At 28.7% G+C, this 144,179-nt stretch overlaps 1 protein-coding gene across 1 annotated transcript; it reads right to left on the bottom strand.

The window, feature by feature from the left end:
* Positions 1 to 54,479: 54,479 nt before the first annotated feature.
* LOC136974254 (TWiK family of potassium channels protein 7-like) lies at positions 54,480 to 128,015 on the bottom strand. The gene is made up of 2 exons (XM_067269091.1): positions 127,233 to 128,015; positions 54,480 to 55,903 (listed from the first exon to the last, which is right to left on the bottom strand). Exons 1-2 carry the CDS (start codon positions 127,675 to 127,677, stop codon positions 55,203 to 55,205), a joined length of 1,146 nt encoding a protein of 381 aa, XP_067125192.1. The 5' UTR covers positions 127,678 to 128,015; the 3' UTR covers positions 54,480 to 55,202.
* Positions 128,016 to 144,179: the final 16,164 nt, after the last annotated feature.

Below are 144,179 nucleotides of genomic sequence, written 5' to 3'. Positions count from 1 at the left end.
TAAAAATTCGGGTGTGGCCACGCCACGTAATTTTTTTGGAATATTACAATTTATCACATGAACCTTCGCGTCGCGTCGCGTCGCGTGGCGTTAAGCAGAACGCAAACATTTTTTCAATAATTGTTTAAACAGTAAAAGCCTTTCTAAACAGCTTATGGATAATATAAATTAATTCTAAAACACTTTTTAAACTTTCTTAAATATAAAATATCATTTAAAATCGAGTATTTATTTTTTTAATTGCATTCTCATCGCTTAAGTGGCGCATTGTACAGAGGTAGCGACGGATAAAATAGTTTAAATATTAAAATTATAATAATACATCCGATTCAATTGCATGTGGATAGAAAAATAAATTCGAAAAATTATCACAGTGATAAAATTTGAAAAATCAGAGAATAAGATTTAAAATTGAATATTAATTTCAGTAGCGTCGCGCTCAGAGGCGCGCGCCGAAGACTTGAAAATCATATTTGATACGTATTTCTGGAAGAAAATAACAGAAAAAAGTATATATCAATTGATAAACATTTTTAAAAAGTTTGTAAGTAGGAAATTAAATCGAAAATAAGAGCGTAAGATTTAAATTTGCAATTTTAAATTGTATTTTTACCGCATCGCTTCCTGACGCGCCACGCGACGCGCGAACACTCTAAAATCAGCATAACTTCCGTTTCCGGTTTTAAATATATTCTAGATTAATAAAGATAATTTTTTAAAATATAAATTTATATTTAAATCTTAAATTTTTTCACTAAATCATGGAAAAAAATGGAAAATTTTGTGTATAAAAATTCTTAAAAAAGGATGCGAAATTCTTGCGCATTCATCAAAAAAATCAATTTTTTTTGAAGATAGATAAGTTGGTTTGTTAGAAAGCGTGCATTTGATTTAGTCATATATTTCTAGTCGGGAGTTTATGAATAGTTGAAGAATGTATCAGGATATTAATGCTTTGAAGATAAATGTAGTGGAGAAAACAATATCTAAAAAAAGAAGAGCGAGAGATTGGATGATAAATAGGAACAGGCAGAAAAGTGAGCAGGTGAACCTGGAAATTTTTTTTTGGAAAGGATTCATAGGATTGATGGTAAAATTTCTCTTCAAAATGGATGCTACTTTGTTGTTTCGACTTAAAAAATCTTAAAAATAATATATATATATATATATATGCTTGTAATTTTTATGAAGAAAATCTGAAGGGAAACGAATGCAAAAATCTAAAAAAAATCTACTTGAAAAAATGCTGTTGAGTCTGTGAAAATTAAAAAAAGAAAAAAGAAATGGATGCAAAAGTAAAGAAAAATCTACTAGACTGATGCTGTAGAAATTATAAAATGAGTGCAAAGGTCTAATACTTTAGTGAAGTGATGCTGTAAATCTGGAAAAGTTATAATAAAAAGATGAAAAAATCTAAAAAAATCTTCTGTATTATTGCTGTAGCGACCGTAAAAGTTACAAGAAGCATGTAAAAGTCTAAAAATCTTACTGAAACTAATGCTACTGAAGGTATAAAAACTGCAGATGAGTACAAACTCTAAAAGAACTATTGCAAAAAAATGAAATTTCTAAAAAGAAACACTTAAAAATATAAAAAAGTCAAAAAATTAGGTATTGAGAGCAATATAAATTTTTAAAAAACACTATAATTGACATACAAACTGATAGAAGATGTATAGTAACTGTTACTGAAATTCAAAAATAATAGTGAAAGAATGCACTTAAAATGACTTAAAACATTTCTACATTAGAAATAAAAAAAAAGATTAGTAAAACTGGTATAAAATTCCAAAAACATACAGAAATCGCCTTCAGCAAATGATACAAAAGGTAAAGAAAACTAAAAAAAGTCGTTGTACAAATTGAAAAAATCGAGATGGAACTGATAGAAACAGCAGTAAATTTCGAAAAAATTACTTAACGTGGCAAAAAAGAAAAAAATTATTTAAAAATATCTAAAAATTTGTTACTTATAATGCTTTAATTTAGTTTTTAGAAGCTGAAACAATAATTTAATTAAATTAAATTTATAAAACAGCAAGGAAAGGAAGAGAGAGAATATACATCATCGTTGTTCATCCCTTCAACAATAGTAAATATTCAAGTTATATATTGTATATATATCAATGGAAATGACATTAAAATTAGTAGTTAATTAGATGATGAAGACGAATTAAATTATGAAACGGATAGAATTTTATTCAAATAGAAAGAATTTATAAGTAAAAGTATTTAAGTTATGCGAAAATTGCATGAGAATCATCAATTTTCCACTCGAATATTTCAACTTGTACACATTTAAATTGAATTATTATGAATGAAATTAATAATTAAGATGATAATTTTAGGTAATTGTAATGAAGAGGAGACTTTAAAGGAGATTTTTTTAGTGTTTTTTTAGATCTTAATCTAATGAACAATTAGTCAAACGTCGCATCTTCTAAGAAGATTATCGTCTTAATATTATAAGTAGTAACAAAGTTAAATTTTTTTACGTCGTAGTTTTAACAAAAGATTAAAAAAACTATTGATACATAATCTTAATAAAATTCCTTACAATTTGAATTTATAAGCTTAGACAGTGTTACAAATCTTATTTTTATAATCCGGATTAATCTTCGCTTCTTAACAAAGCGATTAATTAAGAAAAAGCGCTATTCTTACCTTTAATAGCTGTTTTTTTATTGAATAAATTATTTTAAAAATAAATTTTTGATGTAAAAAATTAGGATTTTTAATGCGTATTTTGTTATCAGTACATTTTTGTATTCTTTTTAAATCTGCTTCTTTAAAAAACCGTTTTCTTTGATTCTTGCTGGCGACGCGATCATCGCGAACGTTCGCGTCGCACTCCGTTTGAACATTTGCGATGTTACTGATATAGTTTTGCTTGGAATTCGAGAAATATTTTAAAACCTAATCGTGAATTTTGTGAAATTTACTTAAAATTCGCAATGTTTTAGATATTATGAGGTACAATGTTAGCTCGCGCCGCGATACTAAGCGTCGCGAGCTAACATTAAGCTTCGCGAGCTAACATTAAGCTTCGCGTAATGCCATATGTTTGAGACATTAATTATCTACTTTTTTGCTTTTAAAAAATTTTAAAAGTCTATAAATATGCAATTTTTAAAATAAAATTTGCTTTAAAATATGCATTTTTTTATTTTATGAGATATTGAGTTAACACGCGACGGACGCGTTCATACGCGACCGTTAGCGCCAGAAATTCAAGTCACGCATTGGAGGAGTTTTGTAGAGGAAAAATGGAATTTTATATCTAATATAATTATAAAATAACAAAAATAAATTAAATTTTTTTATTTCTAACGTTTATTTCATCTTTTATAAAGAAATGTTTTATAAAATTGTCGCGAAAATCGCCTTTAAACTCACATTTTAAACGCTTGTTCAATTGTTAAAAATTAATTAAAATCACTTCTATTTTCTAAATTTAAGATATAAATAATTAATTTTATGAATAAAAAGTCAATAAGAATACTATTTTTTTTTTTTTTTTTTTTTGCTATTTTTGGCAAAATAACGAGCTCAATTCTGTAAAATCAAGAGCAGCATCAATAGAGAACGGAGACACTAAGTTCTAAAAAGTGAAATATTAATAATTTAATTAATTTAATTAATTAATTTTTTAAAAATTTAATGAGAAGGTAACGTTTTTAAAATGTCCAAACGTTTTTAAAGCCCAAACAATACGTTTTTGGGTACTATAAACATTTTAAAAACGTTGGTTCAGGTTGAAGAAAGCATTAAAAAACTATTTTTCAAGTAAAAATAAATTTAAAAACGTTGATTTTTGGTGTAATAAATGTTTTTAAATTTTTTTAAATATTAAAACTACGAAAAAACGTCGTCAAAATAAACGAAAAACGTACTGAATTCGGCTTTAAAAAGCATTAAATATGTAAATTTTTATTTAAAAAAAAATATGAAAATGTTATATTTAGCATTAAAAACGTTATTTTTAATTTAAAACATACAAAAACGTTGTTTTATCTCATTAAAAGACTGAAAAAAGTGTTTTTTTAGCTTAAAAACTACGAAAAACGTTAGAAAAATTTACAAAAATATTTAGATTTTCTTAAAATATCGATTGAATTAAGATAACTTTTTATTTAAATTGAAATAATATATTTTATTTTTACCCAATTAATCTTTAAAAAAATATATAATAAAAGATAAATTTTAGATATTTACTTCATTATCTCGACTCTAATCACGGAAGATAGAAGGAGAAGGAAGGAACTATACATTTTTATTAATATATAATTATCCCAATCGATGGATACATTTTTATTTGTTTATTTTATTTAAATTTCTTTTCAATCGATAATTGTTTAACATTATCAAGTAATAATGATTTCGTTAAAAATGTCCTCCAAAGTGATAATGTTATCACTTTATTGACGCGGAGGATGCTGCGCGTGCTTGGATCTCGTTGAAAACTGCCCAGACAAATGACAGACCATGTTGAAAACGTGTGGAAAAAATTATTATTATATAAATTTGGTGATAAGATAAGCATATATAAATATTTTTTTAATTCATTCTTATGTGTAAATTGTCAAATATTTATATATTTGCTAAATTAATTGCGTTATTTGTATAGGATAACGTGGAGAAAATCACTTCTTAATTAATTCTTGCGCCTCTAATTAAGTTTTTATGTATTTTTTTTACTTAATTAAAATTAATTTTGATATTTATATTTTTCTTCTTCATTAAGTTAATTTAGAAATTTCATTTATATTTATTTTTGATTATTTTTTAGTGTATGTGGTGCATAATTGGATAATTTATTCCCTCTATCTTTTTAGCATCATCATCATCATCATCATCATCATCATCATCATCATGCATATATATGAGATAGTATGATGTTCATGTCTGCTCTATGCATGTTCATCATCGTCATTTATATAATATGAATAGAACAGATGATGATGATGAATGTGTTTAAGTAAGAATAGCGATAAATGATGATATGGGTTTAGAGCAATGTTAATATAATTATTCATCATCACATTCGTGAATATGATGGTGGAGCAATGAAATATGTATCATCATCATATATTTTACGCCTACATTCATCATCTCCATCATCATCGCCGTCTGTGTAATGAGAAAAGAATAATGGTGAACAACGTATGATAATGAATTGGCACATACATCCACCATATTTACGTATTGCCAGCACACTTCCCCCTCCTTAAAATTTACATTTTTCTCACCTGCAAACACGTAAATATTACCGCAACAACCCAGCAACATCAATTATTCTCAATACATAATTTTCAAACTGTCATGTAAATTTTATAGTGATCACGTAGAAGACATAACACAGAAATGATAAATGAAAGAATTTAGTCGGAATTTTTAAAAAAAAGTAAAAAATAAAAGAGAATCGAATCTAAAACTGACAAAAGTAATTTTATGTTTAAGATAAAATTTATAAAAGTTCCACAGGGAAATATCTATAACGTTGAAAACAATAAATCATCAACGGTACTGTCATCGAATCCTCCACTACAAATATGACTTATCTAACGTTTTATATTGCAAAACCACAATTAAAATACGAATTTTTCTGGCAAAATAAAATTATTTGAGTGTAATAAATTATGATTTATGTCCATTGTTTGTATATATATATAGATATAGATATAAGTATATGGGCTATATATATGTGTGGATATATAAGGTTACACGAAGATTGGAAGTGGAGGAAGGTCACTAGAGACGAGCCTGAAGCGAATCCTTCAGAAATTTATGAATGATCAACATATTTATTAATGATATATGACGTAAAGGGCAAAGATATAATTCTTATTACATTCAATAATGTTTGCAAAGCGACGTTGCATGTTTGCAATGAGCTCTCGTATATTTTATTTTGCTGCGATGCAACGTTTAATTTATACGTTTGTAGCATCACGTAAGTCGGAATTCTTTCTTGGAATTTTGCAAATTTAGTTAGAAAATTGTTAAGTCTTAAGAAATTTCCATGACAAATTATTAAAACTAACCCTGCAATTTATAATTTTTAAAATCATCTTTTTGCTAACTAAGCGTGAAAGATTTTTGAATAAAAGTAAAATTGTAAATCATTAAATGAGGAAAGTAATCGTGAACAATTACGACTTAACAAAACTATTCGTTATTTTAAAATAATGATTTACAAATTATGTCTTATTTTCTATCATTTTTGTCGTATAATAAGCAAAATTTTCTTTACTCGACTCGATTGATAACGTTGATGTTAACTCTTTCATTAAATCTCTTATTAAGCTTACTTATCTAAAAGATTGTTAGACATTCTTTGAAAATAGTGTCTTGTTAGAAGTATATTTTATTAAAATTAAAATTTTCAATTTGTAGTTAAGATTGAATAACTATTACATTAAAAAATCGAACAAATTTAAGTTCAACCGGTAGATCGCGAGCCACATCATCAGTAAGATTATTTCTAGATGGGTTGTTGTTCTTGCTCTTCTTCGTTAATTTACTCGAGTTTATGATGATTTAGCCTTTTTAATATATCTAAATATAAAATTTGATTTTTCTGCAAAGCAAAAAAATATATTAAAATTTGCATTTATCTGCAAGTAAAGATAAAAAGGAAGTAATAATAATAAAATTTGTAATATTATTCTTAATACAGTTTTATCATTTTTATAGTAGAATTCTTTATTGCATCGTTAGTTTTCAATTGGAGTAATACTTAAGAAAAGTTTAAAGTTGGTAAAGTTTCTATGCAAATTTCTATCTAACTTATCCCATAATTTAGCGCTTTAACTTATATAAAGTTTGATATTTTTATTTATAGGATATTCCGCATCTCTATTATCTTCTTTTCGTCATTGGCTACTCTTCTTCTCCTTATTCTTAGCTATTATCATTTATTAAATTAATATCCTTATTCCTTATCATCTATATCTCTTACCAACTTTACTCCTTATCATCTATACTAATTGCTCCTCGTTCCATAAATGTCTGGATTACTTACACTCTTTATTTCTTATCACTTTTACTACTTTCTGGCCTTACTCCTTTACAGTCTTACTTATTCATGCCCTTATTCCTTATTATCAGTTTACAATCCTTATTGTTTATTATCACTTAAGCTAGTAAACTAACAGTAAAGAGCAAGGAATTATCAGCTTATTTATATTCCTTACTCCTTTAATGCACATCAGTTTAGATGCTTTAATCCTTACTGTCAATTTACACTTCTTATTGTTATTTATGCCAATGAGCTGAGATGAGGCCTTATTCCTTATTCTTTATTATCAGATTTAATGCCAATGCTAAAGAATAAAGACTGTCCTTACTTCACTACACATTCCACTTATTACATTCCTTCTTATCACTTATTTACAAACCTTATTCTTTACTATAGGTTTACTGGCATGCCTTATTCCTTAATTAATAATAAGAAATAAGGTATGCCAGTAAGTGAATTATTATAAAGGCAAAGATTATTAGTTTACACTCCTTATAACCTATTTACACTTCTTATTCCTTACCGAATTTCATTTACGCTTCACATTTCTTATCATCTATATGCCTTACACCTTATACTTCTCACACTTCATCCCACTTCTTATCATCAAAAACACATTATATGCCTTAAATTTACTAAATTTTCGACCTGTAAACATTATTGAGACGAACTTTCGATGATTTTTTTGGAAAATTGAGGTAAAAATTTCCAGATCTTCATATTATTTTTGGGGATTTTTTTGATGATAAAATGTGTAAAAATGTAAACGTTTACATTTTTTTCCCCAAGAGTTTTATAAATTATAAACCTTCTAAATATGCAAAATGTATGAAAAACGTTATGGAAGAATATTTTGAAAATTCACTATATTTATATGGAAATATTTTGTGAGTGACTAACATCTCCATCTTTATTAAATATAAGCGTCAAGGTGAGGTTAGCGCTTTCCTCTAGCGATGTGCCAATATATAAATGTATTCATGAGATGAAATCCTTTAAAATTTTATAAATTCGATCCTTACTTTATTAATAAACTAGATTTGAATACAGTTTAAACGTTAAATGAAATCTTAAAATGCTAAATGAGATAATAAGTGATGTCGCGCGTCGTCGCGTTGCGTCGCGTCGCATCGCATCGCATCGCTAGCTATGTTAATAATAATAAACAAATATTATTAAAATATTTTAATTTATGACAATTCATGTATTTTAAAATTAAACTCAAATATTTATACTTATTAAAATTAAATTACTAATGTTAGAAATTAAATCGGGCGCGGCGCACCGTCACGTCGCGTCGTGCTGTAGATATGTAATAATAATAATAATAAGATATGCTTCATACTTTTATACATTGAAAATTACTTACATTTTTATAGATTTAATATAAAATACGTGTAATATTAAATCATTTATAAAGTAATTAAAAGGATTGCTAATGTTTACGAGAGCTCGAGGCGACACGACGCGAATCGTCGCGCGACCTGCCTCTTAACATCCCAACTCATCCATTCCGCATCAATTACATTTAATAACCAGGTAGGAATTCTGATAAGTATCAAATAAAGGAACACAATCGAAAGATTTCTATAATAGAGAAACCATAAATTATAGTTTAGAATGGGGATAAAATAGGGGTCAATGTGATACTTTACAGATGGGGGGTATAAGTGAAGAGAGTGATATTAATTTGTGTAGTAAGGCAAATAGTAATCAGGGACAAGGTAGCGAATGTAGTCATTCATCACACGACGTTTCTGATTAAGGAGAAGACGCCATTCTGTGCATTTAATGGTTTCTGGTTGACAGCAACTACCACAAACCTTGTCACTTAGATTGTAAGAAAGGAATTTGTCTTTGAGTGTTGCTGTCTGAGGGACGAATTGATAGGAATTGTAAAATTTCATTCGATTTTTACACTTATCATCCATTTTGGATACTTGTAATTTCAGAAATCAAGTTCAATGAACTATCTCTCTCTCTCTCTCGCATTAATAATGTAATCTGCGACTCGATTTGTAATAATATTTTGAATCTTTTCGCTTAATAATACATTAGTTTTAGGGGGAGAGAAATTGAATTTTTTATATTGTATTTTTATTTATTAAAAATCAATTTTATTCAATTGTAATTTATTTATTTAAATTTTATAGCTACAGCGCAACGCGACGTGACGCTCAAAATTACGGAAAATTAAATAATTTATATAAATAAGCGTTTAAAAATCGTATATCTTAAAATTAAAAATGCAAATTAATAATATTCGTGGATGTAAGCGCGGCGCGATGCGACGCGACGCGACGCGCCACTAGCGGTCTATAATTAACGACGTTGCATAAGCAACAATTGCCAAAGTATCGTGTAAAAAACTCCAGAAATATCAATTATTTACAATAATGTAGATCTAGAAAATTAATGTTAGATATTTATTATTTAATGACACAATAAAACTTTTATTAATTCTAGTTTAATTTTTATTTTTCTTTTTTTTTCATGAAGTATTATCGCTAATTGAAGATCTTTTATTAAATATTTTATAATGTCCATCATTAATCTTTTCTTCTTCTTTCAACAAATATTTTTCTTTATTAAAAACCTGAAATTAAAAAACCAAAATCCAGACAATTACGTCTTACATTACAGTTTAACTGCATTTATTCTTTTTTAATTTGTAATAAAACACATGCTATAAATTTAATACGATTAAAATATTGTTAAGCTTTGTATTTAGTTAATTTTAATTAAAAATATAAATTTTTTAAATGGAAAAGTATTTATCTTTATCCTCATTTTTATCTTTATTTTTATTATTTCCTCTATTTTAACGTCTATCCACATTTCCATCTCTAAACTCATTTGCATCACAAATCCACATTTCACTAAACAATCTTCTTACTCCTCATCTAAGTAGTCACCTCCACCCTTATGACCATTCATTCTCAACATCACCCAAATCTACATACCTCTATCTAAATGATCGTCTCCATTATCTTCTACATCCGCATCTTATCTTTATCCTCATCGTCAGCCACATTTTCCTCCTCATCTTTAATCTCATCTCTATCCACAAATCCATCTTCTTTTTCATTTCTTAATCCCATTTTTATCTGTATTCGTGTTTCTATTTTACATCTTCGTTTATATTCTCATCCTCATCAACATTTCCATCCTAGTCTGCATTTACATCTCCATTTTCACTATTTTTATTGCATTTTCTTCGACATTTCAACTCTTCATCTCACTTATTTAGAATGAAACAAAACTGTAACATCAATTTAATACAATTTCATTAATAATATTCACTTTTAAAAAAATGTTAAAGTGGATAAATTCTCCTTATAACATAATGTCAAGAAAGAAAGAAAGAAAGAAAATTTAAATCCTTAGAGAAAAACAGTTAATGGAGGAGATATAAAAAGAAGAAGAGGAAGAAGAAGAAGAAGAGACGTTTGATTAATGACAAAAATTGAAAAATCCACTTTACACACTCGTTGTGTCACGAAATATATCGAGTTTAAAATATAATTACAAAATTAAATAAAGTAAAAATTTAAGATAAAATAAGTTTTAAAATTATATATATATTACACATTGAAGAAGAGAAAGAAAAAAAATTAAAATAAAATAAAATAAAAATATCGAGAAGAGAAAGATGAGGAGACGAGAGACATTTAATGGTTTCTATTAATAGAACAACATCCGAGTTAAATCATAAATAAATTTTTTACAGTAAAAAGAAGAGGAGGAGAAAGAAAGAAAAGAGGAGGAAGAGAAGGAGGAAAAAAATACAATTTTAATCTTAAAAAAAAATATATATGTATATAAATTCATGTATTTATAGATAGGAACATATAATATAGGATTTAAAGTAAAAGATGAGAAGGCAATTTCATTAAAATTGTTGATCCATTCAGAACTTTAATCAGATGATTAGAACATAAAGAGAAAGAGAGGGATGCAGATATTGCTAACTCAGAATGAATATTAAATGAAGGGTTTTAGTTTGGAAAAGTAGTTGAGGGATTCTAAAGACAACAGAATAAAAGCAGATTAAGAAAGTAAGAGAAAAAGTTATTGCTGCTTTTCCACATGTTCTTCTTTGTGTGTGCATATCAAATGAGATGATTCTCCTTCTCTTTTTACTAATTTAACATTGATGAATTGGATATTATTCATAGAATGGCCGAAGATAGTCAATTAAACTTTTTTTTTTCCTTTCTTCTTCTTCTTGCTATGTCTCCAGAGTGATGTGAATATAAAGTAGATTTATTAATACCAAATCGAAATATTATTGACTTTTTTTAAACGATTTAATTTGTTTTTTTAGAAAATAAAATTTATTTATTGCACAAATGTTTATTTACAACGTATTTTTATTGAATTTTAATGTGATAATTTATTTATTTTTTCCTCCTAAATTTTGTGATTTTTTTAACGAAATTTCTCTTCTCTTTTTGTTAGAAAATTACGATTTTTTAGAAAGAAATTTTGCATTTTTTGATAATTCTATGCATTTATTAGCAAGAAGTTTTTATTTATTATTTAAAAAATACCTTTTGGAATCATTTTTTGTATTTTTAATTGTGTAATGCGCGACGCGAGGCGACACGTCGCGCATTATAGAAACATTAATGGGCGACGCGTTTGGTAGCGTAATTAGCGAGTCACGTTTCTTTACTATTAGAGCAATACTTATTATATAATTTATGTTGTATTTACTTTATTATTTCCATTAAAATTAAACAAATATTCAAGAGGTGAATTTTAAATAAAAATTAAAGTAAAAAATTGTTTATTACTAACATAAATCTACCGTGAGCGATGTGAAGCGTTACGTCGCCTCGCATCGCAGCGCTCTCTGAAGATAGAGTTAATAATTCAAAAACAGTGTTAAAACAATATTAAAACATTAAAAAAATCATTTTAACATGCAAAAAAACTCAATAAGTCCCAAATATTTGCATTTTTTAAGGTTTATTGACGACAAAATAAAATATTTAAATTGTAAAACAAATAATTAATTATAAAATAGTAAAATAATAACATTTAAACGTAAATTTAATGATATATAATTAGAAGAAGTGATTTATTATCAGAGGTTTATGGATAAAAGGTGTGATTATAAAGTTAATTTTGAGATACGAAAGGAAGTGGAAGAAGAAATTTAATTGTTTCTTCATATCGAAAATGAAGTATAATAAAGATCTCATTATGTAGAATGAAGTAGAAGAAACGCTAAAGGGGGTAGAATTAGAAAGGGCGTTTGATTAGAAGAAGACAGTTTGGATCTAATGATCACTCTCCTAACCAAAACTATAATTAGACGAATGGGACATCATACAATTCTTCCGCCTCTGTCACGAAAACACGCCATTTATTGGAATAAACATTTCCAAAAAAATAAAACCTTCCTCTTACCTTTCTTTAACGTGTTTTCAATAGTTTCTTCCTTAAAAAACCATTAAAAATATCTCACTCACCCCTCTTTCTTCTGCTTTTACATAAAACTTTGCATGAGTTTTATGAGAATTGCATTTTTACGATAATTTTTTGGATAAACTTTTTAGAATTTAAAAAAAATCCAAGTGTTTTTACTTAAAAATTATTAGAAAGAACCTCAATTATTTACACTTTTACAGTAAAATTTAATACTCCTCACTTCACCACGTGTTTCTATATTACATAAACGATTTTTTAGATGTTTATTAGCTAATAAAATCTCAAATTTCAATAAAAGTTATCAAAATAATAGTTTAAAAATCAATATAGTTTCATTGTGTGCCTGTCCAAAAAAGGAAGAAAATCTAAATAAACGTCAACCGAACCCACGCCTTTAATAACCGTACGAATGATTTAATTATCTAGTTTTTAAGGTTGTAGGGAAGATAATATTGACGTAATTTTTCTGGAAGTGTAATTATATTATCCAGACGAATAAATAGTCAACGTGAAGATAATAAAGTCGAATTATCCGAATAGAAAAATCATTAAAGAATACAATCGACAAGATTGGTTTGTGAGTAAGGTTGGAGGAAGATAAGACATTTTCTCACTTCATTTCCTCAGCTGAGTAAACAGCAAACATTCACTCTGCTTCGTTATAGCATTGATCATCGATGTTCGATCGCAGTTGTCTCTTCTGTCACACCTCATAAATAACACGACGTTCAATTTTCGCTTCCATGAACCCAATCAATTATAATAACCACAATAAATGATGATTAGTTGATTTTATACTCTCTTTTTTCCGGTTATATATCAAAAAATATGTCTTCCTTTCACCTTCTTTCTACCTATATATCAGGAAAGTATAGCCTCTTCCTGCTTTTTTGTACTTATGTAGCGGAAAAATATCTTTATTTACCCTTATTTTTAGTTATATATCAGGGACGTGTAGTGTGTTTCTTCTTCTTTGGAGTGATGCACCAGAAAAATATATTTTATTCACGCTCCTTTCTAGTTATGTATTAGGAAAGTATAGTTTGTTCCCTTTTTATAGCTATATATCAGAGAGTGTAGATTGTTTCCATTGTTAATAGTTATACAATATGTCTGGAAAGTGTAAGTTTGTCTCCCCTTTACGACGTATGTACCAAAAAAGAGTAGTTTATTTCCGTCTTTTATAATTATACATCAAGAAAATATACTTTGTTCCTACTTGTTTCTTCCTACACACTAAAGAAAAATTGCTCGTAAACGTGTAGAAAAAAGTATTGTTTGTTTCCATTTTTTCTTCAATAATCAAAAAAGTATATTCTTTCCCCAGTATATGAAAGAAATGCATTTTATTCCCTCCCTTTTTCATCCGGTGTATCAGAGAAGTACAGTTTTGCTCCCCATCCTCTTTCCTCCCATGTAATTTCTAGACTATCGTTTCATGGCTATGGTATTGCCTACAGCTAATACCGTACATAAAACGTCAGGGGGTAAGATTGTGTGCGACGAATGTAAACACAGATACATTGACATTCTGAACTCGTGGTTCGTCAACAAGAAAACGTTTCGTGTCCATTGGGAGATACGGGATTACCGCTATATCTTGCTTCATGCAGCAGTGTTCTTGTTTACAACGGAATCGCTCAACCACAACATTTCTGCTTCTGACTTCCTTTCGGCGATCGATACTCTCTTCCCTTTCCTAAAATAAAGACTACCTAATGACGGACGTGACGTCATTGCTAGATTAAAAATATCACTTGTGACGTCCTTGCAGACGGATGCACCACTTACCTCAAAGCACGTTGCGCGGAAAATGTCGGATTTTCTCTACTTTTTTCCTTTCTTTTTTGCTCGAAACAGTCTCTCCAACGTTTAAAAATTTCAGTTCATTATAAAAATTACTGTTTTAATTGGTTTTAACACCGGGAAATGACGTTTGTTTAAGCTTGTTTCCTCTTTCGCGTCGCTTCTCGCGCTTCCGGTCGCGGCGCGCTTGACATTTAAAAATCATCGATTTTTGGTATATTCTATAAATAATATGGTGTAAATCGTAAATAAATATTTATAAAACACTTCAAAACAAAATGATTCTTACTCGTAATTAATTTTCAGCGTAATTTCTATAATAAATCCAAATTAATTATCATTTTTAAGAATATTAATTTCTCGCGATAAATTCTAAAAGAGTGTTTTAAAAAAATCAACAAAACATGAAATTTTGTTATGAATTTATTTAAGAAAAGCAAGAAAAAGAGAAAAAATCAATAGAACAGTTTAAAGTTTATCGTTAACGAAGCAGAAATTGTAATTTTTATCTTTTTTGATGACGTCATTTATGAGGAATTGGTAACTTTTTTAAAGAGTTTTTTAAATTCTGGAATTTAATATATCAAAGAAAATATATATATAAGAGTTTATATTTGAAAGGATCAAAATTTTTTTATTTTAGTTAATAAAATATTTATCAGGCAATTTAATTTTATAGCATATAGAATAACATCATAAAATTATTTTACTATACTGCGCCTTGTTTTTTATTTTCTCTTAAAGCTTAACTTTTGAAGAGATTAAGCGCTACTTTAAATGATTTATAACGAATGCCAAAACCCGAAACTTTGCTATAAACCTTGATCCTTCTTGTAAATTCGATTTGTTTAAATATATTTAAAAAGAAAATTGATACAAAGTTAACGTTTCTGATAACGTTGATGCTTGTAGGAAAATCTGTAAATTTTCTTTAAATTCTTTACTTTTATAATTAATTTAGGCTCTTTAGAATGTCTCGTAGACATATTAATGTATTTTACATCCATATTTAACATTTTATTGATTAAATTTACAATTTAATAACCTTAAGATAGCAGCGTTCGCGACGCGAAAGCGACGCGCTCGCGGCTATCTTAAGGTTATTAACTGTCATTTTAAAAATTAATTAAAAAAAAATCGAAATAAAAATGTAAGTTATTTTACATGAGTTTCTTATTATCATTTTCTAAACAATTTTAGATGTCAGTTAATATTTTTTATGTGATTTTTTAGACTTTTAAACGCAACTGACTTAATCTGCATCGAAGAAGTTTACTTATTAGATTTAAAAAACAAGCAGATTTTTTAGATGCAACCTAAGAATTTAAGAACTTCATCAATTTTTGAATTTTAAGGAATAATTTAAAACGTAAAATATAGTTATACATATTGCATAACCATAAAAAATAACACGAATGCTTAAGATGGCAGACAGCGCATCGCGTCGCGTTGCGTCGCGCGCCAACCGTACTCAACCATACTCAAAATTAATTGATTTTTTTGAAAAGATTCTAATAAAACACAATAATTATTTTTCAGGTACATCCTTTACTACTAAATAAACGTTTCTTAAACGTTAATTAGTGTTTTTAAAAGATATTTTGCTGTTTTATAGATGAAACAAACTAGTTTTTTGGGTTGCATCTAATAAATTTTGCGCATCGAATCTAAAAAAAAGAAAACTTTTTTAAAGGAAACTAATCAATTCGCATTTCCCATCAATTTTTGCATTGTAGAGAACACTTTAAAATGCAAAATGGGGCTATATATATTGCATAAAGTTAAAAAAAAGCCATTTTCTTGGAGGGGCGATTGTTGAGACTCCACAAAAATATTATCTTGGAATTTTTTTTAAATGATTTTTTACCCTTCTTCTTCTTCTTCTTCTTCCTCTTTCCGTTTGGCTTCATCAATTTCCATCAGTAGATTCTTGTTTGATGTCCATAAATAACAATTTATAGTTCGTGTCAAATCGCTCTTTCTCATATTTTTCACATCATTCGGAAGAAAAGGAAAAGATAAATACGTTTTCATCCCTTTCAGTTAACATCCAGTTAAATTTTTGCATTCAAAAAAGACAAATTTATTAGAATCGCGTCGTTTTTTAGATGAAAAATTCGAAAATTTCAGCCTTTCAATTAGAAGAAGTCGGAATTTCCTTCTTTTTTTTATAATTTTAATTTTTCTTTCGTATGTTTTAGATAAGAAAATTATAAATATGTACTTTAGATTATATACAGCAAAATAACCTCCTAACAGCGGACACTTTCACTTTCTTTATTCCCGTCAGTGGCCGTTGTTCAGAGGTTTAGTTTATAGATTTTGTTTTTTTTTTAACAAAAACAAATTCTTTAAACTTGTTTTTTAATGAAAAAAATTACAAAATTTATGCTTTTTATTTGCCAAAATTCAACTTTTTTCTAAAAATAAAAAAAAATATATTTGATTTTTAACAACAAAAATCCTTCGTAAAATTTGTTATTTTTTAGATGCAAAATTTTGAATTTTTTGAAATTTTTTGCACTTTTCTGTTACTAAAAATTCAATTTGCGATTTTTTGGAATTTCTAAATTTTATAAATTTTTACAACCCAAAAAATTTATTACCTTTTTTCTTTATTTTTACGTGAAAAATTCGATTATTTTCGCTTTTAAGGTACAAAAAACAAATTGAATTTTTTTAAACTGTAAATTTCTACAATTTGAATTTTTACAACAAAAACAACTTAATAAAGTTGCATTTTTTAAATTAAAGAATAAATAAATAAATAAAAATTACTATTTACAATTAAAAAAAAGCGAATTTTTTAAAAAATTTTAACAACCAAAAAACTCATTAATGTTTGTATTCATAAAACACTAAAAAAATACAAAAATGATTTTTTTACAACCACTAAAATAAATTTTTGTTGACTAAAACGCATTTTTTTTTACTAAAAAAATCATTAAAATTACACAGAAATTTTTTAAATATTTCAAAAAAAATTCCGCTATTTTATTAAAGCACACTTTGAAAAGGGTGGATTTTTTTTTGTTTTTTGTTTTTTAGAGAGATTCTAAAAATGATTTTTAATTAGAAAAATAGATTAAGTAAGGTATAAAGGTGTTATTCTTTTCTCAGTTCAATAGGAATTTATTAAGAGATTGGCTGTAAAAAATTACTTTTATTCATAAACTCGCTCATCTTATCTAAAGACACTTCAAACACAATGAGAAAGGGGACGGCAGCGGGGGATGGAAGACTTAACGGTCTGTGTGACGAAGTGGATGTGTGTGTGAGACACAGAACTGGGACAAGAACGTCGTTAACGTCACGTAGTTTGTCACAATGTCACACGCACTCCTCCTACCTCGCGTAGGTATCGTGTCTTTACCAACTAACGTCACACACAAGGAGGATTCTTCTCGGACCTATGTCCATTTCCGGTCACGTGGATGATCTGTAAATTAATTATATTATAATTTTTAAAACAATGGCGTATATTTTTGGATAAATTTCGCCACTAGTTTCCCTCCGAACATGTAAATTTGGGGTGTGCTTATATGCGTGTGTATAACTTTAATCACCCCTTTATGACGTATGTGAGGTATACTGGGTTACGTTTTAATAATAATTTTTTGTGAGTTTTTTAAGAGAGAATTTCTAAAATATTTTTGTTTAAATGGTCATTTTTTGTTACTAAATTATGTGGTGTTTTTTTTTTGTTGTTGTTGTTTTAAATTTAGACTGTGTTAATTTATAGCGAGTGGATTAGTTATTACAAACAGACAAACGGTCAGACTCAAACGCTGTTTGAAGTTCTTAAAAATCCAGTTAAACTTAACTTTCTGACGATTTTCTCGTAGAATGAAGGAGAAGGAACGTTTGATTTATGGTAACATGGGTTAAATTATCACGTACAGACATACAGACAGACTCGTAACTTATTTAAAAACTAAAAATCTAGTTAAATTCGTAAGTTTGATAACGATTTTTTCCATAGCATCAATGATTTGTACAAGAAGAAGGGAGGAGAAGCCTTATAAATTTTCAAATTTTTGATATTAATATTTTATTATATGATTTATAACACTCAAAATAACGTTTTATCATAAGATTTAAGCGATTTTTTCGCGTTTTTTTAACGATTTGATAACATATTTTCTTACAAATCTCAAGATTATCTTGTCACGTTATTTCGCATCGTAAACTTGGAGGATCCATTACAAAATATATACTGTGTATATATATATATTAAAATATTAACAGAAATTCACATTTTAAATGAAATATTTGGATAGAAAAGTACCAAAAATATTCAAGATAGCCACAATCGGAATGCCTTTTAATAAATCTTAAACAGAATTTCATTAGCACTTAGCGTGTCATTAACGGAGTCATTTACAAAGTCGACACTCGCAAATATAAAGTGTTTTTGTGAAAACCCAACACAATTTAACAATTAAAGTAAAGTAAATATATAAAATTAAGAGTGTATAGATTTAAAAATCATTCATTTAAATCAAAATTAATAAAAATTAAGCTTAAAAAATGAGGAATAAAAATCACTTCCTTCCTCTCTCCCTCCCTCCCTCCCTCCAAAGTCAGTTCGTTTGTTAGAAGATTATATATAAAAGTAAAGGGAAGAAAAGTAAAAAAAAAAAAAAAGGTTGAGGTAATGAACAATTACGGGGTCGCCAAGACTTTGACAACATGGAGTACGTGATGTGTAACCTAACTCTTTCCTTATCTAACCACAAAGAACAGAACAGTACAATTCAGTCAACTGGACAATCATCATTTTTCTAATGTAGGACAAAGAGGTAGATCCTGAAATGAGAATTCTGGCAACGAGAAAATTAAAGCGTAATGGTTGCAATTTTTTCTCTTTTTTTCGTCTTCTTAAGGCTGATTTTTATGTGTTTCAATCGTTTTACGTGCCAAATTTTACTTTTACAATGGACTTCTTTTGAGCATTTTGTACCTGAGATGATGTAAACGAGGAGTTTTTAAAACTATATATATATATATATTAGTATAATTCTTAAGTTAAATTATTCGTAGGAAACTTCATTTCCTACGAAGAGTTACAGGAAACTTTATAGTAAATGAAGTTTCTTGTGAAGGATAAACGAAGTTTTATTTAAGTAAGATGAAGAGTAAGAGAATAACGATGAACTTTTTAACGCAATCCTTCGTAGGAAATTATTTTCTGTAAAGGATAAATGGCGTTTTCTTAACATATTTCCTATACAGGAGGGATTTTTTTCTATAACTAAATATTTTTCTATCTATTATTTGTGTCAGAAAGAAAATAAAGCTTCTTATCTTCTTCTTTTCCAAATTTCCTATACAAGAAAATAAGATTTTATATATTTCCTATGAATTATATAGAGAAAATAAACGATTTTATGATATATTTTATTTATTTCTTACACGAGAAAGTTAAGAATTTTCCTTCTTATACGAGATATAGAAAATTTCTTTACTTTCTCATATACTTTTACTTTTTGTATAGGAAGGATAAATGAAGTTTCCTATGAAGAATAAATGAAGTTTCGTACGTAAAGAGTAGGATATACAAAAGGATAATATATACTTCTATTATATAAGAAGTATATATTATCCTTTATATATATAATATATAATATATAAATTATATTTTAGTTTTCAGCGAAAAAATAGTGAATTTCTCTGTTCCTTAACTAGATATAAACAATATGTTTTATTCCTTTCTATGCAAGAAAATACACAATTTTCTTCCTACTTCTTATAAGAGTATACAACACATTTTACTTATTTTCAGTATAAAGTAAGGAAATTTCATCGATTCTTATGTAAAAAATACGTACTTATACCTTACATTTCTTACGTACAAATACACAGTTACTACACAAGGAAAATATAACATTTTTATGCATTACTCATATAAAAATAAATTTTACGAAGAAGAATAAATCGATAAGTATACAATTAATTAGTATATTATTGATATAATGCAGCATCATCCTTTACATCCGCATCCACATTGCTCCATCCGCATCACTTTGTATAGAAAAAAACAATGGAAGAAGGACACGGTTTTCATCATTTTATTAAAGAAAAAGTACATAAAGAAACGTCAAAACTCAGACTCTAATTTTGACTCCATGTCATTTTACAGGCATCACGCTATTGGCAACACTGCAAACAGTCTTGCCAGCTTTAACTAAATTACTCGCTTCCGACCATCTGTCAGTTTTGAAGTAAGTCGATGCAAATCGATATATATTGCATTAGAGTTTAGTGTCTGCATTCCTTTAAAGTATTGCAATCATCTTACCGTTTGCTCTTACGTCACAATTCCTCAAACACGAGAAATCACTCGAAACTCCAATTGCGTCATTGTTCTCTGCTCATTATTTATCTGCTTAATTAATTACCGTATTTTAATAGTTTAATAATTAAAAAATAAGATAAAGATACAAAAAAATGCAAAAATTATTCACGAATTTATTAATTTTTATGTGTAAAAATATATAAGAAATTTAATTAAAATATTCTTTAAAAATACATTTTAAAATGTATTTTTATGAGAATTTTACTCTTGTAAATAAATAAATAAATTCATTAAAAAAATCTCTTAAAAATTCATAATTTTGATTTATAAATTTTTTAAATAAAATTTGAATTTTATAAAAATTTAATTTAAAAAAATCAAAATATTAAATTAAAAGATGTGGATATAATTACATCCGTTTTGCTTATTTTTGATTTTTTATTTAATGCATTACATAAAATAAAAATATATTAAAAATGAGATTATATCTTTTTTCTTCTTCTTCTCGTCGTCCTCCTCCTCCATCTTTTCCTTCTCTTCCACTTTCCTCTTCTCCTCTTCTCTATCTTCTCTTTTTCCTTCTTCTTCTTCTCTCGCACGAATCAATGTAAATTTTATGAACTTGCAAATTGATTAACGTTGAAACTTTACAATGAGAAGAATAAAATAAAAAATAAAATAATATTATTTTACAAATTTTTAAATTCTAAAATTATATCGAAAGTAAACTGTTTATTTGAAAGATTCCATAATTTATATTTTTATTTTCTTTAAAAAAATATTTTTAAAAAACCTTGAATGTTCTTAGATGGTGCTCGCACTTTTAGGATGGAGTGCTTCAAGTCACAAGCTCATCCACTGTTTTCACGTGTATAAAATTATAATTCTAGATAATATTTATGTTAGAATTACATGTAATTCTCCAAATGATCTTTAAAAGTAATGATTATAAGTAAAAGTTTAAGGTTACAAGAAAGAAATCCTAGTATTTACACTTATCAATAACTAGGACATCATCCGTAAAAAGGACTTTATACAACACAATCGCTACTCCCCAAGGAGATTTAAAGCGATTAAGATGAAAACCAACTGCCTACTTATACTTTTCCATTCTCCTCTTACGTATATATATTTATGTCTTGTTACAGGAGAATATTGCACTTAGTCCTCTTTACTAAATTGTAAAGTTTGTGTAATGCATCCTCATCGAAAACTTTACATTTAATAAAAAATTTCTTAATAATTCTCACGTGTATTGGTAACTACACTGTAAATGGGTGAGATTTTTTTTATCCTTTTCTTCTAATGAATATCTTGCAGAGTGATTTCCATTAAGGTGGTGCCATAAATTAAGAGAATAGAAGCGTTGGGATCACACAACATCCAGTCGACTTAGAAAGACAATGTCTGTACTGATGGCCTTTGGAATCCGTTAATTGTCCCTTCCAGGTTAGTCTTTGGTAGTTTGGGTCTCATCATCTGGAAAGCTGTTTGATTCTTCTACAACATTTCTTCGATTTTCTCTACACACAATTTCTACGTAACCAATAGGCAGAGACTTTATTGCTAATTGGATGAAGACGGAGAAAATAAGTCAATACGCATTGACTATATTCTAGTTTAAGTGATTTTATCAATTTAAATCACTCCCCATTAAGGTACTCCCGAGCTTTTTGTGCAAGTCTAGCTATTGTTTAATGTGCAGGACTGGTGTTTATGGGGGTTATGACAGGATATTGAGTAAAGAAAATGGATAAATATCTAAAACAATACAATTCTAACGTATAATATGGATAGTAATCTTGCTAAAAGCCTGTAAAAACTGACAAATTCTTCTACCAACATCTGCAGATAACGTCCGAAGTGCTTCGATTTTAGATTTTTAGAACTTTCTAAACAGTTTAGCGTTTCTCTTTACGTCCTGTTTGCCTTGTTGTTATTACGGATTACTCTTTTCTTTTTTAAGATAGTAAAAACTTTGTAACTTACAAGAGGCAGTTGGCCAAAACAAAATTGTTAATCAATCCCAATTTAGGGAAGAAAACTTTCTTATCAAATAAAAACTCGCCCATATCGATTTCCCCCTCACCCCCTTCTCGCTCATTCCTTCAAATAGCTGAATGTTCAATTTGAATTTACAACAAGCTGAATGTTTACAGAATTACAGCTCTGACCGAGGTAGAGAATGTGTAAAAGTATCTTTAATTGTGTTCATTTCTATCTAGGTATGCGTGCAGTCATTGTTGTGTTCAGTTTGAATTTATAACACATTAATTACGTGTTCTACGTTATATTATATTAATATTTACTACAAATTGAACAGTTTTATATAATATAACGTTAACACTATCTACAAAGTGTTTCGGAAAAGCCAGATTTACAGGGGTAGCGATTGTGTAAAGGCATCTATAATGGTGATGAGTTCTATGTAGATGCACACGAATGCTAACTTTATCAGTGTTTATTTCGAAATTATAATATGTTAATTATCTATTCTAGGCCATATTGTATTAATATTTACTATAAAATTGTTGTAAAATGTATCAACGTATGCTTAGAAAGGTGCGGATTGTGTGAGTTTATTTAACATTTAATGCACTTTTAAACCAAATTGAACCTAATTTTTTATGTTATTTAACGTTAAAATTATCTACAAAGTGTGTTAAAGTATATAAAATGATTAGATTTAAAGAGTTAATATGTATACGAATACAGCAACAAATAATTATATATTGCTCAATGTCAGTTAGAAATTTACATACCCGCATAACTCTGTTTAAATTTACACATTAAATAATAAGTTATTTACACTTAATACATTCAGGAAATTGCCAAAAAATAGAACCGAATCAATTTAAGGGGGTAGAGATTGCGTGAAGAGTGCAAACGAGTTTAATTGTGTAATGCAGCTCATTGTTATCACACAGAAGCTCATAAGTAGTAGATTTATCAGCCACATAGGAGAAAAATAGGAGGTAAGAAAACCACTTCGGGAGCAACGTTTATAACGTAATCATAGAAAAGCATTTAGCCATGAATCACGAGTAAAATACTTAATTCTGACGTATAATATCGACTACACCAAGTTTTTCGCTTAATAAATTTCTTACTGTTGAAATAATGACTTCTTTCATTCAAAATAAAATAAATTTAATAACTTAAAATTAAGGATATGACTTTATTATTAATATATTTATTTATATATTTTGTAGGGAGAAGATACAAATAATAAAAAAAATTACATTTTTTCTCAGTCAGTGAAGTATTGTCTAGCAGATGTCCTCTTTCTTCTCCATAAATAGTGTAATAAAACTATCCAAAAGCTATAAATTTGACTCAGCTGACAAAATAAGACTATCTTATAAAGCGTAAAGAAATATATTTCTTGGAAAATTTCTGTGGTTTTTATTTGTATACGAGTTTAACAATAAAAGGAACAAGAAGTGGAGCAGGAGGAGGAAGAAGGAGAGAAGCTTATATACCATTTATATCGAATTTTTATTTGATAAACATGGACAAAGAAAGCAAGAAGACTAAAGTAAGTTAATAGAGATTAAGATGACAGACAGCCGAGACGTACATTTTCTAAATTGCCACTTGCTTTAAATTACTCAGAAAAAACGTCAATTGATTATTTTCTACACTTCAATTCTGTGTGAGAGCAACAAGTAGAAATGATGCTAAATGAAGTGTGACAGGTGGAGACGTTCTATTGACAGCCGTCTAACGCAGGGAAAATAGGGAAAATAGAGGAAAAAGTAACTAGCATCCTACTTTTCAATTTAAACTCTATTAAATTTTAAGTTTCTCTCTTTCTTTCTCTTCTTGTATAAACACCCGAGTCAATTATAGATTTATGAATAAATAAAATCTGCAGAAAGTCCTGTTCGTCTGCTCATAACTTTCGTGTAGGATGATTGCTTCTGGATATTTCTATATCCCAGTATCAATATTATTATTGATATAAACGATAAAGTTTGAATATTTAAAGTTTACTTTATGCATCTTCCAGTATCTTAAGAAGTTCATCTCTCATATTTTTGACTTTATGTGACTTAACATTCATTTGTTACGTATTAATTCTGTAATTTTACAGAATGTTCTTGCCAAATTTTTGAGAAATTTACTTCACACTCGTTAAAATATTATGTACCTTCTCTATTTCTCTTCTTCCCCCTTTCAGTGTAAATATTGCATAAGGATTTGTGTCGCATCGCGTCGCTTCGCGTCGCATCGCTCTTACTACTACAAAAGTCGTTAGGTTATAGATTTGTGATATATTAAATCATGTAAAATCCTTTTTCTTTAGAAAGTTATGCATCATATTATACTTCTTGATATTAAAATACATAACTTTTATTTGCGCGATCTAACGCATTTCTCACTTCATACATTTATTAAAAATTATATTTAATAAAATAATTTTAAAATATTTATACACTTTATTAAAAAAGAAAACACGCAAAGTTTTTAGCACAAAAAATAGGTGATGTTGATTAAAATTAATAACGCGCGAAGCGACGCGTCAACGCGCGCGACGAACGATAATCTTTAAAATTTAAGGCATTTTGTAAATTGTATTATCCGTATTATTTAATTCTCGAGAGTTGTGTGTGTAAATATAAAAAATACAACCTTTAATTACGAAAATAGCGCATAAATATTTTTAAAAAACTTTTTCTTTTCAATTTTTAAGACAATCTCCCTTATTTTCTTTTGACACAAAGTGGAAAAAATTCAAGATTTCGTTTGAATTAAGTGGACCAGTTTATCAAAATTTACTTGCCGAGTAAACCAATTTTGTATGCATTCTAATGTCTCTTCAATTCAATAATACAAAGGGATGGAAATGCTCTGATTACATGAATAATTATGAATTTTGTAAGTAGTATCGGTTACTATGTAAATATTTACAAGAAAAATGCATCGAAATAATTATCTGCTACGCCGCCAATTCTCTTCAGATTTATTTAAATTAAATTGGAATACAAAGAATAATTTTTCATCAATTTAAATTAAAATTTTATTTTATCAGTCTATCTTTTTTCTAGCATCCTCCTTCCTCCTCCCCCCTCCTCCTCCTCCTCCTCCTCTTCCTCCTCCTTCCTTCATCCTCCTTTTTCTTTCTCTAAATTAGGTTAAATCATTATCATACAATTATAAGTATTGAATAAAGTAAAGTGAAAGAACATCAGGTTTGTTCCCAACTGTTTAAAATGGTTTAACGGAGGAAAAAAGGGGGGAAGATAAAGAAAGAAAGTTCTAGGGATACTAACCAATGGAAAGATCACCATCTGGAGGTAAAATGTTTTTCTTTCGACCTGTACTGTAGATCTACTGGTTCCTAACTGAAAAATTCATTGAGTGGTGTGACCGACAAATAGTGAAGTCAACATGACATGTGTTGGAACTTAGAAAAACTTTCGGACACTTGTAAGATTAAAATATTGTCTGGTATATAATTACAAGTTTCCTACGCTTATAAATAATTTATTATAACAATTATACTTATAATTTTAAATTTTGATAAACGAGTATAATGAAAATTAATTGTTTTCTGAGGTTTTTATTTATTTATTTTTTGGTTTGCAAGAGTTAATAACACCTGCGAAGTAATAGCTTAACTCATCCCTCTCCTTCTCTATTTTAAGCTTTAATTACGGTTAAATGTTACCAAATGCTCACGACCTTTAACCATTCTTTAGCTATTGATCATAACCTTGCACTTTTCTTCCGGAGGTATTTATATATTTATGAATAAGCAAGACCTCCTCTTTTTCACTTGTTTCCTTTCTCACTAAAGGGGTGTCCCAGCCTTAAAACTATAACACAAGAGGCCTTCCCCTTCCACTAAATAACAAACTATATATATATTAAGTTTTTGAGAATGTAGCGAGGGGCCTCTTAGTGTGAGGCCCTACGGTTTAGCTTATGTATAAATCTGTTTCTGCCCCGTTCCAAATGTAAAAATGAAGTCAAAGTTTACTGAGCTATAGATTAATTGTATATTAAATTAAAAAAAGTGGTAATAAATTTAAGAAAATCATAAAATTTTCACTTCCTGAAAACTTCATAAAAATTAAGAAGCGATTTAATTTTCTCTAGTTTCTAAATTTGCATTTGAAAACTCAATTAATCGATTGTAACTTGGAGAAAAGACGAAAAAGAAGAAAGGGAAAAAATTTTTTAAACTTCGTCACACAATTATATCATCATAATGACGTTTTCATGTTCATTTTAATTATTATAATAAAATGAACATGACAATTCAATTTTTATTCCAACATTAAATGGAAACTAATTACTGGGTAATTAAAGCGTGTGCTTTTATTTATCATCATCTAAAAATGAAAGAATAATAAAATTGGCCATATTCTTGATTGAATATTTCTAAGCGGCTAAAGTATTTTTCGAGTCAAATTAATTCTATATAAATATCAGGAATATTAATTTTTTTTTTTACTTTAAAACATTCTGTTGTTTAATAATAAACAGTTAATACGTACTGAAAATTTAAATATAGAATGTATTTTACGGTTATGGTTTTCGAAATTTCAATGATAATTTTTTATTATATTTGTGAAAGTTGTTTTTAACTTACAAGGATCGTTGGTTTTGAGTTAGAAAATTACTTAAGGTTGATACGACGAGAAGAAATTGTGTGAAGTGCTCTGCATTCAATTCCATGGATAGTCATGATACTTAGTAGAAAAAAAAATTTCATTTTCTTAAAAAGTAATACAAATAAATGTGGAAATTCTTTCATTTTATTATTAGTCTCATATCATTTTCGTTGGTTTTAGTAAAATTTACAAGATTTATTTCATTACTATAAATAATCTCTCTCTTTACAGCTGATTTTCTTGATCAATTTCATCAAAATAATAAATTTCTTAATTATTTGTTCATTACAATGTGTTTCATTACAATAATCAGTTTTATCAGCTGATTTTCAAGGTCAATTTAAATAAAAACAATCTGTTTCATTGCAATAAATAATCAGTTTTATCAGCTGATTTTCAAGGTCAATTTAAATTTAAAAAATCTGTTTCATTGCAATAAATAATCAGTTTTATCAGCTGATTTTCAATGTCAATTTAAATAAAAACAATCTGTTTCATTACAATAAATAATCAGTTTTATCAGCTGATTTTCAAGGTCAACTCGGTATAATAATCAATTTCACTACAGCTGATCACACGTTTTAAATAAAAATAAATCATTTTCATAACAGCTGATTTTCAAGGTCAACGTACTAAAATAATTGATTTCGTTACAACTAATCACAAAAGCTGCTTCATAATGTAAAAACAGATTATTTATTAGTTATCGGTTTCATTACAGCTGATCGCAGATTTGTTTCATTAGTGTAACTACAAAATTTATAACAGATGTTGTAAGATATTAAATAAATTTTATCTTTAATTAATAATTGTAATTAAATTTATTTCTTGAGATGATTTTTAGCCTCTAAGGCATATATATGTTAGAAACTAAAGTGTTACCCATTATTGTTAAATTAAATTATTATATATAATTTAATTACTAGAGATTCATCATGCGTTACTTGATTCCATAAATCAGTTATTTCAACTTTTTTTAAATTTTAGTAAATCATTTTTCAACAATTAAAAGTAAGTAATCAAAATAATTTAATTTAATTACTTAAATATTCGTTTTTAATTAAAATGATTTTTAATTGAAATAATTAAAAATAGATATGTTGCTTTAATAAATAAACTTAATATTACCAATAAGACAATATATTTATATACAGAAATCAGTTCCTTAGGATTTTTTTCATATAATTCTGTATGAAAAATAAAGAAATCCAGAAAATTTTTCTTAAACTTTTTTGTAATTACTCCATGTTAAAATAAACAATTAAAAATTAAAGTGCACAAATTAAGCGTTAAATAATTTCTTAGAAGATAGGAAATCAATTAATTATAAAATTTTTTTATAAAATTAACTGAAATTCAAGTAAAGCAAAACATTTCATACAAAATAAAGTTAAATTTGAGGCAGAGTTTTTTTAATATTCTGCCACATTTCAAACTACTCCCTCTTCATTCACATGTAATGTGTTTTGGAATAGGGGATAGACCACGATTTGTCAATTTCTCAAGCATATTAATCGTTTCTTAATTAAGAAAGGCAATTAAAATCGTCTTAATTATCTAATTTTAATTGAAATTAATCATTTTTTAAGCCCTTACAGAAGCTAACAGAGTACTAATTTTGGTTTTTTCGATTCTCAGTTTACAGATTTCCTTTATTTTTACTGTAGTTAACTGCCTTTTGAGTCACTTTAATATAAATTTTGAACTGTTTTTCTACAGATTCTAGACGTGTTTTCTTAATTAAAGTTAAAAAAATAGTCATATTTATGATGAAGGAATAAATAAACTTTCTTCGAATGTCGCTTGTATTTGAGACGTTGTTACTATTAATAACTTCAATGAGTTTCTATGTTTTGGAGATAATCGAATTTTATTCTGATCGTAGCTAACAAGGACTTATATTGCGAATGATTTCTTCATCGGACCGTATATTTTCATCTGCCGTTCAATCATTAGTCTCTCTATAATGACTTCTCTAATGAAGTGTTTCCTAAGTGCTCTTTCATGTCAACCCTTTAAGTGTTTAGATCGTGCATAGATTTAATGTCATAAGTTTTTTTACTTCATTTAATCGTTATATCATCTTCTCTCGACTAAATTTAATGGTAATTATTCAATATCCCATTTATATTTTTCCACTACTAATTAATTACAACTATAAATTTATTTTCGAAATAATCTATTTAAATAATTATTATAAACTTAATTTAAAAATATGCATCCGAATATCACGCATATACTTAAAGATAATTCAATTTTACTGCCCTTACAGGATGTTTATGGATAGAGAAATTATCGCTTAGAGTGAGTATTCTCATATGTTTACGTCGTATATGAATAGAATTTATAGTGTTTTTATAAAAATTTACGTTTTATTTTTTAATTTTAAAGAAAAATAATATATAAAAATTATATATTTTTTGAACCATACGACTTTATTTTATACGAAATCTCTATGCGTATATAAATTTTCTCATCTCATCCAACATATAATACTATCAACACTATTATTCTTCTTTGGGGACAGATGGTGACAAGTCATTCTATCTTTACAGCTCTTCATAAATACTAAGTCGACCAAACTTGTCCGTTTAAGATATTATATAATAAATCAAATTTTGATGAAATCACTCCCATATTTATCACAAAATAAAATTTTAAGTAGGTTCTACATCATTATAATATATAGAAAAACATTTATAAATATATATTTTTTTTATAGATAAATTTGGAACAAAAAAAAATAGTTAAAGAAAATTAATATATATATATATTTTACTCTTTATTTATTGGGTGTTAAGTTACCTTATATTGCTTCTCTTCTAATGATGCACGTCCGATAGATTACAACCAGTGTGTGTAGATGCACACTAACAACTTCCTGACATAAGAAATCAGGAAAGCATGTCTTGTAAGGATGCCATCTTAACTGCTGGTTGTCTTGGTAACTACACTTTTCTAAGCACGAGAAGGATGCAGTTTCACTATATCACCCCTTACATTTAAAAAGAAAAAAACACGCTTCAATTTCCCTAAAATTTTATTTATTTTATATAAAAATATTCATACAACATCATCGTGTTTTGATGGGAATGATAGGGATGACGTTAGAAATAAAAACATCAAAAGAAATGTACATCTTTGTATATATTCAGTTAAAAAATGCGTAGGGAGAAGGGAATGCGGTATCTTTATATCTTTTATCACTGTATATATCTATCTACATCTCTTTATCTTTAATCCTCTATCTTTATATTATATGTAGGGATAGCCCTGATAGCCCTGCATATAACATAAAGATGAGTAGAGATAGGGATGCGGTATCTTTAATTAAAATTTCATAAAGATAAAAGGATGCAGTAGGGATGTAGCAAGGATCTAATTATTTTGCATGAAGTTAATTGGATCCCTATTATCCCCAGTAAATATGCAAGAAGTTAAAGTGATGCTGTAGAGATAAAAAAAAAGAGGATGCAGTAGAATCTTGATAATGGATTATAATGCAATTTCTTAATCACTCGACTGTTGGAAAAGTATTTCTTTATAAAAGAATGTCAGTTATTCTATTAACGAAGTTCTTTAAACACTTCCAAAATAGTTGAACGTAATATTGAAGTTAAAATCGATATTGTTCTTGAAAGATCTTGGTCGTGCGAAGTCTTGTCGTTACTACATCATTTTCTTCTCCTGGAATGGAAGCTAATAGGCCATGTCACTGCACTGCTGATGTCACTAGTCGAAACGATCCTATCTATGTCACTACTTTATCAACAGGTTTAACAATATATTCCACTATTTTATTCATTTAATTATATTCTTAATTAAAATTTACACTTCTAAAAAGAGTTTTTATCACAGAATTGCTTCTCTGTTGAGGATTAACATCACTCTAACTCTTGTTTTATAAGCATTGCATTCATTTTAACAATATCTAGTAATTTTTATAATTAAAATTTCTTTAAATATATTTTAAAATGTACAAAATTATAAGTATTTTTTGAAAAATTATTCGTTAACTTTCGTATAAATATTAATGACTTTTTTGAAGTTGGTTATAACGTGACCTCTTTAAAAAATGGCAAATGATAGAAGGAAAAAAATAGGTTATTTTTAGATTAAAAATATTTTAAAAATTATTTTGAAATATTTTTAAAAATTTAAATTTAAAAAAATTAAGATTTTTAGATTAGATACACGAAAGGAAAAAGAAATAATTACATTTGAGCACTTTACAAGACGTTTATGGATAGCGAAAAATTCGAAGTAATTACATTTTATTATCCAATTTTTAATAAAGCTAATGGCATTTTACAAATTTACAATTTTCCAATCGTAAAACAAGTATAATTTTTACAAAATTTCGATATAAATTTTCAAGTGGATGCGGCCTATTTTTACAGATTAATCGATAGATTCCAGGTACATAGCAGAATGCCACGCCGCAGGGACCATACAAGACTCACAATCTCAGTTTATATCCTTCTATCAGATTCACATTTCTAAATATTGTATAGACGTTTCAACCACATAAAAAAGAATATCTTTTTCTGCTTGTTTTTTTAGATCTTTCTCTACATCTCTCTATACTTAAATCCTGTTGTTTCTTTTTGTGATTTCTCCAGAGGTAAAACCAATGAAAGAATGATGCTAAATGTATCGTATAGGCCACGTTTACAATTTAAAAAAAGTATCAAAATATGTAGAAACACGTCTAGTTTTATAATTTAATCAAAATTCTTAGATAGGAACCCGTATTTTGAGGATAAATCAACAATTTTCTGGGAGGATGTAGAGCAAGATTCTCTCCATCCTCTCATTATCTTCTTATAGGTACATGTTGAATTCCATCGATTATAGTAACGTTAATTTACGCAGAATGAGAGTTTCATATAGAAATACTTGAACATTAAAATCGATTAATTAGTATAATTAATCATGAGAGTTTGTATATGATCGTTGAAGCGAGCAGGACTGTATTAAATTTTAATTGATGGATATTCTTTGCTTGGAGGCTTTTGTTAAGCGTGGATACTGAATGAATAAAATGGGATTTCTTCTTTCGTATTTTAAGAAAATTGTATAGAATATATTGAAGAAATTTGTGAAAATCTTAAATTTTTTATATCATTCGATAGATATCTTTCATTCGCTGGATTTTCTCTAAATATATATTTATATATTTTCTTGTTTCTTCTCTGGCTCCAAGCCAAATTCTTCGAACAGAAGCTGGAAATATTATCTACCACCTACTGTTTACAAATATTAAACTTCTTTATTTTATGAAAGTATAGTAAATTTTAAATAAAATTTAAAAGGAATTTGTTTGAAAAATATCCCCAAATTTTTGTTAATTTTTATTAAATTATGTGTTGGATTTTCTCTAAGATGATGAGATGCCTTTTTTCTATTTTCTTTCTAATTTTGTTTGAAAACTTTGTAATTTTGTGGAAATTTCGTTTAAAATTGCTTCTTTGTTCCCTGAAATGTGCTAAAATTTCTTTAAAATCTGTTAAAATTTCCTTATTATGTTATAAATGTAGCTTTAGCACAGTCAAAATTTCCCTTCTCGTATGTGTTTAATTACTGTTTTGTACTGTTATAATTTAAAGAAAAACTTGAAAGCGTAATCAAATTTCCCTAAAATATTTTATATTTTAGGGAAATTTGATTACATTTTCAAGTTTTTTTAATTATTAAAAATATAAAAGAAAATAATTAAACTCAGAGCTTTCTTCTCTATTATCTCTGAATTTTATTAAAATTTTCTTTAAATTTTCCATTAAGTAACAATTATTCCACATAAATTAACTGATGTATATTAATTAATAGATTGTAAACTAAATTAATATTTTAAAAAATAATCAAAGCAACTACACCACTTTTACTTATCTTAATTAAAGATTTAAGAAGTCAATCAGGGCCATTCCCAATAGAATAATAAGATTAATTGTTTCTTTTTTGTGTGTGTGTGTGTGTGTGTGTGTGTGGCAATTCAGCAGATTAATCATCTGAAAGAACGTAAAAAATTCCTATCTTCTCTTATAATCAACGATAGAAAGAGTGGATAGCAATCACAGCATCTTATAACCAACAGCATCCTCAGCATCACTAACCAAAGAGAAAGATGAAGGTTGCAACATCACTTTATGTTCATCTTGGCATTTTTTGCTTCACTTAGACAGAATCCTTGGTATGTGGATGCTTTTTAAGAGTCCATAGCCATTTCTCAACTTAAGTTACTCATCGATTATCATTGCTCTGTTAGATTCTTATATTATGTAGGCTATTCTTGAACCTTACATTAAACTGCTTTTTGGAGAAGAGAATGCTATTTTTTGTAAATGCTATTAAGTTCGAGTCTTCGATAAGAAATCCTTAGTTACCTTTAGGTATTTTTTCTGCAGTTTTTTTCTACCAAAGTAATTACAAGAACCGGTTTAACTGACGGCAGATTGTTGTTTATTATGGATGTGGTGTTCAATATTTTCCGGTTCATAATCTTTAATATTTTTTCCCCTCTTTTTATTTTTATATATATATTTTTTGAAAGTGGTAACGGTGTTAAAAAAAGAATTACAAAATTTTCTTTTCCAATATATTTTTCCTTCTTGTAAGAAGCTATAGAACAATCTTAAGTTATTTGACTCGAAAGAAAAAATCAAATGATTGATGTAGAATAAGTCTACAAAACTTTAGAAAATATCATCCCTTTGATGAGTAAATAAAAAAATTATTTATCTAAAATAATATAAAAATAAATATATTAAAAATAATAAACATTTTATAGATTTTTATCAACGTTTATTCGGGATGCGGAAACGAGAATTAAATATATTTATCTTTCCAGCATCCGGTTAATAAAATAAAATAAATGATGACGTTTAATATTTTTTTAACGTTTAATTAATTATTTTAATAATAATTTTTATTAATTAAATACATTTTATATTTTAAAAAATGATACTCCTTTAATTTTCTTTGTTTATCCATTACATTTTTCTTCTTCTTTTTTTAATAGCCAAGATGCGAAGATGCTCGGAAGGAAAGGAATAAAAAATTCATTATTAAATACATAAAAATCATTGTATGAAATAAAATATTGTCAACAGAAAACCTTATCTTGCTTTAAAACTGACAGTTTGTTTAGTTAAAGTTTAATTTAATTTAATTTGACATTTAACAAAGTGCCCACCTTCCAACTACAACGTGAGACGATTATAAACTATGAACCATACTTCAAGCTAAATTTAACTTTAGTTGCAGTTCAGTGGTGTTAAAGGGTATCAAAAAATACCTAAAAATATATATATATTCTGAAACAGCAGAAATCGCTTGAGAATTGCAACATTTCACAAGAAACCCGAGCGAGTCTTTTAACAAGGTAGAAAGTACTTTCATTTTTTTCATCTTTTCTAACCATTTTCTTAGATAGAGAGTCACACAGTTAGTCTTGGTGTTAGTAGAAAAATTTAAAAGCTTTTTATTCCTGTTATTCTCTCAGTAAATAGACTTGGTACTAGAGAATCTTTTCCATCTACTTGCTTGCATCATTTATCGGAGTCGAATTCTATTGGGAAAATGTTTCTTTATCTTCTTCTAAGAGTAGATGCACATATTATGAAGTAAATTTCCCTTAAAATGGTATTAAATTCGATTTTTTTTGCTCGAATCCTTGCTAAAATTTCATTATTTTGTTGCCTTTACTTTCTATCTTAAGTTTAGAGTATTTTTAAAGTCTACTTTTATGGTCGTAATTACTGGAAATTTGGTTTATTAAGCTGTATTTTCGATCAGATTTTCTTTTCTTCTTTTTATACACAGCATACTTTTATAAGCTTTTTCTCATTTATATATACATATAAATATATGAATTTCTGAATAAATGTAGGGATATATAGGGACACTTTAAAGGATGTCCGTATATATATATATATTCCTATGTATTATCATATTAATATACAGTAGTTTTAAAAGGCCAACGTTTGAATTTTTCCCTAAATTCCTATCAGGGATATACAGAGATTTAGAAATATGCAGGGACATTTACGGAGGGATTTTCCTTTATTATATTATTATAAAACCCAAGGTGTTATTTTTTTGTATTTATTTAAAATATTTTATTTAGTTATAACGTTACAGAAGGTTTGCTTGTTTTATGTCATGGTAAACCCAAAAGTTTTCGTGCTACACTCTTAGATAGCCAAGTATTTTATATTCTATCTTAAATTCTTTTACTATAACTAAAATTTCTTTTATTATACCCTAGAGAAGACAAGAACTCTTTTCGATTTTTTAATATAACCAAATCTTTTTCGCTGCATCCCTATAGAATTAAATTTTTAAAATTATAACTTTGAAAAATTAAATTTTCTCTCAATATGTTCTTCTGAATCTAAATTTTCTTTACTTGCATCTCTATAGAACCAAATTATCCCTTACTACATCCTTGAAAATCCAGATTTTTCTTAATTACATCCTCGCAGATGCGAATTTTCTGGTGAAACATCTCCAAAGGATCAGAATTTGCCATATTACACCATCATAAAACGAAAATATTTATTTCCACGCCCATCAGAAGAACCTTATACCTTTGTTACACCATTAATTAGCCAAATAATCCCATCCTTACATCCCTAGACACCGAATTTTCTTTCATTAAAACCCTCGAAGAGGAAGCGATAAGCATCCTTTCACATTATAGAAACCAATCGATATGAGGGCAATAAAATTGAAAACTCCAAATATAATGTAGGTAGGGGAAGAGGTAAAGTTAAAGTGTTAAAGCAGTGGTTAGCAAGTTGGAGAATAACAAAACTTAACCCAATCCTATCTCAGTAGCTGATATTTGGTGTTCGTCAGGGAGACGATTAGCTGCTCATTCATCATCGCTTGAATGACAAGTCAGTAATGGCAGTTTGATAAATTGTTGTGGCAGCACAAAAGTTTTCTCTCCCTCTCCCTCTTATATATCGAAACAACACATTGTATTGTCGAATCTTCTCTCGTTTGTTTCCTCGTCTTTAATACACGTGATTACATAAAAATTATCGATTCAAATCTTGTTTTAATTCGTAAACTCTACCTTTAATTAATTATTGATATATTTATGTTATCAATTAAACGAAGATTTAAGGGAAATTCTTCCTATTAAAATCCATTGATTTTGTGATAGATGAATAAAAATGGCTACGTATCACACAATGATGAATCGCTCTTACAAGAATTATGATTAATTTTGCTGGGCGAAAATTGATCATATTTTTTTCTTTTTTTGCTTTTTGTTTCTTTCTTCTTCGGGGAAATTGTCTGAAAGTTTTGCTTTCATTTTATTATTTTTATTTTTATTTAATCCACAATTTAAATAGGAAATTTTTATGTTTATTATCAAAAAGTTTTGTTAGTTGACGTATTTCCTGGTGAATTTAAATGTGGAAACGGTTACAATTTTATACATTACACGCCGAGCAATGGGAAGAAATGGAAATGGCTCTTCTAACAAGCATCTTAACTGAGGTAATCTAACGAGTATCCTACTAATACACCTGATTCTAAGGATGATCTAAACTGACATACTTTATCTTAAAGAGCATTTTAACTGATTTAATTGTATTAATTAACATCCTGGCTGATCTACTTTATTTCAGTGAATATCCTAATTAACTAGTTAAAAAACATCCTGATTAATATACTTTATTCTAACCATCATCTTAACTGAGCTCTCTCATCCTTAAAAGCATTATAGCTAATTAATGTCACCTTAAAGCACATCCTAACTGATCTACAGCATCATAAATGATCTACAGTATCCTAAAACCCATCCTAACTAATCTACAATATCCCAAAATGCATTCTAACTGGTTTACTTCCTGTTGAAGAGCATCCTAACTGATCCTAATTGATCTGACTGATGAAGATTCGGTGTGAAGAACATCGCTTCATTTATAAATTCCATTTCACATCCAGTTCTGATAACGTAATAATTTGTGGCATTATACAACTGTAGAATTCACATCTAACCATTAGTTTAGCTCTATGTTCTGGTAGGTACTATCAAAACTATACACTAAATTACTACAGTTACAAGTCGACATACGTTCCGATATTACTATATTAAGTTTGGTGGTTTGATATAGTTTACATGGTACATTTAGCTGATTTAAATTATATATATAACACTCAGTTTACGGTATATTACAGTTTCTGACCTCACTGTGGTTAATTCAATTTCATTATCATTTATTAAAATGAGCTTGATTAAGAAATGTTGAAAAATATATAAAACGAACTTGGTTTGATCCTCGATTCCTCGAAGCAGAAAATTATAGATTTCATTCAAAAATATATATTAAAATTAATTTTAATTATGTAATTTTTGATAAAATAGTAACCTTTATGTTCTTATCCAGAAGATGGAGAGTAGTTTTCTCCAGTTACGTATAGTAAAATTTAAGTAAAATTAATTTTAAAAAGTCAATAAAATCTTGAGTTTTTAAATAAAATAAGCAATTTCTGATATATATTCTAGCTTTTTTTAAAAATAAATCTAAAATAGACATAGAAATTAGGTTGTGAAAAGAGAAATTATATAGCATCACTCTTTAATCCCCCTTCGTTCATCTACCTAAAAGCCATAAAATTCGAATTAAATCTCAATGTTTTTACTATTTATTTATGAAAAAATACCACTAATTATAATTAAATTTAATAATATAATTAATAATTCTAAAAATTTGATCGATTTATCATTAAAAAATTCTATCAAATTGTCTCTTTGGAAGTAATTTACTTACAATAGAAAAATGGATAGAATAAGGTCAGAGTAAAGAAGCTCCATTTGTAAATATTGACTTATAGATTCTGTCGCCATTATTCTCTCTTGTTGCAGATTATAGTGGCATTAACTCAGAGATGTGGCACATTTGCCACAGTTTCTATTGAGATCAGAAGTGCACTTTGTCCAGTCATAAGGGTCATCTTGGATGGGCAATATAAAGAATTCACATATAGCTTCGAGCGGATATGGAGAAAGCAAATTATGTGTTATTGGACGGTAGATGATTTAAGAAGAATAACAATACAAAATTTCTTAATATAACAAGAATAGAATGAGATTTTATATGGTTTGTCTCATCCTGTGTAGCGTTGAAAATTCAAAAAGTACTTTTAAAATCCCTTAAAAAAATCACTAAAATATTCAATAAATAACGCATTTTATAGCTAAAGAAGGAATATATTCCATAATTATGTTTCAAAAGAGGCTATTCATGTAAACACCCTTTAAATTTTCAACTTTTATGTGATTTTCTACCAGTACTCAATGGTTATATAAATGTAAATAGAATCATTAAAGAGAGATTATACTTATAAAATCTTAAAGATTTTTTTTCTCTTTGCCTATGTTTTTTAGGGAAATATAGAGATTTTTCTACAAAAATGTAAGGAAAAACAAAAAATCCCTAACAAACAAGCAATCAAAAGAATATTCTTCGTCCCATTGGTTTAGCAAATAAAATTCATATAGCCAGAGTTTCCCTACAGAGAAATTTCAGGAAAATTTTGAAATTTTATTATCACCAAGCACTAAATCCCTAAATTTCCCTAAAAAATCCTAAATTTTACTGCAGAGAAACTACTCTTTCCCTAAAATTTTTCCTGCTATTTCTGAGTACTTAAATGGTACTATACAAAACCGAATTTATGCTCCTTTATATTAAAATTATGGAGAAATTAACTGAAAAATAATTTAAATTAACATTCAATAATAAATTTATGTAAAAATTCATAAAAACTACACAAATTCATAGCTTCCAATACGTATTTTTAGTCACAGGTATAACAGCCATAACATATTTAAGACGAGAATTTTTGGATATTTGTATCAGTCTCAGGTGCAGACTTCAATATCCAAATTGAAAATAAAATTTTATCTACATCAAAAAAATATAAATATTTGAATCTCGAAGTATTTTTTGATTAAATTTAATATATTTTACATAGTTTTTTTAGAGGAATAACTTCGCACTTTAGCTATTTTTATCTAGAAATTGAAAATTTAGAAAATAGTTTTTTATGAATTACTTTAAAAAATTCAATTTTAGAAATGTTATATTTATATACGTACGTTTGTATATAAAGTTAAACGTTGTGGGTGAGATGCCCTTCGAACGGAAGATGCTGTCATCAATTATAATGATGATAACGTATAATTTTCGTTGTGAAAAGTTTAACTTTCTACAATGAAATATCTACTTATTTAGGGAATTTTAAGGATTTTAGGGAAATTTATGCCACACAATACATTTAAATTTACACATTTCATCGTTGTGTGTGAATTATGCACGGTTTAAGCAAGGGATGAGATGTCCTTGAAGGGAAGATGCCCAAATTAAATTTACCATCAGTTTTAATTAAAGAATTCTTCACGTATACGAGAGAAAAGCACTTAAAACATTAGTTCTTACTTAAATTTTGGGCACAACTTTCTTAATAACTCCAATAAAACACTTACTTATTCAGGGAATCTTAAGTATTTTAAGCAAATTTATACCATTTAAAATTTTAACTTTCATTGCGGTTGATGAATTAATTACTAACATAATGTTAATTATGTGCATTAAAGACTCACTTGCTAATTATTTAACACGCTTAAAATGCTTAAAATAAACAAAATTCAAGAACTAAATATGAAACTTTCATCCATTTTCTAGAAAATTACACTTTATGCAAGCTTTAAATAATTTTCTCTGCATCTTGCACGTGATAGAATCTGCAATATTTATTTTAAGTAAACGGTATACACGTATAGAGATTTGAAAGAAAATACAAGAGAAAATAAGCTTTTATCACCACTCTTTCCTCTGCATCTTCTCTTAGTTTCGTGCCTAAAGCGAAGAATTTTGTAGTTTTGAGATTCGCATAAATCAACTTCGTAACAGTAGGAACTATGAAAATAATTAGAAAGTAAGTGACCTGGGGCTAAACGAATCTTCTTAAAAGTAAAATAAATAGGCTAAAGACAATTAAGTAAGTTGCCTTAGGCTAATATAATATATTTATTTCCATCAGGATGATGTACAAAAGCTGTGGCAAAGATAAATTCCTACGTAAATATTTTGATTAGCCATTTAATCAAAATTAATTCAAAATAGTTTAGATATATAGTAATAAAAACCATGAAAGAATTCAACTTCAATCTTTAATTCCAATGCTTTTTAAAGGCAATTTAAAGCGAATGTATGCAACCTCTTCCATCAATTTGTGTATAAAATTTATGTAGAGTAAAGTGAAATTTCTGTTGACACATTCCTTTCTACTGATATTTCTGAGAATTTTTCGAATTCTATCCTTTGTTCATCCCTTTGAAAACGTATAAACACGCTTGGAATATTTTTCTCTAAGCTGTTTATCGCGTGAAGTATCCTCTTTAGTGATTTTACTTGAGGTAAATTTATCTCGATTGAACCTCTTTAACGTGCAATTAACCATTTTCTTATTATTTTTCTCGTTAAAAAATAATCAGCTTTAAATATATTTGCGGAATAACTTGAGCATATTTCATTTTTCACAGTCGAATTTAATCTCGACCTTATTTTTATTTTATTCCAGAGTGGTGGAATTTTTTAGAATTTTACGCGATTTTTCGTAATTTTTTTCTGTGGGTAAAAAAGGGAAAATTCGGGGAAATTTTAGGGAAATTAGGGAATTTTATTTTTACGCGAGAAATGAAATTTTTCACGTAAGAAGCAAGAAAGGGAAAGGAGGAAATTTCTCTTATAAGTAGAAAAAAATGGGGAAATATTCAGGGAAGTTGAGGAATTTCTCTTGTAGACAAAAAGAAAAATCTAGGGAATGTTTAGGGAAAATCTTCCAGCAGAAAAATATAATTATAGGGAAATATTTAGAAAAGTTAAAAAAACTGGAAAAATACGTAAGAAAAGTTGGGAAATTTACCTAAAAATTAAAAACAGAAAAATTTCGCGAAAATGTTTAAAGTATTTTTCCCTGTAAATAAAACGAAAAAAAAAAATTGAAAAAATTAAACTAATATTTCGCGAAAAAGTTTAAAATAAAAAAAAATTATTCTTTTTCTTTCAATATAAAATAAAATACGGGGATATAAATAAAATATTCCATCACAGGAAAAGTATTTACGTAGATTTATGAAAATTGTTACCAATGTTTCTTGAAAGTGAATCAAGGAAAATATAAGATAGAATTTAGGGAAATTGGGGAAGTGTTTCGTTACCTATAAGAAGGAAAATAAAGATAAAAGTTTAAACTTTTATCCCTTTATCTCCCATTTGTCCCCGAAAATACATTTTATAAATTTAATTTGAAAACAGAGTAACAGTTCATAACAGTATCAATGGTTTCTAAATATAATTTCTTTTGATTAACTGCCGAAAATTTCTGGTAATTGGCTTTTAAAATAAGATTTCCCTAAAGGTATAGCAATTGGCAGGACGTCAAACTGATCAGTATTAATTAGCACATCACCTCTGCGACTAAGCTGTTTGCCAGCTGAATTTGTACAATTATAGGATCAGATATGACGATTGTAACTGTAATTAGACTAGTTATCGAAATCCCAAACTAAATGAAGGTGAACAGATAGCAGAGACTGCACCTATAAGCATGTCTATCATTATTTTTCTTACTCTTCTGGCATTTTAACAACAGAAATTTTAAAATTCCCTAAAGATTACTGAAAAAAATTAACATATTTTAAGTAAGAAAAATGCATTTTCTTTCTAAAATATTATATTTGATAATTACTAAAGTAAAGATCACCAAAGTCTTCATAAAGTCTTCATTCATTTCATTTGTCCATCCATAAATATATGTAAAAATCACCAAGGAGAGATTAGAATTATAATACTTTAGGGAATTTTTCGTTTTACCCTTTTACTTTATAGGGAAAAATAACCACATTTTCCTAAAACTCCTTTCCCCTACTTTTTCCCGAAGGAAAAAAAGTTTATAAAATTTTTGGTTTACTGGCAAAATTTTCGGGAAAACGGGAATTTTTCTTGCTGATTAGAGAAAATTCCCCCAAAATGTGGGGAATTACTTCGAGAAAATTTGGGAAAACGAGGAAGTTTTTTCTCTATAAATTAAAATAAGAAAATACAGAAATATATTTACGAATTGGAAAATTTTGCATTAAGTATTTTTTGATCATTAAATATTTATTTGTAGAGTAGTTTTGTAATTAATAAAATAATTACAAATCATTTTTTATCTTCAATAATTAAACTTAATTTTAAAAAAAGCAAGAAAAATCCTCATATAGATTAATAAAAGAACTATTCTTATACCAAGAATATTAAAATTATTTAATCTGCAACCTAATTATCATTAAAAATTAAAAAAATAATAATAATTTACCAACAGTAACATCATTCAAAAATGTTTCCCAACCAGTAGATCGCGAACCCCAAAAGACTTCTCTATCCTATTACTCTACAACGACAGCAACATCCAGCATCAAAAAGGTTGAGGGATAACATCCCAAGATGCAGAGATAATGCAACTAATGATGTTATTTTCTAGTTACACTTAATTTAATTTTCGATAGCCCTATGTATGACTGCAAAACCTTTTATTGTTTGGGTCGTTAGCCTATTTTATTGTGATTACTTCAATTTTTTTCCCCCTCATAGTTTTCTATCAGATGAAAGAAGAGTTTTTATTATTCCCTTAAGCTATTGGAAAAGTTAAGGATTTTTTTTTAATTTTCTACGGTGTTTTTTATAATTCCTTTTGTAAATTACTTTGGTAGAGTCTTAGCTTGTGCTACATACGAGTCATAAACACATTTTTCTTTACTTCGATAGCTTCTAATTAGATAGTTTAGGAGACAATTACTGTCTAGAGCTATGCTATACATCCTTAGAAAACAAACAATCGGGTAAATTCTCTCAACTTAAAGAGCAAACAGTTTGACTTTATCAGTTTAAGGGGAAGTCGAATTGAAAATTAACACTTTAATTTATTTTTTTCAAGCTTTCTTCCGCACAAATTTTTGCACTTTACATGAAAAAAAACACTCCCCTTCTTCTCTCCTTGCTAAGATAATGGAAAGTTGTAAAACTCTTGTTTCATAAATTTAAAACTTTTGTTTTAATTCCTTCTTCCTTCCCTTTAATTGCAATTTTATCGTTAAAAATGAGATTTTTTAGTGTTAATTTTTTACAATTTCGATAAATTCAATAAATTAATTTAAATTAAAGCGATATAATTAACTGCTTAATTACAGTTGGATGTTTAGAGGATGAATTTGCTGTTAGATCTCTTTAATTCTGATTTTCTTTGAAACTTTCTAAAACTTATAAATTAATTTTTTTAGATTATTTTGTGTGAAAATAATTTGGAACATTTATTATTGTTTTTGCTGTAAAATATTAAAAATTGGCAAATGTGAACGTAAAAATCTCTTTTTACATTGCCTTTAATTCTCATTTTCTTTTAAATTTTTTAGATCTGAACTTTATAAAAATTCAAAAATTAAATTTTTACATTATTTGCACCGTATTATATCTGAATTTTATTCTAAAATATAAAAAATCGAGGGATATAGGCTCTAATAAATTCGTTATATGCCTTTTGTTCCTGATTTTCTCCAAAATTTTTTGAGTCGATCCTTCTAAAAAGCTTATAAATTGGCTTTTTAGATTATTTTACATTATAATTCATAATTATTTGATTTAAAAAATATTAAAATTTGAGAGATATCAGATGTAATAAACTAGTCATAGCCACTCATCACTCTTGTTATCCACCTTTTGTTTTGCATTTTCTTCGAATTTTTTAGAGGTGGGCCATCTAAAAACTGTGTAAATTGATTTTTTAAATGATTTTACACTACACTTTACCTATATTATTTGCTAGAGTATATTAGATATTGAGCAAATACGGGATCTGACTTGTCTTCTCCTTGTTTCCTGAATCCATCACGTAACATATGAGACATCAGTTGGTGTCCTCCGCAAATTCCTTAGAAGCTATTCTCTGTAGCTCACCTATGACGAATGATCTTCATAAATATTCGATTCTATCGTAGACCCGACATATCCCTGACATGTCTTAAAACCATCATCAGTTATCTTCTAGTTACATTTTCTGCACCCTTCTATAAACCTCAGGCATTGGATATAACTCCTTGATATCTCTAAAGTATCTGGATTTAGAGGTGTAAAAATATGTCTATTTTTGTCTATTTTTAAATTAAAAGTTTTAAAATTTAATTTTTTTTTCTCTCTCTCTCTCTCTCTTCAAAGATGCTCCAAAGATGCTGCATCAATAAATGAGTGATGAAGAATTTAGAGCAATTTTTCAATATTTTTTTGTAATTTTTATCTAAAAACACTTATAAATTAAATTTTAAATAAGAAACAAAAGCGAAAAATGCTCAAAATTTTGACGGAATTTTCTTTAATTTTTTAGAAAATTCCAAAAACTTTTAAAGATTGGAGAGAGAGGAGTTGTGAAGGATGGAGTGATGAGTTGAATTTAGATTAAAATTTTTAAATGCTTTTTGTATTTTATAAGTAAAAGTATTATAGATTAAGTTATAAATAAGATTATAAGAGCAAATAATCAAAATTTTATTCAAAATTTCTTTTAATTTTTTATTTAAAAAAATTCCAAAAATATTCTACTCGGAAACAACACGAGAATATTGACCAAAATAATGAATTCTATCGGCGCCATTTTGTTTTCTTACACATTTTATAATCTACGAAGTATATCTGCAGTAAACTAAAGCAAAATTCTAAAATATACATGGATATAATTAAGTAAATCGGAAGGCAAAAACTGCCAGAATGGCTTATTTGCAAAATCTTCCAAATTACAGGTTAACTCGAATATTTTTTTATTAGGAAATTCTAAACTTATAGCTGTAATAAATAATGAGATAAATTAGGTATAGTAACAGATAGGTAAACAGACAGACAGATAAAATAATTTAAAAACGTTTAAATTATCAGTAATAACAGTAAAGGCGAATAAACAATGGCTCGTTGATCGATGAGAGAAACTCGATTTACGTTCCAAATTACGTCGATTTAAACATTTAAACGTGTTAATAACCTTTCTCTGATTGGCTATTGAAAATTTTGATAAGAGTCTCAACGGTAATTTATCCAATCTCCGCTTGATAAAGCACGAAAGACACGAAAGACGTTCGATAAATTATCAGTTTGGAAGATGAATAGAAAATCTCAGTGAAGGAATTTAATTAAGAAAATGTATTAATAAATAAATAAAAAGATAAAGATTTATTATTTTTTTCTACTCTATTTTACATTTTTATTGCTCACAATTCAAAGGAAACACTCGAAATTCGTGGTAAGATATACGACAACGATAGATGGTAGACAGTAGTTCGTGACAAGTAAATCCCCATTTGATCCAGCCAATGACTGCAATGCTACTACAGTTCTAACCTAAGATATATATAAACCACCCCCCAGCTTTAGTGTAACACAAGAATTTCTAGTGATATTACTTGAAAAAAAATTAATAAAATTATATTACTCGTAGAGAAAATGACGCCTGTCTATACACAAACACACGATAACAGATACAGAAAATGGGTGAGTTCAACGTCACAGTCGAGTGGTGACGGTTCCTTTCCATAAAGCGTACAAAGTTAGAGTGGATCTGGCAATTCTCAAAGCACTCTTGTAGCAAATTGACCTTACCTTTCTTCCTCTACACACGTATATAAGTGGGACAAGATGGAATTCATTTATAGAAGATGCAAAAATATTTGATCCTGTTGAATTGATGGATGAGGATTATGAATGTATATAAAAAAGGGAGAAGAAGAGCACATATAGAATTTCTTCTTGGATCAATTTTTTTCCCTTTCCTTCCATACAAGTAAACGTAAACCCTCCCTCTTACTAAAGTAAGAGGGGAGTGGACTTATGTTTAGGTATCTCTACCTTGGATTTTGTAGATAGTAAGTTAGGATATGTGAAGATAGTAAATATATATGATAAATTGCAGTAAAGTAAAAATCTTTTTCGATCTAAGAAAACTTTCCTATCGCCTTAAGCAGCTTCTAAATGATACACACACGTATACAGTTTTTTAAAGAAGTTTCTCATCGTTAGATTGGAAGGAACATTTTCATATTTTTATAAATTCTACTGGGAGAAAATGAGTTTGAAATTGGATTGGAGGGTGTAAAATTTATTTTAAAAATAACTTCTTAGATTTTTCAATATTTACTTATTATATACGCACAGATATCTGTAACGCACTATATTATATAAATTATAGTAAGAGAGGTAAGAGATGAACATCGAACGTATGTAATTTAATATAAAATTTGAGAGTTAAATGTCAGGGAAATGAGATAAAAACTTAAATTATGTTTTAATGTTTTAATTTAGAATTATTTTTTTAAATATTTTTATGTATATTTTGAAGTATATTGAATGAATTGTGATGGTAGAAGGTAGGAGAATTGAAGAGTTTGGAGTCAATTATGCTGAAGTAAAGTTGACTAATTAGCTAATTTATATGAAAATAAAACATATTTATAGCTTTTATAGAAGATTTTAGTCGTTTTTAAGCAGTTAAAACCGTATAAAACAGTAAAAGAAGTGTTTTATACAATGAAGTTTCAGTATATTCAAGAGAGCAAGAAGAAATCAAGTGATGAAACAAGATTTATCATGGATAAAATCAGTTAAATAATTCGAAAATTACCATAAAATTTCAACAATTAATGCATAAAAATAAGTTTAAACTAACAAAGAAAGGGACAGCAAAGCTAAAGATGACAGAGCAAGAGCAGAAGATACAAACTAAAGCTCTGGATGCAATTTTAGCCAGAAGCTATTAAGATAAACCCGTATAAAAACTTAAATTTTGATGAAAATATACAATTTTATACTAGTAAAGAACACGAATATAGAGAAAAATCACTCAAAATTTGAATAATTCATCCATATATTTAAGAATTTATGAGCGAGAAAAACAGTATAGAAGATCATAAAGGAAGAAAAAAAAGAGGAGGAATATGAAACTAGTTAAAACCAGCTCTCATTTAAAGTATACAAATTAAAATAAATGATCAAGAGTGTAGGTGGAAGAGGAATAATAGGTACTACATTCATCAATGTAGCAGAGAAGATGTGAGTGTGGTGTATAGAGTAAATGAATCCAGGGAGTTAGAGGAATAGATAATGAATGTAAACCCTAGAGATTTACCATCGAATGACCGTTCGAAAGTAATATTTTCTATACTTTAAACTCATTTAGAGACAGCAGACATTGATATCTTCTTGGTATTCTTTACCATTGTGAGGAAGAGGAGGAAAATAATTTATAGATGTTGACATAGAAGCGTCTACACTTCACGCTTCTACTAAATTACAGTAAGAATGTCACAACATTACAAAATTTAGCAATTTTATTGCAAGAATATGGTAATACGAACGACAGTCTCCTTATAGTTACACAATGTCCACGCTAAGTTTACGTAAAAGTAAAGGAATGAAAATAAATAAAATGTTAGAGGGATGAGATTTGAGAATAGTTTCATAAATCTGTAGCAATGTAACTCTGCCTGCATTTTCTCATTCCACGAATATAAGCACGAAAAGGAAGCAATAAAAGTCGAAAAATTGAGTTCTTGAAATTTATAGCGTTAACAATTGCTGAATTCTGAAATACAAATTTGTGAGAAAACGTTTTGTCAAAGTTTTCTTCTTATTTCCTTTTTCCTCCATCGCTTCTCCTCCTCTTCCTTCGTCTTCCTCTTCTCCATCATTCCCCTCCTTCGTTTTCTTCTCTTTCTCTTTTTTCTAAATCATATTTTAATAAATTGTAAAAGGATAAACTGGAGCAGTAATGTGCAACGTTTATCTAAATTTTGATAAAGGATATTGCTTCGATTTGCCTTTATAACTTTTTGGATTCATTTAATTTAAGTTTTTGTACAGAATTACTCTTCTGAACTGTTTATTTCCTTCCTTTTTATTCTTCTGAAAAAATTTAAATAATAATTTTCCCTTTTCTTTCATCTAAACATTTTATTTTTCAATAATAATTACCCTCTCTCCCTCATTTATAATATTTAAAAAGTAATATTTTTCTTCTTTTTTCCTCATGTAAAAATTTTTAAAATAAGTAATACTTTCTCTGTTCTTTTCTCTAAAACTTCAAGAATAATATTTTATTTCTTTCTTTCTTAGATAGAATTTAAATAATATTTTACATCACTTCCCAAAAAAATTTTTAAATAACGTTTACCCTCTTTATCCCTCTTCTAAAAAAACTTCTAAATAATATTTTCTTTTATCTAAAAAATTTATAAAATAATATTTAACTTTTTCCTTCTATAAAATATTTTTTAAAATAATATTTTCACTCCTTCCTCTCCTCTAAGAAAACTTAAAATAATATTTTCTTATTTTTATTCTCTTATAAAAATTTAAATAATAATATCTATTCTTCTTTTCCTTCTAAAAATCCTCAAACAACGTATAAATACTCATATAGGGTTTCTTTTTGAATAAAAGAAACTTAATATTAAAAGAATATTTGTTATTTCTTGGGGCAAAGATGCCCTTTGGGTGTAATGCCCTACAGGGGAGATTCTTTACACACGCTTCGATACAAAGAACTATTAAGTTACATACAAGATGTGTTCGAAGGAATTATTTTAATTCGATTTTAAAATTTCTTGGATAATTTTTTGATTAATTTAATTTATATTTCGTATAAAATATATTTTATTTTCTTCTTTCATTTAAAAAATCTTCAGATATCATTTTTCCTATTTTTTCTCGTTAAAATATTTTAAATAATACTTCCCCTCTCATCTAGGGATGTTTTTAGAAATTATTTTTCCCTTTTTTCCCCTCATCTAAGAAATGTTTAAATAATATATTCCTTCTCATCTTCCTTGTGAAAAAATTGGGAGAGTTAATTAGGAGAGATTGCCATCTTTCCCAATTGGGCATCTCTCTCGAATTTTCTCTCCATTCTATTAAATCATTAATCACTTTTACATATTTACTACATAATTAAGTGTATACACGAGTAGATAGAATGAAGAGAAGATGCATAAAAAGTGGATAAATCCTTAACTAGAGCATCCCTTCCATACTTAACCAGCATTAAAAAAAGCATTTCTATACAAGAAAAATCAATTTTAATCATCTAAAAATAAACATTTTTGCATCATTTTGAAAAAAAACTCAAATATTGGGCTTACTTCACACCTTAAATTTAATATTTACAAGAGATATTTCAGTTGGATAGAGAAGAAAGAGAAGAAATTTATTTTTCAAACCGTTCAAATGTCTAAAAAAATCAGTTTATAAAGCAGTTGGAACGTATTATAAACATCGACTTTGACAACAGAACGTTTATATATAGCAATATATATGCTTTATATATAGTACAAAACAGTATACAAATAGATCTGCGTGATAAATATACGTGAAGGGAACCCATAAGAAATGGGTACACATAATGACAATGCTCACGTCATTGCTGTCCTGTGAAAATTGTAACCAGAAACATCTGCAGAGAGAGAGAGAGGAGAACATTAGTTCTACAATGCTATAGATCTATCCAAACTTCACGTTAAATTAAGCAACTTAACGTTAAAATCTGCGACAAGTACAATTTTCTAACAGATTTATCCACCTGATAATAATTAATTATGATGAGAGGGGATGTTTACCACGTCACAAATCTAAAAATCGTGTTTAATTATGAAAAAAATGTAGCATTTTTTTTGTTTAGATCACGAGAAATAATCGTGAGAATCTTTAAGAGTAGTGTAGCAAAATTTATCGATTCATTTTTCTTAGCTCATGCGCTATTTACTGTACGTTAACCTACACTGATCTCATCTGTGATAGTTGCTGGAAAATGTTAACGTTATCTCTCTCCCTCTCTCTCTCATCCTCTTGCTCCTCAGCATCATTCTTGTTAACAGAAAAACAGTAACTAATAAGTCACAGCTAAGTGTATATAGGATCTAGAAATGATATGATTCGACACAGATATCAAGTTATATGTGGCATCAATTTTCTCATAATGTTTTCTTTTTTTTCTTCTAGAATATTTTTTGATAACATCTGGATGTGATAGGCGCATCAATTATACAGCATTTTAAAATTTTCTATTTGTCCTGAGGCTGAATGATGATATTATCCCGCTTCAGCAGTCAAGAATGTTGGAGAAGTCTCTCAATTTATTTCGCATTATGTATTATAATTGGGCTGTGGAAGCATTTTTCTAACACTTCCTCCTCATCTTCATATATTTTTTTCCTTATTTTTTGATTTTTTTATAGAGTAATCTACGACATTTTCTGTTATTCTTTCTCTTAAGGAACTTTGCAACTATATTGGAGTTGATTCAAATTTAATAAATTTGATTTTATGTTTTATAAAAAAAATCGCATATCTTTTAAGATAATACTTAATAAATTTTATTCTCGATTTGATTAAACTTTAAACTTTTAAATATTTTCAATTTTATCCAATCGAAAATGTGATAAAATGTATCCAATAATTGCTTTCGTTTCAAACTTCGTATAGATTTCCATTAATTAAATCTGTGTTATGTTCGAAGCAGATAACTTCTAAGTTAAATAAACTATTGGCATGTCTTCTCTTCTTATAATTTCCTACAAAATTATAATAAATTTCAAACTAATTTTGATAAACTCTCCATCAAGCATCACTACTCGATGATGATTCTCTAAAGAGATACCCACTTCATACATAAAATTATATAGCAATTTTCTCAATTATTCGAATAAAATTTGAATAAATTTTAAAGAGTAATTGATTTTTTATTATTTATTAATTAATTTAAAATAATAATAATAACTTTAATCCACTTTAAAATGGTTTAATTACTATTCTGAAGTACCATCCCTTTGCATGTTTAAGTGCATTGAGAAGTTAATCAACAAGCATGCTAATGATCCTGATGATGAGTAATTTAAAAGTTGGAACAAAGAAACAGCAGATACAGTTTCATTTGGATTACTACTGTACTTTTTTTTGCTTTTTTTAATCTAAAAAATTCCTAGATAATGTGGATCTTGTTAAAAGCAAGCGTGGTTAGTTTAGGTGTCTGTTAGATAAAATTACTGCTTCTCAGGCACAATTTCTTTACTTTTATACCCTAATATATTTTATATACGTTTCTATCCTCATTCTCTGGATATTTTTAAGTTAAAAACCTTAAATTTTTAGGGAATTTATACTAAATTTTAATTTTAACTGTATATAATCACCTGTTATATAAGCCTATAAATTATTGAATATAAAACTAACTTTCATACAAAAAAAATTAAAATTTCATGTAATTATAAAGTAAAAATTAACGTATTTAATGCTTTAAAATGTGTATAATTCACATAATTTAGGTGTCAAGTGCACTAACTTTAGTGAATTAGTTTACAAGAATTTAAGGTTCAAGCATCAAATCTACTACTTTTTGTTACTGAATTACGAAAATTTAATAAACTTTTAAGCTATTAAATATAAGAAAGTTGTAATTATATAATTCAAAGATTTTTTAATTTTATATTACAAGAAAATTAAATAAGCAGGAAGAATTTTATGGAGATTTTACTCATCGAGCGCACTGAAATAGTGGAGAGTTGTATGCAAGTTTAAGATGATTTTATACATTTTATAAGCCTCATAAAGCGTTAAAAATGATGTTAAAGGATAAATAATATCATAAATAAAATATATTAATCAACAGAAAGTAAAAAAAGGAAATATTTTATATAAAAGTTAGTCCCCTTATATGATCGACTCGACGTGACTATAGCCAGAACCGCAATTTCCTTAATGTCAGCGAGTCTCAATCTGCAAAATTCTTGTTTTGAATAATGCATGTGCTTACATAATGCACCCAATTTTCCCATTTTGCATTTCCATTAGTCAAGAAGACAGTATCAGCGATAGAGTCCAGATCTTTTACATCCCCCATCTTTCTTTTCTTACTTCTTCTTCTACTAATACTTCTCTGCATTGATCGTTTCTACCTACAGTCAAATATCCTTTTAGCTAAGAAAAAGATGCGGAAGATGAGGAATTTTCTAATATATATATAAAAGAAAATCATTTAGAAAAAATCCTTCATTTTCCATATCCTTTTATATATACTTATGTAAAAATGATGCGGAAGATGAAGGATATATAAATGTATATATCCTTTTATCTTCCGCATTTTTATATATATATATGAACGTAAAGACAGGATTTTCCTGATATATCTATAAATATAAAGTGATCTTTATCATTATACATATCAACAAGATATATATACATCTCTTCATTATATATCGCCCTTCTTGGAAGAATAAGACTAATTTCATGGGGCATTTGCCTTTACTCTTCCAAATTACAGACAAATATTTATATTTTTCTACATCTTGTTAATATAAATGATGATAAGGATCGCTTTATATCAGAAAAATCCTTTCTTTACGTTTATATACATATAAAGATGAGGAAGATAAAGGATATATACATCTATCTATCCTTCATCTTCCGCATCATTTTCACATAAGTATATATAAGGAAGATGAAGGGAGATATATGATTAAGATATGTATCATCGCCTTTATTCTCATCCTTTACATCAGCAAAATACAGAAGCATATATACATATATATCTTGATCCTTCTTATCCTTGTCCTTCATATCAAGCAATAGAAGATAAAAAATATATACGAAAGATAAAGGATTTATTCTTAACCTTTCTCATTCGAAAGATGCATAAATCACTATTTTCCTTTAAAATTCTTTAAAAAATCATGAAAAATTTGCTTAAAAAAGAGTCATTAGTTAAAGACAACTTCTGTTTCTTAGTACAGATAATTACTGTTAAGTATCTCGATGAAAAGATGGAAAGGAAGATGAAAAAACTTCCTTTTTAAATCATTTTCTATGCTGTTTTCTTATAATTACTGACGATTTTCGAGTAGTGAATATGATTTTCCAATGCCTCTTCCAACTACTTATAAATTTTTACGATTTTTTTCCCCTCTTCCTTCTTCAAGTATCAAGAATTGTAAGTTATTTAATTCGATTCGATTTAATAGAGTTCGGTTGTTTTAATGAGATTTTTCTTCATCTTTAATGAGTTACGAATGTTTCTTGTGTAAATGTAAATTTTCTTACAAGTAGAAATTCACTTGAAAACGGGCTTATTATAGATAATTAAATGAGAATATAATTTTATAATGCCACTTAAATGATGTCAAAGAAGATGTAGATGAAGAAGAAATGTCATTTTCTTATCTAATAATTAATTAAAATTAATAAAATCTTAACTGTATCCACATCTTCGCCAGTTGAGAAATGTAACTTTAAGTGGTGTTTTTTAAAAAATCTAAATTATTAATTAATTTTTACTACTTTTAATGATTTATTTTGATTCTGTACAATCTTAAGTTTTGTATATTTTTAAAATTATATTAATATCTTTATTAGTTTTGGAGAAATTGGCGTTTGAAAATGGTAAAAGGCGATGCGACTTAACGCGAATTGTTGCGTCGCGCACGATATTATACGTGTAAATAGCTGGAGTTATTTAATATTTTAGTAGAAACAATACTAAAATTTAAAAATAATTTCAATGTATATATATTTTGAAGAATTACCTTTGTTTTAACAGAAATAACCGAACAGATATCTATTGTTGTACGTCAGAGACGACGCGCCGCGACACTTCTCAAATTCTCACCGTAGCTTATAAATAGCGTAAATTATACGTGTTTATAAACTATTTCGATTATAAAACGAATATACTTATATAATAAAGTTTAACACGTACGTTTTACAATAAAATATAAAATCACGCTGTCATTTTCGCGCATAAATCGGCGTGCGACTCTACGCGATCGTACGCGTTAACTTGTATAATTACCAAACATTTATATATAAACGCGATAAAAATAACGCTGTTACAACGTTTGGATAATAGAAACCGTTTTAAGACGTAACTATAACAATTAAATTTAGAGAGAAACAAATAAAGAGCCTCGCGACACGACACGACGCGACGCGACTCGACGCGCCGACACGCGCTTTTCAGAAAAAAGTCATGCAAATTTCTATTTTTATTCTTTTCGTAATCAAACACTGTGTATAATTTTTTTTTTAACTTCTCGAATTTTCTTTTTTTAGTAAATTTTGTAAATTGTATTTTTAAAAAAATTCAACAAAATAATAATAATATTAATAATAATAATAAATAATAAACTTACATATACTCGCATATATAACGCTGTCAAAAAACTGTTTACTTCAACCTTTTTTTTGTATTTTTTGGGGTGTAAATCCATAAAATCATGGATAAATTTTCCAAATTTCTGTTTTACAATATGACAAATCACAGAAATTTCTCTCTTTTTTTATATATATATAATAATTAACAACTAAAACCGTATAGATTCCTCACATTGATGGACATATTTTTCGAAGAAAAAACGGCGATGTTTCGGGGTCATGACCTTCAATTTCCTGTGTTTTCGTGACACTAAATCTGTCCCACACAAAAAACACTGATTCTTCTATGTTTTTAAGAGTTACTCTTCAAAAAAAATCGAAAAAAGTCAAGGAACTTCCTAGATGCCAATTGGTTTGTATATGAGTGGAGGGGTTGTTTTTTTTTGTTGTTGTTGTTTGTTGTTGGATGGTCAGATGATCATCATGAGTTACCATGGAAACATATCAATTCTGTAGGGTATGGGAGGTGTTGTTTGTTCTTATACAAAGAGCACCAAATTTGCAAGAAAGTTCCCCTAATATATAATAAGATGGATGAACTGTGTGGCCAGATTTTTCTGGTATTGTCTCTTTATATATATATATTATTATATATTTATTTATTTATTTATATATCAATCATTCATTTAGAGGTGGTTGTTTTTTTGTTTTTTGTTTGTTTTTTCCCCTTGTTTTGTAACGCGCGCATTGATCAATTATTTAAAAGAGGCAAGAGTTCAAGCGAAATCCTCTTCGTCTTCATTTTCTTTAATGATACCTATCTTTCTACCACAGTTTCGTACCTTCTGTATCACCTCCTCTTGCATTAAATTGAAGCACATGGCTATAAGTGCCATACCTAGCAGTAAATACAACGAACATATCACCAATTTCTCTTGTGAACTATCACTCACCACTGAGTCACCAGGAACCAAATCACCAAAACCGATGGTGCTTAAGGTTACAAAACAGAAATAGCAACCATCTAGAAATTCCCACTTTTCCCACGTAGAAAACAAGAAACCACCACCTGATATATAGCCCACCAATATCACTAAACACAAAATGATAGGCACGGTTACTCTTGTCTTCTCGTAGTCTGAATCTTCACGTAGATCATCTGGTACAGTCTCTATTCTTACCTCATCCTCTGCAGGTACGTGTAATTTATCTTGGACACCTGGTTCCAGTGCGTTGTGCCTACCTGGAGAATTCTGTGCTACAATATGGTGCACGCGATAATTTTCCGCATTCCTCCTCCTCTTGTAATTCTCGTTGGGTCTACATGTGCAAATACGACCGTAAATATACCTGAAAGACTTTGCCATGACGTCACCGATATTCGTAAGGTATAACAACATCAGAGGTATTCCTACTATGGCGTAGAGGATGGTGACGATTTTCCCCCATTGTGTTTTTGGAGCTATATTGCCATAACCTGGAAAGAAATCAGAGGAAAAAAAACATTTGTCATCAATTTATTTAATTAAATTTTAAATTAATTATACCAAAAAAAGGATCATTAGGGAGGTTGGCATTTAGTTACAGAGGTTTTTCGCGTGATTGACTTGACGTATACTTTTAATTCTGTACGAATTTTTGGATCTTTGCCACTCTTCTGTTTTATTTACGTTGGCTTACAAATCGTCTCTTGATAAATAGAAATGTATTGAAACAAATAGGGTAAATATGGGAAAGATGCCCAACGACAAGTGACATATAATATGTAAATTAGCTTACAAATGTATTTTTAGATGGGTGTCACGCAAGGTTTTGCTTGTATGTAACTAGAATGTTTACAGCACCAATTATCGCTAGCTTAAAACATAATTTATTTCTTCTAAATTTTCCTATGTTAAGGAAATAAGTAAACATATTTTTTTCTTATCAGGGCATATTATTCTCGTTTAATTTACAATTTAAATAAAATGTACAATAAATATCTACAAATTTTTAGAGAATTTCTCCACGGTTTACAGGTAAGTTACACGGAATCTTACTCGAATTTATTCGTTTAATGAAAACATGTGGTATATCCCTCAAATTTCCGCCATTTTCCAGCGTAAAATTGGGGACATCTCTCCCAATTTCCTTTATTTATAAGTAATAAACGTGGACATCTTTCCCAATTTTCTCTACTTGTTAGCGTAAGTACGGGCACATCTCCCGAATTCCCCCTACTCATCAAAATAAATAGAAAGGGCATTTATTTATTTATTTATTACTATAAATCTCCAGTAAAATCTATCCAATCTCTTAATGTAAACATCGCTCAACTCTCCCAGACGACCCCGCATCAATAACGGAAACATAATTAAAAATTATGGATCCTTTAACGAAATTATCGAAAAATTTTCCAACAGAATAAGAATCGAGTTTACTAAAATAACATTCATTCATTCAAGAAAAAAACAGAAAAAGAAATAAAGAAAAAAAGGACCAAAATAAAAAGAAAAAAAGAAAGTTAACTTGGAACCATCTTTCTCTCGCTCTGTACAGTGAAAGTAATGAAGGAGAATAAAAAATTACTAGTCAGAAACGTTGAAAAAAGCATGTCTCGACAGGTCGAAAAAGTCGAAGCAATCAGTTCCAGCGAGTGAGGTACGATACAGATTCCAAGATTGTAATAGCCTAATGACGTCCTGCAGTGCAGTTCAGCCTAAATATCCTGAGAGAGACGATCGATACCCTTCTATCTATTAGACCTTCCCCCCTTTTTTTATTTCTCTGCTCGTTTTTTGAACAACTTCCTGTAGCTAACAGCCATCCATTCAGTTGGCCGTCTATTAGGTTGTGTGGGGAAGTGAGGTAGCCAACCCCACCCTTATCTAAATTTGCACGACGCCATGAGTTGTGACTTTGTAGTCCCCGTGGTCATACAAACAGATTGGCTTCCACTTTGCTGTGGCTTTCGATGAATGTATATCAATCGATACCATATATGGTATCGTGGACCGATACGTCACCGATCGATACGTAACTTTCGACATTGCATATTTTCAAAAATTAGTATTTTTTTTTTTTTTTAATGGATAGAGGAACCATTCATATACCAATCTTCCAAACAACCCTTATCTTCTGTCTAAAGAATTCGTGTTAAAATTTACGACACGAATACTTCCTCCCTCTGTCGTGAATAACCTTTCGAGTATTTGGTACGTGTGAGAATATTTTATCAGCCTTTTTTGATACGTTAAATTAAACTGTAATAAATTTTCCAAAAATATATATAAAAATAATAAAAATAAATGAATAAATTTCTTCCTACTTGATAAAATTCTGAATAGAATTCAACCTTTGACATCCTTATACAAAGTTAACGAGGTGAGCAACTTAATTTTAATCCCGGTACCAGAATAAAATAATTAAATGGAGTAACAGTTGCCGATAGTTTCTCTAACCTTAATTAACGGTATTACCGTATACGGTATACAAACTTTCTAGTATTATATATGTCACAAGCTAATCACCTTATATCCTCGTGACGTAATTCTCATCACCCCTATGATGTTTACCCATCGTTAACCCTCATTATGGTGCAATGAAACCATTATTGTGCCAGGGTTTCATTACTCTCTATCTATTTGTGGAGAACATGTTTATTTAGAACATCAATCTTATTAATTATAATGTTATGTTTCGTGTTGATTATCTCTGTATATATATGTATTCGGCATAATCAAGACAGTTGTGAATATTCTGCTATGGATATTAAATTACAGAGACTAGACATGATTAGATAGCTTTATACACTACTGTAAGGCGTATCAATGTTTGATTTTGGCACCAATAATTAAGATTTCTAGAAGTTTTAAATATTAATTAAGTTCTAGAATTGTAAATCCATCACCCAAATTGATTTTATGTTGAGTAAAATCTCCATTGGTAGGAGTTAAATCCCACTTCGAACTTCACACCGATTACAATTGTAATGAAAATTGGCACCTACTTCATAACTTTCCACTAGCTTTTGGTTTTAATAATTAAGATTTTTTGACATTTTAAACATTACTTAAGGTCCCAAACAAGCTTTTTCATTAATTAAAATCTGTATTCGTAAGAGTTGCACCCTTCTTCAAACTTTACACCAAGTACAATGGAAGTTACGCTCCATGTTTTTCACTATTTGTTAAAATAGTGAAAAACAATTCAGACTTTTACAAAATTTTAAAAGTTAATTAATCTCCAGACTTTTATAAAATTCACCATTTCGGCACACAAATACAAGTTTCCTATTGTTTAAAATCTCTATTGATAACAGTTACGCTTCACTTCGGACTTTGCACCAATTACAATTTCAATTACAATTGTAATAAAAATCGCAACTACTTCATAACTTTCCATTAGTTTTTTTGCACCTAAATTATGATTTGTAACAGTTTAAAAAATTAACTATAGTACCAAATACGATTATGTATCGGCTAAAATCTACACCTTTTTGCACCAATGGTAATTTCGATTACAATTTGCAATGAAAGTGGCACCTAGTTCGTGTATTTCACTAGTTTCTAACCAATGGCAGGCAACGTTATACTTTTAATCACGGGGTTAGCAAGGTCCTCCGACATGGTGGCTTAATTGGTACTATAATTGTCATTTGTGATGGTTGATTGACAGAAAGGTTGATTAGAATCGATCTTCTCCCCAAAAAACACTATTTCGCTCCGTGTAATTGTTTGAAATCATTACTTTGCAGCTGTTAAATTCTATTTATGGTCACTTTAATGATTTATTATAGAGCATTTTATTATTTTATTCTTTATAATCTTGAAAAAACTATAAAATTTTATTGTTTATTTTCTTGAAAATTAATTTGAAAATATAATTTATCTGTTTCACCACCAGAGGGAGTAGTATTTGAATTAACTTCAAGTTTATAAATTAAATTTTAACCGAAAGGTTAAGTCTGTTTCTTGTTAAAGATAAATTATTTTTTTTATACATTTTATTATTTTATTATATTAAATTTTCATATATTTTCAGACAAATTATTCAAAAATAAACTTTAAAAAAATTCAAATTTTTTAAATGGTTTCAGAGTTAAATTTATTAGTTTATTTTAAAAAATTTTCATTTAAAAAAATTATTTTTGAATAATTTCCTTTTATTTAAAAAATACAAACATTTTTATCCATTTTAAATTCAAAACAATTTATTTTTAAATTAAAAAAATAACTCTTGATAAGCGTTTTCATTAAACAATTTAAATATAATTTTTTTAAGTTTGCGTGTTTTTAGAGCAAATTTAATAATTTAAATTTTAAAACATAAAGCTTCCTCCAGTTTGGAAGCCACAAATGCTGAATAAATTAACAAGAATTTTACATTTTAACCACCACTAGAGGGTGTAGCGTCGATTTAACGCCCAGTTAAGTTTTTAACCGGTAGGTTAAATCGATTCTACGACCTCTAGTGGTGATAAAGATGTAGTGGAGCAAAGGCCTGAAAAATCTATTTTTGAAGCAAAAAATATTCAGTTTTCAAGATAAACTTTTAAACCAGAAAGAATAGAAGAGTAACATTGAATTTGCAAGAGTTAAATCAACGCTTTCCTTCCTAACGATGAAAAGTAGTAGTGAATCTTTCTGGTTTCAACTGTTACAATTTTGGAGCCATAAATGCTAATTCAATTCTTGTTCTTATTGCGCGGTGGTTGAAATTATGATAGCTTTGTCTTACTCTCTACTGAACTATTAGACTGTGTTGCGTAACAGTTAACAATCAAACCCATTGTTTCTCTGGCTTAAGTCCAGTCCTTCACCAGTGTGCAGCTCTACAGGTCCCTCAGCTTCAGCAAGGCCATCCACTTCGTATGTCCAGAGGTTAGTAACATTATCGGCAGGACTCTCACGCTCTAAAGCTGTACATTGGTATGTCACCGCGCCTCCCTCTTCGTACTAGACCCGTTAATCGTTAGGATTGACTGAAATGTTGCATTTTATTAACACTAGAGGGCATACAGTCGACCTTAACCCTCTGTTACATTTTAAACCGGGAGTTAAATCACTCTACGCCCTCTACTGGTGATAAAGACACAGCAAAGCTTTTTGGTCTTACTTTGCTCCCAATTTTAAAGAAGAAATGATTAATACAGTAATAAAATTTTAATTTTCGAACCAAGAAGAGTAAAAGAGTAACATTGATTTAACTTTTAGAATTAAATCGATGCTATCTTTCTTGGTGATGACAATAGTAGTAGTAAAGCTTACTGGCATCAACTGCTTTAATTTTGGAGTCCTAAATGCTTAATAAATTCAAATTGTAAATTTGTCACCACTAGAGGATGTAGCATCGATTTAACGCTCTGTTAAATTTTTAACCAAGAGTTAAATCGACTTTACGCCCTCTGTAGATGACAAAGTTGTACTAAAACTTCCTAACCTTAATTTAACATTTAATTTCGAAATAAAAATAAAACGTTGATCCAATTTTCAGTAGTAAATGTTGAATAAATTAGTAAAAATTTTAATTTTTAGATTAGATTTTTAAACTAAGAAGAGTAACATCAATTTAAATTTAAGAGTAAAATCGATGCTATTCTTCCTGGTAGTGATAAAGCAGCAGTAGAGCTTTCTGGCTTTAACCTGCTTTACAGCAAGAAATGTTGAATACATTAACAAGAGTTTTAATCTTCAGGTTAAATTTTTAATCCACAGTTAAATCGATCTACTCCCTTGGTGATGATAAAGATGCAATAAAGCTTTCTGGCCTTATCTAGCTTCAATTTTGGAGTAAGAAATGTTGAAATTAGGAAATATTTCTCTAAGTTTAGAGTCATAATACCGAATGAATTAACAAGGATCTTAATCTTTACTTTAAATTTTTAAGCAGGAGTTAGATCGATAATACTTACTCCCCGATGATGAAAAAGATGCAGTAACAATTTTTGCCCGTTAAAAAGCCTTAAAATTTGAGAAAGTTAATTACAATCTTTAAAAATTAGCAAAAATAGAGTCTTTATTGATATAACAGTTGAATTTAGTATCTAGTAATTCAATTTTTCCAGTAAATTCAGATACAAGCTTTTTAACCATACTTGATAAAAAATTCCAATATTGAAAAAGTACAAAAATATTAACTAAGAATCAAAGATTTACACTTAAAATTCACACTAGACATATGAAAATATAATTAAATTACAAATGCACCAATGAAGTAATATTTAAAAAGTAATAATGAATGGGGGAACTCGTGACAATTGGCTCTTGACAATTTCATGTCAGAGAAAAGATAAATCTGTCTCACTTCTAATCAGATACTTTTTTTTTCTGTAAAATGCTTTTGTAAATATTCATCAGCTGACAAGTATGTAAAGGCGGCGATGAATAGAAATGAAGAATTTCTCATTTTATGACATTGTAAGAGAAGAGGACAGATAAATGCACATATAACAATCTCTCTCTCTCTCTTTCTCTTCAAACTTCTAACCAAGCATTTATTTAATGATTGATGATTTTAACGATTAAATTTTTGAAGTTTTATTGTATTTTTTAAATACCAAAACATGAAAACAATCAGCAACAAAAAAGAAAATAAACATCTTCAGTTGAAACTGTTAACAAGTTTAAACTTCTTCAGTGTTTCTGTCAACTCAATTCTTCTGATAAGAACTTCTTTTTTATAGAAAAGAAGAAGAAAAAGAAGAAATAAAGAACCCTTTAACGGATTTCTTTAGTTTTTAACTCTAAAATAACGAACTGTGTTCAGTATCCGGTTTACATTTCATTGCTTTGACTAGTTTAGAAAAGAATTTTAGAAAAAAAAGAAGAAAAAATAGTAACATTTTTATTTTAGTTTTTTTAAAAATTTCAACAGAGAAGAAATAATTTTTTCTTTCATTTTTTAAAGCAATGAGTCTTATGACCGGAAAACTAAAGATCACTCTTAGAGTTATTTATTTCTTCAGCTTTCTTTCTTCCTTCAGGCGAAACCTATCCTAAAAGAGAACTTTCAGGAAATTGATATCACATCCGATTCGCCTTAAGGATAATTTATCTTCGACTCGATTGAAATTTAATATGAAAATATACACCACAGACCTTATATAAAATTGCTACATACGAAGAAAAATCGAATATATAAGTTATATATTCAGCATTGTATCATATATGCTGTTCAACGTTTAAGATAGCTTAATACATATTGAACATCTCTATTCAATTCTTCACGAAAAATGTGAATAAGTTTAAGATAATTTGTTGAGTAAATATTAATATCGTATGCTGTTCAACATTCACTGTTTATGATTGCTTAATGTACGTTGAACACTCTAACTCAATCAACTTCTTCATAAGCTCTCATCATAAAGGACATGAATAGCTTAGTTTAAAAGCTTGTAAATTGAAGTTTAAAATGTAAAAATCGTTACAAATTAATAAAATCTTTTATATTATTGTTCGAATGATGATAAATGAACGGATGGAACACTTCTGAGATGTGATTCATTAAGTTGGAGCGAGTTACGTGAATGCCTTCAACGTGATCTTCTGAAGAGCCAGAGAATTGCAAGATGATAAGATGGCACTTAAACGATTTTAATTTTTATAGAAACTTAATAAATTTCCAATAATTTCTTCCTCGTTAATATAAAACGCTTTAGATAAAAGTACTAAAAATCGATAAGTTTAATAAGTAGAAGTTTTTGTAGTTTACTAAATTGTGCGTGATACCTACGTCTTTATTGTGTGTATCGATTTAATCATTGAAACTTATGGCTATTTGGACCATGTGCCTACTGGACAATAGACCAGATCGTTCTTCTAGATTAAAGAAAGTCAATAAAGAACAAAGAGCAAGAAGCAAAAAATATATAAAGAAAAGTTGAAACAGCAGAAGTAAATGAAATCTGCAAATATACCAAAAAAATCCAAGAAAAAAATAATATATATATATTGTTAGGGCTTTTTAAAAAAGTTTTATTTGTAACATTTTCCAGTTAGCGATCAACTGATCTTAACTGTGTAGACCGGTCACACATCTAATGTCTGCCATTTGTCACGTGAATGTTTCGCCTCCCCCTCGAGTGGTAACGCATAACGACCTACCACTACCTAATCCGTAACACTTGTCAAGAAAGGAACTTCCCATTTTGGACACTGATGCGAACAGAGTAGTAGACAGGCAGACAATATGGCACCAGAAAGCAGTTAGATCTGCCAAACTGTTTAATGGCGAAGATTCACTAACTCCATTTCCACTGTTTATTGAAACAATTACAAGTTTCATTGTGCCATTTTCCAATTTAACAAAATTTTGCGAAATTATCTTTATCTTTGCTCTAATGATTCCCCTACTTTACATAAATTACACGTTAATTTACTCTTCTAGAAAAATAACATTGTCCAAGATTCGTATCATCAATTGTAAGAAGGTGATTAAATTTAAGAAAAATTTTTAAAATATCTTTAAGTAATTGAGTTGTATCAACGGAAAGAGGACAATTTTATACAATTTTAAAAGGTTTACTACATCGTGCTGATGTATAATTATTAATAATTATTTTATTTTTAATTGTAAAATGTACTGCCGTGCTTAGGATGATGCCATTCAATTATTGCAGATTTAACTTTTTCAGTTATTTATGATGATGATAATGAGGAGGAGCTGGAGAAGCAAATTTCGGATGCTAAATGATGCTTAGGTGATTCAATATTATCATTATTCTGCACTCAGATACATAATGATGCAGAGAAAATCTCGGAAGTTCAAGATGATGATCTTCAATTCTTACAGAATTGTGATAATCATGTTCAAATTATTAACACTCACGAAAAAATAAGAACATACGGAACTAATTTTCGTGCAAAATTGTGAAAATTGCTGATAAAATTTCGGATTTTAATGTAGGAAATTACAGGAATACAAAACACAGAATATCGGTAAAAACATATCAATTTGAAACGTTTATCTTATGATTTTCCTGTCAGACAGTAGATAAGTTGTATTAAGCTTATCTCGTAAAACACAGTAAAAGTATCGATCATAGATAATTCTTTGCAACACTTATTAACGTAAACATATTAATTAATAACCATTAACAATATTATCACAGATGGAAAGCGGTCTTTGAAAACTTTAGCCATTATTCATATTTACATATTAAGTTTAAGAGTAATTACGGTCATATATAGGATAAAGTAATTTCTCTAAAGACAAAAGTAATGAACATTTTAGTTAATGCGAAAACTTAACCTTCGATCTCTACTCTGCAAATCATAAATTTTCATTCCTCTGTTTGTGGTTTCTAATGCTTTCATTTTTATTTCTTAATTGAGAAAAGCGAAAAATAATTCTTTCCACTTAAACAATAATTACTATGGTTCCTTTCCGTTTCAAGCAAGGCTACAAATATGGCGGAAACGAACGAAATGGAAAAATATTTCCTATAATGTAAATTGAATAGCAGTAAATTTGCAAAATTTACAATTATAAGTAAGGAACAGAACGGAAACAGAACAGAATGAAAGAAGAAAAGAACAGAAACAGGATGAATTAGAAAGAAAAAAGTACTATTTTTAACGCGTTTTATATAATTGTAAACGTAAATATCGTCTAAAAATACAAGAGCGCTTACACTGTGAATGAATATAAATATCATAAGACACACGAATAACGTTATGAACTTTTTACATAAAAATAAACACTTTCGCCTACTGCTCTGTATTTTAATCTTCCTCGATTAGAAAAAAACTGTTCTACATACACAGAAATGGAATTACGTACAGGCCTGGTATAGCACGAGATAACAACAGTTTACAGTATAGTTTCGGTGTTTATGCAGAGTTTTAAACTAAAACAAAATATGTGTACCATCTACCCTGTGTATCAATGAGTTTCAGAATGGCTGAAGTTTGTAGTATAAGAGCAAGTTCCCAATTTAATGGCGCTTCTTTTGGCTAATGCATCTCTTATTTTGGCTGAATCTGTATTCTCATTAAACTTTCAACCATCCTGAAACGAAATTTTATTGATACACAGAATGTCCACCAAAACAATCCTGCATCTAATCGTCACATCCATGTGGAACAGTTTTCTTTAAATATCATACAATTGAGGAAGCTTAAAGTATAGGCGAAAGCATTTCTAATATGAAAAGTTCGTAACGTTGTTATGTTCGTATAATATTGTCTAAAATTACAAAATATGTAATTATTGAGGAAAAGAAAAACAAAAAGGAATGGAAGAGGAACAGAAAGAAAGAAAAACCAAAAGGGAAAGTAACAGAAAAAAGCACTAACTGAAAGGGAAAGTAGCGGAATCAAATAAAACGAAATACAGCATTATAGCGATTAAAACAGAAACGGAAACGAAGAGAACAGAACAGAAAGTGAACAGAACAATGTAATTTTATTACATTTTTATATATTTATGTTTTGCATTTATTTTTTCCTTTTACATTCATAAAAAATCCTAAAAATAAATATTTAATGTAATAAAAATATATTGTTCTGTTCTGTTTTCTTTTCTTTTTCTTCCAGTTATGGTTATGACATGATTATAATCCATTTTTATTACATACATATTGCATATTTTAAGAATCATCGCTTAAAAAAATTCAAAATGAACAGAATAAAAACAAAACAGCATAATTGTGTCTACGCATAATTATAGTTAATGCATTTTTACGAAATTAGATATAAATGTAAACAAAATTTAGGAAAAAATAACAGAACAAAACCGGAAAGTAGGGTAACATTTTTTATATTTACGTGTATTTTTTGATTAAATATGATTTAAATTATAAAGTTTTTACGAGAATAACATTTAAGGAACAGAACGGAACGGAAACAGGACAGAAAAAGAACAGAACGGAACGGAAACAGGACAGAAAAAGAACAGAACGGAACGGAAACAGGACAGAAAAAGAACAGAACGGAACGGAAACAGGACAGAAAAAGAACAGAACGGAACGGAAACAGGACAGAAAAAGAACAGAACGGAACGGAAACAGGAGAGAACGAAACGGAAACGGGGAAAAAATCGTTGTTAATCTGTATAAATATATTTTAAATAAAATTTGCTTAAACATTAAAAATTTTCAGTTTACATCAGTTATTTTGTGTGAAATTTTAATTCTTCTTCTTTCACCATTCTGTTCTATGTCTGTGATATTAGTCCTTATAAAGCGAAGAAGAAAGAAGACACTATCACTGATCTGTCTTTTCTGTTTGATGTTTCAACGAGTAAATCTCTTCCCATATCGATTCCAAGCAACTACTTTTCTGTCCAATAAAGAGCAATATTTTACGTGTCTAGAAAACAGATTAAGCCTGCCAAAATTCTTAAAACAAATCCCATCTTCTACAGCAAGTTTTAAATATTTCTGTAACTGGACTGTCTCTATGATCCCTTCTAACATAAAAATAAAAAGTTAGACACGCAATATTTATTTTTCCTTCCAGAATTAATTTATTTTCCCTCCCTTTTTATAGATTTTTTGGGAAAGTTTTAACTGTATTTTTTTTAAACAAAGGAAGGTTTAAACTGATGAGATCAATTTGTATCGTACCCACTCAATTGAGATGAGGTGAGATGAGCGAAATGAGGATGTAGAAATAAATTAAATGGATGGAATTAGAGTTAATAGAGGAATAGGAAAAGAAGGAGGAAGAAGAAGATGTGGAGGGAGAAGAGACGAGAAAAAAGAGGAATAAAAGGAGGTAGAAGAGAAGGAAGAAGAGGAAGACGAAAAAGTAGGAGGAGGAGGAAGGTTCTAAGAAAATATCAGCATAAAGAAAGGTTAAAATCCACGCACTATTTGTAAATCTGTAATTTCTAAGACGAGGAAAAAGAATGAGGAAAGAGGGAAGAGAAAAGATTTTATTTTTATTGATGTGATTTTTACGTTTAAAGATCTTTTTATCTCATCCGAAATCCATCCTTCTGTACAAAATATTCTGCATATAAATGCAATTGTGAGCTTTCTTCACGCGTTAGCATCATGGAAATATCGAACGACAAATTTTTTCCCATGCTAAATTGAAGGAGAAGGATGCAAGAGAAAGAGAGAGAGAGAGATACAAATTTACGAGAAGTATCACAAACAGGAATAATAAAATATTACGAATTTACAACACGAGAATGGTAAAGATATCGAATGCAAGACGAGGGTTGAATTTTAAAATCCTTTAGTCCCCTTCGAGATTGGTAAAGGAATGCATACAAATGGCAGGAGGATGGAGAAGTTAAAGGAATTCAGAAGTAGGTCAGAGAAAGGGATGAGGAAAAAAATATATAGTGGAGATGGATGCTGCGTGGACAGAAGTATGTTAGTATCAATAGTCACATTCTATCTTACCTTTAGTCCTGTTTGAGTCATATTTCACTGCAAGAGTCAGTCTATACAGCAAAAGGAAGAGTAATCGAAATAAAAGGATTCCAAAGATTGTTTCGTCTGTAAAGTGCATTGACTAGATTACATAGAAAAGTACGATAAAAAAGAAAATTTGGGATGCTCCTGCTGCTCAGCACGGTTACACTTCACTTTAGCTTTGTGTAACGTACAGGAATTTAGCTTCTTTTCTATACATTTTTTTTTCTTAGTGAGGACAAGAGGAAATGAAGCATCCGGCCTTTCTTTAGCTCTCTTGATGGAAACGTGTGTGACTTGTATAAGAGTCGTCTCTCTGTGTACACTGAACATTTATACAGTTAAAGCGCTTTTTTTCTTGTTACGCTCGTTCGATACTACCTTGTAGTTAAAAATAGTACTAGGAAGATGACAATTTTTAGAATTGATTAGTAGTTTTTTTAGATTTAAGCTTCTTGTTTAGGTGAATTGTTTCGTGTTGATGTAAGTTGAAAGATGTATCACGCGATGTCACTTGTTTGGCAAATTCTATACTGTGTTTTATATATGGTGTATACGTGAGAATATTCCTTTAGTATTTTCATATTTATATCTTTTAAAGAAACATAACACTTCTTTCTATACAAGCTACAAGCACTAATTAAATTACGTTTTTGTGAATGTTAGCATTAAACCACTGAAAGTAGCTTAACTTATTGTAATATTTTACAATATTTTATGATATTTTAACACATTTTCCCGTATAATATCTTCATTTTTTATTGTTATAATAACAAAAAATATAGACGTAAGCCTTAGAAACACAAAGTAATAAAGATTTCTCCTAAACTAGTGCTTTTCGGATCTTTCTGTATAGGATTTTCTCAAAATTTCTTTAAATAAAGGCGAATTTTTACTGTTTTAATTATACTTCTTCTTCAGCATCCCTTGTAAAGCTATGATCTTCATCATCTTATCAATATTTCTACTCATTTCTACTCATCAATGTTGCTATAGTTACGGCATCTATGGGATTTCAGCTACGATCTTCATCATTATTTCTCTTATAATAACATTTCTACCCATTCTTTCAGCATTATCAGTGCGCTACAGCTACTGCATCTATGAGATTTTAGTTATTGGAACCACCATATTTGATATTTTTATGGCATTTTTATGGTTATAATGAAGTATATATATATCCGTAGTTGTGGAGTTGTGTAGACGTCTGCTCTGAAGAGAAACTTCTCAGGCATCCCAAGAAACGTAAACATAATGATTATGTTATCTTTTTAATATGGTTGGAAGGAATTTAGCAAAGCGAAAGGTAAAATGAATGTTAAGAGTGCAGAAGGTTATTTAAGGCGAGAATTGTTTAATGGAGCAAACCAATGTGCGAGTGTTGAAGACATCAGCTAATTACAAGTAAGGAAGTGGATGTCATAGTAAAAATCAAGAATTAAAAACACACTTTCTAAGGAAAAATTTCACTTTACTTTAACCGTAACGAGCTTTTACAGTAAGTAACTCGCTATAAAAATATATAAAGAAAAAAATTCTAGAAAAAGAATTGAATGCTTTTAAGCTCTAGTTTATGAGCCACGTTTCGTGCTAAATAATGTTAAAAAAGTATAATTTCTAATCAGTAAATTGTGCTCATTTGTATATAAAAGGAATCGCCGTGATTGTCTGCTCGTATTCTTTAGTTTTATCTACGATTTTGATTAGAAATTTTAGAGTTATCCTAACAAAACCCGTTACGAGTTGGTAGAATGATGCAAAAATAATCCTTTGTGCTAAAAATTGTATAGTGCAACGGCGTAAATAATTAACTATAATCCTTTTAAATGTCAAAATAGCATAAACACTTCAACTTAAACGTGTTCTACCGTTAAATTCCTTTACAATAAAAGTGTTTAATGTCTTTGATGTAACTTAAGTGAGATCTTTTAACTTAATTGCTTTTCTACAATAAAGTTTAAAATTGTTGGCCAACTTATCTATCAAAATATTAATAATTTTAATGAAATATCACGCTTTTAGCATAATTATATTATAAAAAAAGTCCATGAACTTTATAAAATTTAACGATACATCAATAAACTCGAGCATCTCCTTAAGATGCTCAACCTCTTACAATCACAGGATGCGGAAGATAAATATTAAATTTTATTATATTTAAATTAGTTTTTTGATATTTTACTTATGTTTTAATTGAAATAAATTCTTTTAATGCTCAATTAGAATATTTAATGATTATTAAACTGCTTCTAGAATTAATAATTGGCTTAGGAAGATGATAAATAAAACCATTTATCTATCATTAACGAAGAGGAGGAAAAAATAATTTAAATCGTAGCAACCTTGTTGTAAACACAAAATACTCTATAATTATGTACCGAACTTATGATTAACTCGAAAATAATTTATTTTTATCATTTTTATTATTGTTTTTTCCATGAACAGGACTTATAAATAAGTGCGATGCATGATTACATGCTATAAATATAATGTTGCGGCTGGATCGATAAAATGCTACACAAATTACGTTTTTATTAATGAATTTTTGCATTAAATAATAGATAAAATGTACAATTTTCCGCTCTATTTTATACAAAACTTCATTATTTACACGTACGAATTTATAGAAAACGAATATTTTCTTAATTAATTAATTAATTAAGAATGTATAGAAGCATTCAGTAGGAGAATCTCTTTATGCACAATTTTCTTTCAAGAAAATTAATTAAAAATTTATTTTTAAGAAAATTTAACGTGTAAAAAATTTAATTTGTATTTTTTTACATTTAAAATCATCGAAAAAAATTAATTAATAATTAAAAATCATTAAAATATACACATTTTTGAAATTTTTTCTACCATCTTCTGCAATTTTAGATTAAATTTTCTATACAAAAAATGATCGTAAAGATCGAATTTTCAGTATTTATAGATATTATTTTTTGTTATTTTACAGATTTTTATATCTAAAAATCATTAAACAATTTTTAATTAATAATTAAAATCATTAGAATATTTTTTTTTGTAATTTCTTTGTAGCATCATCTGCAATTTCAAGCAGGATTTAGACCCATAAAAATCATACTTTTAAGAAAGTTTTACGTCTAAAACTAAATTTTTTAAAGAATTTTATAGAGTTTAAATTTTAAAAAATAAGCTTTAAAAGTTTCATTTATTTTAAGATCTTTCTCATTATATTTTGTTAAATCTTCTTACTTTAATTTAATTTAACAGCTTAATTCTTTTTGATTTTATTTTTTAAAATAAAAATAAATTTATTACTTTAACTTAATGTTTTCTTTAGTAATAAATTCGTCAAAAAATATTTTTATAACTAGAATATAAATTTTCTAAAAAAACAAAAATAAATATAATAGCTCGAAAGAAATTATCTCACGCAACTTCATAATTTACATATCAACTAGATTAGAACGAATAAGTTTATTACACGGAATTTTTTTGTAAAAATATAGATTTTTTTAGATTTTCTGACGTTTTCAGACTTCTAAATTCATCAATAAAATCAAATAATAGGGGGAAAATTGGTGTTTTTAGAGTATAAACGTCCAAAGATGAAGGGAGTTTAGGTGTAAAGAGTCGTGAGTTCTATACTAAAAATCTTCTAATAAATCGGATATAACTCTAAAAAATGCAAAATTTACATTAAAAAATAGGCTTTTTAAGATTTTTATGTGTATTTTACACATTTATTCACTGTATTTAAGGAGATAATGAAGTGAGAACGGAGATTCCTTCGTATGTCTGCTTTTAAAATTAAATCAAATTAATAAATATAGATAAATATATATTTTTTCGTTAGAATATAGAGTTTTTTAGATGTTTTAATATTTTATGCATATAAAACTTGTTGATAAAATCAAAAAATAAGCAGAAAAATGATCATGTTTAGAGTAAAGATGATCAGAAAGATTAGGAAGTTTACTGTGAGGATTCACGAAATTTTCACTAAAAATAATATAAAAAACCGAAAAAAACGTATCTACTGCAAGAAAATTCTAAAAATGACTGAAAAGACAGATAAAATCTGTCAAAAAAATTTTAAAAACTACAACTTCATTCACTTTGTTTAATTGGATAGAGCGAGAATGAAGATTTTCCTTTCGTATTTTTACTTCTAAAAGTTAAATTAAATTAATCAAAATAATATATTTGTTTTATAAAATAAAGTTTTATAGATCTTTTTTATATTTTTATACATATAAAAATCAAAAATTGCAAAAAAAATTCATTTTTTAGAGTAAAAAAGATCAAAAGTAGTGCGGTCTACTTAAAGAGATGCATGAGATTTTTGCAGAAAATTATTTTAAAAAATAAATTTAAAATTAAAATATGTAAAAATTCACTTAACATAGATATTAAAGAGCCAAAAGTAATCAAAAAATATAAGTTTATTCGTTATATTTGAGCAGAAACAAGACGAAAATGGAAGCTCCTCCTCCGCATCTCTACTCCAAAAATTGAATCAAATCAATCAGAAAATATTAATTCTTAGTAATTTTGCAAAGAGAAAATTAGTTAATTTAATATTTTTACATATTTATGAACCTTTACTAATTATATACACGAACAAAATTGTACTTTTCTGAATAATAAATATTAAAAAATAAGGTAAATTGTAATGCATAAACCGCAGCATCATCCTTCTAGAAGATGCTCATTACTTTACATTATCCTGATTTAGATGTTATAATTATATTTTCTGTAGAATTTTGTGCATTTGATATAATTACTGTTCTCTCTTCAACTTAAAATAATTATATTAAAGCTTTCTTTTAATATATTTAGCACTAAGTTCAGTCGATAAATCGATTCATCTCGTGTTCAAGAGGATGAAAATTTTGCTTGTTTTTGGTAAATTTTAAGAATTTTAATCAGAATTTTTAATTTACTTAAAGTTTCAGCGGAATTTTTATAAATAAAAATTAAATTATCAACGTTAAAATCTTATATTTATCCATTTAAATTAATTAAAACTTCCGAGAAAGTCGAGAATGATCATCAGAAATTGTCATCCTTGGATGAAGGATGAAGACGATGTTTTTGGATAAAATGCGATTTTTTAGATTTTTATTTACATTTTTGGTGATTCGAGATGGTATTTTCTTGGTGAATTGATAGGGAGTGGTTAAATGTAAAATTTATCATCATCGTCGTTATAAGAGGAGCAGGAGCGAAGTAAGGATGCAGCGTTAGTAAAGATGTGTGTACATAATTTTAAGCATTTTATTACTTTAAATTCGTTGCTCAATTACATAAGAAATGGTTACGTTCTATATCAATTTTTTATCATCAGTTTATCGTCATCATCATCTACGGAATCAACGGAAGGAAAACTAGATAAAGAAGATAATTTAAGGGATGTCAGAAGGCTCAGCTTCTTTTAAATTAGTGAAAGAAGCGATTAAACTTTAAATTAAATCTTAGTTTCATTGCCATCATGACCACCACCACCACCACTACCACTATCATCATCATCATCATCAGTCAAAAGAAGAAGAAAGTCAGAATATCAACGCATAAATCTCCAGCCATAAGAGGTAGGTAGGAAATATGACTAATAGTCATGTCAAAATGTGATTATTTATCATCATCATCCTCATCATCAATAGAGTAAATGAAGACAGGAAAGACGACAGAATTATTTAAATAATTTAATTTCAGTGTCCAATTATAGAGAGAATTTAAATTTGTAACTCCACATTCTCCTCTTCATCATCATCATCATCGTCGTCGTCGTCGTCGTCGTCGTCGTCAACATTATCATTGTCAACAGAAAAAATATAAATGGAATATAAAATATTTAATTTAAATGATTTACGATCAATGTGGTAGAGGGAAACTTGTAAACAGTCAATTAAACGTTCTCATCCTCCTCATCCCAATCATCATAACTTAAAAAGGAGAAGAGAAAGACGAAGAGGAAGGGGGAAAGGAGAAGGAAAGGAAAATATGAAGTTTCTGACCTTAGAAACCGAAAATAAATCTAAAAAACCCAGGGATCTTTGACGTAAAACAACAGATCACCCCTGTAAAAACATCAATTTAAATTCTAAAAATAGCAAAATTCTGTACCGAAATACGTCAAAAAATGACTTTTCTATTTCGAAATAACTAATTTTAGATATTTAATTAGCTTCTCTTTCATCAAATTCTATGTAAATAAATATTTTAAATGACATTTTTATGAAGTTTATCAGACCATAAATAGAAATTTTTTTTATTTATGTCTTTAAAACATTGTTTTAAATGACTTCTTCTTTACTATTTTTGGTACCCTTTTGCTATTTTTGAAAGGAAATCCGTACGAAATTTTTATTTTTTATTCGAATTATTTATTTAAAATAATTAATTTATATTTTAATTCTTTATAAAAATGCAAAATAAGTCGAATTTCTCTTTTAACTTCGCGTTTTCTCAGTAAAATTATGCGCTTAAATTCATAAAGATTTAAATTAAATAATTAAAATTAGATATTCATTTCTAATTTCTAAAAATAATCTATGAGAAATTAAGGTGTTTTCGTAGCTGTTCCCTTTTAAAATAAGATCTATGGGCTTGGGGATTGCTTAAATATATTCGTTATGAGCCCATGGTAACTAAGGGTTTCAATATAAAGGTTATGGGCTTACCCTCACGTTATACATAAGCACTATGGGTTTCTGAATTGTTTGAACATAGAAACTATAGGCTTATTAAGTCTATCAGTTGCTTAAATACCAGATTTATGCCCTATTAAAATGGTTAAAGATGAAAACTATGGGCAAACCAACTGCTTAGAAGTGACAATTATAGATTTACGATTAACTACAAGTACATTTTTCGCTATTAAAAGCAAAAAGAGATGATTTAGTAACGGATTAATGGGTTAAGTATGGGCTAACGAGTTAGTTAAATGAGTTTATAAGCTAATTAAGTGTATTATTAAAGATATATTTTAAAGATGATTACACTAAAAAATGTGTTAAATGGATATTTTTAGATAGGGATTTTTAGATTTAATAATAATAATAAATAAATAAATAAATAATTAAATGCATTTATTTATTTTTTTCCCTGTTCGATGCTACTTAAATGTATCACAATTTGTAAGAAGATCTACATGCTCTATAGGGAATAAAACCCTATCAACTACTCAAAGATATAAAAATTGGGGAGAAGTTTGTTGACGTTTTGACACAATGAGAATCTCCTGGTCTCAGCTCTTTTTGGCTTCTTCCATTTCGCTTAAGGTTGTCATTCGAGATCTCTGGGATTTCATTGGGTCTCTTTACACTTCACCATTGATGCTCACCGCAGAATGACGTCAATTTCATACCCCCATTTCGTCACGCCCTGCTTAAATCGTTGCTTTCACTTTTCTTTGTCTTAAATGTGTTCAAGGCTAATTTATTTATTTTTATTTTAAGCTTTATCTTACTCGTGAATGGAGTTTAGTTATTGTGTTCCTTAATTGGAACCACTTTTTGGCACCTGTAAGATGTATTGGAGTTTCTTTCCAAGATAAACACTTGCCATTGTATCGCCTCCTGTCTTGTGTATAATGTAATGTTTGCTTGTAATTTTATATGGTGAATATGGACCACCCTTTTTGCACTATTGCGTAAAATTTTCCATGTTTATTGTAGACAACGTCACATCATTAAATTGTTACGCGTTACGCGGTAGAAAATTAATTAAAATACGTTATAAAATATTTACTTTTAACCATTTAACATCATTAAAATCAATTTATTGAAGATCTTAATTCCAATTTTGCCAGTTTAAAAGTTAATTGTAGGGTTTGTGGAGAGAGAAGATTGTGAATGGGTTGCAATGAGCAGAGTGTAGCCATTTATCTATGCTGTGCAATGACACAAGCCGAATACAAACGACTACTTTTACTACACTGAATTGAATGGTAGGAGCCGTGACGAGCTTTAATTAACACAAACCTTAAGAAACTAACTCCTTAAGATACTCTCCCCCTTCTTCTATCCTTTGACACTTTGACCTTTTCTACACAGGAAACAAACGTCACCAATTATATTTTACTGTGTTGTTGTGAGAAAGTTTTGCTGCTACCTTAATCCTATTATTTTACTCTTTTAATTAATCGCTGCCTCTGCTATTCTTCGACTTATTCTATTTGAAAAACCATCATCATCATCATCATCATCTTAGATATTCTTTCTGATTTATTGATGCTTACTTGTTGTAATTCGTGTATTTTGCGGTTATTTTTTGGCGAATTTTTTTTTCTATTTTTCTATTTTTAGTTAACTGATGCTAATTATTACTTATTAGTACTCACGTATTAATCATCATCATCATCTTTGTCGTCACGCTAGTCATCGTGCTACTTAATCTTTTCTTTGATGAGATAAGATGCTATAATTCATCTCCATATTTTATAGTAAAATTTCTTATAAAATGTATTAAAATTACTTTATTTAATCGAATAATCATCCTCAGAAAGCATTTATCATCATCATCACCAAAATAAATTTTCTATTCAATGTTCTTCTGTACTACAGTTTATCACTCTATCTTTTATTCACATTTAACAGCGCCATTATTATAATTATCCATCCTCCTCTTCCTTCCTTCTCTTTCTCCTCTTCATCATCATAAATTCGAATCATCATTGCGCCTTCTCGATAACTTAATAGAAAACGTAAGATAGCTACTTTTTAAATAATTAATTGATGATGAATTCATTTAATCATCATCATCATCATCCTCATCATCATCTCTAAAACAGCATTTCCATTTATTCGGGACCAATTCTAACACAAACGTCACTGCCAAAATACCCAATTTTTAAAACTCATCCAGCAGCATCACTCGATCACCATCCTCATCCATCCGCATCTCTCCATCACTTATTTTCCCTCCCCTGCAAGCGGATAAAGTCGAATTTTTTTAGATGCGATGGAAGTAAACACAATTAATTAAAACATTTCTAAAAGAAAAAGAACCTTCGAGTGACGTTTCTATATTTACAAATAGAAATGCAAACAGGAAACAATAGATGAAAATAGAAACAGAAGAGCAATTTTCACGTGGAGAAAGGATGAAGAAGTAGGAGAAGGGAGGGAGAAAGCGAGCAGACAAAGGTCTATTATTAGAATGTTCCAATTAAATTTTTTTGAAGTGTACAACAATCGGTAAAGAAACTAAGTATTTATCAAAGAAATTGTGTTCCTTGTGGAGATTGTAACGACATCAGAACCTTTAAGATCCTAAATGGGATTTTTAGAAAGTGGGGAGGGGGATCAATTAGGAAGTTGGTGGAGAAGATGCGATTAAGGAGAACCGATAGCATCTCTCTCTTATTTTCCAAAAAGTTTAGATCTGTCTGGATCTAAAAATATACTAAAGCTTTTGTAAAGGCTGGAACACTTCCAAAAAAACTTGAAGCATGAAGAAAGATCCATTGACGGAAACAATGCACTCGCGTGAACTGGATAAATCCAGTACAGGAATAGTAGTCTTGTACTTGATTTAAATCGACTCACCAACACACTACTCCTGAATTTAAATCGGCTCCTTGCCTTTTTCCACCTTATTATTCCTACGAGGGTCTTAGCCACCATTTTCGCGCGTTATCTTGCCTGCTAGTGATTATTTTAGTAGAATTATTAGTCCTGAATAATTTAATAGGATGCTTGTCTTAGAAGGTGCCCTAGTCCTAGATTTCGCACGAATATTAGCCTCAATTTTACAGGAATTTTACGTAAAGGATTATCACTATAATTATATATATAAATAGGACTTATGTTACTAGGATTATAGTCCTAAGTTTTGTAGGAAGGTGTTTTAGAACCGGTTTGGTAGGACTTATCTCTGCAGGAATCTTTACAGGATATTTATGTTAATAGGACTTATATTAGTAGAATTATTAGTCTTACATTTATTAGAATACTTATCTATCTTAGAAGGTGTTTTAGTCCTATATTTAGTAGGAGTTATCTTAGCAAGATTACTTTAGTCCTATTTTTATGAAGATTGATTTCGTGTTAGCAGGATTATTTGCTCTAGTTTAAACAAAAATATTAATCTTAGTTTTATCAGGATACTTTTTATGACAAGAATATTAGTCCTTAATTTATCAGAAACTTATCTAAAAAGACTTTTAGTCTTATATTTAACAGAAGGACCAATAATCCTACAAGATAAACGTCACCAAATATACCAAGAGTTGTACTGCTAAGCAACTTTAAAGGCTTATAATTCGTAAATTAACTAGGATAGGAACCATGGAAGGACTTATATTAGTAGGACTATAAGTTTTAATTTTGGAAATCCTGATTTTATTACGATGTATTCCATAGATAGATAATTAATCTCAGATTTATTAGGAGTTACTTTAGCAGGATTATGACTTTGAGTTTTAGCACGATACTAATTTTAGTAGGAGTTGTATTAGTAAGATGATGAGTCCTAAATTTAGAAGGACTAATAAGGAGTTATTTAATTAGTTTCATTTATAAAAATAGACGAAGAAACACTTCAGTAATGTTAATACAATTGGGTCCCATCTGAAGCCATTATGTAACTAATTTAGATGAGAAAGAGTAAGAGTAATCAAATTTTTTTCCTGCTTTTTCTTCTCCTATTTTATAGCTTGTATCTATCTTTTTGACTTGATGATGATACTAAATTTAGATAAAACTCAGTTAGACTTAATTAAAATTATTTTAAGTTCAGTTATTTATATATACATAAAAAAAATGCAGCAATTATTTGATTGTATTCTTACTCCTCTTACTTCTTTGCTGCATTTATTGCTTAAAATTTAAAAAAAATTGATTTAATAAGGAAAATTAACTTAAATAATTAAATTTTGGACCTTCCTGCATTTCATCTTTGTTAAATTTTTTTTTAGATTTTAATGTTAAAATATCTAAAAACACAATTTAAACTCGAGATAAGTTGAGTCTTCTCATAAATCACAAGTCTCATAAATCATTAAATCTAATCAAATTATAAACTTAAACTGCGAGATCCAGCTATAAAAATCTAAAAAAAAATTAATATTTCATCTAAAAAATAACAAAATGTAAGGCTTTTAGCTTAGATTTAACTAAAAAACAAGTTTTCAGTGCAGAAATGAGTAGGAATTAAGTTTAATTGGTGTTTTTAATTAAAAATTATCACTTAAAAATCGATTTTAAGTTACTTTTGAAGACTTTGAGGTTAATTTTTTTAAGATATTTTTAAAAAAAAATCGAAAAATCACGCGGAAACTTAACACATTGACGATTTTCTAAACGTTAACAGTTCACTTTATACCTTAACATACACCATACATAATAAAGAGCAGGAGGATGTTGGATGTTGCAAAGGATGGAAAAGCACTTCTACTAAGAGCAAAGGCACGTCTGAGATCAATTTATTGATTTCTTAGATACTAGAAGAGAATTTTTTTTAAAAAAATAAGTCAAGAATTGAGCCATGTTGCAATTGCAACGTTTACATTCTTAATGTGAACCTGCAACCCAAGCAGAGCGATATTTACAACATTAAATGCTAAAATATCTCTTAAAAAACGCATCTGAACTTTAACTATTATTAAATTATAAAAAATCTATAAATTAAAAAAGAAACTTTCCACAAAATAAATATTATTTTTCGAAGTAATTAATCAAAAAGTCAATTAATAAACTAGCAATAAAGCTTTATTGCATTTTGATAACATTAAAAAAAAACTATTTAAATATAAAAAAAATTCGACTGGAACGAATTAAATCTATAAATATAAAGTTGAAGAATGTAAACAAGATCTTAAAAATTTTTTAAAATGTAGAAAAAGTATCATTTATTACTGATTAATTCCGCATTTTTTTTTAGATGATGCTCTAATGATCCTCCGCATCACTTATGTAAATATACATATACATATGGGCGCTTGTGGATGTATATAATTTTAAAATTATAGAATCGTTATTTTTAGATAATTGCTTTAATAATATCAAATCAATTTTAGCTTATCAAAAATTTTTTCTATAAAAAAAAATTGAATTTTTCTTCACAGATTTACTGCAACACACTAATGAGCTCTTGCTAGTTGTATTGATTCTCATATCTGTCATAGAGTTAAAATTGATCTGGAGTTACTTTCAGGCGTCATTTGTGTTCTCCCCACATATTTTTTATGATGTTTCATGTTTTCACGCCAGTTTAACAGGTGGAATGGCAATTTTTGTGAAAGGAATACTACACAAAACTCTATAAAGTAAAATAATTCCCTCCTCTCTTTCTCCTTCTTCTCCACCACCTCCTCCTCTTTTTCTGACTTTTTTTCATGTTTTATCACTGATTTTTTAATATCTAAATTTTGTTTTCGAAAAGTAGAATGTGAATGTGTATTAAAAATAAAATAAAGCTATTGATTTAAGTGTTTACGGGTTTTTAACCCATTATTTCTATCAAATTCTTTAGGTTTTGGGTGTTTATTATGTAATTTCTTTGATTAAATCGCTAAATTTAACTCGATAAAGATGGCCAATTAAAATATAATTGTGAGAGATTATTTTAATGTGATAGTTTTAGAAGGCATCTTTATGATTATCATCCTTTACCTCCTCGAGTGACACATGTTTAGCGATGTTTTAAGCAATTTTATATCACTTCAGTTTGCTAAAAAAGCATTTTTTAAGATAAAATACACGTTAAAATTTCTAAAAAATGCATTCTTTTAATTAAAGAATAATTGTAGATTTTTTGATGTGCCAGTTTTAAAAGGTATCTGAAATTAGCGTCATTTGTGTGGATGAGTTTACGTGTGATTTTAGCACTTTTCTATCAATTAAGCTAATTAAATATTTATATTTTTAGGTAAAATGAGTGTTTAAATTTCTAAAAATACATTACTTCAATTAATTTTAGATAATTTTTGAAGGTATCTTTACAATAAAACTTATTCAAATCGGAGACGTGTTTAGTAATTTTTTTCGCACCTTTCTATCAATTTATCTTACTAAATAAATATTTTTTCAGATAAAATGTACGTTAAACTTTCGAAATAATATTTATTCTAATTAAAGAACAATTGCATAAGATTTTTTGAAGATATTTTTAGAAGATATATTTAAAATGGGCATTATTTACATTCCAGTTGTAGACGTGTTTAACGATCTTTCAGAACTTTTCTATTAATCAAACTGGCTAAAATTGTGTGTTTTTAGATAAAATATACGTTAAACTTACTAAAGTTACACTTAAATATCAAATATCAACCGTGGAGAATTTTTTGCAGTATAAATTAAGCGAAGATTCGCACAATCTTCATTTGGTAAACATCTAAAAAAAACACACACATAAAATATTCTCTTACACGTCTCGTAAATTAAGTCAATAACATCAAAAAATTATCTCCATTTGCAATTTATTAGATTAATTCTTACAGAAATTCAAATAAATTTCATTTTATTCTATATTTAATTATATAAAAATTCATTTAAAATGTCTCCTCTTCGAACATTCAACGACATTTTTATAATAATTTCCAATTAATCAATTGAGAAAGAAAAAATATATATAAAAAAATCTAATTTAAAATTCCTATCAAGTTAAAGATTTACATCTCTATTCGTTCGACATTTAGCGAATATTTTCTTTAATAAAATTGTACTAATGATAATTAAGTTCTATTGAATTAAGTATTAAATCGAGATTTTTTTTTCCTCGTGAAGGGAAATTCAGTAAAAATAAATAAATAAATAAATAAATTATATGAAAGTGGAAGTATTTAATTCAAAGTTTTCCTAGCATGAAAATTATTTCCATAAAAATGGGCTGTTGAATTTTAATTGACAGCAGTCGACATGGTTCTTCTTCCTTGATGGCCAAATATCTAGAAGAGAAAGAGGAGAGAGAGGGGGGATGCTTAGAGGATAATACGCAATATAGGAGTATTTCTCCTCGTCTATCCACACTCCAGTAATATAATTTATTTTGTTTATCGTTTTTTTTGGTATAATTAATATCATTTTTAGGGTTTTAACGTTCAATTTTGGGCATAAATAAATTTATTTTAGTATAAGATCTTTCTTCTTTTATGGAAGATGGAAGGGATTCTATATCATGTACCCCGAGTGAAGAAGATGAGGAGAAATCTTTTATATCAAATATCCCAAGTGAGAAAGATGAGAAGATGAGGAAGAATATTATATCAAGTACACATCAAGTAAAGAAAATAAGAAGAAATTGTAACTTTCATCATCGTTTAGAGAAGGATGAGAAGAAATTCTACATTAAATACCGTTCGGATGAAGATGTTCTTGAACATCTCATTCTCCGGATGAAGAAGGATGATACAAAATTGCTATACGTTTTGTAACGTTGCTAACTTTCTCTAGATGAAAAGGGTGAAGATGTACTCTATGTTTCCCTATACCTTATACAGTATTAAGTACTCTTCGGATGAAAAAAATACATTTTATAGCATCCGGATAAATATGAAGTCCATTCTATGCTATATTTTTAACAATATTTTTTTTATATGTGGATAAGAAGGATGAGGATAAATAACACATTAAGTATCCTCTGCGTAGAGAAGATAAATTTTGAAACATCCTTAAAGAAGGATATCATCAAACTTTGCATCATCTAGAGAATGAATAAAGATGCTACGAAGATGACGAAAATCAAAGAAAACAGGATAAGTATGATATAAGATGCTATATCAAAGGATAAAATATTAAGGATACGTTCAGAACCATCGTTTCCTATTAAAAAAGCATAAGTCAAACGTCCATATTTTGACTTTATTTTATTAAAAAATATTTAAATTTATTTAGTTATATAATTAAAATTTAAAAGAGAAACAGGAAAATTTACTTTTAAAAAAGAAAAAAAGAAAAATCTCTCTCGAGTCATAACGAGAGACTTATCTGCTTCATGAATTTCTCTGCATGAACGAGAACTCGAAAGACTTCGAATTAAAAATTCTGAATTTATATTCCTTTTAATATTTTACGGAAATGATTTTATAAAATATCTTAATTGATTCTTCCAGGCTCTATTTATGGTAAGTTAATGCTTAATTATAGTGGATTGTCAAAGAACGTCAAGTGTCAAATTATCGTCTTGGTTCACACGATACATCTTGTCACGCTACAAAACTTACTTTTTGTAAAATCACAGATGAAGCTATTTGCTTCATAATTACACAGATTGAATTTTTTATTAAATGCAAAAGTCATTAATTGTTCCATAATTTTTTTGTGTTGCTGTGTGTACGGAAGACGGTTATATTATTGGTGTTTTATACATAGATTTAAAGAAAAAAAAAAGATAAAGATGCTTGTTTTAAACATGGATTTATATGCAGATGTTTCATGCATAGCTTTATAAATATAGAAAATGCTTTATGCATGGATTTATATATATAAAAGATACTTTGTGCATTCCTTTACATATGAGAGATGCTTTATGCATGGATTTATACACGGAAGATAAAGATGCTTGATGCCCTCTATACACGGATGTAAGGGTAGAAAAAGATATATATTGCTTGCTGAAGATATGTATATATTGAAGATGCTTTACATATTTATTTAAATGCACAATGACGAAGATACTGAATGCTTTATGCCTGTATTCACATACAAAAGACGAATACGCAACGATTGTTCTTACAAGATTCTTAGAATTTAATCTCCGTTTTGAAATATTTGTATTGAATTTAATGTATTACAAATTTATTCATAGTAAAATTAATTTTCTAAACTAATTTATTATCTAAGATATGTAAATTTTATTCTTGCGAAATTGGTTACAACTTGCCTCGTTAAGTTATATTTTATAAATTAGTGCAGAAGTTTATCTACTTTGTGTGATAATTTATATGTTTCTTTAATTATAAATTTCACTCTTGTCCTTCAACAAAAGATTTTTATTAATAATATTAGCAAAGGAGGTAAAATTAGCTTTAAAAAGTGTCCTACGTAAAGTAATTGTGTTAATGGAGATGTGTTCATCTTTATGGCAAAAAAAAATCTATAACCGGAGATCTAAGTGATGGATAAGTGTTGAATTTATAGTTTAAATGTTGGTATTATATTCTTTAAGGCATGTAAAATATCCTTAGAAAATTATTTATGAACTTTTATATGGAATTAAGTTCTTCGTACTCGAAACTTTATGAGGATATGTAGGATGAGCTTGATAAGCAAGATGAGGACGGAGATAAGTAGGATGAAGATTCTTGAAATTGATTATACAACTATGGACTCTAAATAATACATTTTAAGATCATTTTTGAGTATCACTTAACCATTAGAACTCTTACATTTGAGTCGATCTGTAGACATTCTTGCTAAATAAATAAAAAATGCCTCAAAATACTTCAATATTTTTAAGATTTAACAATTAAAATCTAGAAAATGCCTAGAATAAACAATTATATTTCAAATCTACTTCAGAAAAATCTTCTAAAAAGAGTTATATCTTAGAAATTTCATCACTTTAGAGGGATTCTTTCAGAGAATTCCAAAAACCTTATGAGTAATTTAATTAAAAATAAATTAAGTATCAAAAATACATTAAAATATTAAATTTTTGTGTAAATTATGTTATATTGTAATGAATTATAATTTATTTCAATATAGGAATATAAATTGCGAAAGATTTAATGAATTATATGAGATTCAATACTGGATATTGTCCATCTTTATCGTCACCATATTTTAAAATAATGTGATAATAAGTTCAGTAATATTGTACACAATTATCGTACAACTAATAATGTTACAAAATTGCTTAAATATTTTAGAAAAATATCATTTTTCTTAAAGTACACTTTGCAGCAACATCAATTTCTTCATTCTCTATAAGTGGTGGCTTTCTCTTCCCATGGGCAATAGGCGTTTCCTCAAGGGACAACACATCTATTTTATCAAACTTTATCATTTTACCAAAGATATCGCTTCTAAATCCTACAATATTTATTAAAAATCTCAAGTTTTGGCAAGTATAGATCTCATAGAAGCCCCAGAACATGTTAAAATATGCACATCGAAAATTAAATACAGTAGTGTAAATCAACTTATCCATTGTCATCTAGGATTTACGGCATGGAATTTATTACTAAAATTAGATAAAGATACTTAAAAATTATACATTTTGAAGAAGTTCTGTCAGATAATTTCTAAATCCATTTTCATTAAATCATTAACATCATTAATTCATCTTCATCAAGAGCTCTGCAAGGTGCTCGAGATGAAGTTGATGATGATGCTTCAAGTTAAATTTATCGTTAATATACTTAATTTAAAGTTTAAAATTATTATAAAGTTTTAGTAACAGATCTATAACAACATCAAAACCAATCATCGATGATGAAATATTAACCATTAATTAGAGCAAAGACATTTTAAGAATCCAACAACTCGCGCTTGAATAGTCATTAGAAGAAGAATTTTATTCTTTTAAGAATACAAAAAAATATATAAATTTCTAAGAAAGGTAATTAATTATCTTTTAATAGAATTAAATAATTAATTTTTAAATAAGTTCGATTTGGAAATTATTCTTTAATTGAGTTCTTTGTGACCATCGAGTATACGCGATTCAATTTCTCAAAATGATTATGGGCATGATTAATGATTTTTGCTTGTTGCATTTTTTTAAAAAACGTAATAACGAGATGGATAGAATGTTTTGAATACATTTTTACGTTATTCGACCCGCCAAATTTATCAAATAAAATGTCAACATTTTCGATTGAATTCTTGGCACAGTAAATATAAGGATACATTTTCTCAACAATAATAAAAGCTCCATTGCTTCAGGCAAGAAGAGTATAAGTTCTTTTATTTTTTCCCTTATATATATATATATATATATATATATATATATACATATAATTTTTTTTAAAAAAGTGCACTCTACATCGCTTCAGATAGTGCAAATCTCCTGTACTTTTTGAAAATTTTCTTTGTCAATGAATTTTTTATAAAATGAGTTTCTACTTCTTACGAAATCAATCTTTCAAAGCGGAAAAAACAATTTATTTCTCAAAAAATTACTATAAAAATATTAGAAATTTTTAGCTTAAGATGTTGCAATATGTATTTTCTTCCATTTAAAGTAATTATTAAAAAAGGTTTCTAAAAAAATTTGCTTTGATTCGCATTTATCTCTGAAGCACCCCACGTTGCAACTCCGCATCTTTCAAAGCGGAAAAAACAATTTATTTCTAAAAAAATACTATAAAAATATTAAAATTTAATTATTAAAAATATTAAAAATGTATTTTTTAATTATACTTTTTAATGGATAAAAAATTTGCTTTGGTTTGCATCGATATCTGAAGCACCCCACGCCGCAACTCCGTGTAGTACTTAGTATATTATTTTTTTTTAAATAGAAAATTGATGTTTACAGGTACTAGGTTAGCTTAAGATGACGTCATATAATGGGTATTAAGCTGATAATTTTTTATTTATTTACTTTTATTACACGTTTATATACAAGGCGTGTTTATGATTACTTCTGGTATTCGTTACACGACGTGGATCTCCCACGTGGATAGAAAAATCGTGATTTGTTTACCAATTGTAGATTATTAGTTGGTAACATTTTCTGGAACATAATGAATCGTGTTTATTGCTCATCGTGACTTCGTTAATAACGAAGCTTCGTGAATGTCACGACAATATCGCTTGATACTGATCGAACTATGTAGTACTTCTCGTCGTTAACGTTTCCAACGTGAACGGGACTTTGTATTTTTCAATTTTCTTTTTTTATTGTTTTTTTTTAGTCTCATCTTCTACGAGATTTTAACGGTTCCACTTCTCGTTCTCGTCGTAAAGCGATTCTCGAGTCGTGAATTACTGTGATTCTCGATCTCGTCAGAAATCTCTAGATTTAACGAGATCTCGTTTCGTAATTTGATCTCGTTTAAAACGAGAGACATACTGTTGGGCCTTTTCGAAGTTTTATTGGTTGAAAATAATGGAAAATGTTGTATTTTGTTCTTGTTCTGGGATTTGTAGAAACATTCTGTAGCAATTCTGTTATGGTATTTCGGAGACAGAATGACGCTTGCCATAAGTTCTCATTTTGTTGAGGACGGGAAATTGCCAGATTTCGTCGAATTATCTATTTTAGAATCGCTTAAGTTGCGTTTATAATGAGAAAAAACGAGATTTACTTCTCGTCCAATCGAGAACGTTCGAAATCCACACAAAGATGGCTTCGTTTTTTTGAAATTCTCTTCGAAATGGCTTATTTTTCTGGCATTCTCATAAGAATAACTCGATATTCTGAAAATTTTAATGAAATTTCTCACGATTTCATGAAATTGTCATCAAAATAGTCCAGTTTAACTCGAAATAACTCGATATTTCCTGCATTTCTCACCGTAATTACTCACAATTTACTAAAATTCTGATCAAATAAGTTAAAAATAACTATCAATAGCCCTTCTACACACAAACAACATATCAGAAATTGATACAAAGAGGATTTTTATAAAGATTTCTCAGCACACGAGCACGATACATCATGAATATTTGATTCCCGTTCGAGAAGAAAACTTTAAATTCTAGAAAAGCATTTCAAGTTTAGTCTTGTTAAACTTCTTCTCCAGTCTTTTCTTTTTTTTTTGTTTAACAGGAATTGAATTTGCTGTGTTTTTGGCCCAAGATGTCTCGAAGGTCTAGCTGAAACATTGACACACCAAAGCGAAAAAAATCCCTCAACAACCAACAAAGTACGATATTGTATCGGCAGCAAACATCTCTCTACAATGTGCTGCATACAGAAATCTCTTCCGCTACACACAAAACTCTCTACAACATTGCCAAATATCGATCGTATAACTCGGCGGTTTTAGTTTCTACCTCAGTTAGCCATTATTTGGTCTCCTAACTTCGACTTTTCTCTCTATTTCTCTGTACAAAGCCATTCTTGCGATCCTCATTCTTCTTGTTTTATTCACTTCTATGGAAAGAGAGTTATCGTTCAACTTTCTAAAAACCCCCCTCTCAGATCCAATTGAATTCATGTAATTTTTATCGAATTTTTTTTCCTCCTTGATGATTCACTCGTAAATAATCTTATAAAAGATGCATATGATTAATGATTACTCTTAGATCATTTGTTGCACAATGGCAACCTGTTCTGCGCCCGTTCCTATGCAATTATTTTCGATTTAAAAACGATAAAAATTGTGTTTTTTGGTGATTAGACCATCTTCAATTGATTAATTATACATTTTTTACATGTAATATATATATATATTTAATTTAATCATGATGTCTTCGATGTCCGCAACATGTTTTATACATGAGATTGATGGTTGCAATATGAATTTTCGAGCAGTTAATCGAGAATTTTTCATAATTTTACTTAAAGATGACGATCTTAAGATGTAGTAGAAGAATTTTTTTAGAATTATTTTACATAATTTGTACGAATTATCATCATTCGAAACGATTATCGATCGTGTTGAGTTCTTGAAGCGTGCCATGTGCTCCCTAAGTAAAGTATATGGAAATGAAAATTTCGAATTCAAATATTTCTTATTAAATTTTATAATTAAATGTAAAAAGGTTAGGGATATTTTTAGAAAATATTTTCAAAAAAATTTAATTTTTTTCTGATTCGTATCAGCGGTGTGGAGTGTATATGCTGCGAAGATAATGAGGAATTTCAATAGTGATAACTTTGAAGAAAATTGTTAGAATAAATTCTGAAATATGTTTTTAGAAAAATACAATCGATAAGAAGATATTTATTTAAAAATTATGAAAGATACAATTTTGAAAACATTTAAATTCACGCAAGAAAACCACTTAAAAACAGAAAAACCAATAAAAAAATTCATAAAATTTATAAAAATAAAGATTTTAAAAATTTTTTAGATTGTTCAAACAACTACAAAACTGTTTTTAGATGTCAAGAGTCTTAAGAGCAACGATATCTTTAAGAAGAAATTCGAAAAGAAATCTTCAAAAAATTCTCGAAATTTATCTGTTTCAAGATCCTTTAATTATGAACTTAATTTCTTTTTAATTTCCAAAAAATCTCTCTAAAAACTTCTTAAGAATCGTCATTAATTATCGATTCTTTACGGAGACATCATTAAAGTTTCAAGAGATTTTTTCCCAATTCAAAGAAGTAATAAAAACATTTACAAAATATCTAAAAACCTTTTTAAATCAAAGAATATTTTAATGTTTTTGATTTATAAAAATTATCATTTTTTTTTAGCCTTCTTTAAAATCTTCACTAATTTTTACACTAAAGATCTAAGAAAGTTTTCAATTGGAAGGATTGAAGACGTTAGAAAATTACTAAAAACATTTTTTTTTTTTTTAATTTTTAATTTTAAAATTTTCTTTAGAAATTAAAGGCATTAAGCTTACTTTATAGAAAACTTCACACCTTTAATTTATCTTTACAAGAGTTTAAGAATTGAGAAGAAATTCGAATAATTAAAGCCCTAAAAAAGCTTTTAATTAATTAAAATGAAAATAAATTAAATTTTTAATATATAATAAAATAAAATCGAATTAAATTCCTATATATAAATTAATTAAACTTGATGAAATAAAGTCCTAATTCTTCGTTGAGTAATGGTAAATTGGTGGAGATGAAGATGGATTTTTTTGAATGATTTTTTAGGTGTTTTTTTAGAAAATATTAATATAATCAACCCTTAATGAGAATGTCGATAGATAATAAAGTGTATTTTAACAGTTTAAAAGGTATAAATGCGACTTTCTGCTCTAAGAAAACTCCAAAAAAATTTTTACTTTTATCTCTATTCTGTAGCGTGCTTCACTTACAAATGGCATATGTTATACTCGACACGCAAGCTGTACTTTCAGTAAAATTGAAGTAAAGTAACTTGTTTTCTATATATATTTTCTATAGAATAACACGGGCTACATCTATTACACTTAAAATCGATTCATTATTTATGTATATGATTACATAAATATACAATTTTAAAGCATCTTTCCTAGCGTGCTTCTATCGATCTCCAACTGTCTATGTGGAGAAGATAACCTGGAGTAAATGGAAAAAAATTGAGAATTGTAGACTCTAGTAAAGAAAAACTACAAAATAGAAGCTTTGTCATTATCGGGTCGGATGTTTCACACGCAAATTTATGGTCAATACTCCATTTATTTACTGAAAAAATACAAATTTTTTACTTTGATTCCTTCTATTGGATACGTTGACCTCTTAAAATAAAAATATATACAGTTTGTAGTAAACTAAATTATGCATTGGATCTATATTTTATTTTTCTGTATAGATAATGAAACTATTTAAAATTGTAGAGGTGTTCTCGAATATTCTAGCACAACTCTACAAATCTATAAACAGGCAGGATGATAGAGTTGTTGGGAGACGTTCTATGCTTAAATATATATTTTTTAAATATGGCCCATTATAAATGTGGAACGTGTTAAGCTATGTTAATATAAACTTCGAAAGTTTATAAAATTCCGTTGAACATGTTTATAAACATTTTTAAAATACATAAACCATGCATTTGGCAACTAAATTTATAATTAGGATAGAAATTATTTTTATAACTTATGCTTTCTTTCAACTGTTTAGCACTAACGTTTATCTATAATACAAAATTCTAGTATAAACGAAGCGTTGAACATATTTAGAAGTTAGTAATAAACTTTAAAGTGCAATACTCAACCATAAATCACACCTTTAACAGCTAGAAAATATGGAATTCCAAATAAATTACGTTTTTCTTAAACGTTGAACACTTAAAAATTGACAAAATTCATCTATATTGTAAAATTTTAGACATATTTAGAATGTTGAACACTTTTATAAGCTTCGCAATAAACTTATCGAGTATGAATCGCATCTTGAACAGCTAGAAAAAAATAAAATTAGAGCATAAATCATACTTGAACATAACTAACAAGTTAACTTCGAGTATTTTCTGAATGTAGAACACTTTAAACACTTCAAACGTATTAAAATTCAAAGATTTACGCCTTAAAATCCACGAGAAAACTAAAAAAAATAGGAAGATTTAAGGAGAAAATCTTCGTTCAGACATACAGACATTAAGTCATTTTTTCCCGTAGTTAACAACATTAACAAAGAAAGGAGTCGAACGAGTTAATTTTCTAATTTTAACTTCACTACAATTTTTATTTCTCCCCTTTTTACTTTAATCAACATAAGCAATTTTTAATGAGCAATTTCGAACACAGATTCAAAGCAAGAGAGAGAAAGAGAATAAAGAATTAGAAAAATGATTTTTTTGAATATATTAAACGAGCAAAAGTTAATTTAAACAATTTCACCCGAATACAATTATTATATTCCATAAAATTTAATGATAACTCTATTATCAATCTATTAAAAAATTTTCTAAAAAATCCATTAATTCTCTTCTTTAATCTACAAATAAAAATGTAAATATATCGAATTTTTTAGACTTTTTTTTCTCTCCATTCCTCTAAAAATATTTTAATTTCTAAAGGTTTATTATTTTTAAAATTTAACTTAAATTCTTAAAAATTGATTGGGTCTATTAATTTCATTATTTGGTAAGGTAAAATTCCAAAAAATCCTTTATCTGTATGAAGCATCTTTGATGTGATGCCGCATTAAAAGTAATGCTCCTGATGTTCCTGTAATTAATTTCTTTTTTTGTGTGGTTATTTTGATCTATCTTTAACTGATTTGTTTTGATTACTTCTACAGCTATGTTTTAATGGCCCTATAGATAGTTTGACTCCTAAAGTAAAGGATTTTATGATCGTTTTGGCCTTTCTTCTCTTAAATGTTTACTTCAGAGGTAGAATATTAAGGTCTTGAGGCTGCTTTGATCGTCTTCAAATGATTATTTTGAATTTTTAAGCTAGAAGAAGACTCCGGAGGTTCAAATTCCTGATCAATCTATTCCAAAATAACGCTTCTATAAATATTTTGATCGTTTAAACAAGAAGGGACTTTCAGGATCGCTCTTTCCAACATCCTCGAGGCTTCTTGACTAGCTCTATGAAGATTTTGATCGTGAAATTAGCTAAGGACTGCTCTTCGTTTACATTAAACACTACTCATAGACTTCTCGAATATATTTATTAGAAGGAAAGAACATTTATAGAATACTTCGTGCGATTTAAACCTACTTTGATACGTCTACAAATAAGAACTCCACCACTCGATAGATCAATATAGTCATAGAATACCTTCTTTGAAAATTGCCCTATTTTCCATTGAACATAACTTCAGATAGATTCCTTTTATACATATATAGTCTCATATAATCTTTTACATTGACTTTAGCCCACAGAGCCTCTTCTGCATTAAATTTAGCTTGTTGGAGCCACTCCTTTTACGTTGAATAAAGCCTCACAGATCCTTTTCTACACTGAATTTAGCCGCAAAGCCTCATTTATACATTAAATATAGCCTTATAGAGCCTTCTCTTTTACATTGAATAGTTTGATTAAACGAAAGATTTTCAGGATTATCTTCTAATTGAAGTCTTTCTGACAACTTTCATACAGAATCAAAAACTTTAAAGGCTCAAAAATTCGCAAAAAATCAAATATTTTAATTAGAAGGAAATGATTTAAAATTCCATTATATTTTATGTATTTTAAAAAATTATTTTATATTTATTTTCTTGTTAAGATCAAATATTTTTGACTATAAAAAAATTTCTAAATTACTTTGACCTTTTCTAAACTGAATAAATTTCTAAAAAGCTAATTCAATTGATTAAAATTCTACATTTATTATGAAAGAATCTAATTAAAAATTAATTTCTCTACAGAATCTAACCCCGATTTTATATCGATCCAATAAAAGATCAATTTTATTATTTTTTAAAAAATCTAATTTTAATAAATTAAATTTATATGCAGAAAAAAGAAAGAGTAATAATATTTATATAAATTAATTTTTATGATATATTAGAACAGGAGAAACACATTTTATATGTCAAACATTGAATTTTTTTTATTACATATTTTGAAGATTTATAAAGTAAGATATTAAAGATTTATTTATTTAACAAATTGTTATTGCTTAAATTTAGCGAAAAATTTCAGTTAAATGTTAAGAAATTGAATAGTACAACATAAATTCTGAGAACTGTACTTATTCTAGGAAAGGAGAAGGAGGGAGGGAGGGAAAAAAAAGAAGAGAAAATGATGGCCGCTTGTCACGAAACAAATGGATCACGAGGACGTTGATTCAGTTTACCTAAGTTTAAGATTTATCGATTTTTCATCACCAAGTTTGATTTGTTAACTGCTTAATACATTTTTATATATTCTAAGCATTAACTTTCCTCAAAACTCACATAATTCCTGAAAGACTTGAAGTACCGCAAAGCGCTCACGCTTCGAGTAATGAGAAACAGAATTAATGTTTGAACGCTTACAAAATTATTTATTATTGAATTCTACACGTGAGAAATGTGTATTAGTTTTTTTAAATGTTAGTATTTTATATATTCATGAATTAATAAGAGTGATTTCGATAGCACGTTGCAAACTTACAATATTGAAACACACAATTTTCAAAATTAAATATTAAATATATATATATTTATTATAAAAAATTTAATTTAATGTTTTTAGATTACATTTTATATATTTAAAAATATATTTTATACATTGTATAATTTTTATTAGAAATTTTTACTTAGCAACAGCAATTGATTTACTTGATTGCTCTTCAACATCAATTTTTAAAGAATGGGAAAACGAAAGAAATTATTTTAAGAATAAAAAAATATAAATGTTAGCTAATAAAATAAATTAAATTCAAATAAAAATTATACATTTTTTATTATTTATAATCAATTTAAATATTAATTTTTATTTTTTTTATTTTTTTCATCCAAAATCATAATTATTTTGTCAATATATCTAACGATAGAATGCTAATTAATTGTTTAATTTATCAGAATTTTTTTTATTTTTTCCGCTATTTTGCTTTATAAATTGATGCCAGGAAGAAGTTATTTTAATGAGTTACAAACTCACGTTTATTATCACATACTTTCCGCTTTAGCATTGTTAATTATAGCAGCACGATAATGTAATGATAATGAAGTATATTATGACAATTTCTTTTTTATATACCGTTAAAAAAAAGCTTATTTTTAAATGTACGCATCTAGTTACACTAATTAATAACTGGATATTTAGAAAATCAGCATTGTGTGAATCCAGTAATTGTTTCATGTATTCTTTGCCTACCCTAATATCCCTATTCATATAGAAGAGGCCTTAGCCTAAAATATATATGTATGCCTGTTTACGCAAAAACTGTACGCGCACACCTATTCTTAATGTCCCCTTAGCGACGATACCTGTATACACCGCTGGGAATCCACATAAAATAATCGATATAAACCGTACTGTAACTTTAACCAAGACATAATTATCATTAAATATAATCAGTTTTGATTTAAATCCAGAAATTTAACTGAATATTCAATAAACTAACATATAAATCAGTTTTGATTTTCAGATATTTAAATTAGTAAACTAAATTATCATATTCAATTTCATATATTCATTTCAGTATACAGGATGCCCCGAAAGTCGAGAACCATAGGAGTCGTGTTGGTTTCTATCCATTCCTGTACAGGTGAAGCGTGCGGTTGAGTAAGGAAAAACAAATTCAAGTTATTTTGGTGGTTCGAATCACAGGCATTGTGAAGTTTCCGAATAATTTAACAGGCCAATTCACATTTTCCACCAATCACGCATAGCGGTCTAGATTCTTCGAATAGGGGAAAAAAGTGAAATCTACTCCGTACGCGGCGCTAGTATCGACGAGGTTGTAAACAGACTAAGCGATACGTTGTCGGTTCTAAAGTACGATTTGTTAATTCTTTAAACGAAAATCCAATAATTATTTTAAGACTGGGTAATGGCTGATAGAGGTTTTAACATTCAGGAATAACTAATTACTAAAGAAGTTGTGGTAAATATATCCACTTTTATGAGAGGAAAAGCACAGCTGAGCAGCAGTTTGTCATCTCGAGACAGAAAAACATCTAGTAAAAGAATACATATTGAACGTATTATAGGAATGGCTCGTACTCACGTACTGTACATATAAAATTTTGAGGCAACACATGCATCCGGCAGTAACGAAACTTGGCAGTGAAATTATATTTATATGTTTTATGTTATGCAATTTTAGACCATGCATTGTTGGCAGAGATTCTTAATTTGTTTCACTGTTAGTCTAGCTCTCTATTAATACCGTATATAATTTTTTTTTCCATTCTAGACCCTAGCCTAATTTAAGTTTTCCATCTATAGTATTTTTAAATTTTTGTCTGTTTATAAATTCTAAGATTAAGAATGTATACTATCATACACAGTAAGGTCTTCATTGTGGAACTTCAATTCAAAGTAATATAGTGGTTTTAAAATTTGTACTATAGTTGAATAAATACTTGTAAGCTAATAAAAGAATTTTAATCTTTAAAACAAAATCTCTTTTTATTATTTAAAAAAATTCACACTATACACCATCTAGAAAAATTTTACATAAACTCAAATTGTAAAATAACAATTAGCTCAATTATTTTATAAACTTAATGTTTATAAAACATTTTTTTTTAAAAAAAGAACTGGCTTAATATGCTCATGGAAAAACATAATTAGTGTTTCAATCATGTCTGCAATGAATTTATTATCTCTTGGAATGATACAAACTTTGAAGTCACTTTTTGTGTAAATAAACAGATGAGCAACTTGTCTATTTGTCACTGCTAATTGTCCTTGGATTTGATGAAAATAATCATGATTCCGTTTTAAAGTAATTTTGTCATCAGTACATTCCAAATATGGTATCTTTAGCACATTCACAGGAAGTTTAAAATTGGAGTAAGGACATTTAACTTCTAATATTTTATCATCATCCACTAGCCCATCTGGACTTGCAGCTAAGAATGGGTATTTTGAATGAAGAAACATGCCACATTCTTTCACAGGAGTATTTACAAAAGAATATGTTTCAATTGCTTCTTTTTCATACCTTAAGCCGTGAGAAATTGCCTTACTTTTTATTGGCCTACTTGACAGTAATGAGCCACACAATTTTACTCTGTCTGTTGATTTTAATTTACAAACTTTTCCAAAGTTTGAAGATGTCAAATGCAACAAATGTTCCTTCTTCCAAACTGCACTTTTTCATTGTAATCTGGTCTCTTTTTCCAAATGTTTTATGTACTCCCTACTTGCTTCAGTTACATGTAAAGCACTTAAAAAACATTTCAGACATTGTGCTTTTGCAATAATCATGATCTGATTCTAAAGCCCTCATGTTTGCTGGTTGCCTTAATTGCAATATCGGTATTGCACAACCACTTGCATGTTCATTGCCAAATTAATAACAAAGTTTGTATAATCAGGGATTGTACTGCCAGATGGTCTGGGGTCAAATTTTATGTCTTCCAATAATTTTCTTTTCATTCCTCTCTTCTTAAATAAATGAAATGGAAGCTCACTAGCCTTAACTGGGGAACCTTTATGTTGGCGGGTAGGCTGATGGAATGTTTGCAGAACCTGTGTGCATGTTTTGTGACACTTATATGTGCCTGTTCTTCCATATTCTTCTATTGCCAATAGTGTTACACATACATGTTTGCAATACGCTTTAGGCCCTTTACCTGCTGTACATTCACATATTACATTTTCTATAACCCCATCATCTGTAATTACTAAATCTGTGTAAATCTGTTCCCCTTGATTAATTCAGATTTTACATTACCTTTAAAATATAAAAAAATGTTTCTCTTTTGTTCCTCTTATTATTAATAAGAATTCATTAAAATACATCTGCACAGCAGACAGTGGCATTCTTTGATCTGACATCTCCATGTAGGCATCAATTGTCTCTATAGTCAAAACTGGTATTTGTAAACTTGGAGAGAGATCCTTATATTCAGATGAATCAGGAAGTTTGAGTTCAGGAGAGCTATCACAGGATATAGAAAAATTATGAGTTTCCTGATTCCTCTCATATGCCAGTAACCTGAAAATTATTGTAAACAAGTTTAATAACTAGTTAAGATATGATCACCAATATTTTATTTAGTTTTTTCTGTCTCATTGACAGGAAAGGCAAAAATTATTATTATATATTATATTCTTACCTTAATATATTACATATAATATAAAAATAAACAGTATAAGGTAACTGAACAGTATTGACAAGCACCTAAATATGGCATATATATAGTGTATGCCAGATTTAGTAAAAGAAAATGGGCAAAAATTCACTTGTACAAAAAGTTTATTGGTGAAGAAATTAGTCTTATTGCATTAAATTATTGAAACAAGATGACTTGTGACCAATAAAAAAAACATTTTGATTATATTTATTTTAAATACTCCGAATATTGTTTTCTCTTGATAAAAGATTAAGATATATATCTCTTATATTGTCTTAGAATTTCATAGAAAGTAGTTTTGTTTGTATTGATTGTTGTTCTAAATTACAGTGATAACCTATTGGTACAGTTAACATTTCAGATTCTGATATAAATTGGTTATAATATATCAGGCTCGGTACATGACCATATTCCAAAGGAAAAAAAATTTATTTTAATTAAAGTTTTGACCTTATGTATTCGTTAGACAAATGTGAAAGGAATCAATGAGAACTTTACTGATCTTTAAATGTTTTTATAGACGAAAAATGTGCATTTTGTGAAATCTTATTCTTAAAACTTTCATCTACCGGTAAGTTACCTTATCATGTAATAGTTATAATGACTTGAAATTATAAATGTAATAATTAACGATAAAAATATAGATGTAGATTATTTTAACTTACCTTTCTATTAAATCGGCTTTTCTACCAGCTAACTTGGCATTGTACTTTTTTAATTCTTCCTTTAATTGTACCGTTGTTAACCTTCCTAAAAGATATTTTCGTTCTTCCTTAATTATAAAGTAAGCTATCCTTCGAACGGAACAGCTTGTTTACAACCGTATCGATATGCGCGACACCTATGTCACGTGATCACTTTTTCCCCTATTCAGAACCATCAAAATAACTTGAATTTGTTCCTCCTTACTCAGCTCGACTCTTGTAAAGAAAAAAAATCAACTCCTACAGTTTCAGAATTATGAGGCATTTAGTAAATATTCAATCTACATTTTCAATTCCGTAAATTGAGTCGAATATACATTTTCACTTTTAGCTACCCATTTACACATTTCTAGTTCCTTATATTCATCTCTACATTACACTTCCATTTACTCTACATTCCTAATTCTATACATTAACTTCCACATCTCCGGCTCCATATATTTATCGCCACATCTTCACATATTCACCTCTACATTTTCGCTTGTATAAATCAGTAACTACGTGAACACATCGATTTTGATTTACATGTAAATTCTACACATCAATAACTGATCAAACAGATCAAACCAAATTATCTAATCAGTAAACTGATTTACTCAGCTATATAAATCAGTAAATGAACCTTCAAGTAAACAAAGCATTTATGTGTCATACAGTATATTCGACTACATAAATCAAGATCACTCAGTATATAAAAATAGAAGGTTACAGTGTGTCATAAAATGCACAATATTAAATCGTACACCAACATCCTTACTTTACAGCATTATTAATTGCCATACAGTATGACCTATTAGATATATAGAACGGTATAATAAGCCAAAATTTGACAGTTTGGTCTGTCGAGAGTCGCTTTATTAACAGCTTATATTGACGTATATGAGGAGGAACAATATTAGAAGCTAACACGTTAAAGCAATGTACACCAACACTGTTGCATAATTATTTTAATGTTAAAAATCTTAATATGTTTAGTGGAGTGATGACGAAAGCTTTTAATATCCTCTAAGGAAAACAATTTGGGTTATCAAGATGTCCTTTGTATCCGCATAATGTCAGCAGAGCACAATAAGAGCGTCGACGTGTCTGAGTAGTCACCATCCATTCACATTAGTCGAACGGGGTGCTATATTTTTACACGCGGTTGCTCAGTCCAAGACAAACATTAAGATGTACGACATCCTTCTGTTAGAATGGATTGACGGTCACGTGACGGTGGAGTACCACCGCAATTGGTTAATTTGAATCTGTAACGTACAGTACATTCCTTTAGAACAAAAATGTCGGCATTCATAGAGATCATCTAAAGATCGAAAATTATAAATGGAATTTTTTTAAAATGTTTTTAATTAATTGCCATTTGTGAAAGATTAAAATGATGTAAAACAAGAATAAAATTTAAGAAAAAAAAAATTCGTATACGATTTCCAATTGTAGAAAAATTTTTGGCTCTTTCCCAATGGCATTAAAAATAAACAAAATTTGATAATGTAACAAAGTTTATTTTAACAATTATTATTATTAGTATTAAATTATAAATTTTATACAATATATTTTGCACATAAATATAATAATTTATTAATATTTCAATTATTTATTTAATATTGAAAACACGTATGCACAAAACATAGCGCCGTAGTCGAAACCTTAATTACAAAAATAAATTTTTGTTTTGTTTGATTTTTTTTAAAAATTTAATATAGTTAATTGGGAATTACTCTGTAATTTTAAATAACGTTTAAACTATTAACACGTTTTGCATTAAATTTTTCATGTTTTGAAGATGCTTCAGAGGACCTTTTTTTTTAAATTTGCGCTCTTAATTCGGTGATATAAGTAAAGATTAATTACTGTTGTCAGAAAGTTTGTTGGAGAGAAATGGCCTTATGATTTTAAAAAGAATCTTCCTTGCTTAATTAAATATACATACATATTAAGGGTCTAATTGGATTGCATTTTTTTCTATTTTCCTCAATTCTTGAAAATGTTTTTTTAGATTTAATGAATCGCGTATTTAATTGAATTTCTATAGAAAAAATATTAATGTTTGGTGTAATTTTTAAGCTCTTAAAAATTACTTAAGGCTAAGAAAATTAGTTACAATATATTATTTAAATAAATTTTTTGAATTATATCGTTCTTTATTCCTGAAGGTAGCTTTGGCCAATGGCTGATATTTTTTACCGGTGAATTTTTTGAAAAAAGTTAAATGTTTATTGTGAATTTTTTAATTCTCTTAAATTAATTAAAGATTTTTAAAAAAATTTTAAATCAAATTTAAGAATTGTATCATTTCTATCTATTTAAATGGATACGTAATTTGCTGGTGAGTGCATGTTTTTCTGGATGGTATGACAACTTCTGAATCAATTTTATAATTAAAAAAAATGATGTTCGGAGCAATTTTATGCCATTTAAATTAAAATTTATAATAAAATATTAATATATAAACAATAGTTTAACGTTTTTTCTGACATACTGCTAAAAAGAATTTGTGGCCTTCGCTTACAAACATTCAAAACATATTCGTTTGAATTCATGTGCGCTAAACTGATGCCAAATATAATTTATAAAGCTTCAAGAGATTAGTAAAAAATGCAAAAATTTAATTTAAAAGTATATAAAATTCCATTTGAGATATTAAAGAATAAAATATGAAGTTAGAACATTGTTACACGTGCGATACAGTATATAAATCAATAAATTTTACATTTAATTGAATCCGTATACACATAAAACTAAGCACGATGTAATTGTGAAGCGCTGGAAAGTTAAAAAAATAAATAATTTACAATGGTTTACATTGTAAAATTAAGAAAAATGTTGATACAAAGGAAAAACTGAGGTACTAATGAAAAAATATGTTAGAATATTGACGTAGGGTGTAACCTAGTAAATTGTTGCATGTATAATAAAACATACGAAATTAGCTAAGCTAATGTTAATATATAAAACATTCACTTAGTAATACCGAGTTAACAATTATTAATGTTTAGAGCCTGTGGCTACTGCTTCTAGATGGAGAAGTAACTGTGTGAGAACAATGACCTCCAATGCTAGCATCGACCACGATACAACGACAGCAGGAACTGACAAAAGTCAATATCGGTTTCTAAGAAGTGAAAGAGGGGTTTTTTCAAGCTTCTCTTTCGCTTGTCATCAGTAGAAAGCGTAGAAGGCGGGGATGGTACTTTTTCGAATCTGTCTGATGTGATTTGCTAGATTGAAAAGCCTTTTCAGATATCATCTGTACGATTAGTTCAGATTTCAAAAAGGGGGTAGAAAATAGTAAAATAAGCAAACTTACCAATGTCTAACTGTACGCTTTTTTTAATATAGCCCATCTCTTTCCATCTACATTTAAATTATTAAATTCGACTGATGTATTATGCACTTTTCCAATTGACAAAATTAAAATTTCTCCAAGCGCTTTTTTAACAAATTAAATTTTTTAAAGAGGAAATATTCTTTTAGTTTCTTATTTCCGTGTAGTATTTTAATTTAAAACACGCCAATTTAATAAGGAAAAAACGTTATAGACGAAGAAAAATCGATAGTTCACATAATAACCTTTCATACATGTAAATAATCACTTAAAATCTTAAATTTTGTATTCATTTTGAAGTAGATTATAGTAAAATATGAGAAGGATCTTTAAAAGTAAGATTTGTAAAGGTATATAGAGGTTATTTGCTAAATTACCAAGCTGCTATTCATCTATAGAATCGCTACCGTGTTGAAAAGTGTTCTATGTTCTCCATTCTAGCCATTGATCAGTGGGAGTTGTTATGGTGATATTGCTAACTATCGCTTTCACCGCCTACTTCTAACATCTGCTGCTCTGTTACATCTTTACTAGAAAAATTCACCTGCCAAACCTACTTAACTGATAACACCTGCTATGGTAGCATATGGTGTCATTCAGGTTTCTACATCTGGTGTTAAGTAAGGGTCACTATGCCAAAATGAGTAATATCCGAGCGAAAATATCCAAAGAAATCATTCAAAAGAAAGAGATAGAGTATCGAATGTGTTGCTTTATTGGATATTGTTGGATGAATTTTTATTATGCCGTCTTTCTAAGAACATAAAGACTTTTCAGAATGAGAATTGTTGCTGTTTTTGTATTAAACTCTTTGATATCTTGTCGATGGTAACGAGGATTAGCTACGAAGAATTGAGCAATTTTAAGAGATTTTTTTAATTATCGAGGAAAGAGGAAAAATATGCAGATTTTTAGAGCAAGAAGTAAAAATATTTAGATAAAATTAGAAATTTTGTGCGATTTTATATTTGTTTAATAATTTTCATGTTTGGATCATTTATTACAGTACTTCAAAAACTTGCGCATTGTCCTGATGGTAAAATTGAGCAAAACATTACAAATTTTCTGAAGAAAATCACTTAAAAAACGAAAAAATATCATTGGATATAATAATTAAATATTTATCGAAACATCATCTAGAAACACGAATCTTCTCACAGTCTACTTCAAAAATTAATGAGAGCGCAATACATAATGAGTCGCATATCTAAATAAAACATTTAACAACAACAGTTTTTTAAAAAGTAATTACGTTCAGTACATAAACAGCAGGTGCTTAATCAAACGTAGATTAAAGTGTACAAGTAGTAGTTAGTGCATTGTGATGTTTTAGTAAGTCAGTAGTTTTCTAAAATGGCTTCGACTGCAGTTTATTTAGTGTAAGTAATCCAAAAGGTGTTCTGTACAAACATTTAATGCGAAAACACAACCTTAAGAGATCATTCGATGCCGAGTTTGCCAAGGAAGCTCTACACCTACATTGGATATCGGGAATCGAAACCAAGCAGAACAACTGAGATAACCTAAAAGATACTATGGCGTAAACTAACGACTCCATAGCACTATATTATCCACGAATACAATATCTTTCGTGTATTGTACGCTTCATACTCTACAGCTTCTTCATCCCTCTTCATACAGCAACGTTGGAAGATGCTGAATTTTAACTTGAACGTGATGCACCTTTAGAGATACAATTGCATAATTTTTCTAATTTTTTTTAAATTCCTAACTTCTGTTTTGTGTTTTTGCAATTTCATCTCCGTATCAAAAAATTTCTATCCAAAAGTTCGACAAAATCACACACAAAAAATAAAATAACATTCACGTTCAGGCTAAAAATTATGCACTTTTATATATAAAAAAAAGCAGATTTTTTGGATGATTTTTTAATATTTTTTACACGAAACGAGAAGATATTTGTTTTTTTAATACAAATTCTTCTTTATGATATGCCAGAAGAAATAATTTGTCGTGAAAGCAAGTAAATTCCAGTAGGAGAATAGAGACACGCCAAGGGTGGAGCGTGGTAACTATCATTCATACTGCACCTTCCTCTTTGGTTAAGCCAGTTTATCTTTGGAATCAATTAACTCCACTTTGACATATTTCTGACCCAACCCTCTATAAAATGTTGCATATCTCCACTAAATCCAGTAGAAATGCTATTTCTATCTAACATTAGTGGATTTTCTCGTTATACAATATCATCTTATCACTCCTACAAATAGTAATTATATAGAATCTGTAGATTAAGGATGCTGTGAAGCTTCTGGAACTAAAGAGAACTAGTGATGCTGTAGAGCTTGTATAATCATAACGTTTTAGAATTCGTAGAGATTGATGGTGTAGTATATATCGATAACTGTGATGATGTAGACTCTATAGATGATGATGATGAATCTATAAATAACAGTAATGCCGTAGAATCTATAGAAAATGATAATGCTGTCTAGGATGTGGTGCTGTAGAATCTAGATAACGGTTATATTGTAGAGTCTACGAATAATAATGATGATGATGATGATGATGCCTATTGCTAATGGTAACGTTGTACAGTACATCTTATATACATAACGCTGTAGAGCTTGTAGATAAAAGTGATGCTGTGGAGCCTATAGATAATGGTAATATAGATCTTACAGATATTCTTTAACTGTACAATTTATAGATGATAATGATGCTGAAGATGATCTTTAGAGGATGGATAATGGTAGTATCATAGTTTCTACAGAGGTTAGAGCCTATAAAACTCCCCAACTGTCGATAATATTGATGAATCAATACAGCCAAAAACAAATTATAATCTATAAATTACGTCATAGAGAAAGAAAATCAGCATCAATTCGAATCCCCCTTCGACCAATAAAAATTAATAACTAACAAATTAACTAGGAATTTGCATATTTCCACACAAACAAGGCGGAAAAAATCGATTGAAACACTTAAATAAATAATGTGACGTTACGTAATGTTTAATAAATACATCACGAGACGGTCGATTTACTAAAACCACTCCTCGTAAATTTCCTAATCCCTCACTAAATACCCCCTTTTTGGGAATTTCCGGTTGGAACCATAAATAATAAATTACCATTTCATCGACAGGATGATTCATATTTATGAATATTTATAAAAGAAAAAAAATATGTTGGGAAGATGCAGGATGATGATGAGGAGCGTGACTCGAGTGAACGTGATTGTGCACATACTTAAAAAAAAATTAGTTACAAGAAGTGAAGGAAGTAACTTGGTGGTTAAGTAAATATTTGAGCTGGCATGCAGACTACTAGAATACCATACAAAGGTCACAACTGGTGTTATTTTTATATCTTCTTGTTCCTGTAAATAGTGTGTGTTCTACAAAAATAAATCATTCGTGACGTTGTCACTCGTTTATTACTTACTAAATATGAAAATTCTCTTTGTAACTTTACTCGTTTTATATTTTTCTAAGTTATGTTACGGTTAATTACATGTTACTCAAGAGAAACTTTGAGGTTTATTAATGATATTTGTGTTATAAATTCGTATTTATAAGTTAAATTGTCTTCCTGTTGCAAGCTTAATTTGCACTAGAACTTTGTACACCGTAACTCGTTCTACTTCTAGGTGTAACTTGAGGCGTAATTTGTGCTGTATCTTGTAATTAAGCTGTATGTTACAGTATAAATTACGCTTCAAGTTATACACAGAGATAAAGCTTACGAAGGTTGTACTGTACTGTAATTTGCATTAGGAATGTACTTAGAATGTAACACTTAAACTTGTAACTAATTACATATTTGGTCTTGTAACATAATCGTAGTTTATCCAGTAACTTTTACTGTAGCTTGGTTTGGTCCTGTAATTTGCATTGTCATTTGTAGCGTATATTCTGTCCTGTAACAGAGTAATTTGTATTGAAATTTGGGGTATAATTTCTATTATAACACCATAATATTGTAACTTGATGGTAACATATATAAGAATACAGCTTATTTAAGTAAGAAATAAATAACAGAAGAAAGAATCATCAAGTTACGTTTAAAAATGATTTTATTTCAACACTAAAAATGACAACATTTTGTATTTTTAGTCGTTAGTAATCAATCGTAAAGAGGGGAAACAACACTGGAAATCCCATTCGGTTAATGCGTAACGGAGTAGGAATATCAATGATGTTCATGTTGGGGACCACGTGACCTACAAGGTCCGGACTCCACCCACTTCTTTACCGGCCTGACAGCGGCAGGTACAGAATCTAGATGATGAATGATGGCCACTGACGTCACCCGGCACGCGGGGATGTCACGTGCCATCGGTAGAATAAAGTTGATGTTGATACAAATGGACATTGTTGCTCCTCGTGTTGTACCTTGTTTGAGAGCCAAAACATAGTTTCCTTTTTTTTTTTTTTTTTTGTTGTTGTAGAGCGTGACGTTTGCAGAAGGTGAGGATTCCTCTATTGTTTACGCCACATTTTCTCACCCTGCTATTCTGTAACCATTAACGGGAAACTAATTTGATTCAACGCGTATTAATATGCACCGTGTTACGCGCTAATTTACTCGCTGCGCATTGCACACGATAAATAATGCAAGAGAGATATTTATTAGGGGTAGAGCATACTTCCAGAGAATTTTAATATGTAATCTATGATTGGTACGTGTTCTCGAGTTAACATTCTCCATTTTTGCAGAAGTATGGACCCTTTTTAGGACGTGGATGAGCTCTAAATTGGGGAATTGTAAGGAGTAACACAGGGTCGAGCAGGATTAATAGTGTGATTATCTAGACTTGAGCCGGATTTAGAGAAGTGATTGCTTGGAAACGAGCTAGATTTAGGGCATAGTTATGTAAAATTGCTGGATTTATAGCGTAACTGTGCAAAATTCAGTCGAATTTACGGCATAAATGCGTGAATTGAGCTAGATTTAGGGTATAGTTCCGTAAAATTAAACTAGATTTCGTGCATAATTAGGTAAAATACTGGATTTAGAGCTTAATTATGCAAAAACTCGGCCGAGTTTACGACATAAATGCGTAAAATTAAGTTAGATTTAGGGCTTAGATATGCAAAATTTTCAGATTTAGAGCTGGATTTACAGCATAAATGTGCAACGTTGAGCATAATTCTTGGATGCTGAGGTATAATTCTGTAAAATTTGTCCATATTTAAAGCTTAAGAGCCTAATTTTCGGCATAATTACCCGGTTAAGCATCATAACAGAGCACTATTAATCTAATTATACACGAACAGGCCTCTTTAGAGAGCATGGCATAGAGCACATTTCTTCATCGATCTAATCACACTACTTACTCGACTAAACACAAAATGCCACCGATGACGTCACGAAGCCATTCATTACGTGCCGGAACACGAACACTTTCCTCATTTCAGACAAAGTAACACATTAAAAAAAGTTACAGTTACTCCGCACGCATGCAGAACATTAAACCTCAAACAAGTTAATGGAAGAAGTAAAGAGTAAGAACATCTGCAACAAGATAACCCGAAGAATAATTTTAAAAATTAAAGGAAAAAATTAGGGATTAAAAAAGGTAATTTGAATCGTCACACAAAGCGTAACTGCAGTGTGTTGCTATCAACAGTATACTGGGCGTTGGGTATATACTTGGGCGTTGTCGCGTTACGGGTAAGTGAACTCGAATTTTCTATGTTTCGCTAACTCCGTTTATGTCTATTGTATTCCAGTTAATTGTGTTTCTGAGAATGTTCATTAGAATTTTTAATGTTACGCTAAGTTCTGCTGGTAAAAATGTATACACTTCTATACACTTTCTTCACCGGTTACTGGTTAATTTATACATGTTTATCGTTCGTGACGTATTCAAATTTCTAATAATTAAGTTTTATATAATTAGCGTAACTTTAAAATAGCGTAACCTTCCCTTATCTAAATTGTTTACACTCTTGCATCTCTTGCAGAAAGTAGTAACGACGACTGTCGTTGTTACTTATTTACTGAGTTACTCACTATGCAAATACTAATTATCTATCCTTTTTATACCGTTTAAATGCGTTTAAACTTGATTCAATTACGTTAGAATCTCATTAAATTAGTTAAAGAAGCTCACAACGTTCTGTGAGTTACGCACCAATGTACTGTACACACTCTTGTACTCTTCGTGTCAATAATCTTCGCCAATACTTCATCTGTTCACGTTTATTGTTTGTTACGTATACAAATTTTACGTAAAATGACGTAAAATTTCATGTAAAAACGTTTCTTATACCCCTTAAATGCATTTAAACTTGATTTAATTACGTTGTAACTTCATTAAACTAGTTAGAAAGGTCGCAGTTGCTTTATGACTTTCTGTAACCGACTTAATTAGGTTCTGTAGCTGACTTAATGATGTTGTGACGTTCTAGTAACTAATTTAATTAGTTTTCAGTAATCATTAACAAGATTTTTATACTAATTAATAAAGAAAAGTAACTAATTTGGTGTTACTGTACAAAAGCGTTACTGCTTTAAATTAATTGTAATACTACTTAACTGTATACGACTTAATTAAGTTGTGATAGTATTTAACTAACTAGTGAGCTAATTTATGATTTGTCAGTAACTAATTTAACCAATTTACAGTCTTATTTAACTAAGAAAAATTAATTAAGTTAACGGTTAAAGTAAATTAATTAAGTTTACACATATTTTAATAACTAATTTAACTTAGTTTTGAAGGTGTTTAAGTAAAATTAAACTACGAATTTACTAATTAATTATGCAAAAGTGAATATCTCAATTAAATATGCAATTAGTGAGGTAAAATCTGCAAGAATTTAAGCAATATTTTGCATATTTTTTTTTTTGTTTTTGTTTTTTGCTCCTGGATAAAGAGGATGCGGAGGATAAATGCAGAAGAGAAGAGATTTATTTAATTAAATAAGTTAAAATTTATATAAATTAAACAATAAAGCAAGTAAAACTAATCATATCGCGCATTTTTGGTCAGACAAACAAACGAGATTCCCTACTAATAACATTAGTTTACTGTAAACTATAAAGAGGAGAATAATTATAAGTGGCAGATCATTAATAATAAAGATGCTTTCCTATTGTTTCCTATGGACCCTACTAATGATTAAATGAATATTATGCGTTCTAAATTGTGTAATTTCTTTAATAAATAGTGTATTTTTATATAAAATTATGCATTTTTTAAAAAAAAATTACTTGATAAATCCTCACAGTTAAAGAAAAATTATCTGGATAAGGTATCTGGATGATCTGGATAAATGCCAAACTTTCAGTTGAATTCACACGACTAATTTATAAAATTATCTGAATCGATGTACGTTGATAATTTGTACACCTTTTTGTTTCTATTTTCTACCAGTTTATTGCGTTTTTTTCTGGAAAAATACAGAATTTTTTTTTTTTGGATAAAATGAAGATTTGATGTGCCTGGATGCTCATCACTTGATAAGATGCTGATCTCTGCATTCATCCTAAAATTCCCCATTTTTGATAAAGTTTTACGATATTTTATGCATAAATTCAGCTTAAATTAGCATAATTTTACGTTCGTTTTATGTTTTGAGTGTTTGCAGTTTTGTAGCCCTCTTATGTTGTTTGTTTTTTGGAGGCCGAGAAAGTGAGGCGCGACGCGACGCGTCGCTCCGCGCTTCCTTCTTTAGAATGGATAAAATTCGTTTTAAGTATTTCGTATTTGGTTTTTAACTTAAAAAGTTGAAATTGTTTTGTTTAGAGTTTAGAAAAATAAAATCGGTAAAATATTTATATGAAAAATAAAAATAAAAAGGTTTATTTTTGAGTGAAAACATACTCGCGCCGCTTCGTCGCGTTGTCAATTCTTTAGACAATCGTCCTTATGTTTAAATTGGCAAACGTTTGTTCATTTTGATTTAAAATAGAAAGACGGAAACAATTCGTTTAAAAATAGTAATTAATTCACACTAATAGAATAATATCTTCAACAAACAGATTTTGAAATATCTTAAGTTTCGCGTCGTCGCACGCGACGATAACGCCTCATTAAATTAATATAAAATATATCGAGCAAACTGTCCAAAATATCTAAAAATATTTTCAATTTATCTATAGCTGTAATTTTTTCTCATATTTTAAAAATATAATTAAATAAAATCTATTAATTTCTAAGTTAGGAAGCGACGCGACGCGCGTCGCTTCGCTTCGCGTCCCCTTTAAACAGCCCCCCATTATGTTAAAAAATCTTCACAAAATATATTTCACTCAACTTCCCTCGCGCGAAATAAAGCGTAATGGACAGACATTACTTAGTTAATAACAACGGAAAGGGAATTTTAAGCTTTTTGTGTACACTACATAAGAGGGGTGATCATTACTTTGTAGCTAATATATTCATTTTGATGGACAATACACCTAAACGATGAAAGATAAGGTTACTAATCTCTCGATAATCTAAGAGAGGAGCCATAGCTCGAGCTTCTACTACTTTCCAGTGTTGTCACGCCCTACAGTGTTTCTACATTAGTGAGGATTAGACGAACGTGCCAGATATCCCCCCTGTATAACTGGTTTCATTAGAGGTTGCTTCTATGCTTCACCAACGTATAACGTCCATTAGAGACGAATTTTTCTAAAAAATAAAGGGGATATCGTTGATACTTTATTAATAAACCCCACTACTTCATAAATGCACTTCCATTCTAAAAAAAGCAACCCCCTGCTCCTCTCCATTAAAGAAAAATCTTAATTTACAGAACATAGATTTTAATAATGAGTTTTTTTTAATGGTACGGGTGTTAAAGTGTGCTTTTTTAAATGTTACAATGAAGTGAATGTGTATTTTTTTCTGCTGGGCTGAGAACTGTAATAAAAGTCCTTTTTTAGACTTACAAAATATCTATAAATCTACCACTCGACTCGATAGTTATCGTGTTAAATGCTGGATTTTTTACACTGTTTCCAATTATTTTCGATGAGATATTAAGCTAGAAAGATAAAGGTAAAGTGTGGAATTAATACAGATTTTTTGGATAATTTACTTAATAAAATTAATTTATTCATAATTATTCATTCATTTGTGTTAGTAGCAAAATTTTACTATAAATAAGAGAGAGAGATTTTACTATTTAGATCCCATTCACGAACAAGTTTTAACTGTTAGCATTAACCCATTCATAACAGCTTATTTATGAATGAACTTTTATTCGTCAGTAACTTGTTACAGGCCCATTTGTAGTCATTTTATTATTAAAACCCAAATTACAGTATGAACAACAATTTACTCTATTCATGAATAGTTTTTACTATTGACAGCATCTTCCTGGCGAATTTTTATTAACAGCACATTCAGGTAAAAAATTTTATTGTTAACAGATCATTCGTAAATGGCCTTTAACTATTAATAGGTGTATTTGTGGAACTGTTAATGGATAAAAGTTGCTCATTCGTGAGCAGCTTTTAACAATTAATCTCATTTTATTATTAGCAGCCACACTCACAAGCAGCCTTCCACCATTAACAGCCTACTCACGAGCAGGCTTGTACTATTATCAGCCCCACTCACGAGCAGCCTTCTACTATTAATATCCCACTCACAAGCAGCCTTCCACCATTAACAGCCCACTCACGAGCCACGTTTAACTATTAACAATCTATTCACAAATAAAAATACTATCAAATAATTCATTCATAAACAAAATTTACTATCAGAAACCAATTCATAAAAAATTGCTATCAATTCACGAGCAAGTTTTACTATTAAAAATTCAACAAAAAGAAATAAAAAGAATGGAATTATTTTAAATATTAAATAATAAAACATTTTTTTAAAGTTTAATACAGTATTTTATTTTATAATTCTTAAAATAGATGCGAGAGATATTCTTGTCGAACGAAAAGTGCTCTGCTTAATTTTAGGTTAAGTAAACATTATAACATCCCTTCGTTAACACTTCATTTGACGTTGTTGCAACTACATGATCCTTACATAAGGCATTTAATGTTATCAAGATAATAACCTTTAAAACTAATTTAACTTGTTTTAATAAATTTTTAATTTTAAGTTTACTTAAATTAATGTTTTATCAATTAAAATCTCTGTTTAAAATGTATAGAGGTCAACTGCTTCAAATAATCAATATAAATTTATAAAATTACTAAATTTTAATGATTAAAACTATTTAAAATATTTAAAACAATTATTAATTTTACAATAAGATTTTGCTTAATTTTTTAATTTTTTAAAAGTTTAATGAGTAAATGAGTAATTAATACCATATGGATAACCTGGATGAGATGCTGTGATGCTGAATGAGATGCTATGGATAACCTCGTACGTAATTCGCTTCTTTTGCAAAAATTGTGCAATTTTCTTGAAATTTACGGTTTTTAATGGAAATTTATTTAATTTTAAGTCACATTTATTAAAAATTTTCATGAAAATTAACTATAAAATGCTTACATCCAGTCGAAAAGTTGCTCTACTTTAAGATGCGCTGGATGAGCTTATCTACATCAGGAATGGCCAACTTTTGTGTACGTGAGATCTACTTTTTATCTTAAAAATATATCGCGATCGACTTGCTGTCATAGGCATAGTCTAAATGGGGAGGGGGAGGTGTGAAATACATACTATGTTTATACACTGTGTTTCAGTACAAGGTGCACTCTTTTGCTAATCTATCAATAGTTCGCGGGAGTGCACCTCGTACTAAAACACCCTGTATATCTACCTACGTAAAAACAACATAATTATTTAACGGGCCAAAAATCTCACATCCAGGGGAATTAAAACATTAATTATTAACGATATTTATTAATTCAAAATAGCTACAGATAAAGACAGATTTAGAATTTATTTTATTATCTTAACATTAATGCGAGGACTGAGTTTGCACGTCTCTAATCAAGTAGTCATAATTAGGTGTATATCCTGACAAAGATAATAATAATGAGTCTTCAATACGGGAATCAGTCAAAACAGAACGTTGTTTAGTCTTCGCTAACTTTAAGTATGAAAATGCCGATTCACACAGGTATGTAGATCCGAAACAAGAATAAATATATTCGTTACATTTGGTGATACTGGGCTGTCTTTCTCGGTTGACGCATTTCCAAAAATCTTCAAATTTTCTGACTTGTAAGATTAAGTCAGTTTGTAAAATTATAATTTCTTTTTCTAATGCCTTTTGCTCATACGAAATATGTCTGAAATTTTTTGGCTAATACGTTTCACACAAATCCTTCTTAAAAGGAAAAGATATAAATTCCACAATTTCCTTTTTTAAGAAAAAAGCTACCGTATGACAGTACCAAATATTCAAGCTAAATGGCTTTGTTTTTCTGAGTCGAGTGATAACTGCATGCATACTGTTGCGTTCGATTACAAGTGTAACACATTAAGTGAAGACATAGCGAGCGATCGACCAAAACTGGCTTCGCGATCGACCGGTCGATCGCGATCGACTTGTTGGCCACCCCTGATCTACATTATCTTCTGTTATACAAATTGTAATTAAATTGATAATTATATAAAATTATATTTAAATAAGTAATAAAGTTATTTAAATAAAATAATCTTATAAATTTTATACGCTATACAGATAATTGTTTTTTATATTAATATAAATTGTATTTTGCAGCAACAGCTACAACGATCATTTAACGTGAAAATTGTATATATATTCAACTTATCGCATCTACAATGATAATTTTTCCACTTTTTTAGGGAAATTTTATTCAAATTTTTAATCATTATTCAACTAAATAGCCATAAATCAACATACAAGACATTGATAACTTGTTCAAGTTAAAATAATCTGCTTAAGAAATGACATTGTCTACGATCCTTCAAACAAGAAAAAAGTTATATAATCTAAGTTACATCTTAATAAATTCTATATCTTAAAGGTAATTTTGATCATTTTTCATCAACAAATTTAAAATTTTAGCTCAAATTAAGCTCTTTCTGATGTGAAACTACGCCAAAAAAATCTCGTATAAAATCATATTTCACGCAAAATCTGTAAAAAAATACTTCTTTAGTGCATCAAAAATATTAAATTTTACATATTTTAAAGAACTTTTGATCAATTTTTCATTAAAAAATTAATTAATTTAATTAAAATTAAGCAGTTTATGCTATAGAGTGACACGAAAATATACCTGATCTATGATCATCGTCCGTGAAACACAGAAAAAGTACCTCCCAAAAATGTATTACATTTTACAGATTTTAATGTAATTTTGATCATATTTCCAATTATAAACTTTAAAATTTTAATTGAAATTAACTTATTACTACTATAAGGGGACAAAATTATACTTCATCTACGATCATCCTTAGTGCAAAATTCTCATAGAATACATCTCAAATCTATCAAAAAAACATCAGATTTTAAAGATTTAAAACATAATTTTAATCATTTACCATATTAAAACGAAAAATTTCAATGTAAATTAGCACTTAAACTACTCTCCTTCACGTCAAACATCCCTCCTTCATGATTTATAAAAGAAAGTTTCTCACTAAAATCCCCGAAATTAAAGAAAAAATTTCATTTTTAGGGAATTTTTCCTTGTTTTTAGCAGTGTTAAAGGCGAATTTAGCGTGGAGGGAGGCGATAATTTTTCGTTTCATCCTTGATTGCCAACACAATGTTAAAGTTGAGTCTTTTTAAAGGAGGAGTTCCAGATTTTCTCAGATCGATAATAAGATGATGTGAGTGAAGACATCAGAAAGGAAAAGATCTCAAGGGATATCTAACTCCATTTGGGAATCAATTCCTAAAGAGAACTCAAACAGCAGTTAAAAGAATAATTGAATGACAGATTGCATATGTTATATATCTAATATATTCTATACAAATACCTGCCATTATGTCCTATACAAATACATATTGAAATCCATAAATCAATTTAACTACAAACTTTGCACGGATTTTTTTAATTTTTTTGTCTTTTATAGATAAGAATTTAGGGAAATTTTTGTTTTCTTTGCTTTTCCTGACTACAAAACTCTAGGGAATTTTTTATTATTTTTCTTTTCTAATTACAAAATTCAAAGAAATTTTTTACTTTTTTTCCTTTAGTAATGAATTTTAGGGAAATTGTTCTTGAGTATTTTTACTTTCTTTAAATTTACAGAAATTTATTTATTTATTTATTTTATAAATGTACTAATTGAGGAAATTTTCGTTTTTCGCTTTAACCACGGATTTTAGGGGAATTTCCCTAAAATCCGTGGTCAAATTTTTTTCTCGGAGTTTCTTACTGTCTTAACGTAAACAAAGAGTAAAAACACTCGAGAACAGTTTCCCTAGATTCGTGGTTAAAGGGAAAAAAACGAAAAAAATTTCTTCAAATAAGCCATTTTAAAAAAGAAAAAATTATCAAAATATTTTCTCTAAACTTGGAAAAAAGTTTGATATTTTTTCTTTTATGAATGTACTATTCAGGGAATTTTCTCAGTTATTTTTCCCTTTAACCACAGATTCAGGGAATTTTTCACGCTTTCTTATTTACAAATATTGGAAATCTAGGGACATTTAAAAATTTTGCTTTATTTTAATTAAATATTAAGATTTTTATTATTTCATAGCTCCAATAGAAAATTTTGTATGTTTTTAAATAGAAATGAAAAAAATCTTACTTAAAAAATATTAAAAAATTCTATTGTTTTATTATTTTCAGGTACATGATTCCAGAATTTTTTTTCCTTTTCATTTTATTTTTGACTATAAAAAATTTAGGTAAGTTCCATCTTTTAATATAAATGGACATTTTTCTGCTTTAATTATCATTAAAATATAAAAATCCTTAAAATTTTTCATTTTATTTCATTTCTAAAATTGAAAAAACCTAGAGCAATTTATATTGTTGTAAATTTGTATTTAAATAGAAAAATCAGAAAATTTTCCTTTTTCCCCATATAAATACAAGTTATATAGACAAAACAGAAGGAAAAACATTAAAATTTCCTGGCTTTACTTATTAAACAGAAAAATGTAGTCAGGGAATTTCCCTTTAAAAAAATGGTGAAATTATTACACTATGGTTATAAATTAGTAAATATTTAAGTAAAAACTTTCCTGAAATATATATAAAAACTGAGAGAAAGGAATCCCTTAACTTTTCTAAAAAAAATAGATATAAAAATATCCCTAATTTTTGTAATTTTAAAAGGGATTTTATTCCTTTAAACATCTTAAAAATTATGGCTTTTTACGTTTTATTTGTTAAAAATCATGCAATTTCCCCTTTCCATGGATATTATAAAATTAGGGAAATTTCCCTAAATCGAAATTACACTTAGGGAAATTTCCCCAAATATAAAATTAAACAATTCTTTATTGTGTGCAGAAAAATCTAAAACAATTCTAATCGTATAGTTTAATAATTGTTTGGGGAAATTTCCCCATTTTCCCTAAAGCAGAATGATAAATCCGAGAAATAAATTTCCCTACACGAATCCATACAGTAAAACAAGGAAATGTAAATATTTCAAGTTAAAGAGGACAAAATAAAAGAAAAAAAATCGAATTTATACGTCAAAAAATAGCAAATAAAACGAATTTTTGGGAGGAGTAAAGCTATAAATCACTAAAAATCTTTTACGAGGCAGAAGAGGAAAGTAAAAAAAAAATTCTGATAAAATTAATTTCGTAAGATATATATCACTTTAATCATGTAAATTTTTGTATGAAAGTGTGGTGGATTTTTGTCATTTATGAGGGTAAATGTTATAAGATGAATCGATCGAAAGGGGATTTTAATGTAGACAAATATTGATTTAGATTTTGGAGAGTTTCTTCCAACAAGTCAACATTGTGAATAAAAGTAGAAACAAGTTGATAGAAATCCATTTGCATTGTTCTCTTCCCCCCATTTTTTCTTTACTATTTTCGCAGAGGATAATGACTTTTTTCCTCCATTGTTTCCTTTAAATTCAACATGTTGATGTATTGGAATATAATTAATATGTCTAAGTTGGATTGAAGTTACTAGAATTTTTGGTTTTTCCACCATCGTTTACTTGTATTGTTAAAGAATTTGAATTTATATTATCTTATAATGTTATTAAATATTAGATCTTTAATAAGGTCTTCTTATTAATTCAACATAGAAAATCTTGGATTTCTAGCATTTACACGCTATGAATTAAGAAAAATAAACTAGGATTTATATCAAGGATAACTTCGGATATATATTTAAGTGTGACCTTAGAACACGAAGATTTCTAACGACCTCGAAACATTAGGATTTCTGTCAAGGCGTGACCCTAGTGAACTTGGATATCTACCAAGTCATAACCTTAGTGCATTAAGATTCGTATGAAGTCAGGCTTTCTATCAGAGAATATCCTTAGAAAATTATGATTTCTACAAGGGCATGACCTTAGAAAAACCCTATTTTTAAACTTATAAAGGTAAAAACAAAGTCCAAATTAGGCATATCATTTGTGAGAATAAGATGTACAGCGACCTATCGATTCTCGAACGTCACATGACATTCAAAAATCAATATAAAAAAATCCCCAAAAAGGGTGCGATATTTTCGTCTCCCCATCCAATTTTTCCAAGAATTTTTTCCCTTTTTTGACAAGAGAATATGATTCTTTAGAGGAAGTTTTATCTGTTTACCTATTTCTTTACAGTGATTTCGTGTCATGCACAGTTTTATCTTACAAATGGTTTACTCGATAACAAAAAATTGTTGGTGCTAAGTAGAGATTCTAGTATATCTTCTTTCACACCAGTTAAGATAAAATTTGAAGCAGGAAAGATGAGTTAAAGACGTCGTTTCTGGCTCTGCTATTGATAATGCTGTATTTAGAAGCTGTATCAGCATCCTTCTACGTTTTATCTGGCTATAAGTATTTTCTGCTAAGTCTGAAGGTGATGTGACGCTGTTTGTCTTTCCATCATCTCATTCTCTAATGATATAAAATGTGTTTAAAGTGGATAAAATTTTTGAGATATTTTTCTAGAGAGGGGATACCCCGAGATGAATTTTCTCTAACAGGAGACTCGAGTTTACTTCCTACAGATCCTCAGAGAATTAGCTGAATAAAGTGATGTGGTATATCTTATATAGCAAACTATACGGTAGTTTATACAAAAAATTAAATTAAGAAAGGGATTTTCTGTGTATATAATGAGAATTAACGTTATATTTCTTACTAAAGTATAGATTATGTATAAAAATTATTTATTTATTGATGTTTTTATACATAAATTAAAGCGAAATGAGATGTTTTCTTTATAAAATTATAGAAATAAGAATATTTATTTATATATTAAAGCAAAAATATGTAATTTTATGTATAAATATCATACATTAAACCGTAGCATCCCTTCTGAAGATGCTCGATTTTGTTATTTAATTTATTTCGAGATAACTTTAATTTATTTATTTTTAAGGTTAAAAGTTACAGATAAATGGATAAATTAATAAAATAAGGCGTTATATATGTATATATGTTATAATATTTTAGCGGGAAATGCGTCTTAATAGATCTTCTCATTAATAAAAAAGGTCGATTTTTATATAATAATTCTAGGATTTTTGTTAGATAAAATTGCATAGCAATGCTGAAGATGATGCAGAAAAGGAAGATCGATAGAGATTTGGAATATAGCAACTTCAATTAATCTAACCGACATTGAGTTCAAGCGATGTTTGTGCATCGACGACACACGCTATCAGACCTCATTCTTTCTGGCGACTTTCCAAATAAGGAGTGTGGCCCACGTCATACATTTAAGTATTGTTGCTCTCTATGGCACTTTAAGTAACCTATACTATAATCTGGTTGGCCGAATTCCTTTGGGAAAGATTCTATATAGAGAATCAGCCAAGGGCGACACGTTTCACTTTCTCCTCAGCATCACTAAAATGTCTAAACTATCCTCCTGACTAGAGGCATGCACATAGAAGAGGAGTTTACTGTTAAAGATTAGTGCCTTTGGGCTATCTAACTGTCAAACGTTTTCATTTGTTAACAGACTTCTAACGTGGTTCCTACTCTTCACAAATAGCTTCTATAACGTTGTAACTAGGCGTATAAATCGATAGATTTTGTTTAAATTTACAAGGAAAATATACAGGAATTAATTTAATTTTGTTTATCTCCTTTCCTATTGTACATGATACTTACAAAGATAAGAAAGAAAATATATTTATTTTTTTTTACTCCCCTTCTCTAACTAACTAAATAATGAAGTGCATGTTCAAACAATGCTATCTAATTTCAACAGTAAAAGTCAACAATAATTAAAGAGTTGAAAGAAATTTATAAAAGTGACGTCTGTTTGACAACAGGGTAGGAAAATAGGAAAGTGCCAACTGATAAACATTATGTTGCTCTATACTTTTGTATGAACGGCAATGATGCAACCTGCTCTACATCCTCCCTTCTGCTTGGCTTCAGGACAGCAAATTTTATAAAATCAAGCCCGAGTATGAAGGGAATTAAACGAATTTTCGAAAAATGTATAAATAAAATATTTAAATTAAGTATTTTATGCTCGAAAAAAAAAAAAAAAGATTTTTGTGACTCGTTCCAGAAGATGTAAACAGTAACTGGATAGGAAATTAAAAATAAAAATGCTTGCACATGTCTGACGTGATGCTGATTTAACATTTTTTAAACATTATTATTTCCTTAGATTTTAAGTATTTTTTCAAGGAAAATTCCTTAAATTTTCTGTGTTGAGGGGGGAAAAGTTCATCATAAAAAAGACCTATTTTACAGGGAAAACTCAAGAAAAAATGCAAAAATTTATTTACGTAAAGTAGCCTTTTTTATGATATCGTAAGGAAAGAACAGGGAAATTATTTTCATGAAAAACATCCTTAATAAGAAGATTAGAGGAAAAATTCCCCTAATAATACTATTCACGAGAAGAAAACGGGAAAATTGTTAGAGAAAAAGCATACTATTCACCAGATGATTTATAGAAACAGATTCCTATTCATGCTATTTATAAACCTATAGGGATATTAGTCTATGAACCAGGATGAACAGGGAAACTATAAGGATAAATATTCTTATGGCTTTATTAAGAGTATGAATAGAGACATATACGATGATGGGAAAATAGGATATTTATCTCTATTCATAAATCTATAGAGATGTTCATTCTAATAGTTTATGAATAGGTTGAATAGTGAAAACCAGAGATAATATCCCACTATCTTTACGATCAGAATGAATGGGGAGGGGAACATCCCTATTTATAAGCTAATAATTAGGGGTATTTTCTCTATTAAAAAAAACTCCTAATTATAGTTTTAAAAATGAGCTTAGAATAGGCTGAATAGTGAATCCCTATATCTTAACGATTAGAATGAATAGAGGGAATATCCCTATTTATGAACTAATATTTAGGGATATTTTTGTATAACTAGGGATTTTTTAAACAGAAAAAAATATCCCTAATTAGCTAAAATTGAAATATTTTTCCTTCCCATTCATTCTAATATTAACGATATAGAGATATTATCCCTAGTCTTCACTATTCAGCCCATTTTTAAGTTTATTTTTTAATTGTAATTAGGGATTTTTCTTTAAACAGTTAAAGCTTAAAAATAGGCTGAATAGTAAATGCTAGAGATAATATCCCTATATCTTTACGAATTGGAAGAGGAAAATATCCCTGTTTATAAGCTAATAGTTAGGAATACTTTTCTCTAACTGTTTAAGGAAGAATCCCTAATTATAATTAAAAAATAAGCTTAAAAGTGCACAAGAATTTCTCATTCCTGCAACAGAATATCAACAAGAAAGTTTAAGAAGAGAAAAGTCTCGAATTCTTTTAGAAAATAACACTCGATTTAGAAAGTATTGCCACAGTTAATGCAGGGAGAAAAAGAAAGAACACCTTAGGGCGAATCCGATTTTTTCCCTAAAAAAAGGAAAAAAAGGGTAATACTTTTAAACCGATCCAGGCGTGCATATCGTGACGTTGGCCCGATAATGTACGAGGTTTGAGAAAGTGGAATAATGCACCTGCCACGACTTATTTCGATAGCTGCAACGTACAGAGATCAGTCTTGACATTCTTCTACAATGCTTTCCATTAAAGAATGTCACTACTCTGCACTCTGCGCTTTTTTAACTTCACCGAAACAATTGACACACAATACTCACTATCGAATGTCCTCCCCACAACCCGTGCAAAAATAAAAGTAAAAATAATATATATTGATACCTTCTACACGAGTTACTTATGTAAAAATATGTTAAATGATGAGTAACAGCTCCTTATGTTACGTTCGAGTAAAGAATTTCATTTAAATTTTTAATAAATTGTAAGATTTCCGAGGCATTTTAGTGCCTGTCACGCGTGTAAAAAATCAATAATGTTATTGATTATATTAAATTCAAGGATTATAAAGTGTATTTTTCTTTTGGTTAATGAAGACGACGAGGAAATTTCCCTATTCAGCAAGTGTATGGAGTCGTGTTTTTGCTTCAATATTTACGGAAAAACTGTGTTAATTGTGACGTTTTAGAGTGATTCCTTACTCCTGTAAAATCCCTAAAGTTGAAGTATTTGGGGGATATTCTCTTCCTTATATTCGTTTAGAGCCTATTTTATATGTAATATTTTAGAGAAAATAGGACGAATGCGTAAAATATAAAAGATAGAATGCGTTTAGGAGAGGAATTAACGCACTTTTTATACGAAAAGAGCATCATTTAACATTCTTTCCCAGTTAACAAGTATTATTATATAAATTAATGGATAAAACCCCTCTCATCTAAAATTAAGATGGAAGAGCGAGTGTTTGTTCGTAAAATTTCTGAAAAAATGTAATATTTAAAGAAAATTCCCTACAGTTAAACACATTCCCTACATTTTTACACGAAAAATTTTAGGAGAAAAACGTTAAATCCGGGAAAAAAGAATACTTTCTAGTAAAAGCAGCATCATTTCGCATCTTTTCCCTAATTTATAAGCATTAACACGTGTTATTGTATTAATTAAGAGATAAAAAAGAAGCATCCCCGACACAAAAGTGAAGAAAATTAAACATTCATAAAGCATTTTTCCACCGACAAAACTGTTATTACACCAATAAACTCGGTAAAATTTACAACATTCGTCTATATCAATTAACAATAACATAATTAAAATTCAAAAGCAGATATCAAGTAACATTTGCAACAAAGTGTAACATAGGAATATCGAATGGTGATGAGAGAGAGAGTGAGAGGAATGAAGCGGATGAAAGAAGATAAAATAAAGATAGGGAGACAATACACAAGAGTGATTGCATAGTTAACGATACTATATATCATCTCCGTTAATTAAAGTCTTGATTAACTGAGAGATAGTGGCTGGTAGTTACCCTTCACTAACTTTCCATAACTTATACATTTACGGCCGATTTCTGTGCTGCCCCTGCAATTCCTGCTTCTCCTCTTAACAGCAAAGTTAAGTCGGAAAGGTTAACTCAAAGGGGCAAACCGAAGCCAATGAAATTTACTCGACTGAATGCATTGACTTTATCCCAAAGTTTCCTTTCTACAAAACATCCAAACACATTTTATTCTCCTAATGTATATTCATTCGCTCGTTCGCGCTAGTACTAAAGTCTCTTTATGTGAAAAGTGACAAAAGAACGTAAAGAAACTTGAAAAATTCAAGATTGAAGCCAACTATTGCCGAAGAGATTGTGAAAATAGGAAGAAAATCATTTATAGAGACCCTATTCTAGTTCTAAACTTTAAAAATTCAACTGATTTCATTCACATAACCCTCCTTTTTTTATTTATATATTGATCAGTTGTTATTTTATGCCCTGGATTTATTTTTATTCTTCTCGTCTTAACGTGATGGAGCGTACTCTATTCGCTTCTCCCGTTTAAATAAATGGTTAAAAAGTTAAATTTTTCGATTAAATTTATTCTGGAAGGTCTAAAATTTCACTTTTTATATAAAAATATACGCATTTAGCTATAAAAATCATTTATTATTCGATATGGACAAACACGATGGGATGAGGATGCTGGTGATGAGTATACGAAGAAAGATTTAATTCCTGCCTTAATTTTATATCAAATAAATATAAATTCGTGTATTAAATTACTATAATATGTCACGAATGTTCAAGTAAACAGTGCAAACAAATGGATCAATGCCAAAAACTGTTTATAAATCCGGAGCAAAGTTCTGCTCTGATCTCGAATCCAGAGCACGAAAGTGGAGTGACCTTTTTATAATTAATTTATAATTAAAAAGTATAAACTTACACGTATAATTAATGGAGTATAAAGTGAATCGAATAGGAAAAAATTACTTAATTTATTCAGAATAAATATAAATGCAAATAATAAACGATAAAATGGATATTTATGTTAAAATGTTTATAATAAATGGAATATAAAGTGGATCAAATGTAAAAAAAAAACTTTAATTTACCCAGAATAAATATTCATATGAACTATTCAAGATTAAATAAATATTTACATTAATATATATATAATAAATGGAGCGGAAAGAGGAGCAAAAAGAAGGAGTAGGAAATGAACAGGAGGAAGAGCACAAGGAAGAAAAGAAACAGGAACAAGAAGAGCAGGAAAAGAAGGAGGAGTAAAAAAGAAAAAAATATTAAAAATACTTCATTTATATAAGATAAAGATTTGTACAAATACATACGAGATAAAACGAATATTTTAGAATAAATTTTTAATTGAAAAAAGTAGAAAATTATACATAAAAACAGTGAAATAAATCGGAGAATATTCAATATGGAAGGCGAGAAAACAAACGTATCGAACGATCAATAACTCGCTTAATAAATCCAGAGTCAAAATTCATTAATCCAGAGAAGAAGCAACGAATTACGAAAGTCAAGTAAATCCCTAGAAAATAAGCGAATGTGAAATCTTTACGACATCATTCATCCAAGTGGCAAACGAATGAGTTAAATTCTGTTTGTGTAATAACCAAGCAAAGAACATCACTCGGATTATCTGAGATTAACCACGTCAATTGGTTCAATTATCTTCCATTTCCTGCTGATAATTTAAATATTTTAATCTTCTCTTTACAAATTGATCTACTATCCAATCCGCAATATTTATTCATTTATTAAATTCTTCGATTTTTTTCATGAATATTTTAGTTAAACGTCCATAAATATCACTCGTATTCAATTATGGGCATTTATATGTGGTGTTAAATTTATAACTAACGTATTAAATATACATACCGGTATATAATGATGCCTGTGAAGATGCGTAGGATACTAAGGATAGAGGATGCGGAGGATGAAGAGAATAGAGGATGCGTGTGAGGATGTGGAAGATGCAAATCGTCATAGAGATGCTGGTGTGAAAGAATGTTATTTTGATCTCTATGAAGTTTAACAGATTAATCTACGATCTATGTAAAGATTCGGAGGCAAATATTCATAAAACCGGTGCTATATATCATACTATGTTAATATTCTTAGTTACTCCGTATAATATCATGGACTAGGCCATATAAAATATGTTTATTTATGAGAAGAGAAGATACTAACATAGATTTACAGCTTAAACGTTTGAAAAATAAGAAGAAAATGAACTTCTTGAATCGTAGAATCTTAACTAAATTGTAGAACATCTTGATAATTAAGGATAGTTCTTATTTATAGAGTAACATAAAGGCATTTTAACTCACTAGAGAACACGATATAGAATATTCTGAACCATAGAAACTACTCTAAACTCCCAAAAATGAGTTAATAATCCTAATACGAACGTCTAAATTATAAGATTTTGTCATAAAACTTAAGATGAATGTCCCGAATCAATTTTATTAATAGATAATGCTAAATAACGTGGTTTCTTTTGTGTTTTTTTGATAATTGAAGATGATATACATGCATATATAAAGGATATAATATACTTAGAAAACTTATTTTTTAAAGCCTGGTGCGAGTTAGGAACAAAGTACAAAGATTCACACGACTAACACTCCATCTTAGAACCAAACGTGAGCATCCAAAGCCATAATATAAGCATTATAAAGGCGAAAAATATTCATAAAATAACTTATATTCTTATAATTGACTTTATTTTGTTACGTGTTTCTGTAATATCAGCAATAAGACGAGCAATAACATTGATTATTTATACAAACTGCCGACTCACTTCCAACTTCTATCAACTTATTCTTCAATTATTCAATAGTATAACCATCAAAATAACCTTAATTTAGATTTATAAAGGTTAATAAAAGGAGAAGATATCGTTAAATTCCACACTTTTTTAGTTATGATGTCAGAAATGATCCTATCATCCAAGTTATTGAAGGAGAGGAAAAAAGGAGAAACAGCATCCTAAAATATTGAAGACGATCTACAAGCATTCATCTTATCGAGTTAGTTGTTGCGATTGTGATATTAATTAATTAAATACATAAGAATTAACCATTTATAAACTTAGGAAACCGTTTAAATAATTAATTTACAGTCGTTTCTAACAAAAAATAAATAAAAAAATTCGATTTTTTAAAGTTTCTTCCACCGCATCCTCATCATCTCCGAGTTCATTTTACGTTATTAATATTTATATTCATCAATCAAAATGGTCGAGTTGTAGTAAAAGGTTATAAAATTACAACAATTAATTCGATTTTTACGATTAAACAATTTAATTAAAGCGGTTAAAACCTTGTTTATTGTGATAAATGCATTCAGTAGATTAAAGCAATCGAACAATAAATACTTTCAACTTTTATAATCTTCTAAAGTAAATTTTAATTGTTAGTTCATATCAAAGATGCTGAATTGTTGCATTTCATCCGTGTTTAGTATATTAATGAAGTGATTAAATTTTATAATTTCGCACTTAAAACGTGGATGACGATGATTCAATTAATTATTTTTCATTGATCATAACATTTTTGTGCAAGGAGGATGCTGGAGAGCAGAAAGGATGCGGAAGAGCAAACAAAGGATATTGGAGAGAAATGGGAAAAATCAGAGAAAATATATTTTTTTAAACGACTTTTTAAACGTAATAAAGGAGGAAGAAAGATGAGAAAACATTAATAAAAAGTAATTAGCGTCTAATTATGAGACTCGATTTAAAGAAATTATATTTTTCGTGGATTATGATGATTTATTTACGTTTTTATCACCAGTTATCTTCTCTCTTGAGAAGAGAGCAGATGATATTTTTTGACTTTATAAGCGTTAATTTGATTTATAATCCTTTTTTAATTAGTCAAATATCTTTTTAGAAAAATTATGCATGATTTATAACATAAAATTTATCGAAATTATGCGGAAAATTATGCATATCCCATGTTAAAGTTAATGCAGATACAGACATAAAAGCGAAGGATTCTGCGACCTTAAACTGTGTAAAATTAATAAAATCTTGTGTAAAATACTTAAAATTATTCCGAAAATGCAAACTTTTTGAATTTTTTAAATGTTTAGGTTATTTATTTTATTATAATTAAGCAAATTCTGCCACTTAGACTGCAACCGAGCGAATTTTGGCTTTTAACTGATAATTTAGCCCATAATATTGACTAATAAGTTAAAAAATACTTCAGAAACATCAAAAAAGAAGAAAATATTCAAGAAATATAGCAAAATTTTATAATTTGAGTCGATATTTTAATCTAAAAAGAGCAAAAATTTTACCTAAAAAAAGATTTTATTCTGAAATAAAAGCAAAAAATAAATAATATTTTTTAAACTTACATCTAAAAACTTCCAACTTATCCTCATCTAAAAATTGAATGTTTTAGGCGAGATAAATTTGTGATTTTTTCGTTCTAAAAAATCGCAAAGTTTTAAAACTGCGATTTTAGAATGAAGATAAATTTGCGATTTTTTAAGGAAAAAAATCGAGAATTTATCTTCATTCTAAAAACGCAAATTCTGTTCCAAAAATTCGATTTTTTCATCTAAAAACTGCAATTTATCATGTTAAAAAAGCGCAAATTTGCCTTTAGTTAATAAATTGACCTTTCGTCTAAAAACTGCAGCCTGAAAATCGTCAAAAAAACGCAAATGAACTCGTCCAGAGAGGCAAAAATCCGGCTGAAACCCGCTCACATCGTGCAAAAATGCAATATTTAATTAACTAAAACCGGCAAATTCACTGCAAAAAAAACAAAAAATGCATTTTTTACAATGGAAAAGGTGAAAGGTTCCTTTCGGAATAACGATTTTCTTCGAATGTGTGCTGCAAATCTTCGTATTTTTTACTCGTTTCGAACGAGTAATCTGCAGCATCCAGAAAATCCGGAGGATCGAGAACAAACGTCTGCATCCAGAAACGATGATGGTTGTCGTGAGGATAGGGAATACATTGGCGGACATACGAACGTCTTTAGCGCCATCATTACCTTACTCACCAGGATCTCTTACTTTATCTTCTCCCCACTTTTACTTAAATGTTTCTATGACGTAATATAAAGTCAACCCTCTTTAAATATACATAACGTTCCCTCCTATATATTGTAGGTGTTGTGTGGAAGAATACTCCTCGAGGAAGAGGGGTGATTTTTGTACTGTTTTCTTAATGGAAATGTTAGATAAATTCGCGTTTCTCTGTGGTAAAATGCGTTTCTGCATGCTCTAATTATGAGAATTTGATGTTTTTTGCAAGGTTTTGTACACCGGAAACGTGTTTTACGCCCCGTAATTAACGGTAAAAATCGTGCTTTGTACGCTTTAACACGCGGAAAAATGGAATTTACGCTCTATAATCTATGGTAAAGTATATATTTACGCATTCTAATCGGAGTTTTTGCACGCTATAACTGTGAAAAAATGCGTTTTTGTACGTTTTAAACCGTACTAAAAATTAGGCTTGCGTAGGGTAAATACAATTTTGCATTTACCCTACGCAAACCTAATTTTTATACAGTTCTACACCACACTAGGCAAGAATCTATGCGATAAAATTAACATACGGAAAGATTAGGAATGGAGAAAATTATATTTTAATATTATTTCACGCACAAATCGACAAGAAAGTAGATTTCTGCACACCCCACTGCCAGACTATTAAAAAAATAATAATAAATAAGTACACTTTCTCAGCTGTCAATGGGATAAACCATAGAAGAAAAGAATTGCCTACATTGTTAAGAGAGAGAGAGAATAGATTTTAGCATAATGGAAAACGGACAGAAAGCATAAGAAGGGAGCGAAATTTTCCATTAATTCGCCACGATGAAGGAAGAAGAGAGGAAAAAACTCTTAATGGAAATCGAAAATGCCAACGATATTCATCACGCGATTCTTAACGCTTTTTAAGGGGGAGAAAGAGTAGACACGTACTCACCTATAGTAGTGATAACAGTCAAAGAGTAAAGGAATGCTCCAGAGAAAGACCATTGTGCAGTAGCTTCTGCTTCGTTGCCATCGTAACCCTTCTTAATCTCTCTGACCAGTTTAGTTTGGAAGGTGCGAATCTCGTGTGTGACTAATTTCGTCCAGTTCTCCTTGTACAGGACGTTGAGCTCTAGTGTGATGTCCCACAATTTCTTAACTGTTTCGTCTCTCATCTGCCTGACTTCGTTATCCTTCTTCTCTTCGTGTGGCTTCTCCAGAGCACGGAAGGCGAATGCCCCCATGATGCTGTATGCAATAACCAGGGCGCAAAGGCCTACGTGAGAGAACATGAAGGCCGTAAATTTACGGCAACACGTCTTACATCTGTTTTCGTTTGGCCTCTTTCTTTGCCTTCCGGCTTGCCTACGGCTCGAGCGTTTTCTCTCCAGCGCCATAATCACCCCACACGGGAATTTTTCTTAGGCACCGCACTCACACAACATACACGTCACCCGCACGCGGCGGGGAGTCATCACCGGGACACGTAATAGCATCTTACATTTGTGATTTGTTGCATTCTTGGGCGCGGGATCGTAATCTTCTCACCGGAAGTTACCTATCAGGCATGGTATCCACACGGTCCGCATCACTACTGTTAAAACGACATGGCATCCATAGCCCTGTGTCAACGGCGCCTCCACTCTCTCGCACGTCATCACGGGATTGACGTGACGTCCGCCGCTATGCCGCTGCGCCCTCTTTACGCCGTTGGCGCAGTGTGCACGCTTCCGGTCTCGTTATCGTACCTTCCTACTGCATGATCACGTGGACGAGCTACGTCACCCGCTTTTATAACGACGGTAAACACGTCACTCGCCCTCTCCCTCTTCCTGTTTACGTCAAATATCCGTACTCTTCACCCTAAATACTTAAAAAAATATTAAAAATTTAGTAGTCAGCCCCCTAAATTAGGGAAGAAATACCTTTAAAAAGTAAGATCTTACACTGTTACGTCATACCAGTCAATCGTCGTCACACTGGTAGAAACGGCACGTATTTCCCCCCAAATTGGAATTAGTACAATTGATAAATATTAAATGACGGATTTTGCATTTGAAATTCCATCATATTTATTTAATTTTTTAGATAAAGAGCTAAAAATTTTTTAGGGGGAGGAAACTCTAGAAAAACCTCCAAGTTTGAAGTGTAATTCGATTGAATAGCTTTGAAGTGTAAGAAATATACAGTGTGGGGGGCCTTCTGTTGGCGAATAGAATGCATAAATTTAGTGGCAATCATCAATCACTGTCTAAATTTAGTCCCCGAAGGGAAAAAAATGCGATCAATTTTTCCAAAAAAATTAGTTCTATATATATATATATAGTATATTATTATCCAATTGATTTTTTATATCTTTATATCGTTTAAGTTTTATTACTTTAAAAAAGTTTCTTTTTAATTTTATTAATACTTTAAAACATTTTTGGATACTTATATATGTATATCGTGAATTTCGCCCAATTTCAGTTGCATGCGGTATGTATATCCCACATTTTTAGATTACTTTAAGTATTTACGACGAGCATATCTTCTATTCATGCATAATTTTAGGCAAAATATCGAGTATATCCCGCATTTTTGCATGATTTTAGGCACTTACAGCGAGTATATCCCGGATTTTTGCATGATTTTAGGCACTTACAGCGAGTATATCCCGGATTTTTGCATGATTTTAGGCACTTACAGCGAGTATATCCCGGATTTTTGCATGATTTTAGGCACTTACAGCGAGTATATCCCGGATTTTTGCGTGATTTTAGGCACTTACAGCGAGTATATCCCGGATTTTTGCATGATTTTAGGCACTTACAGCGAGTATATCCCGGATTTTTGCGTGATTTTAGGCACTTACAGCGAAGTTTTGCACAATTAACTAATATATTTTAAAGTATTACTATATACACGAATAACATTTTCTAGTTATTTAGCGTAACATTTTAAGTATTTACAATATATATACACCCTACATTTTAAGATAATTAACGTTGAAACTATATGTCGACTTTAATTACCTTAAAATTAAGACATTATACATTGTAACATAACTCACATTTAAGGTATTTAATTGCTTATACCTTACACTTTAAGGTAATTATATTAATGTTTTCCATACATTTCTGTTGTCGAGCAACATCTAAAAACAAACCATTTTTTATAAAATTTTGATTAGAATTTCATCAAATTTACTTGAGATACAATTTTTTTAGATTTGGATTATTATTTTTCTAAAACTTTTTCTAATTTCTTTGATATTAAATAAAGAAAAAATAATTTTAAAGTATTTTTTTCTATTTTTTTTTTAAATTTTAAACAATTTTTAAATGAGATTCTGATCAATTCTGATTGAAATTGATTACATCAAGTTCAGTGTGAACACGTGTTTCTTAAACGTGTTTATACACATGTATAATTGTGTTTAAATTATATTTTAACACGTAAAGAGAACGTAAAATGAAGGAAATAATAGGAAAAAACGGTATATTTTGCAATTGTGTACACGTTTAATCCCTCGATTAGTTCGCAGAATACACGAATAAGCGTAGGTAAAACGTGTATTTAGTGCCCAAGGGGTGTATAAAACACCTCCAAATAGAACATACTCTGCAACTATTAACGTAACTAATAAGCAAAATAACTCGAATTCTATAGGCCTACTTAAACTTTCGATTAACTGACAGAATACATGTATAAACGTGTATAAATGTATATAAAATAGGTATTTAATGCCAAAAGAGGGCACGAAAAGCCTCAAAAAAGAACACATTCTGCAATAATTAACAAAACTAAGAAGCAAACTTACAGAAATCCTATACGTGTAAACTCTCGATTAACCGGTGTAATCCGTTTATAAGAGTGTATAAATGTATGTGACCATGTATTTAATTCGTAAAGAGTTTAGAAATTTAAAAAAAAATAAAATAAAATACTAGCATATTTTTCAGCTATTAACGCAGAAAAACAACGAGAAGTGTATACACGAAAACGCCCGATTAACCGGCAGAATACGCGGATAACCGTACACAAAATATATGCTCATAATCATATTTATAGCATTTAAAAAATAGTCAAAAATATCGAAGAATCATTAGCAAAACGAAGAGCTCGTACACACGTAAATTTGCAGAATACGTGTACACGTATACAAACATATTCAAAACTCATTTCAATACAGAAAGAACGTGTGAAAATTCAATAAGAATGAAGAGAAAAAAGGAACGATTCTTCAATTATTCACGACACTAGAAACTTTCTCGAATATGCAAAAAAATAAAACACAAGAAGATATTTCACTGTATTAAGTAACACAGTTAAGAGTTTATATTGTCTTTACAACTATCAATAGTTTCCGGACGGTGCCATATGGTGTCTTATTTCAATCTTATGCTCTATCGAGCACCATATTGGTTTATGAGGTACAGATTCTAGTTATATATATATATATATTTTTTTTTCCTCCTCTTCCTCCTCCTCTTCTTCTTCTTCTTCTCCCCACTTTCTCCTTCTTTTCTTTTTCATCTTTTACAAAAATCTATCGATGGATAGAAGACGTTAACCGATTTCCGTGCTTTTCAATGGTTTTCAATCTTGGACAATTTCCAAAATGATAATCAGATTGAACAGAAGGTCGACTAGAAAATGCTAAAGATAACACCCCCCCCCCGATGTTGTAGTCAGGAGCACAAATTCTTAACCCACTATCTAACCAGTTTGACAGTGAAGCGAGGTCAATGTCCCATGCGTAAAACGTTTGAAGATATTTTGTACACTCGTGGGATGAACTTTCTTTAAAGATAAACTTTCTATAAATAAATTTTTTAGATGATTTTCTAAAAAAAATTTCCCCTCCCCACTAAAAATTCTTCTAAAAATTCCCCCAAAATATATAATATATATATATATATAAATTAAATTGTGTTATTGGTGGTAAAATGTATGAGAAATCGATGATCGATATTGTTATCCATCAAATTTTGTTACACTTTTATGTTGTATGTTCCCTGTACGGTTCGAACAATACGTCCGTTTGTTTGATCGATTCGATTTGTATTGTTGGACAAACATTCAAACCAATATGATTGTTTGGAAAAGTATTCGATAATAGATGATGATGTTGATGCTGCTGCTCGACCTCTTTCCTTTTCGTTTCGGATGCTGGAAAAGTATTTGTCATGTTAAACGTTTTTTGGCTACGTTTACAAGCTTATCAGGCATTTCATATTGTAATTTGAGATGTTAGAGACAAGTCTTGTAAGGTACGTTTGCAACGTTTTTATTGAATTATATGACTAACGTTTGTAACGTTTACAGGTATATTATGTAGTGTACGTTTGCAACGTTTATTGAGCGCACAATATACAACGTTTATTAGCATTTTTATCGACATATTTACAACATTTCATACGTTTACGAGGTACGTTTTTGGTTATATATAGAATACGACTCCTATGTCGATATATATTATCAACGTTTACGAAACACGTTCATAACGTTTAAAGGACGTAAATTTTATACGAGGCTATAAAAACGTTAACATAAGAAACTTCAGAATTGCAGTCCATAAACGTGCGAAGAAAACAGATTTTTAGATAAGAATTTGAACAATTCTTCCGAAATCTTTTCCGTTCATTGATGCGTAAGTAAAATCCGCATCTGGATAGAACGAGGTGGTATTTTTTGATGATTTTATTTGATCTTTTTTGTTTCCTAAACGTACGGTTAATTGCATTAGTGTGCATAGTGGAAGCAGTAAATTTCGTTTGAGAAGCAGAATCAAGAGTCACATCACTAATTCTATCGAATCAGTCATAGAAGTTGAAGTAGAGAGAGAGAGAGGGATGGTTGGATGAGGATGAGTTTCCAGTTCAACCATGCAATAAGATTCACTAGGTTTAATGCTAACATAGAAAATGTGCAGGGGGTGAACGAAAGATTAAGAACACACATCCCAACTATTGGATTAGTGAGAAGTTATTCCAAGTCCGTTTGGAATTTCCGGACAAAAGTTGATCTCTTCCAAGTACTGTCGTAAATATTGGCCAAATGGTTACTTTACTTTTTTCTTTCTTTCTTTCTTTTCCGGATGTCTTTTAAATTTATACAAAATTTCATCAAAAATCTACCTTCGTTTCTCCAAAAATCACTAGCCTTTCACCCTCTTTCTTCTAAAAAATCATCGGTCTTTCACCCTTTTCTTCCAAAAAATCACTAGCCAGGAGTGAAAAGCCAGTAGTTTTTTAGAAGAAAGAGGGTGAAAGACCAATAATTTTTTGGAAGAAAGAGGGCGAAAGAACTAATAAACCACTAGCCTTTTACCCTCTTTCATCTAAAAATTTTATATAAAATTTAACAAAGTTTTTGGAAAACAATAAATTCATTCTTAAAAAAGTCCAACCGTCTCTCTCTCTTCACTTCTAAAAAATTTGTCCAAAAATGCGCTAGTTTCCAAAATCATTCTTTTCTCCATCGCTCCAACATTTTTTTTCTAAATTTATCAAAAAATTGTATTTATCTTTCAAAAAATTACACTTTATTTCGCCTATTCTCTCTTCTTTCTTCCAAAAAATTCAGGCAAAATTTAATCAAAAAATGCATTTGTTCTTCTAAAAATACCGCCTCACTTCCTTTTTTTCCACATCTCCCTTTCTTTTTTCTAAAAACTTTATGTAAAATATTATCAAACAAAACATTTTTATTTTTCTAAAAAATTATTCTCGATTTTTTCCAAAAAATTTATAGAAATTTTTGGCAAAATAAACTTTCTCCTTACAAAAAATCCAACCTTTTCTCCCTTTACTTCTACGAATTTTATACAAAATTGATTAAAAAATCGTATTTATTTTTCCAAAAAACCACTTTCTCTTCCTTTCTCTTTGTTCTCTCTTCCTTACTTCTAAGAAATTCATAAAAAATATTAAAGAATAAATATTTTTATTTGTCCAAAAAATAATAGAATTATTTTTTCCAAAAAAATTTATACTAAATTTACCAAAAAGCTCTCTTCTTCCAATCAAAAATTCATTAAAAAATTAATCAAAACGAGCGATTTATTCGGCCCGCAATTTTTAGTCTTATTTTTTAAATTTATTAAACTTAAAATATATGCTCTCCACCTCAAATTAGTAATGTCTTGCCCCTGTACATCATACTTTTCCTGTTAGCAATAGAGTAATGCCGGTCATCTAACTCCGTTCTAAACTTCCGCATTAAGACTGGCAGACAGACGACAGCGGAATTCATAGGGTCTACAATTTTTTTTTTAAATTGCAACCCCCAAAATATATTTTTTCTACCAAAAGCACCGCCTTTTTCTTTTACATTCTTCTAAAAAATTCACCCCTCCCATTTCCATTTTTCCAAAAAATTCTCTTTAAACTTCCCTAAAAACTTCTATCGTTTTTCCAAATTCTGATTTCAATATGTATCTAAAATCTTTTCCGATAATAATCTTTCTTTTTTGTTTTTTAGATGTATATATATATACGTTATATCGAGGAAATCTCTATATTGAATTGCACTTTATTCACCTTTCATTATCGAGTTATTTTCTTTTTCTTCTTTCTTCTTTTTTTGCAATTTCTTCTAAGAAAATGTCCCTTTTTTTCTACATTATCGACTTGATATATTGTTTTTTTTCCAACTAAAAAATTCATATTGATACCCTCGCTCGATATTTAAATATATATATATGTAAATGGGAAGATGTAGCTGTAAATTCTACTCGTTTTTTTTATTTTTCCTTTAATTACCCCCGCGGCAGAGATGCCCCTTCGAATGTAAGACGATTTTTGACGTTTATTTATTACTTTCCCTACGATTCTTTCTAATTTCGGCACCGCGCGAGAGAGATGGTCGGCGAGGGTAAGATGCCCCACCCTTAAATTACTCCCCTTGTAATTGTTTTTTTTAAATTTAATTTTATAATAGAAAAGTAATTGCTTGGTTGTATCGATTCTGATTGTTGTTCTCTTCTCCGTGGCCATCTTACCCGCATTTATTTCTACGTTTGAATGTTAATTAGCGCTTGAATGTTATTAAACTTAAAACGTTTGTAACTGAGACGTATTTAACGTTTTTTGACACGATAAGTTGGTAGGGATGCACACCTTGAGGAAGAAATGCCCCACTAGTAGAATTCAATAATTGTTTCATTTATTAACTTTATCAGTAACTTAATTATTTATTGCGTGTGGATAAAGGAGAGATGACCCAGTGATGAGATAGCCAATGTTTCGGTTCAATTATACTATAAAGCTCGAAATTATAATAAATCGATGCGATATAGTTACGTGTAGCTATTGAGAGAATTCGGGAGAGATGCCCCAGTAAAGAGAAGTGCAATGAAACGTTATAACTTGTATAATGGATCTCGTGCGGAAAAATTTCTGGATTATGTAACTTATTCTACAACAGAAGTTTTCTTAGAGAGGGTAAGATGCCTAATATTTGAATTAGGATTTTAAAATATACGTTTAGTCTCATTATTATTATTATCATTATTCACACTATGACTAAAAAGAGTAATCGATGAAAGTCCTTCTTCAAAGGGCATCTCTCCCATTTTATATAACAACGAAATAAATGCTTGTCGGGGGCAAGATGCCCATTTTGTTAAAAAAAATGAACTTATTTTTTCTATTGGATAATCCGATTATTTGCTATACCACATTTAGGAAGAGATGCCCCAGAGACGGTGAAATGCTCAATATTTTATTTTTTATTTAGAAAAATATGGAACACGCCTATGTACTGTACATATTTACACCTTAATCGAATATCTAAAACAACTTAATAGTGCTCGATAATGAGCTTTTCATTCTTGTGAAGCATCTCTTCCACTGTGAAGTATATAATCTAAACATTTATAATTATGCGCCATTTTATTATATACTGTTTACTTGATATCTGAAACAGTAACGGGCATTTCATCCTTGCAGGGCATCTCTCCCATCTATTAAATCAAAGAAATTACTACACACCGGAAGCGAAATACCTAAAATTCCAGCATTCAAATAGTCTTTAATCCCGGCGTAATTCTGGCATTTTCTACGTCACTACTCCAGCGAGGCATCTCACCCGCAATTTGGAAGCTGGTATAGCACTAAAGGATTTGAATTTAAAATTCGCTTCTCGCTCACTTCATTTAACCAGTAATCAGAGTTAATGAAAGGGGGAGGGCGGCGTATAAAAGTAGCACGTGCTTTACATCTTGCGTATACGTACGAAGATATACACTAAACTAATTTGCATACACAAGGAATATTACACTAAGTTTCTTTGCAGTTAACTGTGAAGTTTATAATAGGAAAATAAACCATTTGAGAAACAACAGACATTCAGTTATGAGATTATCTTTCCAACCATAAACCATTTCTCGTTTCCACTTCTCTTGTTATAAAATTCGTTATGGCATCTCTCCCGCTTTGTGGAATAAAATCAATTAAAGTATATTGTAAAATTTAGATATTAATTAATTTATTTAATTGATTGTACATTTCCAAAAACTCTAAAAAATTATGTAAAAAGACTATTTTTATTTTCCAACTTTCTTCTCTAAACTAGATGCTTGATCTTGGTGTTCATTTCTCATCTAAAAAAATCAATTTAGCATCTTACAAGTTAATTTGAAGTAGATTTTTTTGTTAATTTTTTTTAGATTTTTAAGGTTGGAAACGTAAATATTTATTTATAGTTATGTATTTTTAGAAGAGGATGAAGAGGAGTAACAGAGATGGAAGAGGATGAAGATGAAAGAAGATAAAGAAGAGAAAGCGAGATGAAAGAGGATGAAGAGGAGCAAGAGAGATGAAAGAATATGAAGAAAAGCGAGGATTAAGAGAAGCAAGAATAAGTTTAGATTTATCTGATGTTAAAAATGCTACATTTTAGCATCAAAAAGTTCTTTTTTCTGTGTGTCTTTTGAAATATTTCATCGTCTTAACTTGATTTATCTAAAAAAACACAATAAAAATTGTTTCTTCTCCTTGGCTCGTATTTTTAGGTTGTTTTTTTAGAAAATGATGCGGAAGATGAAGAGGAGGTGAAGAAGAATAGAGGATGAGAAAATATTTTTTACTTTAGATGATGTCTAATGTGATAATTTATCGTAAAAAATCTGTATGTTTTTAAACTATTACTTTAATGTGCATTTATCTAAAAAATTTACAATTAATGTTTCATTTTTTCTAATTTCATGTGCAGAAAAGGATGCGGTGGAGGAGGATGAGAAAAGTTTGCATTATTTTATAAGAGATGATGTCCGAAGTGTTATAATTCATCAACCAATACTTTTGTGTTATTTGAAATATTTAATACTTTAACCCAATTTATCTAGAAAATTTATAATTGAAAACTCTCTTCTTTTTGATCCCATATATAATTGTTTAGAAAAGGATTCGGAGGATAAAGAGGATAAGAAGAAGACGCAGAGGAGGAGCAGCGTACTTTATTTAAACAATATTCTCTCTTTAGTTTAGAAAAGAAGAAAAGATGAAGAAATGGTACAATTTATCAACAAAAAAAATGCTCAGTGTCTGTGATTTTGAAATATTTAATCACTTCACATTTAAAAAAACTCACTTTTTTGCTTTCTTATTAAAAATTGATTTATAAAATAATGCTTAGAGTGAAGGTGAGCAAGAAAGATGGAAGAAGAGGAAGAAAGATGGAAGAGGATGAAGAGAAGCAAGAGAGATGAAAGAGAATGAAGAGAAACAAGAGAGATGAAAGAGGATGAAGAAGACCAAGAAAAAAATTGAAGAGAATGAAAGTGCTTTAGTTTATAAAAGAGTAATACGCATCTAAACTAAAAAGTCAAACTGAGAATGATGCTGAGAATGAAGAGGAGCAAAAGAAAGATAGAAAAAAATGGAAAAAAAATGCTTTATTTTAGAAAAGATTCTAGCAATACGCATCTAAACTAGAAAGTCAAAGCACTGAATCAGGACAGAAAAGATATCGATTGAAACTATTTTAGTTTCAATCCATAGAAAAGAGTAAATCTTCAGAGAGTAGAGAACAGATTTCCATTTCTACACAAGAAAATCTAAATCATGTTTTAAAGGTACATTAAAATAAACAGAAGAAAAGCAACATCCCCATTAATTCTAATAGTTCGGCAACACTGTAGAACAGTAGATAGTGGAGTTTATTCTTGATAAATGTCTGTCTCAAACGATCTATCATCACTGAATGTATAATAACAATAAATGCTGTGTTTCCAAAGCACTAACATCCCTTGACACTGACATATGTATCTGATGACAGACTCTGTCTCTTGTCACTCACATCTTCCATTTGAAATTATACATTGAGTATGTAGCGAATTTTATTGATCGAATGAGGGGATTTTTTTGATGTTTCCTTCTAAAAAATCATGTCATATCTGACGTCTTGATAAGTTAATTTTGCATTTATAAAGTCGACTATTTTGATATTTAGTTAGCTTTTAATCTGCTTAATGTACAGTACAGTACGTTTGTTGTACGTTTTGGGATTAATTTAGAGATGTAGATATTTAAATTTAGAGGTTTAAAATTAGATATGTAGAAGTTTGCATTTGTATAATACTAAGTGTTTAATTAGCTTATAATTATCGTGTTATATAATTCGAAAAGAATCAGTTTTATTCTGTGAAAGTTTCGCGTTTTTTTAGAAGTTTTTGGGTGTTTTTTAATTTAATTTTTCTAGAATTTTTAGTGTATGTTTTAGAGTATTTATAACGTTAAATTTTCCTAAAATAAATATATATTTTGAAATTTAATTGTATTTTTCGAAGAATCTAAACTTGATCTTGAAGAGGACGAGGAGAGAAATGCAAAAACAAGGATTTTATATTAGATTTTATAGAATTTTTACGCAATTTCTTGCTTATTTCACTTCTAATTCGAGTATTTGACATATTAAATTCTGTGTTTTTAGAGCAATTAATTGTATTTTTTAAAAAACATTTTAACTTGATCGAGAAGACAATGAAGAGGAAAAGGAGAAAAATTTTTCTATTAAATTATTTTCAATTTTTACGATTTTTTTTGATAATTTTAGTCTCAATTCGAAATTTTGGAATACTAAATTGCATTTTTTTGAAAAATTAAGTTTTTTAAAAATATTTTAAACCACGTTTTTACTATTTAAAAGTTCAGAAGAAGAAGAAGAAGAAGAGGAAGAACGAAAAGAAGAGAGAAAATTTATATTAAATTAAAAAAAAACAAAATTTAGAATTTAATTTTTTCTAATTTTAGTTTGTGGAATGTTCATGTGTTTTTTAGAAAATAAAATTGTATTTTTTTAATATTTAAACACAGTTTAGACGTTAAAGAAGAGGAGAAGAAAGATAAAAGGGGATTTTGTAGTAAATTTTTTAAAACTTTCAGAATTTCTTTTACTAGTTTCAATCTTAATTTGGTTTTTTTTAAACTTTAAACTATGTTTTATAGATAATTAAATTGTATTTTTTGAACTATTTATAAATGAAGTCAGAACAGGAAGAAGAGAAAAATTTTGAATTAAAATTTTATAATTTTTACAATAATTTTATTCCTAATTTAATTTAAACTGTATTTTTTGGAAAATTTTTCTGTAAATTTCAAATATCAAATTGTGTTTTTTTGAAAAAGTAAATTGTATTTTTTTTAAATGTTTAATATAGTAGGGATGAGAAGAAGAAGGGAAAAAATAAGAAAAGAACATTTTTAAATAAATTTTTTACAATTGTTTTAGCGATTTAGTAAATTTAATTTGTATTTTTTGAATATTAAATTGTATTTTTGAGAAAATAAATTATATATTTTTTAAAATTCAGTTTAACACGATTCAAAAAAGGATAAGAAGAAGGGAATGAAGCGAAGAGAGAAGTTAGAATCGCGTGTTTTAGTAAAATTTTATTCAATTTTAACAACAAGAAAAGTTTAAAAAATACAAAAAAAACTTAAAAAATACTCTAAAAATATAAAAAAAGCTAAAAAGTATACTCTAATCTTACATATTTTAGTGTTATTTTTCTTTTCTTTGGAGAAAAATGGAAAAAAATGCATATCAATAAATAAATAATTTCATTATACAAAAATATATTAAATAAAAATAAAATTCTAAAAAAATCAATCTATTAAAACAATAAAAATTGATAAAATTCCAAAATAAATTCGAGAAAAATATAAATATTTTTGACGTGTTTTGTGATGAAGACGAGGAGTTACATTTTGTATCATACTTTATCCATTAATTTAAAGCATTTTGCAGTAAACTATGCAATATTTTAATTCTTGACAAGTGTAGAGTTTGTAAAAACTCAAAAATTTATTTACTGTTTTGTTTACGAGACTTAAAATATATTATTTGAAATTCCTCTACGACATCAGCAACGAAAGAAAGAGTAAAGGATTGTAAGAAGCAGAATAGATAAGCACATATTTCAACAATTTGTTATACTGTATAACTTATATATAATTTTATTTATAGGAATTTTACATGAGAAATAAATCTAAAAAATCTTAAAAAAGTTATAAAAAACTTTCGAAATAAAATTTTAAATGTAGAAAGGTGAATTTAAAGATGATTCTGCGCTCGAAAAATAAAGGAAATTCGATAAAATTAATTATAGTTTATGTTATGTACTTTAAAAAGTGTTTTTAGATTTAAAAAATTTATATTTTTATATAAACAATTCGTTAGTAATTTATATATTTTTAAATTTTTTTTAAAGGGTTAATAATTTTTTAGGGGGAGATAATTTCTTAGAGTTGGAAAAATTAATTTTTTTAAAATTAAATTTATAAATAAGCTAAAGAATGTGAATTTCAGGTAAAATTTCATTAAATTTTGAAAATTTCTCTGTAAAAATTCCGTTAAATTTGGCTGAAAATATTATAAAAACACGCAAATCAAGTAAAGAAACGTCAATGTGCAACGACAGACATTTTGAAAAGTATGTGATAATTCTATTCAAATATATTCAACTATATAAAAATTAACATATAAATAGCTTTAAATAATCAGTAAAAGCGCAGAAAACAATCCAAAGCACTAAACTTTAAGTTGACAACTAAATTATCAACATACAGACACACAGACTGGCGAAATAAGTAGAAATTTCTAATAGCTGCTTATGAAATTACCTAAATTGTGGTTAAAATATACTTTCTCTTCTTCAGGGGCTTGTTTCAGGTACGAAGATTTAATTGCGTAAATTAATTTCTGTGAGCATTTTTGATTGGAAAAAACAATGCATTTATGAGGCTTAAACATCAAAAAATATATATAAAAATAATTTGTGGAGGAAGAGAAAAATGCTTAAGGCATTGGTGAAATTCTTCCAGATTTTCTTGACTCGACTGGGCAATGAATCAAAAAAATCACCTATTGAACTACAAACCTGTGTTAAATCACACTTATTGCTGAATATTTTCCAATAGGAAAGGGTCTTATGAATTGGAAATTTATGATTTTTGATATTGTTTGACCCCTTTCACAAATCAAAGCAGTTACAAATTGTCAATAACAGAAGAAAAATATCTCTTTCCCAGACATTTTTTATATAAAAAATATACAAAAATTTTCGTAATTTTAGGTATTTTTTTATAAAATTGTTATGTTTATTTTTAGTTTAAACCGGTTAAAATTGGATATTTCAAGTCGTAAGTTTGTCTAGATGTACGATTATAAAACGTATTCTAATAGTTATAATTTGATTAATTGCATGAGTAAAATGGTGTAAAATTGGTTAAATGTTTAAAAATTTAATTTAAAATTGCAAAAATTGCAAAAATTAACTAAAAACACATTGACAGTCCTCTGCGAAATTCCTAAGATGGAGATTTATCGTAGTTTAAAGATGATTGGTTGTTTACATTTAAATTAACCAATTGTCGTTAACGTATCCATAATTCTAGCCTATTATCGATGAGCTTTTTGGTATCTTAAATTTATCAAAGAAATTCGTTCAAAGAACTGATATTTTTAAATTTTTCCACTTTTAAACTTATTTTAAATCTATTTTCTCATAAAAAATCAAAAATTAAGTAAAAAAAAAAAAAACCTGACAGACCTGTAAAAACTCGAAAACATCATAAAGCAGATTAGTTACTCACATTTAAATGACTAAACCATCGTTAACGTATTCATAATTCTAGCCAATCATCATTAAGATATTCATAACTCTAGCCAATTAGCGTCAAGATATCCTTAATTCTAGCTAATCATCATCGAGCTTGTTAGTATCTTACATTTATCAAAGAAATACGTTCAAAGAATTGACGTTTTAAAATTTTTTTCGCTTTTAATAGTATTTTAAGCATACTTTCTCGGCGATTTAACAAATTAGTTAGAAAATTTGACGAATTATACAATATTCAATGAAATAAATTCATCTTTATTAGCAAATTCTGATAAATTTAACTTAATTACATCATTCTCCTGCATGATAGAATCATTTAGAGATATTAAATAGCGATATTGAATGACAGCAATTCTTTGTTTATTGTTCTAAAATTAGCATACTAACATTAATTATTAAAGGTAAAGGCGTGTACGGACGACAGGTTGACATCGTTTCATTATACTTTAACATTAAGCAGATTCCCAAGAAGGAAAAAAGATGAGAAACGAAAATATATTCAACTTTATCACTTATCTTGAAGCATGAAACTCGACTCGGCTATTTTGTCAATCTTCATTATATCAAAAAATCTTCTTATTTAAAATGTTTATTGACAAATACATTAATTATTACATTAAAATGCACTATTTCCTGTCGTTAGAGCTTTATTTACTTCCAAAGATCTGTGTAAAAATGTATTAAATTGCCTAGAGATATGATATCATCTTACATGTTTCTACCCAGTTTATATTATAAAATTTCGATACTTTTGGAAGCAGAATAATGCTTTTGAATGTTTAGACTCTCCTGAATCGTCTGAAAGTTTCTAATTTTAAAAATTTATACTAATTAATCGAGTTTTTTTAGAAGAATAGAGTCGATTTTTTTCGAGATTTAGACTCAAGGGTAAGTTTAGAGAAAAGCTATATATATATTTGTGTTTTACGTGCCTTTTATCAATAAAATAAAAATCCTGGATGGAAAAATTGACTGTAAACAAATTTATTTATTCTCTTCACGGATCGCTTTCGTTTTCTTTAAGGAAGAACTCGAGAAAAACTTTCAATTTTGGCACAACTCTTCAGTTGCTATGCACATATCAATGAAACTCTGCATCAAATCCCTCATCCCTGTTCACTTTCATGTTTTAAAGTTAATTAAATATGACCCTAATGCTTAATGATGGCAATTAATGCTAATTTTCTAGAAATCTTTAGCAATTAATTCTTTCTTATTTTAATTTACAAGAAGACTGACATTATTTTAGAGACTGAGAGATTTGTTACGTGAGAATTTACAATTTTCTCTCGAAATTAATTATTTTATGAGGGAAAATTATTAAATTAAATTAATATTTATGTCCTTTTTATTATTTTCAAATTAACATTAAGTTGTAATTACTTTAAAATTATCAAAAAATTCGAAGAATTTGTTAGTAGAAAGACTTTTAATGCTGTGCATGTTATACGCAGGTTTTATAATATAAATGATAAATTAACGTTTTTTAAAAACAATGAATATCTTATATTACGTTTATTACATATTTATTATTATAAAAGCATACATTTTACTTAAAAATTAGTAAAAACGTGTAAAATTCAACAAGAATTGTCGTGCGAGTTTTTATACAAGTTTCATCACTATTAGCAGAAAAATCGATGTTTTTGTATATTATATTAGTAAAATTAATTAATTTTAAACTTTTATCTTATTTAAAATTTATATTAGATTTTAAAACTCTTAAAATAATCAAAAAATTTATAAAATACAACGAGAAACAGTCTAATGAAGTAGCATGCATTATACACGAGTATTAGATTACAGAGGGCGATTTTCTAATTATGACTCAAATTCACGATCGGATATCTTTCGCTCTACTTGTCGAATATAAATCAAATTTTGAAACCTGGTACAAGTCGCTTTTCTGTGCATTCTAAGAACGTTTGAGTTCAATTGTTTTAAAAATGGAGGCAGCAATTGCGAGCAAAGTTGACGTGCGTATCAAGCTTCTTTCTGAAGGTTTTTCATCCCGCCCTGTCGTAAAAGCCCTGAATAAGAATGGAATTGAAGTTTCCCAGTCTACAGTTAACAGAGTTCTTGGTAACAAAGCGAAAAAACGGCAAGCGAATGCTTCTAGTGAGTTACACAGCAATATTTCCAATCTCGGAGTCAGAATAATATAAGGAAATTTAAGGAAATGAGTAGAAAAGAAAATCTACCTAGCCAGAGGACAATAGCAAAACGTCTGGGTGTATCTCAGTTCAAATTTAACACCATTATACATGAAGATCTGCAAGCAGCTACCAAGAAAAAAGCATCTGGACATCGCCTCACATATGTGCACAAACAGAACAGAAAGACTAACGCAAAGAAGCTGTACGTGAGGCATCTAGCTGGAGGAAAAAGCGAGCACATGGCCACCCTAGATGAAGTGTATATTTACCTTGATTACTGCAATGGAACTCGAAAAATTCTGTGGACAGGAGATGTCACAAGAATGGCTTGTCAAATGCCACGAAAGATGGCCTGGAGGATTTATGATTAGTCCGAAGAACACTTCCTCTTATCAGAACGCCAAAAACTGTAAAAGTTAACGTCAATGCGGAGAACATTTTGAAGCCGTATTAGGAAGGTGAGATTCCAAAGCTGTATCCCGGAGAAGAAGTCAAAGTGACTCTTCACCATGGCAAAGCTTCCAGTCACACAGCTTATCTCCAGAAGTTGAAGGCTGACGATGGACCGAACCACATTTCTAAAGAGGACATCACTTCAAAGGATTTCTTTGGATTTGGCATCCTGAAGCAACAT

This window comes from Centruroides vittatus, unplaced genomic scaffold, assembly GCF_030686945.1.
Source record: "Centruroides vittatus isolate TY-2023 unplaced genomic scaffold, ASM3068694v2 contig_345, whole genome shotgun sequence".
NCBI classification, from domain to species: Eukaryota; Metazoa; Arthropoda; class Arachnida; order Scorpiones; family Buthidae; genus Centruroides; species Centruroides vittatus.
The sequence above is the reverse complement of the archived record's forward strand: the minus strand, read 5'-3'. Positions and strand labels throughout refer to the sequence as shown.

Bases quoted from the DNA above. Each gene is read 5' to 3' on its own strand.
- LOC136974254 (XM_067269091.1), bottom strand. From the start codon at position 127,677: ATGGCGCTGGAGAGAAAACGCTCGAGCCGTAGGCAAGCCGGAAGGCAA. The intron at 55,904-127,232 runs GTGAGTACGTGT...ATTTCTTTCCAG, and splicing joins GACTGTTATCACTACTATAG to GTTATGGCAATATAGCTCCA.